General features: G+C 41.0%; 3 protein-coding genes and 1 pseudogene across 15 annotated transcripts; 1 reads left to right on the forward strand and 3 right to left on the reverse strand.

Annotated features, from left to right (window-relative positions):
* Positions 1-23,603: 23,603 nt before the first annotated feature.
* ZNF157 (zinc finger protein 157) lies at positions 23,604-85,557 on the forward strand. 3 transcript variants are annotated; one of them, XM_025468931.3, is made up of 5 exons: positions 23,604-24,145; positions 25,962-26,168; positions 72,290-72,416; positions 72,709-72,804; positions 73,810-85,557. In XM_025468931.3, exons 2-5 carry the CDS (start codon positions 26,097-26,099, stop codon positions 75,030-75,032), a joined length of 1,518 nt encoding a protein of 505 aa, XP_025324716.1. In that variant the 5' UTR covers positions 23,604-24,145; positions 25,962-26,096; the 3' UTR covers positions 75,033-85,557. The 3 variants fall into 3 exon arrangements, with proteins under 3 accessions (XP_025324716.1, XP_025324717.1, XP_025324718.1); XM_025468932.3 differs by lacking the exon at positions 25,962-26,168; XM_025468933.3 differs by lacking the exons at positions 23,604-24,145; positions 25,962-26,168 and having other exon boundaries at positions 72,288-72,416; positions 72,623-72,804.
* LOC112673186 (methylosome subunit pICln-like) lies at positions 31,956-33,531 on the reverse strand. Its single transcript, XM_035711762.2, is given in 3 exon segments — positions 31,956-33,198; positions 33,201-33,295; positions 33,386-33,531. Coding segments are annotated over 3 exon segments (705 nt in total). The 5' UTR covers positions 33,511-33,531; the 3' UTR covers positions 31,956-32,713.
* Positions 85,558-98,612: 13,055 nt separating the features above from the next.
* LOC112673259 (protein archease-like) lies at positions 98,613-103,450 on the reverse strand (annotated as a pseudogene).
* On the reverse strand, positions 98,613-143,663 carry ZNF41 (zinc finger protein 41). 11 transcript variants are annotated; one of them, XM_025468885.3, is made up of 6 exons: positions 143,573-143,663; positions 125,190-125,230; positions 123,033-123,372; positions 111,596-111,722; positions 111,017-111,112; positions 98,613-105,696 (listed from the first exon to the last, which is right to left on the reverse strand). In XM_025468885.3, the coding sequence occupies exons 3-6, from the start codon at positions 123,102-123,104 to the stop codon at positions 103,667-103,669; spliced, it is 2,325 nt and encodes a 774-aa protein (XP_025324670.1). In that variant the 5' UTR covers positions 123,105-123,372; positions 125,190-125,230; positions 143,573-143,663; the 3' UTR covers positions 98,613-103,666. The 11 variants fall into 11 exon arrangements, with proteins under 11 accessions (XP_025324670.1, XP_025324672.1, XP_025324669.1 ...); XM_025468887.3 differs by lacking the exon at positions 143,573-143,663 and adding an exon at positions 142,856-143,294; XM_025468884.3 differs by lacking the exon at positions 143,573-143,663 and adding an exon at positions 142,789-143,294.
* Between the last annotated feature and the right edge of the window lie 516 nt (positions 143,664-144,179).

Consider the following 144,179-nt stretch of genomic DNA (forward strand, 5'->3'; position numbering starts at 1 on the left):
AGCCCAACGTGGGATTCGATCCCGGGTCTCCAGGATCACCCCTGGGCCAAAGGCAGGCGCCAAACCGCTGCGCCACCCAGGGATCCCTTAAAATTTTGTTCTTCCAATCCATGAGCATGGAATGTCTTTCCATTTCTTTGTGCTGTCTTTAATTTCTTTCATCAATGTTTTATAGTTTTCAGAGTACAGATCTTTCACCTTTTTGGTTAAGTTTATTCCTAGGTATCTTATTCTTTTTGGTGCATTTGTAAATTGGAAATTTTTTCTTAATTTCTCTTTCTGCTGCTTCATTATTAGCGTATAGAAATGCAATGGACTTCTGTACCTTAATTTTGTATCCTGTGACATTACTGAATTCATTTATCAGTTCTAGTAGTCTTTTGATGGATTCTTTTGGGTTTTCTTTTTTTTTAAGATTTTTATTTATTTATTCATAGAGACACAGAGAGAGAGAGGCAGAGACACAGGCAGAGGAAGAAGCAGGCCCCATGCAGAGAGCCAGACGTGGGACTCGCTCCCGGGTCTCCAGGATCACGCCCTGGGTTGCAGGCGGCGCTAAACCGCTGGGCCACCGGGGCTGCCCTCTTTTGGGTTTTCTATGAAAGTTTTACTTCTTCCTTACAAATTTGGATGCCTTTTATTTCTTTCTTTTTTTTTTTTTTAAAGATCTTACTCATTTATTCATGAGACACACACAGAGAGAGAGAGAGATAGAGAGAGAGAGGCAGAGACACAGGCGGAGGGAGAAGCAGGCTCCATGCAGGGAGCCAGATGTGGAACTCGATCCCGGGTCTCCAGGATCATGCCCTGGACCAAAGGCAGGCGCCAAACTGTTGAGCCACCCGGGCTCCCCTCTTTTTCTTGTCTAATAGCTGTGACAAGGACTTCTAGTACTATGTTGAATAAAAGTGGTGAGAGTAGATATCCTTGTCTTGTTCCTGACCTTAAGGAGAAACCTCTTACTTTTTCCCCATTGAGCTTAATATTTGTTGTAGATTTTTTTCATATGTGGCCTTTATTATGTTGAGGCATATTCCTTCTAAACATACTTTACTGAGGGCTTTTATTTTTTTTAAGATTTTATTTACTTATTCATGAGAGACACAGAGAGAGGTAGATGGAGAAGCAGGCTCCCTGCAGGGAGCCTGATACAGCACTTGATCCTGGGACTGTAGGATCACGACCAGAGTCAAAGGCAGATACTCAACCCACTGAGCCACCCAGTTGTCCCTGTTGAGGGCTTTTATCATGAATGGATGTTGTAGTTTGTCAGGTACTTTTTCTGCGTCTATTGAAATGATAATGTGGGGCAGCCTGGGTGGCTCAGCTGTTTAGCACCGCCTTCAGCCCAGGACCTGATCCTGGGGCCCTGGAATCAAGTCCCACGTCAGGCTCCCTGCATGAAGCCTGCTTCTCCCTCTGCCTGTGTCTCTGCCTCTCTCTCTCTCTGTGTCTCTCATGAACAGATAAATAAAATCTTAAAAAAAAAAAAAGAAATGAAATGATATTGTGGTTTTTATTCTTTCTCTTATTGATGTGATGTATCACATTGATTGATTTGCAAATATTAAACTGTACTTGCATCCTGGGAATAAGTCCCATTTGATTGTGGTGAATCACTTTTTTTAAACGATATAGAATTTTCTTGAATATACCATAAGCGAGTGGCAGGCAGGAGAGTAAAGCAGGGACTGCCAGATAATAACTTTTAAAATTATATATATATATATATATATATATAAATTTTTATTTTATTTTCCTCCTTTATCGAATATTAGTTGACCATAAAGTTCAGGGTCCACTTCTGGGTTCTCTATTCTGTTCCATTGATCTATGTGTCTGTTTTTGTGCCAGTACCACACTGTCTTGATGACCACAGCTTTGTAGTACAACCTGAAATCTGGCATTGTGATGCCCCAGATATGGTTTGCTTTTTTAAAATTCCCCTGGCTATTCGGGGTCTTTTCTGATTCCACACAAATCTTTTTTTTTTTTTTTTTTTTGATTCCACACAAATCTTAAAATAATTTGTTCTAACTCTCTGAAGAAAGTCCATGGTATTTTGATAGGGATTGCATTAAACGTGTAAATTGCCCTGGGTAACATTGACATTTTCACAATATTAATTCTGCCAATCCATGAGCATGGAATATTTTTCTTTCCAGTTTTTGAATGGATGCTTGTATTGCAATGTATTTCCCCCTTAGGACTGCTTTTGCTGCATCCCAAAGATTTTGAACAGTTGTATATTCATTCTCATTAGTTTCCATGAATCTTTTTACTTCTTCCTTAATTTCCTGGTTGACCTTTTCATCTTTTAGCAGGATGGTCCTTAACCTCCACGTGTTTGAGGTCCTTCCAAACTTCTTGTTGTGATTTAGTTCTAATTTCAAGGCATTATGGTCTGAGAATATGCAGGGGACGATCCCAATCCTTTGGTATCGGTTCAGACCTGATTTGTGACCCAGTATGTGGTCTATTCCAGAGAAAGTTCCATGTGTACTTGAGAAGAATGTGTATTCAGTTGAGTTTGGATGTAAAGTTCTGTAGATATCTGTGAAATCCATCTGGTCCAGTGTATCATTTAAAGCTCTCGTTTCTTTGGAGATGTTGTGCTTAGAAGACCTATCAAAGGTAGAAAGAGCTAGATTGAAGTCACCAAGTGTATTATTATCTAAGTATTTCTTCACTTTGGTTATTAATTGGTTTAAATATTTGGCAGCTCCCACATTCGGGGCATATATATTGAGGATTGTTAAGTCCTCTTGTTGGATAGATCCTTTAAGTATGAGATAGTGTCCCTCTTCAGCTCTCACTACAGTCTTCTGGGTAAATTTTAGTTTATCTGATATAAGGATGGCTACCCCTGCTTTCTTTTGAGGACCATTTGAATGGTAAGTGGTTCTCCAACCTTTTATTTTCAGGTTGTAGGTGTCCTTCTGTCTAAAATGAGTCTCTTGTAGACAGCAAATAGATGGGTCGTGCTTTTTTATCCAGTCTGAAACCCTGCGCCTTTTGATGGGGTCATTAAGCCCGTTCACGTTCAGAGTTATTATTGACAGATATGAGTTTAGTGTCATCATGATATCTATTCAGTCCTTGTTTTTGTGGATTTTTCCACTGAACTTCTTCTTAAAGGGCAATTTTAAGAGTCCCCCTTAAAATTTCTTGCAGAGCTGGTTTGGAGGTCACATATTCTTTCAGTTCCTGCCGGTCTTGGAAGCTCTTTATCTCTCCTTCCATTTTGAATGAGAGCCTTGCTGGATAAAGTATTCTTGGTTGCATGTTCTTCTCATTTAGGACCCTGAATATATCTTGCCAGCCCTTTCTGGCCTGCCAGGTCTCTGTGGAGAGGTCTGCTGTTACCCTAATACTCCTCCCCATAAAAGTCAGGGATTTCTTGTCTCTTGCTGCTTTAAGGATCTTCTCTTTATCTTTGGAATTTGCAAGTTTCACTATTAAATGTCGAGGTGTTGAACAGTTTTTATTGATTTTAGGGGGGGATCTCTGTATTTCCTGGATCTGGATGCCTGTTTCCCTTCCCAGATTAGGAAAGTTTTCAGCTAGGATTTATTCAAATACATATTCTGGCCCTCTGTCCCTTTCGGCGCCCTCGGGAACCCCAATTAAACGTAGGTTTTTCTTTCTCAGGCTGTCATTTATTTCCCTTAATCTGTTCATGGTCTTTTAATTGTCTGTCTCTTTTTTTCCTCAGTTTCCCTCTTTGCCATCAACTTGTCTTCTATGTCACTCACTCGTTCTTCCACCTCGTTAACCCTCGTCATTAGGACTTCTAGTTTGGATTGCATCTCATTCAATTTATTTTTAATTTCTGCCTGATTGGATCTAAATTCTGCAGTCATGAAGTCTCTTGAGTCCTTTATGCTTTTTTCTAGAGCCACCGGTAGCTGTATAATTGTGCTTCTGAATTGGCTTTCTGACATTGAATTGTAATCCAGATTTTGTAACTCTGTGGGAGAGAGGACTGTTTCTGATTCTTTCTTTTGAGGTGAGGTTTTCCTTCTAGTCATTTTGCTCAGTGCAGAGTGGCCAAAAACAAGTTGTATTGGGAAAAGGAGAAAAAGAGAGAGAGAGAAGGAAAGAAAAGAGAAAAAGAAAAAAGGAAGAAAAAATGGAAAAAAGAGAAGAAAAAGAGAGAAAAAGAAAGAAAGGGGGAAAAGGGTGGGGGAAGCAATCAGAAATCAAAAAACAAACAAACAAACAAACACGGGGAAGTATCTTCTGATTCAGTATACTTTAAGTCCCCTGACTTCCCCTGGAACTTGTCCGTCTAGCTGGTCTTCTGGGGGAGGGGCCCGTTGTACTGATTTTCAGGTGTTAGCACTTGGGGGAGCTGCTCTGCCCCCTGCCTGGTGCAGGGCTCAGTGGGGGTTGCTTACCCCGTGAGGCCCCAGGAGGAACAGCCCCAGTGGCGGGGCCAGCTCTGGAGCCCTGGATTCAGCTCTGGCAGTAGGTCCGGAGCTCTCCGTCTGCAGGGCCTGGAGGCTCCGGGGCGGGGCCGCTGATCTGCTCAGCTCGGGGCAGGAGCGTCCTCGCTGTCCTGGGCCCTCCCGGCCTCTGCCTGTCCCGGGGGGAGGCCGGATCCTGGGCTGTGTCCCGGCGCCCAGTGCTCCGGGGCCTGCGCAGTTGGATTCATGCTCCCGTCCGCGCAGCCCCCTCCGCGGAGCTGCCGCCCGAGCCCCGCGGAGCTGCCGCCCGAGCCCTTCCGAGCTGCTCCCGCCCCGCAGCCCCCTCCGCGGAGCCCCCGCCCGAGCCCCTCCGAGCTGCTCCGGGTCCCGCCGTGCGCGCTGCAGCCCTTAGGGAGCTCGGCGCACTCTCCCGGGGCGCAGGTGTCTGTTAGTGTCCCAGGGAGCCCGAGGGCATCCTCGCCCTCCTGGGTCCTGCTCCAACTCCCTGCGGGCCTCTTTCCGCCCAGGAAGGTCGGTGCAGCTCCTGCGTCTCCAGGACGGGGCTCTCCTGTCCTGGGGACACTCGCCCCGGCCTCAGCCCGGCTCCTCGTGGGGCCCCTCTCCCTTGGAGGCCTTTTGTTTCTTTATTTCTTTTTCCCCGTCTTCCTACCTTGATAGAAGCACAAACTCTTCTCACTGTAGCATTCCAGCTGGTCTCTCTTTAAATCTCAGGCCGAATTCGTAGATTTTCAGGATGATTTGAGGGTTATCTAGGTAATTTGGTGGGGACAGGTGATTTGGGGACCCTACTCTTCAGCCATCCTGTCCCTCCTCCCTGAACTTTTCTTTAAATGTTTGGTAGAAGGGACGCCTGGGTGGCTCAGAGGTTGGGCATCTGCCTTTGGCTCAGGGCGTGATCCTGGAGTACCTGGATTGAGTCCCACATCCGGCTTCCTGCATGGAGCCTGCTTCTTTCCCTCTCCCTCTGCCTGTGTCTCTGCCTCTCTCTCTCTCTCTCTGTCTGTCATGAATAAACAAATAAAATATTAAGAAAAAAAAAGAACAAACATTTGTTCCTGGTTGGCTCAGTGGTTGAGCGTCTGACTTAAGCTCAGGGCGTGATCCCTGGGCCCTGGGATCAAGTCCTACATCAGGCTCCCTGTAGGGAGCCTGCTTCTCCCTTTGCCTATGTCTCTGCCTCTCTCTCTGTGTCTCTCATTAATAAATGAATAAAATCTTTAAAAAAATGTTTGGTAGAATTTGCCTGTGAGCTGTCCGGTCCTAAAGTTTTTCTTTGTTGGGAGCTTTTTTTTTTTTAAGTGTTTATTTATTTATTTGAGACAGCAGGAGCAAGGGGAGGGGCAACGGGGGAGGGAAAAACTGACTCCCCTCTGAGCAGGGAGCCTAATGCAGCGCTCAATCCCAGGACCCCAGGATCATGACCTGAGCCAAAGGCAGACATCAACCACTGAGCCACCCAGGCATCCCGGCATATAATTTTTTATAATATTCTTTTAAAATTGTATTTCTGTGGTATTTGTTGTTATTTCTCATTTCTCCTTTTTCATTTGTGATTTTGTGTATTTGTGTCTTTTAGTTTTGATGAGTCTGACTAGACTCAGACGTTTATCAATTTCTTGTTGATCTTTTCAAAGAACCAGCTCCTTTACTATGGATTAATTTCTTTATGTTTGTTTTTAACTATTTTATATATGTGGGTGCTCTCGTATTGGGTGTATAAATATTTACAATTGTCAAATCTTCTTTGATTTTCCCATTTATTATTTTATAGGGTACTTCTTTGTCTCTTGTTATGGTCTTTTTTTTTTTTTTTTTTTACATTCTTTCTCCTGATTCACTTTTATTTTTTATTTTTTAAAAAGGTGTTTTATTTATTTATTTATTTAAAGGTTTTATTTGTTTATTTGTGAGAGACACAGAGAAAGGCAGAGACATAGGCAGAGGGAGAAGCAGTCTCCCTGTGGTGAGCCTGATTTGGAACGAGGGCCTTGATCCCACAACCCTGGGATCATGACCTGAGCCAAAGGCAGATGCTCAACCACTGAGTCACCCAGGTGGAAGCTTGAGTTTATTTATTTTAGAGAGAGGGAGAGACTGAGTGCAGGAGCATAAGCAGAGGGAGGAACTGAAGGGGAGGGAGGGGAAAGAATCTTGAGCAGACTCTGCAGAGATCAGAGCATGGCAAGGGGCTTGCTCTCATGACCTTGAGATCATGACCTGAGCTGAAACTAGAGTTGGGTGCTTAACCAACTGAGTCACCCAGGTGCCTCTTAGTCTTTGTTTTAAAGTATATTTTGTCTGAAATAATTATTGCTACTCTGGCTTTCTTTTGACATCCATTTGCATGATATATGTTTCTCTGCCCTCTCACTTTCAATCTGCAAGTGTCTTCAGATCTAATATGAGTCTCTTGTAGGCAGCAGCTACATAGGTCTTTTTTTTTTTTTTTATCCATTCTGTTTATCCATTCTTTTTTTTTTTTTTTAAGTATATGCTCCATGCCCAGTGTGGGGCCTGATGCAGGGCAGGGCTTGAATTCAGGACCCTGAGATCAAAACCTGAACTGAGATCAAGAGTTGGGTGCTTAAATGACTGAGCCACCCACCTGCCCCAGAACCTTTGTCTTTTGATTGGAATGTTTAGTCTGTTTACACTCAAAGTAATTATTGATATGTGTTTATTATCATTTTGTTACTTGTTTCGTGGTTGTTTGTCTCTAGTGCTTGCTCTTTATTCTTTCCATATCTATTAGTGATTTTTGATTTGTGGTTACCATTAGGTGTGTATAGAACACTCTGCAGGGATCCGTGGGTGGCTCAGTGCTTTAGCACCTGCCTTTGGCCCAGGGCGTGATCCGGGGGTCCCGGGATCGAGTCCCACTTCAGGCTCCCTGCATGGAGCCTGCTTCTCTCTCTGCCTGTGTCTCTGTCTCTCTCTCATGAATAAATAAATAAGATCTTTTTAAAAAAAAAAAAAAAGAACACTCTGCATAGGGCTGCCCTGGTGGCTCAGTGATTTAGTGCTGCCTTCAGCCCAGGGTGTGATCCTGGAGACCCAGGATCGAGTTCCATGTCGGGCTCCTTGCATGGGGCCTGCTTCTCCCTCTGCCTCTCTCTCTGTGTGTCTCTCATGAGTAAATAAATAAAATCTTAAAAAAAAAAAAAAAAGTTCTTTACTAAAGAGCCCCTGAAGAGCTGCTCTGGCCTGGGAACCTCAGATATTCAGTGGTATCTACCTTCTCAGAGTAACAGCTGGAGTTATAAGCTTATAGTTAGGAACTTTTTCTTTTTATTATTATTATTTTTTTTTAAATTTTTATTTATTTATGATAGTCACAGAGAGATTGAGAGAGAGGCAGAGACACAGGCAGAGGGAGAAGCAGGCTCCATGCACCGGGAGCCCGACGTGGGATTCGATTCCGGGTCTCCGGGATCGCGCCCTGGGCCGAAGGCAGGCGCCAAACTGCTGCGCCACCCAGGGATCCCAACTTTTTCTCTTTTTAAGATTTTATTTAGGGGTATCCCAACTTTTTCTCTTTTTAAGATTTTATTTAGGGGTATCCCAACTTTTTCTCTTTTTAAGATTTTATTTAGGGGTATCCCAACTTTTTCTCTTTTTAAGATTTTATTTAGGGGTATCCCAACTTTTTCTCTTTTTAAGATTTTATTTAGGGGTATCCCAACTTTTTCTCTTTTTAAGATTTTATTTAGGGGTATCCCAACTTTTTCTCTTTTTAAGATTTTATTTAGGGGTATCCCAACTTTTTCTCTTTTTAAGATTTTATTTAGGGGTATCCCAACTTTTTCTCTTTTTAAGATTTTATTTAGGGGTATCCCTGGGTGGCGCAGCGGTTTGGCGCCTGCCTTCGGCCCAGGGCGCGATCCCGGAGACCCGGGATCGAATCCCACGTCGGGCTCCCGGTGCATGGAGCCTGCTTCTCCCTCTGCCTGTGTCTCTGCCTCTCTCTCAATCTCTCTGTGACTATCATAAATAAATAAAAATTAAAAAAAAAGATTTTATTTATTTGAGAGAGAGAGAAAGAGAGAGCATGCATGAACTTGAGCAGGGGGTGGGGAGGGGCAGAGGGAAAAGCAGGGTCCCCGCTGAGTAGGGAGCCAGCCATAGGGCTGGATCCCAGGGCCCGGGGATCATGACCTAAGCCCAAGGCAGCTGCTGAACCCCTTGAGCCACCCAGCTTCCCTGGGAACTTTCTTATAAAGTTGGTCTTATGTTGTTTTATGAAACAAGATTAGATTATTGAGCTTGTTCCGAATTTTGTCTTTGGATCACTTCTTTTTGGCTCAAATTTGTTCACTGGGTCTTTGTCTTTTTCGGCTGACTTTCTGGCATTATGATCACTTTATGTCTTTCAGTCACAGAGGTAGCTTCAATTAATAACGTCTAATAGCTAGGTATTAAGTGCCCTTCAAGTGGAAATGCTCTAGGTCAAGGTCCAAGTAGTAGTCACTGGGAGGTGTTCACAGGGTTTTGCCATAAGGCCCAATCTAAGCTCCATGTGGGCTATTGCATAATTTGTCCTTATCAGCATTTGTCGACTAAGAAAGAATTCACTGCAAATTTAAACAAACAGGCATTTATTTGGGCAATTAGAATTGCAATTCGGGATACACAGATTCAGATAGACACCTAAATCATGTTTGAAGGAACACAAAGAGAGGGTGGATTTTCAAAACAGCCTATAGTGTAGTTCTCTTTCAGGTCCTCCTTGCAAAAACAGGGATCTAAACTAGCTTAACTGGGATGGGTTGGCTTAATATGCAAAGGAAGGATTGAAACTTGTTAGATCACATTGGCTCCTTTCAAAGTGCAGTTGGGGATGATATGGGTGTATGTGGTGAGGAGCAGTTAAGTCCAGATGGAGGGCTTGCAGCTGGCTGGAAAGTTCAAAAAAAGTTCATTGTTTCTTCAATGGGTATGTGCGTAAATTCCTCCTCCTTGATGGCCTCCTGACCCTCTTTTTAAAAGTCTCTTATCTCTGCTTGCTTGATCCATTTTGAAATCTTTTACACGCTCTGGCTCCTGTTCTGCACTGCGGGCTTAGGCAATTTTACTGATTCCCATTTAGCATGTCCAATTAACATTGCTTTGAAGGGCAGATTTACATGCCTTCTGGGTTACGGTGTTGGGCAGGGGAAACATTCCCCAGTCAGATACAATGCCCATCCCGATAATACAATTAGATAAAAAAGATGCAACCGGGGTGCCTGGGTGGCTCTCGGTTGGTTAAGTGTCAGCCTTGGGCTCAGGTTATGGTCCCCTGGTCCTGAGATAGAGCCCAGCGCTGGGCTCCCGGCTTGGTGGGGAGTCCGCTTCTCCCTCTACTCTTGCCCACCTCCCTCCTCCCCCCTCTTTCTCAAATGAATAAATAAAATCTTTAAAAAAAAAAGATGCAACCACTTCACATAAAGCCTGTTCAGACATACCAATTCCCCTACAAACATTTTACCCTAATTTTATCAGCACTTATGTAGGGGTGGAAGAGTTTTCCCCTCTTCCCTTCTAGCTTCTTTGGCTGGTCTAATAATTACATTAATCAAGAACAATCAAGAGGAGAAAGACAAGTTTACTCACACACAGACCTCCGAGATACAAGGGAAAGACCCAGGAAAACTGAGTAACTCTCCCCAAAAGATCAAAGCTATCACCTTGCGTACCACGTTCAGCCAAAGACAAAAGAGCACACAAATCACAGTAAACCAGGGTAGGGTTCTTTTTTTTTTTTCAGGGTAGGGTTCTTATGCAGATTTAAGTCACTGTCTTCTCCACTGATCAGATTTTCTAGAAATTGAATCATCCCCTGCTTCCTGGTTATAGCAAGGAAGACACTTTTACAAATGGAGATTTCCCTTATACATGTAAATGTCTCTTAGCAAACGTAATTTCTGCTCACTTTTCAGAGCTTCACCTGTGTCTGCTGTTTCTTGAAAATAAGCAGTTTAAAATAATCCCCATGCCAAAGAAGCATGTTTTTGGGTGGCAAAGTGTGCTAGCCTTCACTTATATTTCTAACTGTAGCCTCCATGAAGACTTCAGGAACAGGTTTTCTTGTACTACATAGAGTTCCTGGGGCTTCTGTTTCAAAGAGTCCTGGAAACTTTTCCAATCCCCTAACCATTTTACCTACTCTGGTGTAAAAGGCCCTGAGGTCCTCAGAGAGGGACTCTGGCCCTTTGGTTGACTTTTTTTTTTTTTTTTTTTAAGACGTTATTTTTAAGTAATATATCCATGGGATTGCTGGTCAGGTTTCTCATAGTAATTTCTACCTTCTGACTTTTAATATTGCTTTAAACTGGGGTAAAATAAAGCAGAATTGTTTGGGGGCCTTTAATATTGGGGCATCTGCAGGGGGTGGGTCCTTTGGCAGTGCAGTATTAAAACCTTTGTTTTGGGACGCCCGGGTGGCTCAGCGGTGAAGCGTCTGCCTTCCGCCCAGGGCATGTGATCCTGGGGTCCCGGGATCGAGTCCCACATCGAGCTCCCTGCAGGGAGCCTGCTTCTCCCTCAGCCTGTGTCTCGGCCTCTCTGTGTCTCTCCTTAATAAATAAATAAAATCTTTAAAAAAATAAAACCTTTGTTTTAACTTCATCAATGTTTGATTCACCCCATTTCTTTTTTTTATTCACCCCATTTCTTAATAACCATCTAAAGATTTCCACCCTGCTAAAATGAGTCCTGTGCCTCTCCCCCGTCTCCTCTGTTTTGCTCGGAAATCATGCTTTATTCACCTTACTTCCAAACAACTGTTAAAAAAATTTCCACCTCGTCAGGAAACTTCCTGGGATTCTTCCCCTCTGAATCTCCCCCATTCACTTGTTAATTAACCTAACGTTCCATTAGCATCTGTAAGACCCAGGAGGGCAAGCTGAGATTGCAAATTCAATAAGGCTTCCGGGGCTGTTTTTCAGTTTTGCAACAATAAGTTTGTATGGTGTGCGGGTGAAAGTGGCCCCTTTAATCACAGCATTTCCCTTGACCTGGGTAGTGAGCTGTGAGTCCTGTAGCAATTCAAACAGGCTCTTCCACCCTGCAGCAGCAAAAACCACTGACACAGCTCCTGAGTAAATTATGCTCATAATCCATTTGGGTAAAGTCTTTTCAGGAAGCTGAAGACCCAGATCAAAATGAAAAAGCCCCTTCACACTATTGCCTCCCTCCTCCCCCAGTTTCAATGGTTTCCTGGCTTTGCCCTTCCCCCACCTTGATTTTTTTTTTTTCTACCTTGGGGGGCGGGTTTGAGGCCAGTGACTGAAGCTCAGCCTCTGCAATCTGAGCTTGGACTAGCATCAGTCTGACCCGGGCGTTGTTTTACTTTTTGTTTAGCTCTTACAGATTTACAATAAACCAAGGGATTGAGTATTTTCCCTTTTTCTTCTCTGCTTGCTCCTTAGTTTCTCATTATTTCCTTATGCATTCAGTGAACCAACTGCCCAGGAGTTGGATGCATTTCTAAATTTCATTGGTCATTTTTATCTTTAGCAACTGAGCACAGCGCAGCTGCTGCTCCAAACCTTAGGTGACCACATGGCCACCCAGGAATCAAACGTTCCTCATCCCCCGCCCTTTTATACTTCTCTTTCCAAACCTCTTGTTTCCCTGGGCCAGGGCCATTCTTAGTAAATCTCATGTATCCGACACCACTAGGTTGGGTTCCTGGACCCACTTACAATGCATGGGCACGTGTGAGTATGGGCGGGGGGTGGGGGGGAGCGGCATCTGACACTACACCAAGCAATTCTTTTATTTTTTATTTTTAATTTTTATTTATTTATGATAGAGAGAGAGAGAGAGGCAGAGACATAGGCAGAGGGAGAAGCAGAGGGAGAAGCAGGCTCCATGCACCGGGAGCCCGACGTGGGATTCGATCCCGGGTCTCCAGGATCCCGCCTTGGGCCAAAGGCAGGTGCCAAACCACTGCGCCACCCAGGGAATCCCTCTTTTCTTTTTTTTTAAAAAGATTTTATTTATTATTTATTTGTGTGTGAGAGAGAGAGACAGACAGCCAGACAGAGGGAGAAGTAGGCTCCACGCAGGGAGCCCGAATTGGGACTCGATTCCGGGGTCTCCAGGATCAGGCCCTGGGCTGAAGGCAGCACTAAACCGCAGAGCCACCCGGGCTGCCCCCTTTTCTTTCTTTCTTTTTTTTTTTTTTTTTTTTTTAAGATTTTATTTATTTATTCATGAGAGACACACAGAGAGAGGCAGAGACATAGGCAGAGGGAGAAGCAGGCTCCCTGCTGGGAGCCGGATGCGGGGACTTGATCCCTGCACCCTAGATGATGCCCTGAGCCTCAGGCAGACACTCAACCACGAAGCCATCCAGGTGCTCCAACACCAAGCAATTCTGATTCTACTTACCCAGAAGTAGCCCCGGATTCCACAGATTAAGAATTCAGTCCTACAAGACTTGCCCCCCCCACACACACACACATACACATATCAGATGGCAGTCACAAGCTCAGGTTACCTGGACTTCTGACCAACTGGCTATAAACCAGAGGTTCCCACCTCCTTAGGCTCTATTAATTTGCTAGAGCAGGTCATGTAACTCGGAGGAACAATTTACTTACTAGATCACTGGTGTTAAGAAGAAAACCACAGGCCGGACATTGTATCCTTAGAGTTAAGGACCCCAAGTCAGTAAACCAAGACGTAATACCTAACCTAACTGCAGTTTCAACCACCTAGTACTGTCACATTTAATCAGTCAACATTGGAATTTCCTGGTCAGTAATAGGAAATTTACTAATAGGACCCTTCTTTTCCCCTAAGGAGGGTGACCTTGCCTAAAAAACAGTGGATTTTGCTAATAATTTCCTTTTCCCCTACTCCCTCTCTAGCTTTAAAAACTTCTCCCTTTATGTAGCCCTTGGAGCTCCACCTCTACTTGCTAGTCAGGATGCTGCCCAACTCATGAATCATTTAATAAAAGCTAGTTAGGGGGATCCCTGGGTGGCTCAGTGGTTTAGCGCCTGCCTTTGGCCCAGGGCGCAATCCTGGAGTCCTGGGATCGAGTCCCTCGTGGGGCTCCCAGCATGGAGCCTGCTTCTCCCTCCTCCTGTGTCTCTGCTTCTCTCTCTCTAGGTCTATCATAAATAAATAAATCTTTAAAAAGAAAAAAAGCTAGTTAGATCTTTAAAATGTACTCGGTTGAAAGTTTTTTTGAACTTTTGTTATTTTTTTAAAAGATTTTATTATTTATTTATTTATGTATGTATTTATGTATGTATGTATGTATGTATGTATGTATGTATTTATTTATTTATTTATAGAGAATGAGCTGGGAGAGGGGCAGAGGATGAGGGAGAAGCAGGCTTCTCGCTGAGCAGAGAGCCCCACCTAGGGCTCAATCCCAGGCCCTGGGGATCATGACCTGAACCCAAGGTAATAGCTTCACCAACTAAGCTACCCAGGCACCCCTGAATTCTTGTTATTTAGCCTTGGTTTATTAAAGCCAGATGGAAGAGGTGTATAGGACAAGGAGCTTCCATGCCCTTTCCAGTGTACCATTCTCCCAGAATCTCCACATGTTCACCAACCTGGAAGCTTGTTATTTCCTCATCTTACCTGATCGATAGTTTCGCCAGATACAGAATTTGCAGGTGACAATTGTTTTGTCTCAGCACTTTGAAAAATGTTATGCCTCTTCCTTCTGGCCTCCAGATGAGAAATATGCTTTCATCTTAACTGAAAGTTTTTTTTCCATTAAAAAATTGGGATATAATTGACATATAACGTTGTGTAAGTTTAAGGTGTATAATGCATTGATTTGACACATTTGTTTATTTATTTATTAATTAAAGATTTATTTATTTATTTATTCATGATAGAGAGAGAGAGAGAGGCAGAGACACAGGCAGAGGGAGAAGCAGGCTCCATGCAGGGAGCCCGACGCGGGACACAATCCCCGGACTCCAGGATCGCGCCCTGGGCCAAAGGCAGGCGCCAAACCGCTGAGCCACCCAGGGATCCCCGATACATTTATTTATTGCATTATGGTTGCCACCATAGCATTAGTTAATACCTCAATCCTGTCACACAGTTACCATTTCTCTACCTGACCTGACCTAGCTAGCCTGACCCTGCTTAGCTTCCGAGATCAGACAAGATTGGGTGGCATTCAGGGTGGTATGGCTGTAGACCATTTCTCTTTTGTGGTGAGCACATTTAAGATCTATTCTCTTAGCAGTATTCAAGGATATTGATATGGAGAACAAACACAAAAGAAAAAAAATTACGTTTCCTTACAATTTGCAACCCACCGACAAGTCCTTGAGATGGGTAGAGCTACCTACCTCTAGGAACTCAACTGCCTCGATGTTAATAACTTTGCTAAGGACAAAAGGCAATCAATATTACCTTAAATTATCCCATCCTCCAGGATCCTGTAAGTCTCATTTAATATAAAAATTCCTTTGGGAAAAAAAATTCCTTTGGAAACTTCCTTTAGCTCTACCCACTAAGATATATCTTAGCAATCATCCTCCAAGCATTTGGCCCATTGATATACATCTCAAGGGTCTCATGACTCAGGTTTTACTAGATAGTAAATGACCTTTCCCAACAACAGCTAGCCCCCTCAAGGTCCTGGTAACTTTGCCTCCAAATTCCTTAGACTTATGGTTTCCTTAAACCCCTCCCAACTTCAAAGTATATAATCAGCTACTCCTCACAACCCCAGTGCAGCCCTTTCTGATCATGGGTCCTGTCCCCATGCTTTAATAAAATCACCTTTTTGCACTGAAGACATCTGAAGAATTCTTTCTTGACCATTTACTCCCTAACTCCCAAATTTTCACATCAGATATGGTATGGTACCATTCACTATATTCATCATGCTGTACATTACATCTCCAGAACTTATCTACTACTTGCAAGTTTGTACCCTTAAACAGCATCTCTCCAATTCCCTCATCCTGTATGCTGTCACTTAGATTGGTGTTTCCCTAGAGGTAATGCTTTGTTTCTCTCTGGTTGCTTTCAAAGGTATTTTCATTGTCTTCAGTTTTCAAAGGTTTATTTTTTTTTTAATTTTATTTATTTATGATAGTCACAGAGAGAGAGAGAGAGAGAGAGAGAGGCAGAGACACAGGCAGAGGGAGAAGCAGGCTCCATGCACTGGGAGCCTGACGTGGGATTCGATCCCGGGTCTCTGGGATCGCGCCCTGGGCCAAAGGCAGGCGCCAAACCGCTGCGCCACTCAGGGATCCCGCAAAGGTTTAATTATGACATATTTTGATGTGAATTTTGGGGGTTTTATCCTGTTGAGATTGCCTTGGCTTCTTGGATCTGTAGGTTTGTGTCTTTTGCCAGATTTCATTATTTATTCATTTCATGATTTATTTAAACACTCTTGGCCTCACTGTCTTTCTGTTACCCTTCTGGGATGTCTCTGATTTGAATGCTAGGTCTTTTGTTACTGTTTCATATTTTCAATCAGTTTTCTCTCTGTTCAGATTGGGTTAATTCTATTGTCCAGTTTTCAAATTTATTTATTTATTTATTTATTTATTTATTTATTTATTTATTTATTTATTTATAATTTACAAAAATATTGTATTTATTTATTTGAGAGAGAGAAAGAGCACGAACAGTGGGGAGAGGCAGAAGGAGAGGGAGAAGCCGGGCTCAATTCCTGGACCCCATGTGGGTCTCGATTTGGGGCTTAATTCCAGGACCCTGGAATCAAGACATGAGCTGAAGACAGATTAACTGACTGAGCCACTCAGATGCCCCCAGTTTTTAAATTTATTGATTGATTAAATTTATTGATTAAATTTACCGATTCTATCTTCTGTCATCTCCACTCTACTATTGAGCCTATGGGGAAAAAAAGACAACGGGCCCCAAATGAAGCCATTTGTGCTAAACTCACATCACCAATTTAGAGACTTAATACCTAACCTAATTGCAATTTCAGTCTCTCCCAGGAATGTAATATAATCCAGTCAGTCTGGAATTTCCTGGTCAGCACTAATGAGGTAATTAGCTATAGACCTCTGTGACCCCTCAAAGGAAGGTGACCTTGCTTGAAACAATTCACTCTGCTAGAAACTTCCTTGTCCTGCCTGCCTCCTTCTACCTATAAAAATCTTCTGTTTTGTACAGCTCCTTGGAGCACCTTTGTATTTGGTACATGGGATGCTTCTAGATTCGTTAATGATTAAATAAAGCCAATTAGAGCTTTAAATTTGCTCAGTTGAGGTTTTTTTTTTAAAGCCCAGTACAGTGAGATTTTTATTTCCTTTGTTGTGTTTTTCAATTTATAATTTTCATTGGGTTTTTAAAAAATGGCTTCTATTTCTTTGCTGAGATTTATCTTGTTTTTCATTTGTTCCATGAAAATTTGCAGAGTTTATGATTGCTGAATAATTTTCATGATGGCTGCTTTAAAGACCTTGTCAGATAATTTGAACATCTGAGTCATCTCTGCATTGGCATCACGTTTTCTTTTTCTTTTTTTTTAAAGATTTTATTTACTTAAAGATTTTATTTATTTATTCATGAGAGACACAGAAAGAGAGGCAGGGGCATAAGCAGAGGGAGAAGCAGGGTCCCTGTGAGGAGCCTGATGTAGGACTTGATCCCAGGAGCCCAGGATCATGATCTGAGCTAAAAGCAGATGCTCAAACACTGAACCACCCAGGTCCCCCTTTTAAGATTTTATTTATTTGTTTGATACAGAGAGAGAACAAGCAGGGGGAGTTGTAGGCAGAGGGAGAGAGAGAAGCAGACTCCCCAACGAGCAGGCAGCCTGATGTGGGACTCCATCTCAGGACCCTGGGATCATGACCTGAGCCAAAGACAGAAGCTAAACTGACTGAGCCACCCAGGTGCCCTGGCATCAGGTTTTCTTTTCTTATTCAAGTTGTGATTTTATTGGCTCTTCAAATGATGGATAATTTTCTTTTTTTTTTAAATATTTTATTTATTTTTTTAAAGGTTTTATTTATTTATTTATTTTATTATTTTTTTAAAATTTTTTTTTTTAATTTATTTATGATAGTCACAGAGAGAGAGAGAGAGAGGCAGAGACACTGGCAGAGGGAGAAGCAGGCTCCATGCACCGAGAGCCCGACGTGGGATTCGATCCCGGGTCTCCAGGATCGCGCCCTGGGCCAAAGGCAGGCGCCAAACCACTGCGCCACCCAGGGATCCCGATAATTTTCTATTGTATCCCAGGCATTTGTTTATGATGTTAGGAGACTGGGTCCTATTAAAATCTTTTATTTCAGTGGCCCGTTGCCTTGTTTAGGTATATTATGTAGTATTTTGGCCTAGTTTTTGTGCTGTAGTTCCAATGGAATTTTAATTTTCAGAAACTTTGTGGTGTTATTTTCATCTGCCTGCTCATTCTGGTGTCTCTGGGGCTCCCATTTGTCTCTGCTGGTTCTGACTGAAGGGGCAGAAGAAATTTCTACAAGCCAGACCTCTGGGTGTCCCTCAGTGGTAGAGGAATGTGATGGGCTCCCCTGACCAGTGCCTCATGGTTGCCCAGGGGTCTCTGTGCAGGGAATGGGAATCTTAGGCCTACAAGTTCAAAGTGGCATCCTGAGGCATAATGCTTGTGTGGCTGAGCCCCTTTTGCTGGTTCCACCTTACTATTCCAGGACCTCTGATCAGGTGAAAGGATTTCCAGGTCTGGCTGTCTGATTGAGTTCTTCCTGCTGATTTCACCCACTAGCCTTGTGCCTCCTGTTGGGAGAAGGGAATCTCAGGTCTTGGGGGCTTTCAAAGGAAAGGAAGTTTTCCAGGCTGGTCTCTTGCTGTGTCTACATTCCTCTTACAGCTTCCCCTGCCTGCTGCAGTGTGGTGGGGGAGGGCAGTGGAGAAAGACGGAACTTCTCATGGCCACTTATTGTAAGCAAACTCTCAGTCCATCACGTTGTGGTTCTTGGGTTTGCCTCATGTTGTCAGAGGGACTTTCTTTTGATCCAGGGGAGAAATGAACCCACTTAAGCTGCCTCATGTTGCTAGGTGGGGTGTCATGTTGCTAGGCAGGGCCTGAATTGCCTTCTGTTGGGTGGGGGGGGGGGCGGGGAATATAAGATGCCCTGCAGTTGTACTGTTCCTCTAGTCCAGGAATAGTCCTATCCTAAATGAATTCACCTTTTTTTTTTTTTAAAGATTTTATTTATTTATTCATGAGAGACACAGAGAGAGAGGCAGAGACACAGGCATAGGGAGAAGCAGGCTCCATGCAGGGAGCCCCATGTGGGACTTGATCCCGGGACTCCAGGATCATGCCCTGGGCCAAAGGCAGGCGCTCAACCGCTGAGCCACCCAGGGATCCCCGAATTCACCTTCTTTTTGCCACCCTTCCTAGTTTTCTGTTGATGCTTTCTTGTTTTATTTCTAGGGTGGATAGTTGTGCTTAGCAGGGAGAAACAGACCTATGCTACCTTGTCTATCTTGTGGAGACTGGAAACCTCTTTTTTAACCATCAACACCTCTCGGGGCTGGCCTCAAACCCAAGCTTCTGTTAATTCTTCCACCACCAGTGCTGCTTTGATCTATCCTTGAACGTGGGTTTCTGTCAACAACTCATCACCATTTCCCATCTTTTATAGATCTTCAACCCTGGCCTCTATGAACACTTTTACTATCCATGCCTACCTGGTCCACAACTCAAAACCATGCCTTTTAAACTCGACCACCATCAGTGGCATTTTGTCTAGAATCATGCCATTTGAAATAGGAGACACTAGCATAACATGTGATTATGCAGTACTTGAAATGAAGCTAGTGAGACAGAGAATCAAATTTTAAATTTTATTTCTTTTAATTAATGAAGCATTTAAAATAGATATTCAATTCAGCAAATGGAAAACTTTTCAAGTACGTTTGAACTAAAATGTGAAAATTTTTTTTAAAGATTTTATTTATTTATTCATGAGAGACACAGAGAGAGGCAGAGACACAGGCAGAGGGAGGAGCAGGCTCCATGCTGGAAGCCCTATGCAGGACTTGATCCTGGGACTCCAGGATAACGCCCTGGGCCAAAGGCAGGCGCTAAACTGCTAAACCACCCAGGGATCCCTAATCTGTGAATATTAATCTAGGTTTTCAAATTTAAATTTTATGAAATCTAAAGAAGGATCAAGTCTTTCTGGTGGAAATTCAGTATTCCAACAGACATGTTGTAAGTGTAAAATACACATCTGATTTTGTAGACTTATTTGCAATAACAAAAAACCCACCAAATAATCTCATTCATAATTTAAAGAATTGATGACAGGTCAAAATGATGTTTTGGATATGTAGTTTAAATAAAACACATTATTACGTTTCATTTGTTTCTTTTTCTTTTCAACAGGTCACCTGTCTGCAGCCCCTCATGCTAAGTTTCCTCCTTTTCTTCCCCTTGGGTTGGACACTGAGGCTGCCGTTTTGCATCAAAGTGATTTAGATTCTCCAGGCAACAGTGAGAGGCTTCATTCTTACTGATATGATTTGGAACGGCAAAGTTATTGCTGCATAGTAACAGGGATGTTCACATTTCATTGGCCAAGGAAACTAGAGTCTGCCTCGCAGCCCCTAAGACTATGCCCTGCCCCCTCCCTGCATTGGAGCATGGGGACTTTGCTGGTTTACAGACCTAGCAGCCAGAGCCAGATTCTTAACGCTCACCAACTCCCTTAAGTGCACCTTCAGTCTACAGTTTCTCAGGTGCCACTTTGGCTGCCTCATTTCCCATGGTCTTGGCGCTTGTGGCATAGTAACAGTTCACCAAGGGCTGAAGAGGCCAAAGTCCATCTTCTCCAGCAGTCATTGGCTATTTGTCTGGAGCTACTCAAGTTAGACCCTGCTTCTCCTTGGCACGTAGCAAAAGGGGCTTCGCCTTAGTAACAGGCTGCTGCTTCATCTCATTGGCCATCAGAGACTAGACCCCACCTCTCTTACACAGCCATTGGCCAGTTGTACCATCTATCTACAACCCACAGACTTGGTCTAGACAAGAGAGCTCAAATTGCCGGCTTCTGTTAACTCTTCCCCCACCACTTCTCATCCAGCTGGCCCTTGAACTTGGTCATTTGTTATCTAATCCACCATCAATAACTCTCTCGTCAAAATATAAAATCCAGGCTCCTTTTAACACTTCTACCACTTCTGGACCCGTTTCTAACTTTATAGAATATTGTTCTAGTCTCTGACTTTAGAGCTCAGATAACTCAGTGCTTTTCTGGCATGATTTAACATTCAGCCTACAATTAATCATTCCTCCATCAATGCCCCTTTGATCTGAAGCTTCAGTCCAGGTCTGTGAAAATTTTCACCATCAGTGCATAGTAGGACTGATCTCAAACATGACCTCTGTAAACCCTTCCAACATTAACGACCTTGATAAAGCCTACCTGATAAAGACCCCTGGGGTCACATACATAGTCTGACATTAATGGGCTTATTAACTTGCTGCAGCAATGGAGACCACACATCATAAGAACTGAGGAGAATCTCACCTAGGGTGGCCAACTTGTTCAAGTTTACTTGCGACTTTCCTGGTTTCAGCAATGATTGTCCCTTGTCTCAGTTAATCCTTCGGTCTTGGGCAAACAGGGACGGTCAATCACTTTAGTCTTTGCAAACAAAGGAGGAAATGAGATTACTATAGGGTTTTGGGGAAGAGTTGAGTTTAGTTAAAATTTTAAATGTAAAAAAATTTTTTAAATTGAAAGCAGAGTTTGGATTAGGCCAAAGCAAAGCAAGTTGGTATATAAGAGAGTCAATGTGTTTTTTTTAAAGATTTTATTTATTTATTCATAAGAGACACAGAAAGAGAGAAGCAGAGAACACAGGCAGAGGGAGAAGCAGGCTCCATGCAGCGAACCTGATGTGGGAATCTATCCTGGGATTCCGGGATCACGCCCTGAGCCAAAGGCAGATATCTGCTCAAGTGCTGAGCCACCCAGGCATCACAAGAGTCAAGTTAAGTCTGGACTGTGAAATGGATTCAGGGGCCTTTTTATTTAGAAACACTACAGTAGGGCAGCCTGGGTGGTTCAGAGGTTTAGTGTTGCCTTCAGCCCAGGGTATGATCCTGGAGACCCGGGATGGAGTTCCCGGTCAGGCTCCCTGAATGGAGCCTGAGTCTCCCTCTGCCTGTCTCTGCCTCTCTCTCTGTGTCCCTCATGAATAAATAAATAAAATCTTAAAAATAAATAAATAAAATTAAGAAAAAGAAACACTACAGTAAAAATAGATGTGACATGTTCACTTCAAATGCCCCTAATTGGAGCCTCTGAACCTGGGTTGGAAATTGAGGCTGCTCCTCTATGTCAAAGTGACTTGGATCCTCCAGGCAGAGTAGGATGTTTTATTCTTACTGGTATAATTTAAAATAGCAAAGTTTCTGATAGTCTTTGATTACAGAGAACAAGTTTTCTTGGCAGAGCTGGGACTAGGGCGAGGCACTCACCTCAAAGTGGAAAATTTAAGGGGGCACCAAAAAACCCCTCAGTAATCAAGATAAACAACATTTTAGTGCAGAGTTTTCAAAAGTCAGAATCAATACAAAAATCCACGATGAACAAAATACTAAAACTTAAAATGCCCATATTGTTACCTATTGTGGCACAACCAATTACTCTTAAAACACAGAAATTTAACAAACATTTATTATCTCACAATGTCCGTGGGTTTAAGAACTTGGGAGTGGCTTGGCTTAGAGATTCTGTCTCAGGGTCTCAACTGATGCTATCTTGAAATTGTAGCCTGGGGCTGTAGTCAGCTGAGGCTGGAGGTTGGCTCATTTAGATGGCTAGAGGCTAGAGGCCTAGATGGTCCTCACTGACTATGGGCAGGTGTGCTTGGCACTGGGGCCTCTCCAAAGGCTGCCTGCCTGGGTGTCATTATGACATAGCAGCTGGCTTCTCCCAGAGTGTGTGATATGAGGGATAGAAGGAGAGAGAGAGAACAAGATGGAAGCCTCAGTCTTTTATAATCTATTCTCTTAAGTGACAGACCATCACTTCTGCCTTTGAACTCTGGGCCTCAATTAACCATTCCATGTCTATACCTTAGGAAAACATGAACTTTTCAACATCATCAGTCTCCCTGGTTTGAGCTAAAAACATGTTTATGGTTTTGCCAGAAATTACCATCTTGTTTTACTGGCTCTAAGTCCCAGCTTGTGAGCAGTCTTCTACCATGAATGCACTTGTACCAGGATTTGAGATATTGCCCAGAAGTCACAACAAGAATGTTTTGGAAATTTCTGTAGAAGTGTGTGTGTTACAAAAATGTTCTCACGTTTGCTACTTTCTTCCACTCAATTCACAAATAGAGGGTTACACTCTAACTTTCCAGGTTGTTGGGCTGAGACCCAGAGAGAGGGTATGAATGTCCTTAGGGGACCCAGCAATCCATACCCAAGTTTAGCTAAGTTTAGCTAGGGCCTACCTGTTCTGTTTGAAATGCCTTCAGCAGGCAAAAGAGCCCTCTACCTCTTGTCAGAGAAGGCCTACTGAGGAGTATATGTAGGAGTAGGCTTTGAAGAATGTTTAGGAGTTCAGAGGTGAAGAATCCCCCCCGCTCCGTTTTTTAAAGATTTTATTTATCTATTCATGAGAGACACAGAGAGGGAGGCAGAGACATAGGCAGAGGGAGAAGCAGGCTCTCGCAGGGAGCCTAATGCGGGACTGGATCCCAGGACCCCAGGATCAGGCCCTGAGCCAAAGGCAGACGCTCAATCGCTGAGCCACCCGGGCGCCCGAAGAATTCTCCCTTTCTCCCAAGAGTACTAGTAGCTCCTAAATTCCCACGTAAGAGAGGTTAAGGGGCTGTAAACTGGTTGACAGGAGGAGTTAGGAGTGTGTCTCGGAGATGTGTTTTCAGAGAAAGTACATTTATGATGTTTTCTAAATATTTTTCTATTGATAATTTGCTTAAAAATATTAGTTGTCCATATCAATAGCTATTATTATTATTCCTAGCCATTATTATTTTAGTGGGGATAATGGAGGTAATGGAGATTGAGGGGGTTTCCATTACCCTCTAACCAACTGTCCAGCACATCAAAACAATGTGTCCCCATGACTCCTCCCCACTCTTCTCCAGCGGTACCTCCAGGAAGAGGGCTGAACCACAGCGACGCCTTCCCTCTCTTGCCCAGTGGTATCTGCCAGGAGGGGGACTGTACCATTCTAATTTCTCCTTTTCTTCGAGTGACATCTTCCCAGGGGAAACTAATCCTGACTCCCCCCTCCCACGCCGTGTGATATCTCCCTTAAAGATCAGGACACCTCTCCCCGAGCGTCGGCACCTCCGCTTTTTTAAACTTTGTACAGACCCAGAGAACCCAGTTCCAAAGACCAGCTCCTCCCGGAATGATTGCCCGCAGATTTCTACCCCGGAACTGCGCCCCCAGCCACCGCCTCCCATGGAACAGCCCACTGTACGGAATGGGCGCAAAGATGGCAGCCCCCACGGAGGAACGCCTCCGCACAGCCATGTTCCTTTCCCGACACCACCACTCATGGGCAAAGTCTCCGTAGATCCGTAAGCGCACGTCTCGGAGCGAGTAGACTGCAGCATCACAGCCCTTAGGATCCTGTGCGAGACCAGCACCCCAGAAGGGGCACTGTCGGGGTGGACAGGAAACGGAAGTGGCCCTCAGAGGACGTTTAAGTCTTGTTGGCGCGCGGCGCTAAAGCGAGTGCACGAGGTTTTATGGCGTGACAGTCATCAGTGATTTTGAGGTGATGGCTTTGTTGGCTTTGGGAATGATGAATTGTCAGTTCGTGAAGGTCCATTGGTGGGAAGTTAAAGACTCTGGTGAATGGGAATCTGTGCATGTCAGGGATGGGGCTTCTGGGGCAGTCAGGTTTCAGATTCCTCGCTGCGTCTTGTCAAGTCTTAATAGAGTGTGTGTTTAGATTTTCCTTATCAGTCTCCCCGGAGGTGTGCTGATCTTACTAGTCTTTCCAAAGAACCAACTTTTGGCCTTGTTGATCCTCTCTGATGTACCTTTGTTTTATTTTTTTTTATTATTTTTTTTGTACCTTTGTTTTATATTTCCTTAATTTCTGCTCTTTTCTGTACCATTTTAACTTTTTAAATAGGATGTTAATTCACTAATGTTCAGCCTTTCTTCTTTGTTATAAGCCATTTAGAACATGAATTTTTCTTTAAAGATCTCTTTAGCTGCATTCCACAACATTCTATATACACCATCTTATTATTGAGAGTTGTTTTTTTAATTTATTATTTTTTTAAAGATTTAATTTATTCATGACACACACACACACACACACACACAGGCAGAGGGAGAAGCAGGCTCCATGCAGGGAGCCCGACGTGGGACTCGATCCCGGGTCTCCAGGATCACACACCCTGGGCTGAAAGTGGCGCCAAACCGCTGAGCCACCAGGGCTACCCTAAATTTATTATTTACATTACTATAATGCTTTTGGGAGGGTTGACATTTTTATAACATCTTCTTATCCAAGGATATGGTATATTTGTGTGACTACTTTATATTTGTCAATTTTTTAATCATAGAAGTTCAACTCCTTCAATGTATTTTGCGTATTTCCTGCTGTTACTAATTGGTTCCCCTCCCCACCCCCCGCCGTTTTCATTTGACCATTGCTATTATAGAGGAAAAACTATATGCTCTTATAATTTTATGCAGTATCCAGCCCCTTATCAAATTGCTCTATGAATGCTAGTACTGTCTTTTTCTATGTATAAAATCATATCATTGGCAAAGAAAGCCACATTTCCATTTCCTTACAACATTCATTCTGATTGTTTCATCTTCCATAGTGTGAGCTAGAGCCAGCAAAACAATTTTGAGCTGTGTTAGACATCCCTATGTTGTTGATAATTTTAATGGCAGTAGCTTCATCATTGTATTTTTTAGCATCATAGTTCAGGGCTATGTTTAGTAAATGATTTTTGTGATATTTAAGTGATTTACATCTTCCCTAATTTTAGTTGGGAGTCTTATTGGTAATGTCTCCTGGATTGTGTCATATGCTTTTCTGGTGTAAGTTCATAGCAGCATGGCCATCCCCCATTTGTTGATTAATAAATAATATTATTGATGTTGAACCATCTTCTGGAAAGAAGAGGCTAAGAGCTTCCTGTAGAATTCAGGAGGGATTTTTCACCCTAAAATGGCAAGATAATTAAGGAGAGCAGAAAGAGATACCTTTCATTCAGATTGCCAGGTCTCCAGGTTTCTCCTGCCTCCACAGACACCCACCAAGTCCCCATGGACAAGCCCTCCCTCTGTCCACGGCTTAGGGCTTTAGCACCATTTGCTGCCCCATTTCTGCCCTTCCTGCAAACCCAGATCTACTTTGAACCTGGAATTGAGGAATAGGCTGGCTAGATAAGGTATGAAGCTCCCTGTGGAGCCACCCCAGTATAAAGGACTCTGAGATCATTAATTTGACTTCAAATATCATGATTGTTTCCATAATTCACCCTAACACTCAGAGTGGGGGTTGCTGAACTTTGTGGTGTAGATATGGAATGACACTGATGACATGGATACTGTCCTTTTAGGATTTCTTGGTGTCTCTGTGGAGCTGTTGAGCTTTCTCCTTACTGGAGGCTGCGGGATCTTCCATTCATTCTGATCGCAGCCCACATACAGACTCCCCTCCAGCTTTGGAAGGTGGTCTGAGACCCAGGGTGAACATGCCAGCTAATGGGAAATCACCCCAGAGGTTCCCTGCCTTGGTTCCAGGACAGTCTGGCAGATCATTTGAGGTAAGGAGGAGGAGCCTACTTTAAAATTTTTTTCTTTTGTTTTTTTTTTAAGATAAATTTAGTTTTGAGATAATTGTAGATACAAATGCAATGTACCATTTACTCAGTGTCCTCCAGTAGGAACGTCCTGCAAAACCTTGGTATAGTGTCACAGCCAGGATATTGACATAGGGAACATTTCCATCACTACAAGGATCCCTCATCTTGCCTTTTACTAGACACAACCACTTCTCTCCTCCCCCACTCTATCCTTAACCTGTAGCCATCATTAATCTGTGCTCTGATTCTATAGTCTTGTTACTTCAAGTAATGACATATAAATGGAATAATACGGTATATAATCTTTTCGGACTGGCTTTTTTTACTCAGCATGATTCTCTGGAGATTCGTGCAGATCGTTGTGTATATGGATAGCTTGTTCCTTTTTATTACCGAACAGTATTCCATGGCATAAATGTACCACAGTTTGCTTAACCAACCTCTAGTTGAAGGACCTATTGGTTGTTTCCAGTTTTTGACTATTATGAATAAAGGTGCTATGATTGGGGACGCTTGGATGACTCAGTTGGTTAAGCATCTGCCTTTGGCTCTGGGCAGGATCCCAGGGTCCTGGCATTGAGCTCTGCATTGGGCTCCTTGCTCAGCGAGGAGTCTGTTTCTCCCTCTCTCTCTGTCTGCCACTCCCCCTGCTTGTGCTCTCCCTCCCTCCCTCTTTGTCAAATAAATAAATTCTTTTTAAAAAAAGATGCTATGATTGTTTGTGTAAGGATTTTGTATGTGTTGAATGCAATTGCTGGATTGTATGCTAAGTGCATGTCAAACAATTAATTGACTTAATTTTTTTAGTAGAATTTTAGATTTACAAAATAATAGAGAAAATAGTACATATACTTCCATGTACCACTCTGTATTCCCCCAGTTTCCACATGATTAATCTCTTGCATTAGTTTAGTACATTTGTTATGATGAATGGATTCGGATACCCTATTATTAATTATAGTCTACGGTTTTGTAGTAAGGTTCATTCTTTGTGTTGCACATTCTGTAGGTTTTGATAGAAGCATAATGACACATATCCAACATTATAGTTTCAATACAGAACAGTTTGATCTGTGCTTCAGCTACTCATCTTTTCTCTCCTATGCTTGGACTTCTTCTGGCAACCACTGTTTTTTTTTTTTTTAATTGTCTCTATAGTTTTACCTCTTTTAAAATGTCATAGTTGTAATCATACAGTCTGTAGCCTTTTCAGATTAGCTTCTTTTGCTTAGCAATTTGCATTTTAACTTCCTCCATGTCTTTTCATGGCTTTATAGCTCATTTTTATCATTGAATAATAATTCTATTGTATGGATGTACCACAATTTGGTTATCCATTCATCTATTGAAGGACATTTATGTGTTCCTGGTTTTGGGCAATTACGAATAAAGCTGCTATAAACATTTGTATACAGGTTTTTGTGTGGACATAAGTTTTTTTTTAGGATTTTATTTATTTATTCATGAGAGACACACATAGAGAGGCAGAGACACAGGCAGAGGGAAGAGAAGGCAGGCTCTGCAGAAAGCCCAATGTGGGACTCGATCCCAGAACTCTGGGATCATGCCCTGAGCCAAAGGCAGACGCTCAACCACTGAGCCACCCAGGCGTCCCTGGACATAAGTTTTTATTTTTAATATATTTTTTTAGTTTATTTATTCATGAGAGGCAGAGAGAGGCAGAGACAGGGAAAAGCAGGCTTCTCACAGGGAGCCCGATGTGGGACTCGATCCCTGGACCCGAGATCATGCCCTGAGCCAAAGGCAGATATTCAACCACTGAGCCACCCAGGCATCCCTGGATGTAAGTTTTTAATTCACTTGGGTAAATAAGTAGGAGTGCAATTGTGGGTCATATGGTAAGATTGGCTTTATAAGAAACTGCCAAACTGTCTTCCAAAGTTCTTCACCATTTTGCATTCAAACCAGCAATGAATGAGAGCATTCCTGTTGCTCTACATCCTTGTCAGCATTTGATATTGTCGGATTTTTGGATTTTAACCATTCCAATAGGTGTGTAATGGTATCTCATTGTTTTAGTTTACAATTCCATAATGATGTTGAATCTAGTTGTATGTGCTCATTTGCCATCTGTATATCTTCTTTGGTCAAGTGTCTGTTCAGATCTTTTGTCCTTTTAAAAAAGATTTATGTATTTATTTGAGAGAGAGAGAACATGAGCAGGGGAGGGGCAAAGGGAGAGGGAGAGAGAATCTTAAGCAGGCTCCCTGTTGGGCATGGAACCCAACATAGGGCTCTATCTCACAACTCTGAGATCATGACCTAGGCTGAAATCAAGAGTTGGACACTTAACTGACTGAGCCACCCGGGTGCCCCCCTTTTTATCCATTTTTTTAAAAGATTTTATTTATTTATTCATGAGAGACAGAGAGAGAGGGGCAGAGACACAGGCAGAGGGAGAAGCAGGCTCCATGCAGGGAGCCCGACGTGGGACTCCATCCTGGGTCTCCAGGATCAGGCCCCGGGCTGAAGGCAGCGCTAAACTGCTGAGCCACCTGGGCTGCCCCTTTTTATCCATTTTTAAAAAATATTTTATTTATCTATTCATGAGAGACACACAGAGAGAGGCAGAGACATAGGCAGAGGGAGAAGCAGGCTTCCTGTGCGGAGCCCAATGTGGGACTCGATTCCAGGACTCTGGGATCTCGCCCTGAGCCAAAGGCAGACCCTCAACCACTGAGCCACCCAGGCGTCCCTCTTTTATCCATTTTTAAATTGGGTTGTTTATTTTGTTATTGTTGAGTTTTAAGAATTGTTTATATGTTTTATTTTTTTTTTTTGTTTATATGTTTTAAATACAAGTCCTTTATCAGATGTGTGTTCTGTAAATATTTTCTTTCATTCTGTGACTTGTCTATTTTCTTAATGGTGTCTTTCATAGAGCAGAATTTTAAAATTTTAATAAAGTCCCACTTGTCAGTTTTCCTTTCATGAATCGTAATTTTGGTGTTGTATTTTAAAACATTTTCAAACCCAAGTCACTTAGATTTTCTCTTATTATCTTGTAGAAGTTTTATAGTTCTACATTTTGCATATAGGTCTAAGATCCATTTAGAGTTAATTTTTGTGAAAGATAAAAGGACCGAGTCTAGTTTTTTTGTTTGCATATGGATGTCCAGTCGTTTCAGCACTATTTATTTTCTCCATTGAATTGCTTTTTCTCCTTTGTCCAAGATCAGTTGATTATATTTGTGTGGGTCTATTTCCTTTTTCTTTTTCTTTTTTCCTGTTTCTTTTTTTTTTATTTTTTAAAATTTTTTTTTTAAATTTATTTATTTATGATAGTCACAGAGAGAGAGAGAGGCAGAGACACAGGCAGAGGGAGAAGCAGGCTCCATGCACCGGGAGCCCGACGTGGGATTCGATCCCAGGTCTCCAGGATCGCGCCCTGGGCCAAAGGCAGGCGCCAAACCGCTGCGCCACCCAGGGATCCCTCCTGTTTCTTTTTAAATATTTTATTTATTTGAGAGAGAGAGAGTGTGCACAATTGTGCAAGCGATGCGGTGGGGGGGCAGTGTAGGGAGAGGGATAGCAGACTGATACTGAGCGTGGAGCCTGATGCAGACCTTGATCTGAAGACCTTGAGATCATGACCTGAGCTGAAACGAAGAGTCAGATGCTTAACCGACTGATCCACCTAGGCGCTCAGGTCTACTTTCTTTCTGTTTGTTCCACTGATAAAATTGTCTATTCTTTCTCCAATATGTTGTTCTTTTTTTTAAAAATTTTTTTTTTAAATTTATTTATGATAGTCACACAGAGAGAGAGAGAGAGGCAGAGACATAGGCAGAGGGAGAAGCAGGCTCCATGCACCGGGAGCCCAACATGGGATTCGATCCCAGGTCTCCAGGATCATGCCCAGGGCCAAAGGCAGGCGCTAAACCACTGCGCCACCCAGGGATCCCGTGTTGTTCTTTTTTAAAAAGATTTTATTTATTTATTCATGAGAGATATAGAGAAAGGCAGAGACATAGGCAGGGGAAGGAGAAGCAGGCTCCATGCAGGAGTCCGATTCAGGACTCAATCCCAGATCCCGGGATCACGTCCTGAGTTGAAGCTGACGCTCAACTGCAGGGCCACCCAGTCATCCCTACCATGCTCTTTTTAAATTGAGGTATTCTTGACTTCAACATTATATTAATTTCAGGTATACAACATAATCATTCGATATTTGTATGTATTGCAAAATGATCACCACAATAAGGCTAGTTAATATCCATCACCATATATAGTTATTAATTTTTTTCTTGTGGTGAGAGCTTTTAAGATTTAGTCTCATAGCAACTTTTAAATATGCAATACAGTTTAATTAACTATAGTTGCCATGCTGTACATTACATCCCCATGACGTAATTTATTTTAAGACTTTTTTTTTAAATTTTTTATTTATTTATGATAGTCACAGAGAGAGAAAGAGAGAGAGGCAGAGACATAGGCAGAGGGAGAAGCAGGCTCCATGCACCGGAGAAGCAGGCTCCATGCACCGGGAGCCCGATGTGGGATTCGATCCCGGGTCTCCAGGATCGCGCCCTGGGCCAAAGGCAGGCGCCAAACCGCTGCGCCACCCAGGGATCCCCGTAATTTATTTTATAATGAAGTTTGTACCTTTTGACTCCCTTCCCCCATTTTGCCCCATATCTGGCATCCACCAATCTGTTCTCTGTACTATGAACTTGTTTTTTGTTGTTTTGTTTTGTTTTTAGAACCCACATATAAGTGACCTCATACAGTGTTTGTCTTTCTTTCTTTTTTTGCATTTTAATATATTTTTAAATATTTTTTATTGGAGTTCAATTTGCCAATATATAGCATATCACCCAGTGCTCATCCCGTCAAGTGTCCCCCTCAGTGTCCATCACCCAGTCACCCCAAGCCCCCACCCATCTCCCCTTCCACCACCCCTTGTTCATTTCCCAGAGTTAGGTGTCTCTCATGTTCTGTCACCCTCACTGATCTTTCCCACTCATTTTCTATCCTTTCCCCTTTTTTCCCTTTCACTATTTTTTATATTTCCCTTATTTCACTTAGCAGAATGCCTTCAAGGTATATCCATATTCTTGCAGATAGCAAGATTTCCCTTTTCTTTTATGGCTGAATAATATTCTATTGTGTGTATATCGCATACACACCCCATATTTTCATTATCCATTCATCTGTTAATAGACACTTAGATCGCTTCCATATTTTGGCTATTGCAAATAATGTGGCAATTAACATGGGGGTGCATATATTTCTTTGTTACTGTTTTTTTTTTTTCTTTGTTACTGCTTTATTCCACTTTGAATAAATACTCAGAAGTGGCATTGCTGGATGATATGATAGTTCTAGATTTAATTTTTTTAGGAAACTTCATACTGTTTTCCACGGCAGCTGTACCAGTTTCTGTTCGACCAACAGTGCACAAGTGTTCCCTTTTCTTCACATCCTCACCAACACTTGTTATTTCTTGTCTTTTTGATACTAGCCATTCTAACAGGTGTGGGGTGATGTCTCACTCTGGTTTTATTTTGCATTTCTCCAATGATTAGATTAGTGATTTTTTTTTTTTCCAGTGGGCTCCATGCCCAGTGTGGGGCTTAAACTCAACCCTGAGATCGAGAATCACATGCTCTACAGACTAAGCCAGCCAGGTGCCCCTAAATTAGTGATGTTGGGATATTTTCTTTTTTCTTTTTTCTTTTTAATAGAAAACCTAGACTTATTTGTTAAACTATTACAAAGACAAAACAATTATCATTGAAGTACTGTGAGGACTTCGTCCCAATTTCATTTGTTATGGAAACTGACCTAAGAGGTTAGAAATTAAAGGCTATAACCTAAGAGGTTATAACAAAACAGACTGGTGAAACATGGTGAAAGAAGTAAAAGCTAATCAGAAGCATCCATATTAGTGGTATTTCATGTGGCTAGGATATTTCCCAAGAGGCTCTCTAAAGATGCCTAAATGAATTAACCTGGATCCCAAATTAGTAAAAAGACCTTAATCCCTGTGAAGAACAAGCAGTGGCCAGGATTTCTCTGAGATCTCTTTGTCTTTCTTTTTAAGGGGTAAGGGAATCCTTAGGCTCTAAAGGATATATCTTAGATTCAGCCTCCTTCCTTCCCATCCAGTCTACCTATGTCTTCAAGTACCTGCGCATTCTCACCACATAGGCCTGCCAGGTTACAGAAGATGCATATAGTGAAAGCAGGAACTATAGGCCTACTCAGAGGATACCTATACACAAAAGTTTTGGGTAGATGATAAACTACAAATACCCTCTTGGTTAAGTTAATTCACCTTTGTTAATAAAGGTCATAGTTTCTTCTGCTGGTGACAACTTTTTGTCTCAGTATATAGTCTGTCTCAAAAAAAGAACTGGTTCAGGTAAATTTTGGAGAAGGAAAAAGACTTTCATCAACACCCACTCCACAGTAGAAGAGGCACCAAGTTCTTTAGTTCTTTCCTAGTTATGAGCAGAATCCCACAGCAGCATAAATCATCTTCAGTGATCAACATCTGCATCCTCAAACTGTCCAGCAACTGTTGGTGTAGTGTCTACCTCCATCCCATCTTCATAATCTCTGATTGAATCTTCTGTCCGGACTCCAACCATGTTATATTGGCTGCTCACAGACTGAGAAAGCATTCCTTCTAATCTCTCCAAGGTGGCTTGGCCTTCTGCTGTTAAATGGGATAATCCTTCTTCATAGGTATAAAATGTAGGGATGTCCCCCTGCCCTTGTTCATGTGCTTCCACATCATATTCTTCTCCATCGTAATCATCTGAATCTTCATCCTCAGGATCAGGATGCAAAGCCTGGCATTCACACATTGCAGTGAACATTGCCTCCAATGCTGATTTATCACTAGGCACAAATCTAAATTCAGCAATAGGTTCAACATCATCATCACTGTCTTCTTCTTCAGCAACAGATTCTTTTGATTCTTCTCCAAATTTAGCATTCACCATAACATACAAATGCTCTGTGGATAGGCATTTAGGTCCCTGGACATCGCATGCAAGCTAATGGTGGGGTATTCCAGTGAGAATCCTAATCCAGAGCCATCTAACCAAGACAGGTGGATATCTTGCCAAGAGCAACACCTCCCACACCTTTTCACAGAAGAGACAGGCACATTGATGATTCTCACTCAGGGGCCGGAGACTCAAAACCTCTCCGCGATGTAGAGCGTGCCGGTGCCGAGGCCCTTGCCCTTCAGCACAGCCTCGGTCTTGGGCTGCTGCTGCCGAAGCCCCTCGGCCGAGCGGGGCAGCGGGAAACTTTTGAGGAAGCTCATTGCGGCAGGGAGCGCGGAGACATAGGCCAGGAGGGAGCTGCCGCACGGCGACTCCCGATGTTGGGATATTTTCATGTATTTGTTGGCCATCTGCATGTCTTCTTTGAAAGATCATTTATCTATTCATGAGAGACACAGAAAGAGAGAGGCAGAGACATAGGCAGAGGGAGAAGCAGGCTCCATGCAGGGAACCTGATGTGGGATTCAATCCCAGGACCCTGGGATCATGCCCTGAACCGAAGGCAGATGCACTCAACTGCTGAGCCACCCAGGCATCCCTCTGCCCGTTTTTATTTTTTTATTTTTTTATTTTTTTTATTTTTTTAAATTTTTATTTATTTATGATAGTCACACAGAGAGAGAGGATGGGGGAGAGAGAGAGAGAGAGAGAGAGAGAGGCAGAGACATAGGCAGAGGGAGAAGCAGGCTCCATGCACCGGGAGCCCGACGTGGGATTCGATCCCAGGTTTCCAGGATCGCGCCCTGGGCCAAAGGCAGGCGCTAAACCGCTGCGCCACCCAGGGATCCCCCTCTGCCCGTTTTTAAATAAGTATTTATTTATTTTTGCTATTGAATTGTATGGGTTCCTTATATATTTTGGATATTGCCCCTTATCAGATATATGATTTACAAATATATTCTACCCTTCAGTAGGTTGCCTTTTCATTTAGTTGGTAGTTTCCTTTGCTGTGCAGAAGCTTTTTAGTTGGATGTCGTCCCATTTGTTTGTCTGCTTCTGTTGCCTTTGCTTTTGGTATTAAATCCAAAAAAGCATCACCAAGACTGTCAGGGAGCTTACTGCCTATGTTTTCTTGGATTTTTTGGCTTAAGGTCTTAGGTTCAAGTCTTTAATCCATTCTGAGTTGATTTTTGTGTATGATATAAGCTAGTGGTCCCCAGTTTCATTTTTCTGCACTGGCTGTCTAATTTTTCCAATGCCATTTATTGAAGAGACTGTCCTTTCCTCATTGAAAGTTCTTGGGTCCTTTGTCATAAATTAATTGGCCATATATGCATGGGTTTATTTCTGAGTTCTCTGTTCTATTCTGTTAACTTATGTGTCTGTTTTTATGCCAATACCATATTGTTTTGATTACTATATAGCTTTTGTATGATAGTTTGAAATCAGCACAATGCCTCCAGTCCTGTCCTTTTTTTTTTTATGATTGCTAGCATGTTGTTATTGATTTATAAGTTTTCTACATGTTTTGTTAGATTTATACTTGAGTATTTCATATTTCTAAGTGATTTTAAATGATTTTATATTTTAAATTTTGAAGTCCACATTTTCATTGCAAACAAATACAGTGGGTTTTTGTATTGTATCCTGTTTCCTGTGACTTCATTGAATTCAATTATTAGCTCCAGGAGGTTTTTATTTTTATTTTATTTTATTATTATTATTTTTAAAGATTTATTTATTTATTTATTCATGAAAGGCACAGAGAGAGGCAGAGACACAGGCAGAGAGAAAAGCAGGCTCCCCACAAGGAGCCCGATGTGGGACTTGATCCCAGACTCCGGGATCATGCCCTGAGCTGAAGGCAGATAGATGCTCAACTGCCAAGCCACCCAGGCGTCCTGAGGTTTTTATGTTTTTAGAGATTTTTTGGTGATTTTTCTTCATAGGTAATCATTTCATTTATAAATAGGGGCTTTTTTCTTTTTTATTTTGTATACCTGTCATTTCCATTTCTTGCCTAATTTTACATTATTAGAACTTCTAGCACTATGTTGAATAAGAATTGTGAGAATGGATATTCTTTTTTTTTTTTAAGATTTTTTAAATTTATTCATGAGAGACACACATAGAGAGAGACAGAGACACAGGCAGAGGGAGAAGCAGGCTCCATGCAGGGAGCCTGATGTGGGACTCGATCCCGGGTCTCCAGGATCAGGCCCTGGGCTGAAGGTGGCGTTAAACCACTGAGCCACCCGGGATGCCCCTTGGATATTCTTGCCTGCTGTTAATATTGTCTTTCACCATTAAATATAATATGAGTTGTAGTTTTGGTTTAGATGCTCTTTATCAAGTTGAAGAAGTTCCTGTCTATTCCTGTTTCTGTTCATATTTTTGGCGGAAATGAGTGTTGAATTTTGTCAAAAATTTTTTTACATTGGTTATCATGTAATTTTTAAGATCCTGTTAATGTGAATTACATGGGTTTATTTTTCTTTTTTTATTCATTCATGAGAGACACACAGAGAGAGAGAGGCAGAGACACAGACAGAGGGAGAAGCAGGCTCCATGCAGGGAGCCCGACGTGGGACTCGATCCCAGGTCTCCAGGATCATACCCTGGGCAGAAGGCGGCGCTGAACTGTTGAGCCACCCGGGCTGCCCATGGATTGATTTTTTAAAAATATTTTATTTATTTATTCATGAGAGACACACAGAGAGAGGCAGAGACATAGGAAGAGGAAGGAGAAGCAGGCTCCATGCAGAGAGCCCTATGTGGGACTCGATCCCAGGACTCTGGGATCACGTCCTGAGCCAAAGGCAGATGCTCAACTGCTGAGCCACCCAGGCGTCCCTCACATGGATTGATTTTTGAATGTGGAACCTGCCTTGCATTCCTGGAGTAAACCCCAGTTGGTCATGGTGTATAATTCTTTTAATATATTGTTGAATTATATTTGCTAATATTTTATCAAGAATTTTTTCCTACATATTCATGAGTGATATTGGTGTGTAGTTTTCTTTTTTATATTGTATTTGTCTGATTTTGTAATCAGGGAATGTATTAGTTTCATGTGTTTTCTGCAACAAATCACCACAAACTTGGTGGCTTAGAATAACAGAAATTGATTCTCTCATAGTTCTTAAGGAGGCCTTAAGTCCAAAGTAAGTATCCTTGGGCCAAAATAAAGGTTTTGGCAGGGCTGTCTGTACTCCCTCCGGAGCCTTTAGGGGAGAATCTATTCCTTGCCTCTCTTCTAGCTTCTGGCTGGCTGCAGCTATTCCTTGGCTTCATCGTTTTATTCTTAATGGCCAGCATCTTCAAATCTCTTGACTCTGTCTTCACATCACTGCCTTCTGTGTCTGTGTGTGTCAAGTTCTTTTGCCTCTCTCTTATCGGGATACATGTGATTGCATTTAGGACCCACCTGGATAATTCAGGGTACTCATCTCAAGATCCTTAATCACATCTGCAAAGACTCTTTTGTTCTTGCCCTATAAAGGTGATATTCACAGGTTGCCAGGATTAGGATGTGAATATCTTTGTGTGTGGGGGGGTCCCTTTTTAGCCTGTCACAGGCAAATGCTAGCATCCTAGAATGAGTTTGGAAGAATCACTTCCTCTTCTTTTTCCTGTAAGAGGTGTTGTAATTGGTGTTAATTTTTTTAAAGATTTTATTTATTTATTCATGAGAGAGAGAGAGAGAGGCAGAGACATAGGCAGAGGGAGAAGCAGGCTCCATGCAGGGAGCCCGGGTCTCCAGGATCACAACCTGGGCCGAAGGCGGCGCTAAACCTGGGCCGCCAGTGTTAATTCTTTTTTTTTTTTTTTTTTAATTTTTATTTATTTATGATAGTCACACACAGAGAGAGAGAGAGAGGGGCAGAGACATAGGCCGAGGGAGAAGCAGGCTCCATGCACCGGGAGCCCGACATGGGATTCGATCCCGGGTCTCCAGGATCGTGCCCTGGGCCAAAGGCAGGCGCCAAACCGCTGCACCACCCAGGGATCCCCGCCAGTGTTAATTCTTTAAAAGAATTTGGTAAGGGACCCCTGAGTGGCTCAGCGATTGAGCATCTGCCTTCAGCTTCTGGCATGATCCTGGGGCCCCAGGATGGAGTGCCCATCAGGCTCCCTGCATGGAGCCTGCTTTTCTCTCTGCCTATGTCTCTGCCTCTCTCTCTGTCTCTCATGAATAAAACAGAATCTTTAAAAAAAAAAAATTTGGTAAAATTCTCCAGGAAAACCATCTAGGCCACAGATTCATTGATCGACTGATTTCTTTTTTGGTGAGTTTTAAATTATGGATTAAATTTCCTTAGTTGTTTTAGGGCTATTCAAATTATCCATTTCATATCAGTCAATTTGTGGTAGTTGGTTTTTTTTGTTGTTGTTGTTTTGTTTTTTTAAAGAATCAGTCCATTTCATCTAAATTATCAAATGTATATATGAAGAGTTGTTTATATTTGCTTCATCCTTTTGGTGTCTGCAGGGTCTTTAGTGATATCCTTTGTTTCATTCCTGATATTGGTAATTTGATTTTTCTCTTTTTTTCAGTCTTGCCAGAAGTTTCTCAATTTTATTGATCTTTTCAAAGAGCCACCTCTTTGTTTCATTGATTTTTATCTATTATTTTTCTGTTTTCAACTTTATTAATTTCTGCTCTTTTCTATTTCCTTCTGCTTGCTCTGGGTTTATTTTGGTCTTTTTAAAAAACTAAAATATAATTGTTATATAACATATAAGTTTGAGGTGTACACATATTGGTTTATTTTTATTTTTTTTAAAGATTTTATTTATTTATTCATGAGAGAGAGAGAGAGAGAGAGAGAGGCAGAGACACAAGCAGGCTCCATGCAGGGAGCCTTACACGGGACTCGATCCCGGGTCTCCTGGACTATGCCCTGGGCCGAAGGCAGACGCCCAACCGCTGAGCCATCCAGGGATCCCCTGAGGTATACACATACTGATTTGATGCATTTATATATTGCAATATGATTACTATTGTGTTTGCTAACATCTCTATCTCATTGCATAATTATCATTTCTTTTTTGTGGTGGGAACAATTTAGGTCTAGTTTCTTGACGATTTTGAAGTTTGGGGTGCCTGGGTGACTCAGTTGGTTAAGCATCTGCCTTTGGCTCAGGTCATGATCTCAGGGTACTGGGATGGAGCCCTGAGTTGGGCTCCCTGCTCAGCTGGGAGTCTGCTTCTCCCTCTCCTGCTCCCCCTCCCCCTACCTTGTACCCTCTCTTTCTCAAATAAATGAATAAATGAATAAATCTTTAAAAAACAACTTTGAGGGATGCCTGGGTGGCTCAGTGGTTGAACGTCTTCCTTGGGCTCAGGACGTGATCCCAGGGTCCTGGGATCGAGTCCCACATTGGGTTCCCTGCAAGGAGCCTGTTTCTCCCTCTGCCTGTGTCTCTGCCTTTTTCTCTCTCTCTGTGTCTCTCATGAATAAATAAATAAAATCTTAAGAAAAAGCAACTTTGAAGTTTATAATATTGTATTGTATCATCAACTTGCTGTGCGTTAGCTCTCTAGTACTTATTTATCTACTAGTTTCAAGTTTGTACCTTTAAACAACATATCCTTAATATGGTCTTTTTTCTTAGATTTTTGAGGTGCGACCTTAGACTTTTTGAGACTTTTCTCTTTTAAACGTACGCATTTAGTGCTATGTGCTTTTTTCTCAGCACTGCTTTAGATGTGTTCCATGAATTTTAAAGGTTGTATTTTCATTTTCATTCAGTTCATTGTAGTTTTTAAAATTTCCTTTGAGACTTCCTCTTCGAACCATAGATTATTAGAAATGTGTTATTTAGTTTCCAAGTGTTTGGAGATTCTCTTGTTCTCTGTCATTGATTTCTTTATTATTTTTTAAAGAAAGGAGCCTCACAGGGAGCCTGATGTAGGCCTTGATCCTGGACCCCAGGATCACACCCTGAGCCACCCAGGCATCTCTGCTTTCTTTTGATGAACATTTGCATGATATATCTTTTTCCATACTTTCACCTTCAGTGTGCCTATATTGCTATATTTGAAGTGACTTTCTTTTTAGATACCATACACTTGCATGATGTTTTTAATTTTTTCTTTTTATTTATTTTTAGTTTTTAAATATTTTATTTATTCATGAGAGACAGAGACAGAGAGAGAGAGAGAAAGAGAGAGGCAGAGACATAAGCAGAGGGAGAAGCCAGCTCCATGTAGGAAGCCCAATGTGGGACTCGATTCCAGGACTCCAGGATCATGCCCTGAGTCAAAGGCAGATGCTCAACCGCTGAGCCACTCAGGTGTCCCTACCCATAGTCTTATTTCCTGTATTCTTTCTTCCTTTGCGGTGTTTCAGGATTCCTTCTTTTGTCTTTACTTTTCTGTTTAGGGAACTTACTTTAGCCATTCTTTTAGGTAGGTCTGCTGGGGACAATTCTATTAGTTTTTTTTCATCTGAGAAGTCTTTATTTCTCCATTCTTTTTTTTTTTAAGATTTTATTTATTTATTTATGAGAGATATAGAGAAAGAGGCAGAGACAGGCAGAGGGAGAAGCAACAGGACTCAATCCCAGCACCCGGGGATTATAACCTGATCCAAAGACGGACACTGAACCAACCACTGAGCCACCCAGCTGCCCGTCTGCTTCATTTTTTTTTTTTTTAAGATTTTGTTTATTCATGAGAGACACAGAGAGAGTGGCAGAGACATAGCCAGAGGGAGAAGCAGGCTCCATGTAGGAAGCCCGATGTGGGATTCGATCCTGGGACTCCAGGACCATGCCCTAGGCTGAAGGCATGGCCACCCAGGTGTCCCTCCGTCCTTCATTCTTGAAGGGATATTTTCATGTTGACAGTTCTTTTCTTTCAGCTGAAAAATGTCCCACCTCCTATGGCCTCTATGGTTTCTGATGTGAAATCTTCTTCACTCAAATTGTTTCTGTAGGTAAAGTATCATTTCTCAATCATGGCGTTCCAAATACATATTTTTTTAATGATTTTATTTATTTATTTGAGAGCGAGAACACGAATGGGGGACAGGGAGAGGGAGAAGCAGGCTCCCTACTGAACAGGGAGCCTGACTGGGGCAGGAGTGGGAGGGCCTTGATCCCAGGACCCCAGGATCGTGACCTGAGCTGAAGATAGATACTTAATCGAATGAGCCACTCAGGTGCCCATATATATATTTTTTTTTAATCTTTAGTTTTCAAAAGTTTAACAATTCATCTTGGTGACGATTTCTTTGATTTTATCCTGTTTGGGGTTTTTTTCTGGTTCTTGAGTCTGTAAATTTATTTTAATTAATTTATTATTATTTTTTAAGATTTTATTTTTAAGTAATCTTTATACCTAATGTGGGGCTTGAACTCACAACCCCAAGATCAAGAGTCACATGCTCTTCTGATTGAGCCAGCCAGAGGCCCCTGTAAATTTATGTTTTGCCAAATTGGGACATTTATAGCCATTATTTCTTCATGTACTCCCCCCCCCCTTTTTTTCTAAACTTAAATTAAACTTAGTTAACAGATAGTGTATTATTAGGTTCAATGTAGCATTTAGTGATTAATCAGTTGTGTATAACAGCTGGTGCCCATTTCATCACATGCCCTTCTTGATGCCCATTGCCCAGTTACCCCATTTCCCCACCCACCTTCCCTCCAGTGACCCTCAATTTGTTCCCTGTGTTGAGTCTCTTGTGGTTTGCCTCTCTCTCTGTTTTTTTTTTAATTTTTTTAATTTTAGGTTTTATTTATTTATTCATGAGAGGCACAGAGAGAGAGAGAGGCAGAGACATAGGCAGAGGGAGAAGCAGACTCCCCTCAGGGAGCCTGATGTGGGACTCCATCCCTCAACTCCAGGCTCACATCCTGAGCTGAAAGCAGAGCTTAACTGCTGAGCCATCCAGGCGTCCCTCTCTGTTTTTATCTTATTTTTCCTTCCCTTCCCCTATGTTCATCTGTTTTGTTTCTTAAATTCTGCATATGAGTGAGATCATATGGTACTTGTCTTTCTCTGACTGACTGACTGTTTAGCATTATATAGTCTAGTTCCATCCACGTCATTGCAAATGGCAGGATTTCATTCTTTTTGATGGCTGAGTAATAGTCTGTAGTATATATACTACAGACTATTCTATATATATATATAAAATCCATTCATCTGTTGGTGGACATCTATGTTCTTTTCATAGTTTGGCTATTGTGGACGTTGTTGCTATAAACATTGGGGTGCAGTGCCCCTTGGAATCACTATTTTTGTATCCTTTGGATAAATAACTAGTAGTGTGGTTGCTAGGTCGTAGGATAGCTCTATTTTTATCTTTTTTGAGGAACCTCCATACCATTTTCCATAGTGACTGCACCAGTTTGCATTCTCACCAACAATGTAAGAGGGGTCCTCTTTCTCCACATCCTTGTCAACATCTGTTGTTTCCAGAATTGTTGTTAATTTAAGGCCTGTTCTCTTTCTCTTTTCCTTCCTGTTTTCTGATTACACGATTTGGTTCTTTTGTTATAGATCCTTAAGGCACTTTTTTTCTTATTCAGTTTTATCTGTGCTGTTCAGATTGGGTAATTTCTGTTCCCTCTGTTCAGTTTTTGAGGCCATCCAATGAGTTTTTTTATTTTAGTTATTGTATTTTTCAGGTCTAAAATTTCCATTTGGGTCTGCCTTATATCTTGTTTTTTTCCTGAGACAGGCTCATTGAAGCATTTTTATGATGGCTCATTGAAAGTCTTGGTTGGATAATTTTCTGTCATCTCAGTCTTTTTTTGTTTTTTAAAGATTTTGTTTATTTATTCATGAGAGACACAACACAGACAGAGGCAGAGACACAGGCAGAGGGAGAAGTAGGCTTCCTGTGGGGAACCTGATTTGGGACTCGATCCCAGGATTCTGGGATCACAACCTGAGCTGATGGGAGATGCTCAACCACTGAGCCACCTAGGTGCCCCTGTTATCTCAGTCTTGATACCAATTGATTTTTCTTCATTCAGTTTGAGGTTTTTCTGGTTTTTGGTGTGATTATCCATTGAAACCTAGACCTTTTTTATATTGTTATGAGAATCTTGTTCTTTTTTTAAAAAATATTTTATGTATTTATTCATGAGAGATACAGAGAGAGAGGCAGAGACGCAGGCAGAGGGAGAAGTAGGCTCCATGCAGGAAGCCCGATGTGGGACTCAATCCCGGGACTCCAGGATCACGCCCTGGGCCAAAGACAGTGCGAAACTGCTGAGCCACCCAGGGATCCCCTGAGAATCTTGTTCTTATTAAGTTTTCGTAGCTGGCTTCCTCTAACTTCAATACAGCTGGGGAAGAAAAAAGAAATCAAAATCTTAAAAAAGTAGTAGAGTTACTGGATCATATAGTATTTCTGTTTCAAAAATTTTTTTCTAAGTAGACTGCATTCTCCGTGTGGGGATTGAACTCATGACCCTGAGATCAAGAGTTGCATGCTGTACCAACTGAGCCTGCCAGGTGCCCCTCAGATTTTTTGAGGTGCCACCATAGTGTTTTCTGCGGTGGCTGTACCAATTTATGTTCCCACCAACAGTGTGTAAAGATTAACTGAGCTTTTCTCTAAGATCTGGAAGAAGACAAAGATGTCTAGATTGATCTCTGACATTTTGGGAAGACATAACAGAGTAAGAAGTGCAATCAGACACATGTATTACAATGCCTTCATAGGGAAATCAATACTTCCTCTATAGTAAAGATTTCATGATACTTGAGTGTCAAAAAATCTTTTGATCTTCATATGGATGATGGAAATAAGATCTTCAATTATAATCTATTTTTAATGATTTTATTTTTAAATTTTTAATTTTTTAAAAGATTTTATTTATTTGTTCATGAGAGACCCAGAAAGAGAGGCAGAGACCTAGGCAGAGGGAGAAGCAGGCTCCCTGTGAGGAGCCTGATGTGGGACTTGCTCCAAGGACCCCGGGATCACAACCTGAACCAATGATGATCACCGTTGAGCCACCCAGGTGCCTTTATAAAGATTTTATTTATTTATTCACAAGAGACAGAGAAGGAGGCAGAAGCAGGGAGAAGCAGGCTCCCAGCTCTGTGGGGCTCGATCCCAGGACCCTGAGATCATGACCTAAGCTGAAGGCAGATGCTTAATGGACTGAGACACGCCGACATCTCTCTTTAATTACAATCTTGTTATGAATGGTATCACAGCTTTTCTGTGGCTTTTTTATTTTTGAAAAGATTTTTCATTCAGTGTTTATAATTAAAAATGAGAAGATTTTCCTTGCAATTGTTGTGTAACAAAAGAAAGGCTAAAACAGATTATCATATGATTGGTTAATGAAAATGTATCTGACCCAGAGTCAAGTTATTCATTGATATACCAGTTACTTTGTGTGGGCTTAAGAGTTTTAGGGTAAAATATTTCTAAGCAAAACATACCATCTAAAAGCATAGTGATACTGGGTATATGATATACTACATAAGAAAGCCGTTGGAAGTTACTTGTGTCAGACCTTTAGACTCTTTAGGCTTCTGACAGTTGGTTACCATATGCAGGGACTTCATAGCCAGTTAGTTATTTATCTTTTGACTTTTTCAAGTTACTCCTACCCCAGGGAAATTTATAGATTATAGATATAGATTTTTTTAAAATTTTTATTTATGATAGTCACACACACACACACAGAGAGAGAGAGAGAGAGAGAGAGAGAGGCAGAGACATAGGCAGAGGGAGAAGCAGGCTCCATGCACCGGGAGCCCGATGTGGGATTTGATCCCGGGTCTCCAGGATCGCGCCCTGGGCCAAAGGCAGGCGCCAAACCGCTGCGCCACCCAGGGATCCCTACAGATACAGATTTTTAAAATTAAAACATAATTAACATACCACATTATATTAGTTTCAGGTGTACAACATTGATTCAGCAATTTAAAAAAAAATTTTTTTTATTGATTCATGAAAGACACACAGAGAGAGGCAGAGACATAGGCAGAGGGAGAAGCAGGCTCCCTATGGGGAGCCCAATGCTGGACTCAATCCCAGGACCACAGGATCACGACCTGAGCCAAACGCAGATAGATGCTCAGCCACTGAGCCACCTGGGAGCCCCCCAAAGCACTTATTTTAAATATATTCAAACAACAAAAGAAAATCATACTTTAACAAAGGTTTTATGACAATGTCTCAGCAAATAATAGAATCTCAATAATGAAAGCAGTGGGATAACATATTCAATATAATGAAAGAAAATAACAGTTAACCAGCAATCTAATATCCAGCAAAACTATTTTTCAGAACTGATTCAGCAATTTTATATATGACTCTGTTCACCACATAAGTGTAGTCACTACCTGTCTCTATATGTTATTACATTATTTTTAACTATATTCCCTATGCTGTTCTTTTTTTTTTTTAAAGATTTACTTAATTATTTTAGAGAGAGAGTGAGAGAGCATGCAAGCAGAGGGAGAAAGAATCTCAAGTAGACTCCTCATTGAGCGTGGAGCCCAATCTCACAAACCTGAGATCATGACCTGAACTGAAATCGAGAGTCGGACACTTAACCATCTGAGCCACCCAGGTGCCCCCTCTGTGCTGTACTTTTCATCTGTGTGACTTATTTATTTTATAATTGGAAGTTTCTGCCTCTTAATCCTCTTTATCTATTTTGCTTGTTCCCCCATCCACCTATACTCTGGCAACCATCAGTTTGTTCTCTGTATTTTGAGTCTGTTTTATTTTTTAGATTCCATGTATAAGTAAAATCATATGGTACTTGTACTTGTCTTTCTCTGCCTGACTTATTTCACTTAGCATAATACCTTCTAGGTCCATCTGTGTTTTCGCAGATGGCAAGATCTCATTCTATTTTTTTTTTTTAAGATTTTATTTATTCATGAGAGACACACAGAGAGAGGCAGAGAAACAGGGAGAAGGAGAAGCAGGTTCCCTGCAGAGAGCCAGATGTGAGACTCAATCCCAGGACCCCGGGATCACACCCTGAGCCAAAGGCAGATGCTCAACCACTGAGCCATCCAGGCATCCCTCATTGTTTTTTTACGGCTGAGCAATATTCCATTGTGTGTATGTATATATACATACCGTATTTTTTTTATCCATTCATCTGTGGATGGACACTTGGGTTGTTTCCATATCTTGGCTAGTGTAAATAATGCTGCAGTAAACATCTTTTCAAATTAGTGTTTTCATTTTCTTTGGGTAAATGCCACTAGTGGAGTTACTAGATCAAATGGTATTTCTATTTCTAATTTAAAAAATATATTTTATTTATTTATTTGTCAGAGACAGCATGCATGAGCCTGAGCAGGAGGAGGGGCAGACAGAGGGAGAGGGGAAGTTGAATTCTCAGGCAGGGAGCCCATTGTGTGGCTTGATCCCAGGATCTTGGGATCCTGACCTGAGCAGAAGGCAGACACTTAAATGATTGAGCCACCCAGGCACCTCTATTTCTAATTTTTTTAAAAAAGTATTTCCATACTGTTTTCCACAGTGGTTGCACAAACTTACATTCCTATTAAGGATCACTAGGATTTCTTTTTTTCCACATCTTTGCCAACACTTGTTTCTTTTCTTTCTTTTCTTTTCTTTTTTCTTTTCTTTTCTTTTCTTTTCTTTCCTTTCCTTTTCTTTTCTTTTCTTTTCTTTTCTTTTTTCTTTCTTTTCTTTCTTTCTTTCTTTTTTTTTTTAAGATTTTATTTATTCATGAGAGGCACAGAGAGAGAGAGAGGCAGAGAGACACAGGCAGAGGGAGAAGCAGGCTCCATGCAGGGAGCCTGATGTGGGACTCGATTCCAGGACCTGGGATCACGCTTTAAGCTGAAGGCAGATGCTCAACCGCTGAGCCACCCAGGCATCCCTGTTTCTTTTCTTTTTGATACTAGCCATTCTGACTGTGTGAGGTGTTATCTCATTGTGGTTTTGATTTATATTTCCCTGATGATGAGTGATTTTGAACATCTTTTTGTGTGTCTGTCGGCCATCCACCTGTCTTCTCTTGAAAAATGTCTTTTAAGTTCTCTGCCCATTTTTAATTAATTTTTTTTAATTTTTATTTATTTATGATAGTCACACAGAGAGAGAGAGAGAGAGAGAGAGAGAGGCGGAGACATAGGCAGAGGGAGAAGCAGGCTCCATGCACCAGGAGCCCGATATGGGATTCGATCCCGGGTCTCCAGGATCGCACCCTGGGCCAAAGGCAGGCGCTAAACCGCTGCGCCACCCAGGGATCCCTTAATTAATTTATTTTAAGAAATTTTATTTATTTATTCATGAGAGACACAGAGGCAGAGCCATAGGTAGAGGGAGAAACAGACTCCTTGCAGGGAGCCCGATGTAGGACTCCATCCCAGGACCCCGGGATCACTATCTAAGCCAAAGGCAGATCCTCAACCACTGAGCCACCCAGGTGCCCCTTTCTGCCCATTTTTTTTTAATGATTTTTTTAAAAATTTTTATTTATTTATGAGTCAGAGAGAGAGAGAGAGAGAGGCAGAGACATAGGCAGAGGGAGAAGCAGGCTCCATGCACCGGGAGCCTGACGTGGGATTCGATCCCGGGTCTCCAGGATCACGCCCTGGGCCAAAGGCAGGCGCTAAACACACCGCTGTGCCACCCAGGGATCCCTCTGCCCATTTTTTAATCAGTTTTTTTAGTGTTGTGTTGTATAAGTTCTTTTTTTTTTTTTTAATTATTTATTTATGATAGTCACAGAGAGAGAGAGAGGCAGAGACACAGGCAGAGGGAGAAGCAGGCTCCATGCACCGGGAGCCTGACATGGGATTCGATCCTGGGTCTCCAGGATCGCGCCCTGGGCCAAAGGCAGGCGCCAAACCGCTGCGCCACCCAGGGATCCCAAGTTCTTTGTGTATTTTGTATATTAACCCCTTATCAGATACATCATTTGCAGATATCTTCTCCCATTCAACAGGTTACCTGTTCATTTTGTTGATGGTTTTCTTTGCTGTGTGGAAGCTTTTTATTTTGATGTAGTCCCAATATTTTGTTTTCTTTCCCTTGCCTGAGGAGATATATCCATAAATATGTTGCTAAGGGTGATGTCCATGAAGTTATGTCCAACATAGTTGCCTATGTTGTATTTGAGGAGTTGTATTATTTTAGGTCTCACATTTCAGTCCTTAATCCATTTTATTTTTTTTGTATGGTGTAAAAAATGGTCCAGTTTCATTCTTTTGCATGTAGCTGTCCATTTTTCCCAACACTATTTGTTGTAAAGACTGTCTTTTTCCCATTGTATATTCTTCCTTCTTTGTTGAATATTAATTGACATGTATGTGTGGGTTTATTTTTGGACATTCTATCCTCTTCTATTGATCATGTGTTTTTACCCACACCCACTAAGGAGATTAAGGATACATTTCAAAATATAGATTCCTTGAAAAAGGAAAAGCAGTTCTACTTCCCCAGTAGAATTTTTTAAAGTTTTATTTAAATTCCAGTTAATTGGGCAGCCCCGATGGTGTAGCGGTTTAGCACCGCCTGCAGCCCGGGGTGTGATCCTGGAGACCTGGGATCGAGTCCTGTGTCGGGCTCCCTGCATGGAGCCTGCTTCTCCCTCTGCCTGTGTCTCTGCCTTTCTCTCTCTCTCTCTCTCTCTCTCTCTCCCTCTCTGAATAAATAAATAAATAAAATCTTAAAAAAAAGAAACTTAAAAAAATAATAGTGTTTTGTAATAGTATATTACAGTATAATACTAGTTTGGGGTGTACAATTTAGCAATTCAAGACTTACATATAATACCCAGTGCTCATCACAAGTGCACTTCATTAATTCTCCCAGTAGAATTTTAGTTGCATTAAATTATTTATTTATTTTTAAACAGATTTTATTTATTCATGAGAGACAGAGAGAGAGAGAAAGAAGCACAGACACAGGCAGAGAGAGAAGCAGGCTCCACACAGGGAGCTCGATGTGGGACTCGATCCTCGGTCTCCAGGATCACACCCTGGCTGAAGGCGGCGCTAAACCACTGAGCCACCCGGGCTGCCCTAGTTGCATTAAATTATAAATGAAACAATTATTAGTGTACATATTGTACTAATCTCATTACATCTGTTGAGTAGAATTTGAATTCCAAGTGTTTTCATCTTCACCATCATCTTGAGTCCTTAATCTATTACCTTTCCTTTTTTAAGTCTTTCCTGTGCTTTTCTGACACTCTGTTCTGGCTGTTTCTTTTCTTTCTTTTTTTTTTAAGATTTTATTTACTCATTCATGAGAGAGAGGCAGAGACAGGCAGAGGGAGAAGCAGGCTCCATGCAGGGAGCCTGATTTGGGACTCGATCTCAGGACTCCAGGATCACGCCCTGGGCTGAAGGCAGGCAAGCCGCTGAGCCACCCAGGCATCCCTGGCTGTTTTTTTTTTTTTTTTTTTTTTAGTTTTTTTTTAGTTTTTTTCGTGAGTTTCTGTATGATGCACAAATTGAGAGCTGTGATGGTGTTCTGATGATGTTGTCCGGTCTGTGCAGGTAATCAGTATCCAGTTGCTAATCGATATTCAGATGACAAGTCATGGATAAAATACTGTCCCCAACAGTGTACAAATGTCCCATTGGAAGAGTGAACCATAGATGTAGTTTGACTTTCTGCCTGTGCAGCAAACTGCGTGCTTTTTCCCTGATTAGAGTCCAGATGAAACTGATTTATAAAGGAAGAACCATCAGGAAGACAGAATTGAGTTATCACTATAGTATTTCTTTCTCTTGCATAATTCTTGAGCTTATAAGATTCTTCCTTGATCTTGTGCACCTATTGCAACACTTCTAGCCTCTGCAATGCCTGCAGTGGCTCCATTGGCTTCTAGCCTCTGCAATGCCTGCAGTGGCTCCTCTGCTTCTGGTCCCACTCTGATGCACCTGAGGCTCTCTGCCTTTTAAGTCATTCTTCCCTTTTTCTGGCACAGTGGCACACATTTACAGCTAGGTAGTTCCATCAGCTGGTTTTCTGCCTATAAAATTTTGGAAGGCTGGCAGCCTTGTCTCATTTTTTTTGATGTTTGCCAGTTTATTAAAGGATAGGATAAAGTAAGCAAACCAACAGCCAGATGAAGATATGCATAAAGCAAGGTATGGGGATAGGGTGCAAAGCTTCCATGCTCTCTAGGCACACCAGTCTCCCCACCTCCACATGTTCACCAACCTGGAAGCTTTCAGCATTTTCTCATTTTGTCCTGTATCTTTCTCTTTCGGTTCAAGCTGGCAGTGTTTCTATGCATATAATGTTCTCAAAAGCCTTGTGACTCTCTTATGTATGTCTGCATTAGACAAAAGGGACCCCAGTGATCTGTACTGGATAATCCCATCTCTGTTCCTAGATTTTTTTTTTTAAGATTTTTTTAAACATTTTTAAAAAATTTTTTATTTATTTATGATAGTCACAGAGAGAGAGAGAGAGAGAGAGGCAGAGACACAGGCAGAGGGAGAAGCAGGCTCCATGCACCGGGAGCCCGACGTGGGACTCGATCCTGGATCTCCAGGATCACGCCCTAGGCCAAAGGCAGGCGCCAAACTGCTGCGCCACCCAGGGATCCCTGTTCCTAGATTTTTAAAAAGATTTTATGCATTTGACAGAGAGAGAGAGAGAGCGCGTGCACACAAGCAGGGGGAGTGGCAGGGAGAGGAAGAAGCAGGCTCCCCATGGGGCAAGGAGCCTGATGTTCTGGACTTGATGGGATCATGATGGTGTTCTGGACTTGGATCATGACGTGAGCTAATATCAAGAGCTGGACGCTTAACCTAGTGAGCCACCCAGGCACCCTCTATTCCTGGATCTTGGTGAGATGGTTCAGTGGATCCATTAGCCATATACCTAATCTTTCCAGGAAAAGATTATCTAGCTACACCCTTGGCTTTCCGCAGAAAATTTCCACAGACAATTCATTTGTCTAACTTTAGCCTTCATTACAATATGGGTAGGTTGAGAATATACCAAATCATCGAGTGTCGTTTCTTTTCTTTTTTTTTTTTTTTTTTTGTTAAATAGTTCCTTACTCAATGTATTCCTTTTGTCCTACTTTTTTACTATAAGCAGCAAGATGAACCCAGGCTGCGCCTTCAATACTTTGCTTGAAAATCTCTCAGCTAAATATCCAAGTTCATTCCTTACAAGTTTTAGTTCCTACATAACTGTAGAACACAATTCTCCCAAGTTTTCTGCCATTATATAACAAGGATAGTTTTTCTTTCAGTTTCCAGTAACATGTTCCTCATTTTATCTGAAACCTCACCAGAAGCACCTTTAATGTTCATATGTTTGTTAGCATTCTGTTGGTGATATATGTATTCTTTAAAATGATAGAAACTGGAGTGCCTGGGTGGCTCAGTCAGTTAGATGTCTGCCTTCAGTTCATGTCATGATCTTAGGGTTCTAGGATCAAGGCCCACATCAGGCTCCCTGCTCAGCTGGGGGTCTGCTTCTTCTTTTCCCTCTGCCCCTCCCCCTGCTTGTGCTCTCATGCTCCCCCCCCATGAATAAATAAAATCCTAAAAAAATAAAATGATAGAAACTTATCCTACTGTCTTTTTCACTTCCTTCTGAACCCTCTCCAGCAGTGCCTTTAACGTCCATATTTCTTCCCAACAGTCTCTTCGGGGCAGTCTGGTTTTTTTCTGTCACTTGCTTGAAAATTCTTCTAGCTGCTACATAGTAGCCCAAGCCATAGCCACTTGCACGTTTTTAGGTATTTATTATAGCAGTACCTGACTTCCCAGTAAGAAAAATTTGTGTTACTTTCCTTGTTGTGCCATAACTAATGACCATAAACTTGGTGGCTTAAACAACAAAAGTTTTTTCTCTCACAGTCTGGAGGCCAGGAATCTGAAATCAAGGTGTTGGCAGAGCCATGCTCCCTCTGAAGGCTGTAAGGGAGAATCCATCCTTGCATCTTCCACCTTCTTATGGGTATACGTATTCCTTGGTTTGTGGCTGTATCACTGTAATCTCTGCTTTTATTACAAGACCCTCTCCTTTGTGTCTGCCTTCTCCTCTTCTGTGTCTTACAAGGATTAAGGGCCCAACTGGGTACTCTGTATCAGTCAGAGTTCTACCAGAGAAATAGAGCCAGTAGGGGATATACACGTGTAGTGCTTTAAGAGATTTATTGCAAGGAATTGGATTACATGATTGTGTGAGTTGGCAAGGCGAGTCCAAAATCCATAGGCAGGCCAGCAGGAAAGTGGTGGGAGCTGACATTGCCATCCACAGGTAGAATTTCATCCTGAGGGAAACTTCAGTTTTGTGGTTATCTTTTTAAAGATTTTATTTATTGGGATCCCTGGGTGGCGCAGCGGTTTGGCACCTGCCTTTGGCCCAGGGCGCGATCCTGGAGACCCGGGATCGAATCCCACGTTGGGCTCCCGGTGCATGGAGCCTGCTTCTCCCTCTGCCTATGTCTCTGCCTCTCTCTCTCTGTGTGTGTGACTATCATTAAAAAAAAAAAAGATTTTATTTATTTATTCATGAGAGACACACACACACAGAGGCAGAGAGAGAAGCAGTCTCCTGGCCGGGAGCCTGATGATGTGGGACTCGATCCTGGGACTCTAGGATCATGCCCTGGGCCAAACGTAGGCACTCAACCACTGAACCACCCAGGCATCCCTTCAGTTTTGCTCTTAAGGCCTTTCAACTGATTGTATAAAACTGGATCCAGATAATCAAGGATGATCTTTTCTACTAACGTTAGCTAATGGTACATGTTAAACACATCTACAGAAGAACTTCACAGCAACACCTAGATTAGTGTTTGATTGAGTAACTCAGGATGATAGCTGGCCCACTTGACACATAAAACTGACCCGTCACAGTCCACCCCTTGTCAACTTGGTGCCCACATGCATCATCCTGAACCATACTCAGTCCCCAAATAAAGACAACAAAGTCATCCTTCTGCCTAACATGATACAGCCATCTTGTGTATAACCGAAAACAGGCTAATTCTTTCCTCAGAAGAGGATGCAAAGTCATTGAGTGATGTTTACTCTTCTCTTTGATATACCATGCACTTACATAAGTGACGTAAAGCTAACCATTATTATTTTTTTTAAAGACTTATTTATTTTAGAGAGCATGAGCAGGAAGGACAGAGGAAGTGAGACTCTTAAACAGACAGTGCACTGAGTGTAGAGCCCTACATGGGGCTCAGTATCACGACCTGAGCCGAAATCAAAAGTCAGATGCTCAACTGACTGCATCACCCAGGTGCCCCAAAGCTAAGCCTTATTAATAGATTTTATGTTGGGTGATAGAGGATAAGAGAGGGCACAAAGCAAAAATAATTGTGTTATACACAATGTTTATAACAAAACAAGGAAGAAATACTAAAAGATTATAGCACTTATTTTTATAACTGGTCAGGTAGTCATAACTGGTATTTATAAGTAAATCCTACTACCCATTACATATTCCCTTTGCTCTCAGCAAGTACCTCGGTTGGTTCTTTATTTAGTGCAGTGACCCAAACTTTCATTCCTGCAGGGTCCAGCTATTAATAGTCTTGCCTGAATTGTGTTGTATAGTTTTCCATCGACTTTCATCACAGAACATGACACAGAGTATGCCTTAAGGGGCCTTTTTTTTTTTAAAGTAGGCCCCAAGCCCAGTGTGGAGCCCAACATAAGGCTTGAAATCACATCCCTGAGATCAAGACCTGAGCTGAGATCAAGAGTTCGGTGCTTAACTGACTGAGCCATCACCCAGGTGCCCAAGGGGTCTTCTGTATTTCAGGCATATAATTCCTTACCTCAGTTGTGTAGCAGTAGCCCAATTTTCTGCTGGGTGGCAATCTTAGGTTCCAGTGAAATGGAATCATTGTGTTTCCTGGTAGAAGCATTCATCCCTTTGGAAATAAGATTTCTATACTAGCAGAGCATAAGGTCATATGGATGAAAAGGGAAATTTTTGCTAGTTTTTCATTATGGGTAATAGTGGGTGGTGCCATTTTCCAATTCCACCCCTTGTGTTCTGGATCCTTGACTCCTGTCTATGGGAGAAACAGTACCATATATCAGATGCTGATTCAGAGGGTGTACAGCCTATTGGAGGACATTGCCTCAGCTTAGCAAGGTGTTACCACCTAGTTGGCACTGCAGCTGAGTCTTCTAAAGGCTATTCCACCATTCTGTCAAAGCCAGCTGCTTGGGGATGGTGGGAAACCTGGTAAGACAAGTGAATTCTATGAGCACAGACTCATTGCTGCACTTCATTTGTTGTGAAGTAAATTCCTTCATCATTAACAATGTGTTGAATACCGTCATAGTGGATAAGGCATCACATAAGTCTACAGATGGTAGTTTTGGCATGCTGTACAGGAAAGGCAAATCCATATCCAGAGTAACTGTCTATTCCAGTAACAAGAATGTGCTCCCCTTTCCATGATGGAAGTGGTCAGTGTAATCAACCTGCTACCAGGTAACTGGCTGATTACCCCAGAGAATGGTGCCATATCAGAGACTCAGTGTTGGTCTCTGCTGCTGGCACCTTGGGCACTCTGCTGTGGTTGTAGCCAAGTCAACCTTGGTGAGTGAAAGTCCATGTTGCTGGGTCTGTACATAACCTCCATCCCTGTCACCATGGTCATTTTGCTCATGAGCCTCCTGGCCTCCTGTCTTCATTAGTAAAATTGGAGACAGTTCTAAAATCATATCTAAGTGTGGATCATAATGGCCAAAGGCATCAAGAGAGCTACTGTTCCCTTTCGTGAAGATGGCACTGAAGGCAAATAAGGAAGCCCCTGTCCCTCCCAAAGCTGCAAGTTTGACCACTATGCCATCATCAGGTTCCCCCCTGACTACCGAGACAGCCATGAAGAAAATGAAGACAACATACTCGTAGTCATCGTGGATGTCAGGGCCAACAAGCACCAGATCACACGGGCTGTGAAGAAGCTCTAGGACATTGTTGTAACCAACATCAACATCTTGATCAGGCCCATTGGAGAGAAGTCATATGTTTGATTGGCTTCTGACTATGATGCTTTGGATGTTGCCAATAAAAATGGGATCATCTAAACTGAGTCCAGCTGGCTAAATCTAAATATAAGTTTTTTCACCATAAAAAAAAGAGCTCCTGCTTTTTGCAATTGAGACAGCTTACTTTTTTTCCAGGATCTTATTCGAATATGACCGTATTTGGGTAATTTTATAGATAGGAGTTAGTAATATCCACAGACATGGAACATGTGTCTTGCAAAATCCAAGTAACCTGATTAGGTGCTATGTTATTTTGCTTAATACCAGCGGTAGGCAACTATATATATATATATATTTTAATGTGTTCACTTATTTTAGTTACATTTACCATGTTATCACCATGGAATGTAAATTCAGGTTAGACAAGAGAATTTCACAAGTTGCAATACATATTCTGGAGTATACCAAAGTTTGTGTGTAATGTTTGACCAAACAAGCTTGCTCATAAGTCATTAATCACTTCCACTGTAGGTAATTTGTTAACATTTATGAGTCTTATAGGAGAAATAAACATACTTCATACGTTTAAAAATTGTTTTTCATTTACCTTTGCATTGGCACTTAAAAGATGTTTCTATTTCAAAAGGACATTTAAAAATTATTCTAATATAACAGCAGCATAAATATAATTCTGCAGTTGCAAAAGAGCTAAACTGGGATCCATAATTAACTTATTCTCATGTTTGCAACTATGATCCTTCTTTTTTTTTTTTAATTTTATTTATTTATTTATGATAGTCACAGAGAGAGAGAGAGAGGGGCAGAGACACAGGCAGAGGGAGAAACAGGCTCCATGCACCGGGAGCCCGACGTGGGATTCGATCCCGGGTCTCCAGGATCGCGCCCTGGGCCAAAGGCAGGCGCCAAACCGCTGCGCCACCCAGGGATCCTGTTGATCCTTCTTGAAATAAGCACTACTTCTAAGCAGCCATTTTATCAGCTTTTTAAGGTTTGGTTTAAACACACACATTTTCAATTATGGGGAGGCTTATAATGTTATATTAATGCATTGTTCTAAAAGGGATCGTCAATAGCTTACCAGCCCTAAAAACTGAAGTACTCAGTCCACAGAGCAGGCAGAAAAAAGTTAAATTAACTGCAATAAGTAGGATTCCTACATAACATGAAATGCATATGATATTCTGCAGCAACTGGAAATACATTAGGACTGGCATGTTGTCCTCTTTAAAACTAATTTCATCAGAAGAGTTTAAGAAGGTAACCATTTTGCCACTATCAAGTGCATTTATGTATTTATTTATTTTAAATATTTTATTTATTCATGAGAGACACAGAGGCAGAGAGAGAGGCAGAGGGAGAAGCAGGCTCCATGCAAGGAGCCCAATGTGGGACTCGATCTCAGGACTCTAGGATCACTCTCTGAGTTGAAGGCAGACGCTCAACCACTGAGCCACCCAGGCGTCCCTATGAAGTGCATTTAAAAGTAACTTTTTTTGGTACTAATGTGACTCCCCTGAATGACCTGGTTAGTGAACTAGTCACTAGTAATTTGGTCACCAGGGAGATCAAGCCTGCAAGAAAGGAAGTCAATATTCAAATCACCATGTTCTTGTCTGACCCACTCTAATGATTTATTTTCAACATGAACATATAACCTCAAAATGAGATGTCTAGCTAAAGCAACTACCACCAAGCATCTCTTCTTCTAAAGTTTAGGCTTTGCTCAGAATTCCTTATGCAGGATTAGCCCATACCAAGAGTCCTTGCTCCCACAGCAAAGCCTTTGGCTGCCAGGCACATGTGGATCAGGTGAACAGACAACCTTTTAGCATTTGCCTTGCTCTTCAATTTAAATAATACACACAAAATGCTGCAAAACCCGCCATTCCAATGGGAACACATGGTACCTCTCTACCTTTCTGGGTAAGTTTAGATCCCTGATCTTTATCGTAGGAAGAGAAACATCTGTGCTGGTTGACAAAGTGACTGCAGAATCCTCCTTTCAGGAAGGAATGTAAATTTCATCACAGATGCTTTATACAGGGCCTGAGGCCTGCTTATGTTCCAAGAATGACAGCCAGTTTCTGGCTCTCGCCCATGCTCACAGTCCAACAGTAGTTCATTTTTTGTTGCCTGTGGAATGTCATGAAGAGCTCCTGCCCTGGGGATTCTGATGAATTTCACCATTTGAGTGGGCCCTTGGATTTTCGCTGGATTTATCAACTCACCTCTGTCCCCGTGTGTCACTCACTGCCTGTAAGTCCTGGCTTGATTTTCAGTGTCTCTCGTATTATGATGTCATCAACGTAGTGTATTATTATCCTTGGGACCTGTATCAAATCCAAATCTCTTCTAACCAAGTTTTGACAGTTGGATTATGACATCTGGTGAATTCAGAGAACACTGGTAGTACTGTAAATGTAAATTAGGATCCTTCCCATATGAAAGCAGAGGGCTGCTTACTGTTTTCCTATCTCAATAGATGGAGGACAAAGCCTTTGCAAGATCAGTCACTGAGAACCAGTCTCCTTAGCTTTCTTTGTTTTTCCATTGTGGAAACCATATCAGGAACTACTAACGCTGTCAGGTGTTACTAATTTATTTAAGCCGTGACAGGGTGTTGTTGTCTGTGTCAACCACCTCTTTCACAGGGCACACAGGGCTATTCTAGGAGAATTTTTTGGACCAGTAATTCAGCCTCTAACATGCCACTAAAGTCGTCATCTCTTTTTGTCCACCACGTATTTTTTTTTAAGATTTTATTTATTTATTTGAGAGGGAGAGAAAGAGATAGTGAGAGAGCACGAGCAGGGAGGGGGAGAGTCTGGGGCAGAGGTAGAGGGAGAAGCAGATTCCCCGCTGAGCAGGGAGCCTGATGTAGGGCTCTATCCCGGGACCCCAGGGTGACCTGAACCAAAGGCAGATGTCTGACCGACTGAACCACCCAGGTGCCCCCTCACCACGTATTCTGTACTGCTTCAGAATAACAACTTGTATGGGTTTGGGCAATTCTAAAGATTCTCATTTATCATGTACAATTAATACTGCCCAAAGGGTGAACTTACATTCTTTTTGTTTTACCATACTAGACAGGAGAAATATTCCCTAGTCAGACATAATATCCACCTTAGGAATACATTTATTTAATTTTTAAAAGATTTTATTTACTTATTCATGATAAACAGAGAGGCAGAGACATAGGCAGAGGGAAAAGCAGGCTCCCCACGAGAAGCCTGAAGCGGGACTCAATCCTAGAACTGCAGGATCATGACCTGAGCTAAATAAAGGCAGATGCTCAACCACTGAGCCACCTAGGTGCCCCTAGGAATACATTTAGATGAAGGAGATGCATCTACATGTAAAGTCCATTCAGACATTCCTATTTTCATCCAAACTTCCACCTTAATTCCATCAACTGTTGTATCCCTCTATCCTTCTGATCTGACTATGGCCCCTGTTAGGACTTCGCCAGCAGATTTTGGAATTACAGTTTTGTGTAGTACCAATTAATAATGTGGGAAGATTGAGAGTTAGAAAAATAACCATTTTGAAACTATTAAAGTAATAATTGAGTCAAGCAAGAATCACTGATGGACGCCAAAGTTATTGGGTGAAAGTTGAATGAGGAACAAAATATTTACATTGTCTCAAGTTACATCCCCACAGATTAGTCATTGGTTACATAGGGACAATTGGTAACTTTATAATGGAGAAACCTGTTAGTTACCACCTTCACTAAATGACCAGAAATATAAAAATTTTAATTTGAACATTCCTCATAGTCTCACCTTCTGGAGATAATCAGTCTTAACAGTTGAGTAAGATCCTTCAGGAACTCTGAAGTTTTTTGGATATGACTAACCAGTTGTCCAGAGAGATTTGTTGAGAAGAGTATTCTTTCTTCCCTGAATATCCTTGACACCTTCGTCAGACATCAATTGACCATGTATATGTGGGTTTATTTCTAAACCTTACTTTGTCTTGTGTATATCTTTACAAAACTACCACACTGTCTTGAGAACGATAACTTTATAAGTCTTAAAATGAGGTAATATAAGCTCTTTAACATTTTTTTTAAGATTTTATTTATTCATGAGAGACACAGAGAGAGGCAGAGACATAAACAGAGGGAGAAGCAAGCTCCCTGCAGGGAGCCTGATGTGGGACTCAATCCCAGGACCCTGGGATCACGCCATGAGCCAAAGGCAGATGCTCAACCACTGAGCTGCCCAGGTGCCCCTTTTCTTCTTTTTCAAAATTGCTTTGGCTATCTAGGCTCTTTTTTTCCCGTTTTTTTTTTTTTTTTTTTTTTTAATATATGAATTTTATTTTTTTAAAAGATTTTATTTATTTACTTATTCCTGAGAGACACAGAGAGAGAGAGAGAGAGAGAGGCAGAGACACAGGCAGAGGGAGAAGCAGGCTTCATGCAGGGAGCCCGACCTGGGACTCAATCCCGGGACTCCGGGATCAGGCCCTGAGCTGAAGGCAGACGCTCAACTGCTGAGCCACCCAGGCATCCCTAATATATGAATTTTAGAATCAGCTTATTAACTTGTAACTCTTAAATTTCTTTACTGATTGTAATTTGTGTTTGTAATAAATATTTTAAGGAACGTACTGAGATTATCTTTTTTTGTGTTGTACTGTATGATCAGTTTTTGTGACTGCTGCATGTGTGCTCAAGAGAAACTATATTTTGTATGATCTGGGTATAGTGTTCAATATATATAGATCCAAAAGTTTCACCTTATTGATTATATTGCTTGGGTCTTTTGTATCTTCACTTATTTTTTTGTCTACTAAATCTGTCTCATTTTGTAAGTGGTATGTTGCAAGTCTCCCCTTAGGGAATGCTTGTTTTTTTTGCATTCCTAACATTTTTGGTTTATATAGGCTTTTGCTGTGTAAGTTTGTGCATAGGTATCTTCACATATTTTGTTGTTAAATCTTCATTTCTTAAAAAGATTTTATTTACTTATTCATGAGAGACACACACACACACAGAGGCAAAGACAGGCAGAGCAGGAAGCAGGCTCCCTGCATGGAGCCCAATGTGGAACTCAATCCCAGGACCCTGGGATCATGCCCTGAGCCAAAGGCAGATGCTCAATCACTGAGCTGCCCAGGCATCCCTAAATCTTCATTTTGGACAGGGCTTTTAACATTACAAAGTATTCTCCTTTGGCTCATATAACTGCTTTTGGAATGCTACTTTGACATCAGGATTCCAGTTCCTTCTTTTATATTGTTTTCATTTGGTAAATGTTTGTCCATCTCTTTAATTTTAGCCTGTTTGAATGACTGTGTTGTAAACATATCTCTTGTGCACAGCATTTCTGGGTTCTGCTTTATGAGGCAATGTGGAAACCTTTCTTGCTTAATAGGTGAGATAAGCCTATTTACACTTGTTTGTGTTACTGTTTGATGATATAAACAATTCAAATGTGTTTCATCTCAATTCTTTCATCTTCTGATGTAATTACTGGGCATATGTGTTATATTCACTGTATTTTGTTCTCTGTTGAGCGTTTCTTCTAATTTTTTTTTTTTGTAATTAGGAAGGTTGTATTTAAAAAAAAGGAAGGTTGTATTTTTATGTTGTTAATCTCCTTTGTGTTAATACTTTTTTTTCTTTTTAGAGAGAGAGTGGGACAGGGGAGGGGCTGGGGGAGAGAGAATTTTTTTTAAAGATTTTATTTATTTGTTTTAGAGAGCATAGAAGTGGGGAGAAGAGTGGAGGGGGGAGCAAGATGGAACGGGAAAGAATCTCAAGCAGACTCTGTGTGATGAGCATGAAGCCCAAGGCAGGGCTTGATCTCAAAACCCTGAGATCATTACCTAAGCTGAAACAAAGAGTCAGCCCTTTAACTGACTGAGCCACCCAGGTACCCCATAGGAGAAAAGGAATCTTCGGTAGGCTCCATACTCACATGGAGGCCATAATAGGCTGGATTTCATGGCTTTGAGACCATGACCTGAGCCAAAATCAAGAGCCAGAAGCTTAACTGACTGAACCACTCAAGCTTCCTTTGTGTTAATACTTCTTATAGTACCCTTAGTCAATCCTTCTATCCTTCTATTTACTTATTATTCACAAAATTTGTATATATATTCAAGGTATACAACATGATTTGATACACATATACGTATCGAAATGATTACTATAGTCAAGCTAATTAACATCTCCTCATATGGTTACCATTTTTTAAAACTTGTATTTAAGTAATCTCTACACCACATATGGGGCTTGATCATGAGATCAAGAGTCGCATACTCCTCCAAATGGGCCAGCCAGGCACCCCCAAAGTTACCATTTTGTGTGTGTGTGATGAGTACACCTATAATTTAGTTTTTTTAAACATATTTCCATTGTTCAATATAGTATTATTAAGTATAGATAGCCTTCATGCCTGTATATTAGATCTCTAGAATTTTTTTTTTTTTAAGATTTTAAGTATATCTCCATACCCATTGTGGGGCTTGAACTCACAACCTTGAGATCAAGAGTTTCATGCTTCACTGACTGAACCAGCCAGGTGCCCCATAGATCTCTAGACATTCATTCTACATAATTGACTTTGTATTCTTTGACCAACATCTCATTTCCCCCATAACTCTGGTAACATTCTACTCTGCTTCTATGAGTTTAACGTTTTTTAAAAAGCTTTCCCATATAAATGAGAACATACAATATCTGTCTTTCTCTGTCTGATTCATTTCACTTAGCATAATGTCCTTCAGTTTCATCCATGTTCTTCCAAATGGTTGAATTTGCTTCTTTCTCATGATTGAATAATACTCGGAAATATCCATCTTTATCCATTCATCCATCAGTGGGCACTTAGGTTGTTTTCCATATCTTAGTTATTCTGATTAATGCTGCAGTGAACATGGGAGTACAGATATATCTTTGGGATACTGATTTCATTTCCTTCAGATATATACCCAGAAGTGGGACTGCTGGATCATATAGTAGTTCTATTTTTAATTTTTAAAAAATACTTTATTAATTTATTTATTTATTCATTCATGAGAGACACAGAGAGAGAAAGAGAGGCACAGAGACACAGGCAGAGAGAGAAGCAGGCTCCATGCAGGGAGCATGATGTGGGACTTGATCCCGGGGCTCCAGGATCATGCCCTGGGCCAAAGGTGACGCTAAACCACTGAGCCACCTGGGCTGCGCTATTTTTATTTTTTTTAAAAAAATATTTTATTTATTTATTCATGAGAGACAAAGGCAGAGGGAAAATCAGGCTTCCTGGGGGGACCCCAATGTGGGACTTGATCCCAGGACCTGGGATCATGACCTGAGCCAAAGGCAGATGCTCAACTGCTGAGCCACCCAGATGTGCCTATTTTTAATTTTTTGAACAGCCTCCATACTGTTTTTCCATAATGGGTGTAGCAATTTACCTTTTTTAAAGATTATTTTTAAGTAATCTCTACATGGAATGTGGGGCTTGACCTTAGCAAATCCATCTAATTTGTCTCTCACCTTTCCCTTTATAGTAGTCCATGATCTTTTTTTTAAGATGTAAAATTTGTTCACTATTTTTTATTTTTATTTTTAAAATTTTTATTTATTTATTTATTTATTTATTTATTTATTTATTTATTTACATTTAAATTCAATTTGCCAACATATAGTAGAACACCCAGTGCTCATCCCATCAGGTGCCTTCCTCAGTGCCCATCACCCAGCTACCCCATTCCCCCACCTACCTCCCCTTCTGCAACCCTTCTTTTCTTTTTTTTATTTTTTAAAAATTTTTATTTATTTATGATAGTCACACACACACACACACACACAGAGAGGCAGAGACATAGACAGAGGGAGAAGCAGGCTCCATGCACCGGGAGCCCGACGTGGGATTTGATCCCGGGTCTCCAGGATTGCACCCTGGGCCAAAGGCAGGCGCCAAAGTGGTGCGCCACCCAGGGATCCCAACCCTTCTTTTCTTTCCCAGAATTAGAAGTCTCTCATGATTTGTCTCCCTCTCTAATTTTTCTCACTCAGTTCCCCTCATTTCCCTTATAATCCCTTTCACTATTTCTTATATTCCACATATGAGTGAAACCATATGATGATTGTTCTCCAATTGACTTACTTCACTCAGCATAATACCCTCTAGTTCCATCCATGTTGAAGCAAATGGTGGGTGTTTGTCTTTTCTGATAGCTGAATAATATTCAATTGTGTGTGTATATATATATATCAATCGCATCTTTATCCATTCATCTGTAAAAGGACATCGTGGCTCCTTCCACAGTTTGGCTATTGTGGACATTGCTGCTATGAACATTGGGGTGCAAGTGTCCTGGCATTTCACTACATCAGTATCCTTGGGGTAAATCCCCAGTAGTGCAATTGTTGGGTCGTAGGCTAGCTCTATTTTTAATTTCATGAGGAGCCTCCACACTGTTTTCCAGAGTGGCTGAACCAGTTTGCATTCCCACCAACAGTGCAAGAGGGTTCCCCTTTCTCCACATCCTCTCCAACATTTATTTCCTGTCTTGTTAATTTTCACCATTCTCATTGGTTTGAGGTGGTATCTCATTGTGTGTGTGTTTTTTTTTTACGATTTTATTTATTCATTCATAGACACACAGAGAGAGAGGCAGAGAAACAGGCAGAGGGAGAAGCAAGCTCCATGCAGGGAGCCTGATGTGGGACTCGATCCCGGGTCCCCAGGATCACACCCCAGGCTGCAGGCGGTGCCAAACCGCTGTGCCACCAGGGCTGCCCCTCATTGTGGTTTTGATTTGTATTTCCCTGATGGCAACTGGTGTGGAGCATTTTCTCATGTGCTTCTTGGCTACGTGTATTCTTTAGAGAAATGTCTGTTTATGTCTTCTGCCCATTTCATGACTGGATTGTTTGTTTCTTGCATGTTGAGTTTGAGAACTTCTTTATAGACCTTGGATACTAGCCCTTTATCTGATACTTGCAAATATCTTCTACCATTGTGTAGGTTGTCTTTTAGTTTTGTTGACTGTTTCTTTTGCTGTGCAGAAGCTTTTCATCTTGATTAAGTCCCAATAATTCATTTTTGCTTTTGTTTCCCTTGCCTTCCTAGATGTATCTTGCAAGAAGTTGCTGTGGCCAAGTTCTCCTCTAGGATTTTGATGGATTCTTGCCTCACATTTAAATCTTTCAGCCATTTTGAGTTTATCTTTGTGTATGGTGTAAGAGAATGGTCTAGTTTCATTCTTCTGTGCGTGGCTGTCCGATTTTCCCAGCACCATTTATTGAAGAGATTGTCCTTTTTTCAGTGGATATTCTTTCCTGCTTTGTCGAATATTAGTTGACCATAGAATTGAGGCCCATTTCTGGGTTCTCTATTCTGTTCCATTGATATATCTGTCTGTTTCTGTGCCAGTACCACACTTTCTTGCTGATCACGACTTTGTAATACAGCTTGAAATCAGGCATTGTGATGCCCCCAGCATTGGTTTTCTTTTTCACTCTTCCTCTGGCTATTTGGGGTCTTTTCTGATTCCACACAAATCTTAAGATGATTTGTTCCAACTCTCTGAAGAAAGTCCATGGTATTTTGATAGGGATTGAACTGAATGTGTAAATTGCCCTAGGGTAGCATAGACATTTTCACAATATTAATTCTTCCAACCCATGAGCATGGAATGTCTTTCCATCTCTTTGTCTTCCTCAGTTTCTTTCATAAGTGTTCTGTGGTTTTTAGGGTATAGATCCTTTCCCTCTTTGGTGAGATTTATTCCTAGGTATCTTATGCTTTTGGGTGCAATTGTAAATGGGATTGATTCCTTAATTTCTCTTTCTTCAGTCTCATTGTTAGTGTATAGAAATGCCACTGATTTCTGGGCATTGATTTTGTATCCTGCCAAACTGCCGAATTGCTGTATGAGTTCTAGCAATCTTGCAGTGGAGTCTTTTGGGTTTTCTATGTACAGTATCATGTCATCTACAAAGAGGGAGAGTTTGACTTCTTCTTTGCCAATTTGAATGCCTTTTATGTCTTTTTGTTGCCTGATTGCTGAGGCTAGGACTTCCAGTACTATGTTGAATAGCAGTGATGAGAGTGGAGATCCCTGTTGTGTTCCTGATTTTAGGGGAAAGGCTCTAAGTTTTTCCCCATTGAGAATGATAATCCCTGTGGGTTTTCCATAAATGGCTTTTATGGTATTGAGGAATGTTCCCTCTATCCCTACACATTGAAAAGTTTTCATTAGGAATGGATGCTGTATTTTGTCAAATGTTTTCTCTGCATCTATTGAGAGGATCATATGGTTCTTGTTTTTTCTCTTATTGACGTGATCTATCTCATTGATTGTTCTACGAATGTTGAACCACCCTTGTATCCTGGGGATAAATCCCACTTGGTCATGGTGAATAATCCTCTTAATGTATTGTTCCATCCTATTGGCTAGTATCTTGTTGAGAATTTTTGCATCCATGTTTATCAGGGATATTGGTCTATAATTCTCTTTTTTGGTGGGATCTTCGTCTGGTTTTGGAAGGAATGTAAGGCTGACCTCATAAAACGAGTTTGGAAGTATTCCATCCCTTTCTATCCTTTGGAACAGCTTTAGTAGAATAGGTATTATTTCTTCTTTAAACGTTTGATAGAATTCTCCTGGGAAGCCATCTGGCCCTGGACTTTTGTGTCTTGGGAGGTTTTTGATGACTACTGCTTCAATTTCCTCCCTGGTTATTGGCCTGTTCAGGTTTTCTAATTCTTCCTGTTCCAGTTTTGGTAATTTGTGGGTTTCTAGAAATACATCCATTTCTTCCAGATGGCCTAATTTGTTGGTATATAGCTGCTCCACATTTTTTTAAAATTTTTATTTATTTATGATAGTCACACACACACAGAGAGAGAGAGGCAGAGACACAGGCAGAGGGAGAAGCAGGCTCCATGCACCGGGAGCCCGACGTGGGATTCGATCCTGGGTCTCCAGGATTGCGCCCTAGGCCAAAGGCAGGCGCCAAACCGCTGCGCCACCCAGGGATCCCATGCTCCACATATTTTTAAAATCATTTGTATTTCCTTGGTATTGGTTTTGATCTCTCCTCTTTCGTTTATGATTTTATTAATTTGAGTCTTTATTCTTTATAATAAGACTGGCTAGGGGTTTATCTATCTTATTAATTCTTTCAAAGAACCAACTCCTGGTTTTGTTGATCTGTTCCACAGTTCTTCTGGTCTCTATTTCATTGAGTTCTGCTCGAATCTTTGTTATCTCTTTTCTTCTGCTTGGTGTAGGCTTTATTTGTGGTTGTTTCCCCAATTTCTTTAGGTGCGAGTTTAGCTTGTGTATTTGGGTTTTTTTCCAATTTTTTGAGGGATGCTTGTATTTGTGATATATTTCCCTCTTAGGACTGCTTTTGCTATGTCCCAAAGATTTTGAATGGTTGTTTTTTCATTTTCATTAGTTTCCATGAATCTTTTTAATTTTTCTCTAATTTCCTGGTTGACCCATTCATCATTTAGTAGGATTCTTTTTAACCTCCACGTGTTTGCATTTCTCCCAAATTTCTTCTTGTTTTTTTTTTTTTTTAATTTTTATTTATTTATGATAGTCACAGAGAGAGAGAGAGAGAGAGAGGCAGAGACACAGGCAGAGGGAGAAGCAGGCTCCATGCACTGGGAGCCCGATGTGGGATTCGATCCCGGATCTCCGGGATCACGCCCTGGGCCAAAGGCAGGCGCCAAACCGCTGCGCCACCCAGGGATCCCCCAAATTTCTTCTTGTGATTGAGTTCTAGTTTCAAAGCATTGTGGTCTGAAAATGTGCAGTGGAAAATCCCAATCTTTTGGTATTGGTTGTGACCCAGTATGTGGTCTATTCTGGAGAAAGTACCATGTGCACTTGAGAAGAATGTGTATTCTGTTGCAATAGGATGGAATGTTCTGTTTATATCTGGGAAATCTCTTTGGTCTAGTGCATCATTTAAGGCCCTTGTTTCTTTGGTGATGTTCTGCTTAGAAAATCTGTCATTTGCAGAAACTGCCATGTTGAAGTCTCCTACTATTAGTGTATTATTACCTAAACATGTCTATACTTTGGTTATTAATTGATTGATATGCTTGGTAGCTCCCATATTAGGGGCATAAATATTCATGATTGTTAGGTCCTCTTGTTGGATAGACCCTTTAATTATGACATAGTGTTCTGCATCTCTTATTAGAGTCTGGTATAAACTCTAATTTATCTGACATGAGGATTGCCATCCCAGCTTACTTTTGAGGACCATTTGAATGGTAAATGGTTCTCCACCCTTCATTTTCAGGCTGGAGGTGTCCTTAGTTCTAAAATGAGTCTGTTATAGACAGCATTTAGATGGGTCTTGCTTTTTTATCCTGTCTGATACCCTGAGTCTTTTGGTGGGATCATTTAGCCCATTCATGTTCAGAGTAACTATTGAACGATATGAGTTTAATGTCAGCATATTACCTATTCAGTCCCTGTTCTTGTGGCATATTTCTTTGGGCTTCCTCTTTCTTTTACAGGATCCCCCTTAATATTTCTTGCAGAGCTGGTTTGGTGGTCACATATTCTTTCAGTTTCTTTCTATCCTGGAAGCTCTTTATCTTTCCTTCTATTCTGAATGAGAGCCTCGCTGGATAAAGTATTCTTGGCTGCATGTTTTTCTCACTTAGTACCATGTATATATCCTGCCAGCCCTTTTTGGCTTGCCAGGTCTCTGTGGAGAGGTCTGTTGATAATCTGATATTTCTCCCCATATGAGTTAAGAATCTTTTTTTTTTAAATATTTTATTTATTTATTCATAGAGACAGAGAGAGAGAGGCAGAGACACAGGCAGAGGGAGAAGCAGGCATCATACAGAGAGAGAGCCTGATGTGGGACTCGATCCAGGGTCTCCAGGATCACGCCCTGGGCTGCAGGCGGCGCTAAACCGCTGCGCCACCGGGGCTGCCCGAGTTAAGAATCTTTTGTCTCGAGTTGCTTTAAGAACTTTATCTTTGAAATTTGCAAGTTTCATTCTTAAATGTCAAGATGTTGAACGGATTTTATTGTTTTTATGAGGAGGGGTCCTCTATCTCTTGGATCTCCTGTTTCCCTCCCCAGATTAGGGAAGTTCTCAGCTATGATTTGTTCAAATATACCTTGTGGTCCTCTCTCTCAGCCACTTCTGGAATTCCAGTTAGACATATATTCTTCCTTCTGTAGCTATCATTTATTTCCCTAAGCCTTTTCTCATTGGTTCTTAATTGTTTTTCTCTTTTTTCCTCAGCTTCCTTCCTTTCCATCAACTTGTCTTGTATGTCACTCACTCTCTCTTCCATCTCATTACCCTAAGAGTTAGAACATCCAGTTTCGATTGCATCTCGGTTAAAGTATTTTTAATTTCAGCCTGATTAGATCTCAATTCTGTAGTAACACAGTCTCTAGAGTCTTTATGCTTTTTTCCAGAGCCACCAGTAAGTTTATAATTTTGCTTCTGAGTTGGATTTCTGACATGGTATTTAAATCCGCGTTCAGTAATTCTGTGGCAGAACATATTGCTTCCGGTTCTTTCTTTTGTGATTTCTTTCTTCTAGTCATTTTGTCTAGTGCAGAGTTGCTATATGAGTGAGCTGAGTCAAAAATATCAACCATGACCTATGTAAAAATACACCCTAGACAATTCCAAAAAGGTCAGAGACCAGAAAATAAAAGAAAAAGAAGAGCAGAACAAAATAAAAGAAAAAGGCCACTAAAATGAAAAAGAGATTTTAAAACAAAATAGTAAAAATAAGAAACCAAAAACGAAGAAGAAGAAGGAGGAGGAGGAGGAGGAGGAGGAGTGGGTGATGGTGGTGAGGAAGTGGTGGTAGAGAGAGAATATCTCCCCGAGGGGACCTAGAGGGTGATCCTCTTGGTTCTGAGTGTATTTTGTTATGTATGTTGGAAGATGCTCAATTCCAAATTCATATAAACCAGTAAAACTTATATAAAGACCCAACATCGACTCCCCAAGCATAAACAATATAAAAGGGGGTCAGAATGGGAAGGAAGAGAGAATATAGTCTCACATAATGAACCAAAATGGTGTTCCACTTGGTTCCGGATGTATTTTGGTCTTTGTGTTAGGAAGTATTAACTTACACCATTGTGAAACAAAACAAAGTGGAAAAACAGCAAACCAAAAATCCCTATCTCATATATCTACCAAAATTAAATTGAGCATGTTGAAGGGAATCCAGAAATAAAAAATATATCCAGGACGTATAATTGTAGAAATATGAAATTCAAAAAGGAAGACGCTTAAAAACGAAGAGTTGATAAAATATTATAGTTAAGGTGGGAAAAGAGAAAAAATATTGGAAAATTTTAACCTGATATAAAAATGGGTTGTAATGAAAAAAAAAAAAAACCCTCTAGTTCTATATATTATTTTCCTTCAGTCCTAGATCTTTACAGTGCGGCTTGTTCAGTAAACTTGCTTTTCTGTTGTTCTTCCGGGAGTTCTTCTGGGGGAGGGGTCTGCTGTGCTGACTCCCAGGTGTCTGTGCCTGGGAAGAGATGCCCGGCCCCTTACCAGGTGCCAGACTCAGTATAAGCTGTTTATCCGGTGAGGCCTTTGTTCCTTAAAGGCCCCGCCTCTCCCAGTGAAAAAAAGTGGTGGCCAGATTTCCAGCTCCGGAGCCAAGGGCTCCCTGTCAGTACCTAACCGCAGCCTCCCCGTCCACACTGCCTAGATGCTCCTGGGGTCAGTCATGGATGCACTGATCTGCACAGCTTGCCAGGCACCCAGCGGCAGAGTTCTCGCTTTCCTGTGACCTCCCTGCTTCCGCCTGTCCCAGGGGGAACGGACGATGGCTTTGTCTGCTTCGGCGCCCTCTGATCGTGGACCCTGTGCCACGGGACCCGCACTCCCAGGGATCGCCTCTCCCAGAGAGAACTGAGGCCAGCCGCTTCTGTCCATTGCCGGGCTCTAGGGTAAAGGGGGCTCCAGAGCCACCCTGCATAACCCGCCAGCTTCTCCCAAACGCCCTGGAAGGTTGTGGACCATGGTTTGCGGTGAGCTTTCTCCTGGGCGCCCCTCCTCTTACAGTATCTCCTGGAATCCTGATGCTTCTCTGCCCCTCCTGCGTTTCTGCCCTATTTCCCTGCTGAGCACTTTTCAGTCAGGGAAAACTCAGGGGCGGATTTTTATAGTTCCCACTCGTCCAGGGCTGGGCTGCTGTGCCCTGGCGGCGTTTGTGGCTCTGCTTTTGTCCGGCTTGTCATGGCTTCTCTCCCCCACTTAATTTTTTCCACCTTCCTACCATGTCAGAAGTGAAAACTTTTCTCTCTGTAGCGTTCTACCTGTTCTGTCTTTACATCTCAGGTCAAATTCGTAGGTGTGCAGGATGTTTTGAAAGTTATCGAGGTTTGTTAGTGGGACCAGATGAGTTGAGGACTCGACTCTTCCGCCATCTTGCCTCCCTCCTCCTTAGCAGTCAATGATCATATTCATCTTTTCTCTTTCTCTTTCTATTCTCCTTCTATTTTTGGTTGTTTTTTTATTTTGTCAGAACAACTTAATGTTTATGCATTATCCTTCAACCCATGACCCCAGCCTTGTTTCAGCCTTAGCTTTACAGCTTTACAGCTTTAAGTATATGAAATGCTTGCTGTTTGGCTTTTTCCAGCATTTTCCCATTCATTGGTTTTGTTTGGATGAAACTCATTATTTGGTGTAATGTTGGTCAACAGAATTTCCTGCAGTGATGAGCATGTTCTGTATCTATGCTGTCTAGGATTGTAACCAGCTCTGTGTGGCTGTTGAACCCTGGAAATATGCCTGATGTGACTGAAAGACAGGATTTTCTGTGTTGTTCCATTTTAATTAATCAAAACTTAAAAATAAATAGCCACATGTGGCTAGTGGCTGCCAAATTAAATGGTGCACCTCTATTAAATTCCTTAGGAAGGTCACAAGCGCTTTGGCATACTCAGCTGTTCTTCTAATAGCCTTGGTACTTGAAGAGTATCTTGGCTGGATATAATTTCCTTCATTTGTACTCTTCCCCCTTAACTTTCTTGACAATACTGTATTACTATTACTTTGTTTTTGATAAATTAATGCCAGTTTAATTCTCTTGTCTTGGCATTATTTCATCTTTTTGGCTTTGAGACCCTGAGGAAAATTTTCTTTGTCTTTAAATTCTAATTGTCTGATTAAGATATAGCTCAGAGTGGGTTGTTCCAGATCAATGTTCCTTGGTACTCTGTAGGTCTTTGTGGTGAGGTTTGTTTTAGGATGCTGAGTATGTTCTAGCTTGAGGAGTATTCCATGTGTACTTGGAGAAACTTAATTTCTATATTTTTGAGAGGAACAGTGTGCACAGTCAATTGGTTGATGGGTGATGGTGTTTTTTTTTTTTTTTTAATCCCTATTGATTTTCTGTTTACTAGTTACCTTTAATACTAAGAAAAGTGTTGAAAGTCAGCAGCCCTCAGTGTGGATTTGCCCAATTCTTTCAGGTCTGTCATTTTTGCTTCATGTTATTCAGACCATTTTATTCGGACAGTCTTCCCCACAATCCTGCTCCCCCACGATTCCCTCCATGGTCTTTTGGCTGGACAGTTAGGGCTTTAGTCTCTCTGCTTTGGCACTCACTTTCTGTAACTAGGCTTGCCCTTGGGGCCAAGTGGTGAGCAGTTACAAAAAAGGCAATAGGATCCTTTCTACACTCTTCAGACCACTATTCTCCTTGCCAAGGAAAGTAATTTCTCTTCCTTACAGTATGAGGTTTCTTCTGCTAGAAGGTTGGAGCTTTGGGTCTGGGGAAGGACTGCATTAAAAAAACAACAGTTCTCTCATTTTCTCTGTCCCACAGGGACCCTCTTCCTTCAATTTTCATGTAACTTAGGTGTCCTTGCTGAATCAGTACTTGGTACTTCTCTCAAGCTCTTTCTTTTTTCTTTGCCATCCAGTTTATTCTTATTCTGGTGGCTTCGCCTCATACTGAAATGCTATTGCCTCCCCATCCTTGGCCTGTCCTAGCCTTTTCTTCTGAGCTTCAGAACCATATATCCACCTGCCAGCTGGATGTCCATCAGTATGTGTCATAAACACTCCAGCTGAGGTCCAAGATCTATTTTAATTTCCCTTCTGCCAACCCAGTATCTCTCTTGTTTTAATCTTGCTAGCCTCAACCCATCTGCTCATGCCATTATCCTGGGAGTAGTAGTCTGTGCCTCTCTTCCACTTGAAGGTACTTCTGTTTAGTTTATAGATACAAATATATTGTGGGAAGGTCAGAAAATATTCTGATGGTGTAAGGAGTCAAGAGTCCTAGAGACTGAGGATCTGTAGGAAAAAAGAGTTGAAAATCCTCCCACTCTCTGGCCCCTAAATGTCTTCTACAGCACTTTATTTCATCAGAGCCTGAAGTGCTGTTTTTCTGTCATGCTGCTCTATGTGTAGTTCTATAACTCACTCTGTGTATTTCATGTTTACCTGCCTTTTCTTATGCTATTGCCCCATATTTTTTAGGGAAATTATATTCTTTTTTTTATAAATATTTTATTTATCTATTCATAGACACACAGAGAGAGGCAGAGACACAGACAGGGGGAGAAGCAGGCTCCATGCAGGGAGCCCGATGTGGGACTCGATCCCGGGTCTCCAGGATCACACCCCAGGCTGCAAGCTGTGCCAAACCACTGCGCCACCAGGGCTGCCCGGGAAATTATATTCTTATTTAAGGATTCATAGCTCTGTCTCCTCAAATTAAGTGAAATCTGCTAACACCAAGTGGAATCCTATTCCTCCCTCATGAAAGCCCATTGCACCCTGTTACACATGTCTAGCACAGCTCCCATAATACCTCATTGCAAGAATGTTTTTATATACAAGTCTCTTTATTTTGGGGTATGAACTCTTTGACAACAGGCACTCCATCTTCTGTCTTTTCTTTTAACCAGCAACTGAGACAAGTCCGGGTACAAAGTGTTCGCTAAGTAGTTAGTAGTCTTTTCTTCATGGATTGGTAAATTAACATAATAGCATGGCTGTTCTGGAGTTTCCCCCCAACAATGTATATCAAGCAAGACAGAAAGTCAGATGTCCAGTGTAGCTTCTAGTTAACTCTTAATGGTGCTCTATGGTGAGAATTAGTTCCCATACATCTTTTGTGTGTCCCATTCTGATCATTGTAGATTGTTGTTACAGGTATCTGTGTCATTTGAGGACGTAGCTGTGGATTTTACCCGACAGGAATGGCACAGACTGGACCCTGCTCAGAGGACCATGCACAAGGATGTGATGTTGGAGAACTATAGCAACCTGGCATCTGTGGGTGAGGATTATTGTCCATGTAACTCCTAGTAGCATGTGTTTCCTTTCTTGGTTACTGTAATGTATGCAACTGTTGTAGACTTTAATGATACTCTAGTGCTAGATTCAAGGGTTACAGATGATTCATCAGTTTGGGGCATCAGGAAGAGTGTGTGTGTTGTCACTTCCCCCAATGAAAGGTTTAAATGGGCCCCCTTCCTTGTGCAGCTCATGAGGATGCACCTTCCTCCTTCATCAGAGGCCCTAAAGCTCAGACAGCTTGGCCCATGTCCTGTGCCATTTCCCATTAACAGGCCTCTGCGTGGCCAAACCAGAGATGATCTTCAAGTTGGAGCGAGGCGAGGAGCTGTGGATATTAGAGGAGGACTCCTCAGGCCATTGTTACCCAGGTGAGTGTACAATAATCAGACATATGGAAACAGGGGAAATAATAGCCCAGAAATTCAGGGCAAAACACTTTGGGCAGTGTTTTTCAGTAATCTCTTTTTAGAGGCCCTTGCTCTTTGAAAATGACTGGAAGGTCTACACACTTCAGATACCTAAATCACACATGCCATTATTATGCTCACACTTAAGTTTTCGGTCTTATTTTATTTTGATTTTTGTAGTTATCTACCACTCTTATCCATCCCTGCCTGCCTAATCTTAGACATTCTTAGCTAGACTGTCTCTCTTTAGTATTCTAAATTATCTTCCTTCCCTCCATTGTCTTGGATGGCTACTGTTGTCAGGCATTCACTCATACATTCATTTAGTGTTCAACCAAATCTTAAATGAGTATCAACTCTAATCTGGTCATGTTCTAGGTGTGGGGGTCCAGCAGTGAATAAGTTGATATCTCTGTTCTCTGGGAACTTGCAGTCTTATGAGGGAAAGAGACCAAAAACAAATGTTTGGTGGTGAAAAGAAAATCAGTTCAAGATAAAAAAGATAGACAATGATGGTTGTGTGCTTGTGGAGAATGTGCTCAGGGAAGACTTTTTGTGAGGTTGACATTAGCGTGCCAACATCGGTGATAGGAGACAGACAGAACCATGTAGATTTTCAAATTCTGGGTAGAGAGAACAGTATGTATCAGGCCTGGTCTGAGTGATATATCCTAAAAATAGCAAAGAGGCCAGGTATCCTTTTTTTTTTTTTTTTTTTTTTTTTTTGAGGCTGGGTATCCTGATGGTGGGTGGTGAGGGTGGTAAGAGGCAATATCAGAGAATTAGCTGGGGGCCAAATTATGTAGTTTTTTAGGATATGTTAAGCACTTTTTATAGGATATGCTTTATAGACTTTGTTAAGCACTTTAATTTGATGCCATTTTTGAGATTTAAGTGAAAGAATGATCTGATTTGTTTTTAGTTTTTATTTTATTTTATTTTATTTTTTCTGATTTGTTTTTAAAGGATCTCTCTCACTGCTGTGTGGCAACAGTTCTGTTGGGGGTAATGCCCTCAGGCATGATAATGACCTTCAGCATCAGAAAATTCAAACTTTGGATCAAACTGTTGAATATAACGAATATGGGAAAGTCTTCTACAAGAAAACAGGCTTTGTTGGACACAAAAGAACACACACAGGAGTAAAAAACTTTGGATGTCATGAATGTGGGAAAACTTACTGCAGGAAATCAAATCTTATTGAACATCTGAGAATACACACAGGGGAGAGACCCTATAAATGTGGTGAATGTGCAAAGACCTTTAGTGCAAGATCATACCTCATTGCTCACCAGAAAACTCACACAGGGGAGAAACCCTTTGAATGTAATGAATGTAGGAAGTCTTTTGGCAGGAAGTCACAACTCATTCTACATCAGAGAACGCACACGGGAGAGAGACCCTATGAATGTACTGAATGTGGAAAAACCTTTTCTGAGAAGGCAACCCTCATGATTCATCAGAGAACTCACACTGGGGAGAAGCCCTATGAATGTAGTGAATGTGGAAAAACATTTCGAGTTAAGATATCCCTTACGCAACACCAGAGAACTCACACCGGGGAGAAACCATATGAATGTAGTGACTGTGGGAAAAACTTCCGTGCAAAGAAATCCCTAAATCAACATCAAAGAATTCACACAGGTGAGAAACCATATAAATGTGGTGAATGTGGGAAATTCTTCAGAATGAAAATGACTCTCAATAATCATCAGAGAACTCACACAGGTGAAAAACCCTATCAATGTAATGAATGTGGGAAATCTTTTAGGGTGCACTCATCTCTTGGGATACATCAGCGAATTCACACAGGAGAGAAACCTTATGAATGTAATAAGTGTGGTAATGCCTTCTATGTGAAAGCACGCCTCATTGAACATCAGAGAATGCATTCAGGAGAGAAACCCTATGAATGTAGTGAATGTGGAAAAATCTTCAGTATGAAGAAATCCCTTTGTCAACACCAGAGAACTCACACAGGAGAGAAACCCTATGAATGTAGTGAATGCGGAAATGCCTTCTATGTGAAAGTACGCCTCATTGAACATCAGCGAATTCACACAGGAGAGAGACCCTTTGAATGTCAGGAATGTGGGAAAGCCTTCTGCCGGAAAGCACACCTCACAGAACATCAGAGAACTCACATAGGCCGGCCCTTGCCTTGTACTATGGAGAAAGCTTCTTTGTGAAAACTCCTATTACCATTTGATCAATCCCTTTGGGTCATCTAGTCACCACACACACAGAGTATACCTGTTATAATTGGCTCCTACACTGGTGTGAAAATACGTCCTGATTCTCTTTATGGGACAACTCATTGATTTCATTTCTTTTGGATTTCCCTAATTAATGATGAGGTGGAATATTTTCTTACCTGTTGATTGGCCATTAGGATTTTTCTTCTGTGCACTGACAGTTCTATATCCTTTGCTCATTGTTTATAATGGGCTGCTTATCTTATATTTGCTTCTTGGTTTAAATGTTGTTGTTTTTGTTTTTTAATATATGAGAATATAAAAATCTTTTTTTCCAGTCATATGTGTTGCAGATAATCTGCTCATGGACTGTGCCTGGTTACTTAATTTTGTTAACTCTTCTGCTGAGGCTTTATGTTTGAATATTACCAGTTTCAAGTTGATAATATTCTCCTGTCCTTTCCTCTGAGGTTAAGGTTTTCCTTTCAACATTTAGAATTTTTCATCTACCCTAAGAGTTTTTGTGTATGTGTATAGTGTGAATTGTACAATATATAATTCTCTATTGCTCTTAAAAACTTTACCTAAAGGATATCATACAGTGTTGAAACTCTGTAGCTTGCTTTTTTCATGAAATTTTACCTTTCCAAGGTCCATCTATGTTGATAAATCTAGGTCTGGTTCGTTCATTTCTCTCTTCATTCCCCTAGTGCAAGACATTTGTATTTTTCTATGTTTAGCATCTAAATCTAAAAGTGGAACTGATGGGTCATAGAGTTAGAGTATAGGGAGTGTTTAAGTGATTAAGCTCTTGTGCCCTCACTCTGACACTCCCCTTCAACACCGTTCTCTGTGATGCTGGGGCTATGACTCTACAAAACATATTTCTTTCTTGCTATCTGCTTCCTGTTGGGCCTTACCAGTAAGAGATACTAAATACACACTTTGAGTGTGAGGAAGGAAAAAGGGACCTGCTCCTCCCCCCCCCCTTCCTTTTAGCTCCCTGTTTATATGAATGTCAGCTCAGGATTGTGTCTTCCTTTGAGCAGCAGAAGTTCCTCACGACGGCAATAGTTTAATTCAGGTTGTAGATTACCAGCACTCACAGAACAGCCTACTCACCTCCTCAGAGACACTAGCAGCAACTGCTTGGTGCCATCTCCTTAGAGGTATGAGTCCCACCCACATGACACTACTCCTCCAACCTTTCAATGTTTATTAATTCCAGTTTCTTCCCTTGTTATCTTAGCTCAGCTGCTTTCTGCAATTGCTACCTCCATGAAAATTTTAACAGTCTCTTTCTGTCTTTTCAGTTACATGGTTAATAATTTGTGAGTAGTTAAACATTCTTTCTAAGACATTCTTTTCATTAAAATAGCTGGTATTGTTTCTGTCCCCTAGCTGGGTTCTTCTGATTGATACAAAAAGTTTTTCAACTTTATTAAATAATTGGATTTTTCCTTCCAGGTTGTACTAATTTATACTGTTATGAGCAGTTGAGATGAAGTTTATATTTTCCCACATATTCACCAGGACTTATTATCAGTCTTTCAAATTGCTACCAGTCTGAAAGGTGCAAAATGGCTTTAAGCCATTCTATCCATGAAAATGGTTTATCTTTTTATTTTTTAACTCACCTTTTTATTTTTTATTATTTTATTTTATTTATTTATTTTTTATTGGAGTTCAGTTTGCCAACATACAGCATATCACCCAGTGCTCATCCTGTCAAGTGTCCCCCTCAGTGCCCATGACCCAGTCACCCCAACCCCCTGCCCACCTCCCTTTCCACTACCCCTTGTTCGTTTCCCAGAGTTAGGTGTCTCTCATGTTCTGTCACCCTCTCTGATATTTCCCCACTCATTTTCTCTCCTTTCCTCTTTATTCCCTTTCACTACTTTTTATATTCCCCAAATGAATGAGACCATATAACGTTTGTCCTTCTCTGATTGATTTATTTCACTCAGCATAATACCCTCCAGTTCTATCCACGTCGAAGCAAATGGTGGATATTTGTCATTTCTAATGGCTGAGGAATATTCCATTGTATATATAGACCACAGCTTCTTTATCCATTCATCTTTCGATAGGCACCAAGGCTCCTTCCACAGTTTGGCTATTGTGGACATTGCTGCTAGAAACATTGGGGTGCAGATGTTCTGGCATTTCACTGCATCTGTATCTTTGGGGTAAATCCCCAGCAGTGCAATTCCTGGGTCATAGGGCAGTTCTGTTTTTAACTCTTTGAGGAACCTCCACACAGTTTTCCAGAGTGGCTGTACCAGTTCACATTCCCACCAACAGTGCAAGAGGGTTCCCTTTTCTCCGCATCCTCTCCAACATTTGTGGTTTCCCGTCTTGTTAATTTTCCCCATTCTCACTGGTGTGAGGTGGTATCTCATTGTGGTTTTGATTTGTATTTCCCTGATGGCCACTGATGTGGAGCATTTTCCCATGTGCTTGTTGGCCATGTCTATGTCTTCCTTGGTGAAATTTCTGTTCATGTCTTTTGCCCATTTCATGATTGGATTGTTTGTTTCTTGGGTGTTGAGTTTAATAAGTTCTTTATAGATTTTGAATACTAGCCCTTTATCTGATAGGTCACTTGCAAATATCTTCTCCCATTCTGTAGGTTGTCTTTTAGTTTTGTTGACTGTTTCTTTTGCTGTGCAGAAGCTTTTTATCTTGATGAAGTCCCAATAGTTCATTTTTGCTTTTGTTTCCCTTGATTCATAGATGTATCTTGCAAGAAGTTGGTGTGGCCAAGTTCAAAAAGGGTGTTGTCTGTGTTTTCCTCTAGGATTTTGATGGATTCTTGTCTCACATTTAGATCTTTCATCCATTTTGAGTTTATCTTTGTGTATGGTGCAAGAGAATGGTCTAGTTTCATTCTTCTTCATGTGGCTCTCCAATCTTCCCAGCACCATTTATTGAAGAGACTTTTTGCCAGTGGATAGTCTTTCCTGCTTTGTCGAGTATTAGTTGACCATAGAGTTGAGGGCTCATTTCTGGATTCTCTATTCTGTTCCATTGATCTCTGTGTCTGTTTTTGTGCCAGTACCACACTGTCTTGATGACCACAGCTTTGTAGTACAACCTGAAATCTGGCATTGTGATGCCCCCGGCTCTGGTTTTCTTTTTCAGTATTCCCCTGTCTATTCGGGGTCTTTTCTGATTCTACACAAATCTTAAAATAATTTGTTCTAACTCTCTGAAGAAAGTCCATGGTATTTTGATAGGGATTGCATTAAACGTGTAAATTGCCCTGGGTACTGTTGACATTTTCACAATATTAATTCTTCCAATCCATGAGCATGGAATATTTTTCCATCTCTTTGTGTCTTCCTCCATTTCTTTCAGAAGTGTTCTGTGGTTATTAGGGTATAGATCCTTTACCCCTTTGGTTAGGTTTATTCCTAGGTATCTTATGCTTTTGGGTGCAATTGTAAATGGGATTGACTCCTTAATTTTTCTTTCTTCAGTTTCATTGTTAGTGTATAGAAATGCCACTGATTTATGGGCATTGATTTTGTACCCTGCCACGCTGCCAAGTTGCTGTATGAGTTCTAGCAATCTTGGGGTGGAGTCTTTTGGTTAACTCACCTTTTTAACCTTTAATTGTATCTTATGGTTTTCTCCAAGAAATTGTCTTTTAAAGCTAATTTAAATTTTTTTTAAATTTAAATTCAATTAATTAACATATAGTATATTAGTTTCAGAGGTAGAGTTTAGTGATTAAAGCTAATTTTTAACAGAAACTTTGCTCATATAGATGTATGTACATATATATTTTCAAATATAATGATGTATTATGGGGTTTATATAAATAATTATATGTAATATATGTGTGTATATACATATACACACACATACGCACACAGGCAAATACACACTCATAAATCCCTTGAAAACATTTTTGTTTTATATGTTCATTTCATTTTACCCACATGTTTACCACCCTGGTTGCTCTTCATTCCTTTCTGTATTCCATCCAGGATCAATTTCTTCTTTGCCTGAAAAATATTGTTTAGTGGAGATCTATTAGTGACAACCCACTGAACTTTGAGAATGTTTTTTTTTTTTTGAAGCATATCTTATATAAAAATTTTTTTTAAGTAAGCTCTAGTTCGACATGGGGCTCGAACTCATAACCCAAAGGTAAGAGTCACATGCTCTACCGACTGAGCCAGCCAGGCCCCCCCAAGAATGTTTCTAATGCACCATTTCTGATCAGCAGAAGTCAATCCTTTACCATTAGTATTTGGTAGCACTCTGCTATAGTAAATTGATGCTAAATTAAATACTTGTTTTTTGTTTAGTTTCCTGTATATTCTGTAATAAATATGAAGACCCAGGACATTTGAATTAATCATCAGATGCTCCCAAATATAGCATACACTTGAATGTATATATTACACTTTCTGCATTTTGTAAACAGTGTGTCCTCGCCCTCATTTATTATTAATTACATTTATCAAGATGTTTTCTCATTGATTCTTTTAATCTTCAGCTCATCCATTTTAAACATTTCAATTTTAGGGGTGGCTCAGTTGGTTAAGTGTCTGTTTTGGCTCAGGTCATGATCTTGGGCTCCTGGGATCCAGCTACACATTGGGTTCCTTGTTCAGTGGGGAGCCTGCTTCTCCCTCTCCCTCTGCCTGCCACTCCTCCTGCTTGTGCTCTCTTTGTCAAATAAAATCTTTTAAAAAATACAGAATTTCGGGATCCCTGGGTGGTGCAGCGGTTTGGCGCCTGCCTTTGGCCCAGGGCGCGATCCTGGAGACCCGGGATCGAGTCCCACATCGGGCTCCCGGTGCATGGAGCCTGCTTCTCCCTCTGCCTGTGTCTCTGCCTCTCTCTCTCTCTGTAACTATCATAAATAAATGAAAAAATAAAAAAAAAAACAGAATTTCAACTTTCTGTTTTAAAATTATTATTATTGTTATTATTATGGAAAGTGTCAACCATAAATAAAGTAACCTGTAGTGACAGAAAGCAGATCAGTGGTTGCCCCTGGGATGGGGATTAATTCCTAAGGGATTGGATGGAACTTCCTCGAGTGATAGAACTATTCTGTATCTTGATTGGAATGTGTACTAATAGTTATGAAATGAGTAAATTTAGGATTTGTGCACTTTATTGTTGTAAATTATATCTCAACTAAAATTTAAAAACAATAAAAAAGTTAACTGTTCCTGTACCAGGAGCCAGATGTGGGCTGCCAGGGAGAAAACCAGGAATCTTGACTGCTAGATCAGATAAAAGACACTAGCAATGGGACACTTAGTCCTCCCAAGGCTTTAGAAATGGCCTTGCTCCATGAAAATGACCTTCACTGAGGCCCCATGATGGATGGTAGTCGCCCTCCACCAGCAGCTATCACCTACGTGGTGATCCCTCAGTGCCAACCCTCCTATGTGTATTTGACTCTTTTTTTTTTTTTAAAGATTGTATTTATTCATGAGAGACAGAGAGAGAGAGACAGAGAGGGAGAGAGAGAAAGAGAGGCAGAGACACAGGCAGAGGGAGAAGCGGGCTTCCCTCAAGGAGCCCCATATGGGACTCAATCCCAGATCCCAGGATCATGCCCTGAGCCTAAGGCAGACACGCAACTGCTGAGCCACCCAGGCGTCCCAACTCCTGTGTAAGCACAATCCCTCTTGATCCTCCATTAGCCACCACCACAGTAGTTTACCCCCAGGATATGTCAGCATGGTGTCTACTAATACACCATTAACTTGCAGCTCTTCTTTTTACTTCTGTTAGCCTGGAGCACAGTGTCTGTACAATGACCTACCAGCAGGTCACCATATCTTGTCTTTTTTTAAAATCTTTTTTTCTTTTTTAAGATTTTATTTATTCATGCGAGACAAAGAGATTGAGGCAGAGACATAGGCAGAGGGAGAAACAGACTCCCTGTGGGGAGCCCAATGCAGGATTCGATCCCAGGACCCTGAGATCACGACCTGAGCCAAAGGCAGATGCTCAACCACTGAGCCACCCAGGTGCCCACAATATCTTGTCTTATCACAATTTTCTGCTGACTCCCTATTAGCTCGTAGCATCATTTCTCACCACCCCTTTTAGCTGCCATTACAATTTTTGCTGACCCATTTGCTCACCAGAGTGTCTTTTCACCCCTTTAGCCTCCAGGTTTGTGACTGATGATCCTCTATTAACTCAGTATCATGGAATTTTTTTGCCTTCCTTTAGATTCACCATGGTGACTGCTGCCCATTAACTCAAAGTAGTGTGTCTTGTCACCTTCCTTTAGACCTAATGTAGTGTCTGTTGCTCCCTCATTTGGCTACCATTACAATATATTCAATCCAATGTGTTCTAATTACGGTGTCTGCTCATCCTATGTTGGATGGTATCGTTATGGTGATGTTTATTATCCACCAGTAGTCACTGTCTGGCCACCTCCCCACCATGAACAAACAGCATAGCACAGTTGCACCAGTATCTATCTGCTGTTCCCCAATTATCCACCAGTGTGGAGAGTTTGATCCTTCTGAGCCCCAATGCAATATCTGCAGAACTCAGATGACCTTGTCACTCTGTCTTCTGATCCCGTTTACCAAGGTTCAAGTTTTTTAATGTTGAAACTGAGTGGTGTCCACTGAAAATAGCCCCCATCACTGTGTCTTCTGACCCTACACTACAGCCTGTCAGTGTATCTGCTGACCATACACTAGTGTCTTTTGACTGATTGATTTTTAAAGATTTATTTATTAGAGAGGGAGAGTACATGAGCACAGTGTGGAGGGGAAGAGGGAGAGGGAGAGAGAATCTTATGCAGGTTCTGTGTTGAGTGTGGAGCCTGACATGGGACTCAATCTCATGACCTGAACCAAAGCCAAGTTGGAAGCTTAACCTACTATGCTGCCCATGCTCCCGAAAGTGTCTTTTGATTTATTAGGCACAAGCAGAATATGAATTCCTTGAGGATGCATCACTATGTTTTTTGCCTTTACAGTAGTCAAATCATTGTGTCTGCTAAATCTCTTCCTTAACCACTAATATTGTGTCTGACCAGTTGAAGCCACAGTAGTCTGCTGACTCTACATTAGCCCCTGTTATGGTGTCTTTTGATCCTCCATTAACCAATACTAGTTTCTTTGACGCCCATGAGACACCAGCAGTGTATTTGCAGATCCTTCTTAGCTACCATCCCTCTGTCTGTTGATCCCCAATTAGCCAGAAGAGCTGAGACTAACTTCCATGAGCTTCCAGTACAGTATCTGTTGATTCCACATTAGCCCTACGTTGCTGATCACCCTTTAGCTATAAGTACAGTGTCTTTGACCTTCCCAAGTTCCAATCATGGTGTTTGTGACTGCATTAACCCTCATCACTGTGTCAGCTGATCCCTCATTAGCCAGTAATATAGTGTCAGAATGCATTGATGGGCCAGCAAAGTGCATGCTGACCATACATTAGCGTTTATCACTGTGTATGCTAACACCATATTAGCTTCAACACTGTGATTGCTCACTAGTTTAATCGTTGCCTCATGCTTGTCAGTCCTGGCACTGCCGCTCACCCTGTATTAGTGTTATCACTATAACTACTAATATTGGTCACAAATGCAGTGGTTTTCATCCTAAAAAATCAACCCTTAGCCCTTGGTCACTCTACTGATTAGCCATTAGCCACCACTAAAGTGATTTTGTCTCTATCTCAGCATCAACTCATTTACTACCCCCATCTTTGTGAATGCTGGTCCCTCATTATTCCCTAGTATGGTGTATTGGCCTCATGAACCTCATCCTAATGCCCAGGACTCATTAGAACCTACCCCACATTAGAGCCCTTCATGGTTCAGATGATCCTTTATTAGCCATCAGTACAGTGTCCTTGACTCCCAGTAGTCCCCCCTATGTGCCTGCTGGCACTATATTAGCTCCCATGACTATCTATTGAATTCCCACTAGTCATAAGTATAGTGTCTTTGATCTCTGTGATTACTCCCCACAGTTTCTGGTGACCCTATGTTAGGACCAGCCATTTTCCCCTGATCTTTGTATGCTGATTTGTTGGCTATTGTTTCAATCCTTGCAGTTGTTCCTTGGACTCTGGTGGTTCCCCAGTCCCTCCGACTATTTTATTTTTCTGTTCCTTGCACTTGAGAGCCCACTTCTTGGTGTTTTTTGTTTGCTTGTTTGTTTGTTTGTGTTTGTTTTTGTTTTTGTTTTTATGGCCATGGGCTTATCCTTAGGGTCTATCCCCTGTTGCTTTGGCTGTTTTGCAGTCCCTCTGATTATCTTCTAAATACAAGGACTATTTTGTGATCTCTCCAGATGCTAAATGATCTTGCTATTCCTCAGGTCCAGACACTGTCCCCTTGTCCCTCCAGCTGTTTCCTTGTTTCTCAGCCTGAGATTCTTCCCTTATCTCTTTGGCTGTCTCCTTGGTATTTCTGGCTGTTGCATGACGTTTAGGTATGACTTCCTCTTCCATTTGGCTAGAGTCTCTATGGCTGTCCTCTAACTATAAGGACTGTTCTCTGTCCCTCTGGCTGTTTGGTAGCCTGTTTGACTGTTTCACATCGCTGCAGTGACTGTTACCTGTCCCTATAGCTGTTTTCTAGTGTCTTGGAATATTTCTTCCACCCTAGCTTATTGTCTGGAACCACAAACTGTTCTTGCTGCTTCTGGTTATTCCCCAATGCCTGGAATAATTGACCTTACTCTCCCAGTTGTTATCTCAATCCTAGGTATGTTCACACCTGCTTATTTTCTGGTTTATCCAACTGTTTCTCAACACTAAGTTACTCTTATATAATACACTGGATGTAGCTGGGGGTATTAAACAGCAAGGAGTTTCAGGGTGCTGATGGGAGCACCTTCCTTCCAGGTAGTTCCCTTTAGTTGTGGCTGCCATGGAGAAGCATACTTTACAGAGAGGCTTCCTACTTCAGGGTCTTTGTATGGCTCTTGGCAGGCTATGTGTAGTCCTGGGGTTGCTGCATTTCCTCCCATTACCCTTCTAGAAAATCCACTAAAGTGAGTAAAGTGAATTATTCCCACCTGGGATTGAGCCCTGTGTTGGGCTTCCTGCTCGGTGGGGAATCTCTCTCTCTCTCTCTCTCTGTCTCTGTCTCTCTCTTTCATGCTCTTGCTCTTGCTCACTCTCTCAAATAAATAAATAATCTTTAAAAAAATAAAACAGACAAATTGGATTTCATCAAAATTAACAACTTTTGTTCTGCAAACAATACTGTCAAGAAAGTAAGAAGTTAACCCACAGAATGGGAGAAAGTATTTACAAATCACATATCTGATAATAGATTTCTATCTAGAATTTATGTAGAACTCTTATGACTCAATAATAAAAACATAAATAACCCAACTTAAAAATGGGCAAAGGATCTGAACAGACATTTCTCTAAATGAGATATACGAATGGCCTTAACACATGAAAAACTTAACACATTTATCTCTCTAAATGAGATATACGAATGGCCTCAACATCATTAAGCATTAGGAAAATAAGAATCAAAACCACAATGAAAAAAAAAACACAATGAGAAAACACTTCACACCTACTAGTATGGCTAGAAAAGAAAGTATAGACAACAACAATTGTTGGCAAGGATTTGGAAAAATTGAACCCATCTTACACTGCTGGTGAAACAAAGTGGTACAGCCATTTTGGAAAACAGTTTGAAAGTTTCTCAAAATGTTAAGCAGAGTTATCATATGATTCAGGAATATCTTTTTTTTTAAAAAAAGATTTTATTTATTTATTTGTGAGACACACACAGAGAGAGAGAGAGAGAGAGAGAGAGAGACATAGGCAGAGGTAGAAGCAGGCTCCTTGTGGGGAATCTGATGTGGGACTCAATTTCAGGTCCCCAGGAACATGACCTGAGCCAAAGGCAGATGCTCAACTACTGAGCCACCCAGGTGCCCCTGATTCAGGAATTTTAATCCTGGGTATTCACCTACGAGAAATGAAAACATGTCTGTATAAGCACTTATATACAAATGTTCTCAGCAACATTATTCATAATAGCCCCAAAGTGGAAACAACACAAATGTCCATTGACTGATGAATAAATAATCAAAATATGGTATATCCATACAATGAAACAGTCTTCAGTAATCAAAAGGAACGATGTCCTGATATTGTTACATCATGGACAAAATTTGAAAATATTTGAAAGAAGCCAGTCACAAAAGACCATGTAGTTGTATGACTCCATTTATAAGAAATGTTCAGAACAGGCAAAACAATGGAGGCAGAAAGTAGATTAGTGGTTGTCTATGGCTGGAGTGGGAGGAGGTGGGAGCAATGGAGAGTAGACTGCTAATGGGTACAGGGTCTTTTTTTGGGATGATGAAAATATTCTAAAATTCTATTGTGATGGTTGTGCAACTTTGTGAATATACAAGATTTAATTGTCATGTTAAATGGGTAAATTTTATTGTATGTGAATTACACCTCAATAATGTTTTAAAAAGAAAAATATTATAAAAATAAAAAAGATTTTAACTAGGTCAGTATTTTAAAATTTGAGTCCTTGTAATTTTTTTAAAGGAAAAAAATTTAATTAGTGTCTGCTTATAATTTTGACTAAGAAAATCTTATCTTTTCCTTGTTCTAGCTGTGTGTCCCTAGGGAAATTATATTATCTCTCTATGCCTCAATTTTTACATCTGTAAAATGGGGATTAAATATGCCTAATTCATAGGAACAGTATGAATATTAAATGAAGTCATATATATAAAGTGCTTAAAACCATGCCAGGCACCTAGTCAGCTCTCTGTAAGTATTAGTTATTATGAGTAGTAACAGTAAATATAATTTATAATTTAGTAGTGATAAGACCTAGTAAATTATTTATAATATATAATATTGCAAATGCTTTATTAAGAATAACTTATAAAACAGAATGATAATTTATATTAGAGATAATGTGTAATGCTAGGAGTAATAATTTCATGCATGCTGGCACCTTTTTTTTTTAAAGATTTTATTTATTCATGAGAGACACAGAGAGAGAGGCAGAGACTTGGCAGAGGGAGAAGCAGGCTCCCTTGGGGGAACCCGATGTAGGACTCCATCCAGGACCCCAGAATAATGCCCTGAGCCAAAGGCAGATGCTCAACCACTGGGCCACCCAGGTGTCCCCTGGCACCTTTAATTTTGATGGTCTTTCCTCAAAACATTACAAATATTAAGATGCTCATTTGTAATGGTTTTTTTTCTGATGGTGATGCTCATACACTAATTTCTAGTGTGTAAATATCTGCACTGACAAATACCAACGTTTTCAAAGACTTCTTTTTTTTTTCAAAGACTTCTGAAGACAACCATCCCCCCATTGATAATGTTCTGTTACTATTTCCAAGTAAGGTCACATTCTAAGGTACTGGGATTAGGGCTTCAATGTACCTTTTTGGAGGACACAATTCAACCCATAAAATTAGTTCCCCTTTATGCAGTCCCCATTATAGACAAATCCCAGTGTTTATAAATCTCAACTATTGCCAAGATTGCAGATGACAAATCCCCAAGCTGTTGGTAAATAGTTGCCTTGAAACGTCCTCTCTTTATGGCATATCCCCTCTTTCATAAATACCCAACTGGAAAATAGTTTATCAGTTTCCTATTGCTGTGTAAGAAATTACCACAGACTTAGAAGCAAAGCAACATTCATCTATTATCTCACATTTCTGTAGGTCCAAAGTCCAAGTGAGTTTGGCTGAATTCACTCCTTAATGGTCTCACCAAATGAAAGTTGACCACAGTGAACTCATCTGAAGCTCGCAGGAAGAATGAGTCCATTTCCAATCTTGTTCAGTTTATTTGCAGAATTCAGTTTCTTGCAGTTGTAGTAAAAGGTTCCCAATTCTTTACTCAGCCAGGGCTTGTTCCTTGCATTTAGAAGCCAATCTCATGCCTCACCACATGGGCCTCTTTGTCTTCGAAGCCAAGAAGGATGTGCCAAATGCTTCTCATGCTTTCAGTTTCTCTGATGTCCTTTTATGCCACCAAAAGGAGAAAATAGCATTTTTGAAGGGCTCCTGCGCTTAATTAGATTAGGCTCACTTGGATAATCTCTCTATTTTATGGTCAACCGATTAACCTTAATTTCATTTGCAAGATCCCTTTTGCTTGTTAATGTAATACAGTCATGGAGTTATATGTCATCATATTCACAGGTTCCACTTACATTCAAGGGAGGAGCTTATGTAAGGGTGATAGAGATATTAGGTTTCATTCTCAGAATTCTGCCTACCATAGCCACTTTTGTGCTACCTACTTATTAATGAATATTCTACTGGCATATCTCTATTTATGATTCCCATTGGTAAATCTCTCCTTTCATAAATACCTACCCATCAGCAAATCTTTCATCCATTAACCTCTTGGGAAAAAAAAATCACTCCATTCAAAAATACCCATTAAAACATATCTATTCATGACCCCTCTTGACAAATCTCCCCACTGAGAAATAAAAACCATTGACATATCACCCATAGATGTCTGTCATTGAGAAATCTTATTCATAAACACCTGTTGGCATATTTCTTTTTTAGGAGGGAGAAAGAGAGGAGGGGAGGGGCAGAAGGAGAGGGAGAAGGAGCAAGAGAATCTTAAGCAGGCTCCACGTCCAGCATGGAGCCCAGCAAGGGGGGTCAATCTCTCAACTCTAAGATCATGAACTGAGCTGAAATCAAGTCAGATGCTTAACCAATTGAGCCATCCAGGTACCCCTTCTTTTTTTTAAGTTTTATTTTTATTTGGGTAATCTCTACACCCTACATGGAACTCAAACTTATGACCCTAAGATCAAGAGTCCCATACTCTTCCCACTGAGCCAGCCCACCACCTCCATTGGCATATTTCTTTTTTCTTATTTTTTTAAGATTTATTTATTTATTTATTTATTCATGAGAAACACACACACACACAGAGACAGAGACACAGGCAGAGGGAGAAGCATGCTCCATGCAAGGAGCCTGATGTGGGACCGGATCCCTGGTCTCCAAGATTACACCCTGGGCTGCAGGCAGTGCTAAACCGCTGCACCACCAGGGCTGCCCCATTGGCATATTTCTTAATTTATAACTGCTGTTTAAAAATCTCTCTTTATTGGGGTACCTGGGTGGCTCAGTTGGTTAAGTATCTGACTCTTGACTTCAGTTCAGGTCATGATCTCATGGTCATGAAATTGAGTTCCAATTTGAGCTCCTTGCTGGGCATAGAGCCTGCTTAAGATTCTCCCTCTCCCTCTCCCACTGCCCCTCCCCTCCCCTTGCATGCACATGTGCATGAGCACTTTCTCTCTCTCAAAAATCTCTTTATTGATAACCTATATAATACATACTCCATTGTTGCTTGCCTTTGAAAAAAAAAACCTATATTCTTAAATATCCACCTGATTGTATAACTTGTTATCTTTAATGACAAGTTGCCTTATTTTATAAACACTTGCCTACTGACATATGCTCTATTGCTCAGCTTATTTTACATAGATACCCATCATAATACCCCTATTGACGTATACTACATTGGTCTATACAATACCTATTGTATATCTCACCATTCATGTACACCTATCAATGTATCCCTGATTGGTTGCTTCACATTTATCAGGATCTATATTCCTAAATACTGCCCCCTCCACTTGTATAACTCCATTGATGATCACTGGTGAAAAATCTCTTTTTTCTTAAATACTCACCAAGCATATCATTGACAACACAATTTACAGATCTGATTTGTAAATGCCTGCCCATTGGAATTTTTTTTACTTGAAAATCTGTTGAACATACTCATAGATTTTCACCTATTGGAGAATATTTTTCTTTCTTTTTTTAAGATTTTATATTTATTTGAGAGAGAGAACACAAGCAGGGAGAGTGGCAGGCAGTGGAAGAGGGAGAGCAGGCTCCCCACTGAGCGGGAAGTCCCAAGAGGGCTTGATCTCAGGACTCTGGGATCATGACCTAAGCCTAAGGCTCCACTGACTGAGCCACTCAGGCTCCCCTCTTTTGTTTTCAAGATTTTATTTATTTATCTGAGAGAGAAAGACCACAGGCAGTGGGGAGAGGGAGAATCAGGGTCCCTGCTCAGCTACCTTCTGCTGAGCAGGGAGCCTGATGTGGGGCTCGATCCCAGTACTCCGGGATCATGACCTGAGTCAATGGCAGACATTTAACTGACTGAGCCATCCAGGCACCCTGAAAATATATTTTTAAAAAAGATTTTATTTATTTATTCATGAGAGACACAGGCAGAGACACAGGCAGATGGAGAAGCAGGCTCCATGCAGGGAGCCTGATGTGGGACTCGATCCAGGACACCGGGATCACACCCTGAGCCAAAGGCAGACTCTCAACCACTGAGCCACCCTTGAGAATATTTCTTATTGACAGCCTACATTCACATATCTCCCCTTTCTTTAATACTTCTCAATATATCCCACAGCAATGAGCACTCAATCGCTATAAGTTCCCCATTCATTGATACAGGTTCGTTGACACACTTGTCTCAAACTCAGGGTGCAATGTTACCTATTCATAAAAAATCACACTAACTCAAATATATCTCATATTGGTGACCTCCACTGACGAATCTCCCCATTTATAAATTCCCTTCTGTGACTTATTCCAGCCAAGATGGAGTCACAGGGACTGGATTTCCCTCAGGCCTGGAATAAACAAAGAAAAGAAACAAACAAACAAACAAAACCAGAGAAAATACATTAAGCCCCCCCCTCCCCCCAGTTTTCATGGTGCTGGATATCAGGCAATGAACAATGGTGATCCATGAGGAAAGGGAAACAGGAAATGAGCCCTATGATTGGTCTGGCTTACCTCACTGAGAGACTACCCAGGGCACTGCACAGAGTAGGGGAACTCAGGAAAAGGCTGATAAATTCCCTGACTTGAGAAGGAATGGAGAGTCTAAGGAGAAGAAGGCAGCTAGAATTCATAGGACACACTACCAGAATGGAGAAAACTGCACAGAGAAAAGATCCAAGTGATCTCTCTAGGGTCCTTCTTGAGTATTCAATAGAGTACCACTCAGGCACACATGTGTGAGGAAACTGAGGCCAGTGAGAGAAGCATCTGAAAGAATAAGAGGAAATGGTGTCTGATGCTCACACATCACTGGGAATAGTGTCTGTGATCACCAACCAGGCTGGAAAAATAGGTATCACATAAAAAATCCCAGAAGCTATTGCCCCAATAGTGGAGAATAGTTAGCCCTAGGTTGAGCACTCCTCCAGATACACCTAAAAATTATATAAGGAAGACCTGACCTGTGAGGGTAAAACTATTTCCAAGGAACAAACTCATGTCCCAGAACAAAACTGAAAATAATTCATAAAAATGCATATATACCCAGTATCCAACAAAGTAAAATCCACAATGTCATTAAATCAAATATTAACAGGCATGCAAAGAGGTGAGAGAACAGCACATATAATGAGAATAATCAAGCAATCAACTAACCCAGAACTGACACACGTTAGAATGAGCAAATAAGGGTATTTAAAAAGTTACTATCAATTTCTTGCACAGTGGCTTCTCTTCCCACCTCTTTGGTCTTGGCCACCTAAATGAGATGATGATGGGGAAGTCTCCATCGTTTGGAAAGCGTTCCAATAAGATGCACACATTGTGGCTCTAACATCTACCACCTTCAGAAGTTGACCTGTGGCAAATGTGGCTATAGTGCCAAGCAGAAGAGAACGTACAACTGGTGCTCCAAGGTTGAAGGATGAAATACCACTGGGACCAGTCAGTCGAATGAGGCACCTAAAAATTGTATGCCACAGATTCAGGCATGGATTCCATGAAGGAACAACAAACACTGAAATCCAAGAGGGCAGCTGTAGAGCATCCAGTTTACCTTAAGGATTTCAAAGATTAGTCACACAGTAAATGTTCTGGTTTAATTAATAAATGAATGAATGAATGAATGAGTGAATGAATGAACAAATGCATTGCATATCCTCAGAAAGTTAGTAGAGACTTGGAAGAAATATATATAAAGACCCGATATAGGATTTCCACTTCTGAAAAAATGGAATAGATGCCCTTTTCCCTATCTTTCCCACAGAGTACATAAAAACCCCCTGGAAATGATGTCTAGAAAATCAAATGTAAGATGACTCTGAAAGGTGGAATAAAAAATGCAGACTGGCTAGGGATCTCAGAACCCAAAAAAGAGCACACTGGTGAGTTCCATGGATTTTTTTTTTTTATTCATGTATTTGAGACTGTGCTGGGGAACCTGGCAACGTGGGAATGCCAGTGGTCCCAAACAAGAAAAATGACCTTACCAAAGCTTGCTTTATCTTGTCAAAGAACCAGGAAATGGGTAGTCTAATGAGATAGTAAACTTTTAGAAAATAGTTACTTTACTGAATCAAAACAGTGTAGAAAAAAATGTGGCCTGATTTCCATCCACACCAACAGATGCCAAGTAAAGAGCTTATATTTTCATCCTCTACAGGCTGTAAAATTCATGCCCAACCCCTGCCAAGGTGGTCTCAGGAAAGACTGATTATAGAGCTAGGACTTTTGTCTTGACCAGGTTGTAACAAGCCTTCCCCTGTGTGGTGTCAGTGGAGACCATGTGGGGAGCCTTGACTTGCTCTCTCACTTGGCAGTATCAAGAAACCCCTCCCTTTCCCCCGAGGGTGGTATCATTGGAGGGCATGTAGAGAGCAGAAAGGAGGCACTGCTACCTCTTCCATTGAGAGAAATACAACTGGAGCCCTACTTGTGAGTGGAATTCCAAGCCCTACCCAATAGTAACAATGAGCCCCCCCTCTCTGTTATCAACAGAGGCCAAGTGGGGAAACTAGACTTCTCCCCCTGCCTGGCATTAGCAAACTGGTACCCTCCACTCATTTTCCTTGCTGGGATGGTATCAGAAAAAGCCAGTTTAAAAAGAAGGCTTAAATAAGAACCAGAGTTTCATAACATACCTAAAATGTTCAGCTTTAGATTGGAAATCACTTGTCATACCAAGAACCAGGAAGATATCAAACTGAATGAAAAAAAGACAATCCATGTGTGTGAACACCAAGATGACAAATTATCTGACATTATCTGACAATGATTTTTTAAAAGATTTTATTTATTTATTCATGAGAAACACAAAGAGAGAGGCAGAGACACAGGCAGAGGGAGAAGCAGGCTCCCCATGGGAAACCCAATGGAGGACATCCTGAGCTGAAGGCAGACACTCAACCACTGAGCCATCCAGGCATCCCTGACAATACTTTTAAAGCAGCCATAACGGGATCCCTGGGTTGCTCAGCGGTTTGGCACCTGCCTTCGGCCCAGGGCATGATCCTGGAATCCCGGGATTGAGTCCCACGTCAGGCTCCCTGCATGGAATCTGCTTCTCCCTCTGCCTGTGTCTCTGCCTCTCTCTTTCTGTGTCTCCCATGAATAAATAAATAAAATCTTTAAAAAAAAGCAGCCGTAATACAAATGCTTCCTCTTCCTCGGCGCTGCCTGTGGAGGTGGCAGCCATCTCCTACTTGGTATCATGGCTGCCCTCAGACCTCTGGGGAAGTCCAAGATCATTAAAAAGAGGACCAAGAAGTCCATCAGGAACCAGTTAGACTGATATGTCAAAATTAAGCACAACTGGCAGAAACCCATAGGCATTGACAATAGGGTGCCCAGAAGAAGCAATAGAGTCAGATCTCGGTGCCCAACATTGGTTATGGGAGTAACAAGAAAACAAAGCACATGCTGCCTAGTGGCTTCTGGGAGTTCCTAGTCTATGTCAAGTGTTGCTGATGTGCAACAAATCTTACTATGCAGAGATTGAATGCTCATAAAGATCTCCTCCAAGAACTGCAAAGCTTTTTCTTGTGGAAAGAGCAGCCCAGCTGGCCATCAGTGTCAACAAACCCAATCAATGCCAGGCTGCACAGTGAAGAAAATGAGCAGACAGCATATGTGCATATTGTATTTGTGTTAATGAAACCATTAAAAAACGCTTCAATGAGCAGTTAAGAACACTTGAAACAAATGACAAAATAGACTCAGCAAAAAAAAAAAAAAAGAAAGTCTCATCAAAGATATAGAAGTATATATAAAAACCACATGGGAATTTAGAACTGAAAAATACGATAACCAAAATAAAAACCTCAAAAGAGCTCAGTGGAGGAACAAATGAAGGAATTGGTGAGTTGGAAGTAAGGATGGAAATTATCCCATCTGAACAAGAGAGAGGAAATATAATTTAAAAAATGAACAGATCTTCAGGGACTAATGAGACTATAACATAGTATTTATTTATTTATTTACTTCATTCATTTTTAAAAGATTTTATTTATTTGTTCATGAGAGACACACACACAGAGAGAGAGAGAGGCAGAGACACAGGCAGAGGGAGAAGCAGGCTCCCCACAGGGAGCCTGATGTGGGACTCAATCCCTGGACCTGGGATCATGCTGAGTCTAAGGCAGATGCTCAACCACTGAGCCACCCAGGCACCCCTTTAACACAGTATTTCATGTCATCAGAGTCCTGGAGGAAAGGAGAACTAGGACATGACTAAAGAATTCAAAAATTACCAAAAAATTCCTAAATTTGGTAAATAGTGGATTTACAGATTCAAGCATCTGGGTGTTAATCTGGGAATACATTTATTCTTCCTTCATTTAAAAAATTATTTATGTTTTTTAAAGATTATTTTTACTTTTGGGGGCTCTTGGGTGACCTGGGGACCTGGGGACCTGGGATTGGGGTCCTGTGTCAGGTTCCCTGCTCAGTGGGGAGCCTGCTTCTCCCTTTCCTTCTGCCTCTCCCACACTGCTCATGCTCTCTCTCTAATAAATAAATAAAATCTTTTTAAAAAGATTTTTTTAGTTTTAAATAATCTCTACACCCAACAAGGGGCTCAAACTTACAACCCCAAGACCAAGAGTTGCATGTTTTACTGACTAAGCCAGCTAGGCACCCTTCTTCCTTCATTTTTTAAAATTTTATTTTTATGTTTTATTATTTTATTTAGAGAGGGGGAGAGTTACAGTGGGGGGAGGTGCAGAGGGAACGGGAGAGAGAGAATCTTAAGCAGGCTCCATGCCCAGCGTGGAGCCCAACATGGGGCTGGATCTCACAACCCTGAGGTCATGGCCTAAGCCAAAATCAAGAGTTAACTGACTGAACCACTCAGGTGCCCCCCTCTTCCTTCATCTTTTTTCCTTCCTTCATTTTTATTTTTTATTTTTTTATTTTTTTATTTTTTAAAAGATTTATTTATTTATTTATTTATTTATTTATTTATTTATTTATGATAGACATAGAGAGAGAGAGAGAGAGGCAGAGAGAGGCAGAGACACAGGAGGAGTGAGAAGCAGGCTCCATGCAGGGAGCTCGACATGGGACTTGATCCCAGGACTCCAGGATCATGCCCTGGGCCAAAGGCAGGCGCCAAACTGCTGAGCCACCCAGGGATCCCCCCTTCCTTCATTTTTAAAAGATAGTTTTGCTGGATATAAAATTCTTTTTTGACGTTTTTTTTCTTTCAGTACTTCGGATGTCATTCCATTGCCTTCTGGCCTCTATTGTTTCTGTAGAGATTCAGTTGTGAAGGTTATTGGGGTTTTCTTCTATATGCCCAACCATTTTCCCCTTGCTTCAAGATTCTGATTTTGTATTTGCCCTTTAGCATTTTGCTTGGATGTGTCTGGGTGTGGGTCTCTTTGAATTCATCCTACTTTAAGTTTGTTGTGCTTCTTGGATGTGTAACATCTTTCAGCAAATTTGGAGAGGCTACAAATGGGTCCTGACAGGCAGAGACACTCTGAACTAAGTCATACATACCTGATGGTAGATGCAAATGTTCAGAGTACTATAAAAGGACCAGAATGGAAGAGATTGTACCAATTTGGGCCATCAATTTACATTTCTTCAGACCTTGGAATAAACTTTACAACTGTATTAGTTTACTTGGACTACCATAATCAAATACCACAGATTGGGTGACTTAAATAACAGAAAATTATTTTCTCACAGTTCTGAAGGCTGGAAGTTCAAGATCAAGCTGACAGCAGGGTTGGTTTCTGGTAAGACCTCTCTTTCCAGCTTATTGGTGACCATCTTCTCATTGTGTCCTCACATGGCATTTTGTCTATGTACACACAGCACTGGAGTATCTTCCTCTTTTTTTTTTTTAACATTTCCTTTTCATTAAAAAAAACTATTTTTAAGTAGATTCCAGGGATCCCTGGGTGGCGCAGCGGTTTGGCGCCTGCCTTTGGCCCAGGGCGCGATCCTGGAGACCCGGGATCGAATCCCACGTCAGGCTCCCGGTGCATGGAGCCTGCTTCTCCCTCTGCCTGTGTCTCTGCCTCTCTCTCTCTCACTGTGTGCCTATCATAAATAAATAAAAAATTAAAAAAAAATTTAAAAAAAAAAAAAAAAAAAAAAAAAAAGTAGATTCCATGCCCAATGTGGAGCTTGAACTCATGATCCTGACATTAAGAGTCCCATGCTCTACTGACTGAGTCAGCCAGATGTCCCTCTCTTATTCTTTCCATAGGGACACTAGTCCTATTGGATTAGGGCTCTACCTTTTTTTTTTAAGTTTTTATTTATTCATGAGAGACACACACAGAGAGGCAGATACATAGGCAGAGGGAGAAACAGGCCCCCTATAGGGAGCCTGATGCAGGACTTGATCCCAGGACCCCAGGATCACACCCTAGGTTGAAGGCAGATGCTCAACCGCTGAGGCACCTGGGTGTCCTGGTTATGTGAGAATTCTTAAGGGCCTAATGTGATAGATTCTGCCTTCACCCCATCTGGAAAAATTGGGGTTCACAATGAATGCAGCTGATTTACTTAGTGGTTGAAATACCCTGCTAGTTCTGAACCTGTGTAATGATTCCCTATATGAATGGGAGTAGACTGAAGGGCAAGCATTTGCTAGACTGGCATTGCTGTTGGCAATCTGGAATAGGACAGTGGCCAAACCTATTATCTCTCCTAAGGGTGAAAAATTTTGATCAAATTCAATGATAAACGGAGAGGAGGAATGGTAGCTAAGAGTAAAAGAATGAATGGAGGGAAACCTGGGTGGCTCAGTGGTTGAACACCTGCCTTTGGCTCAGGTCATGATCCTGGGGTCCTGGGATTGAGTCCTGCATTGGACTCCTCGCAGAGAGCCTGCTTCTCCCTCTGCCTATGTCTCTGCCTCTCTCTGTGTGTCTCATGAATAAATAAAATCTTTTTTAAAAAAGATACTAATATTTCAGAAAAAAACGAATGGATAGGTATGCAACAAGGAAAATCCATTAAATTGGTACATGAAAGGCTCAGAGAAAGAGATAATATTGTCTCTTAACTCAATTATATCAGATGCCTGAAAGAATGAAGCCATATGTTACCAAGACTGGCACTACCTTTGGAACCTGACAAGGTGGAAGGGAGCCTACAAACTCTGGCATTCCTTTGGGAGATGAGCTGGACCAATTGTTGATGACTGAATAAGACTCTAGTAATGTGCCAGTACCTTTTAGGCATTTTATTTTGGAAAGAACACTTAACAGGAGATACACAAAATTCTAAATGTGCAGTACCTTATTGTTGACTCTAGGTATAGTTTTGTATCAAGTTATATTTACTACCATACTGAGATATGGTGTAACACTGGCATTGTTGCTAAGATTATATTTATATTGATGATCAAATATATTGATTAAGTGAGCTAAAGACTTTTCAGGATATAATTCTGATGGGAAATGGCTTGAAGAACTGGATTTGTTTTTTTAAGATTTTATTTATTCATGAGAGACACAGAGAACAGAGAGGCAGAGACATAGGCAGAGGGAGAAGCAGGCTCCTCACAGGGGGGCCCGATGTGGGACTCGATCCCAGGACCCCCAGACCGCAACCTGAGCTGAAGGCAGACACTCAATCACCGAGCCACCCAGGTGCCCCTAAGAACTGGATTTAATTAACCATAAGCTAATTTCCATCCTAAAGAGTTCATCACAAGTACATAATAAGGTATAGATACAGGGAGATCAAAGGGGAAGTGTAATCAGATAAACATAAAAACATGAAAATGTATACAATGGCCTTAGAGGATGGATTTGCTTTTTACTCTTGCTGACATTATATAAATGTTATACTAAAGGTAGTGCCTAGGCAAATATATTTTGCTGTGAAAGAGCCTTTGCCAAATTTCAGGGGTTGGCTTATATTTTAAATAACTTAACCTTACTCTGGGAGGCCTGAGTGGTTCAGCGATTGAGCATCTGCCTTTGACTCAGGTCATGATCCTGGGACTCCGGGATGGAGTCCCACATCAGACTTCCCGCATAGAGCCTGCTTCTCCCTTTGCCTATGTCTCTGCCTCTCTCTCTCTCTCTCTCTCTGTGTCTCTTATGAATAAATAAAACTTTTAAAACTTAACCTTACTCAAAGAGAAGTCTGGTCTTTGCCCTCAGATTTCTAGGCCCTTGGAATGTCATACCTGATAGGAATGTCTTTATTTATCTGGGGGCCTTATGCCTTCCAGGTAGTAACTATGTGATTTAGGGTGAGGGCTCAGAGCCATATGAACAACATAATGAAGTGTGGGGTCTTTGGTTCATGAAGCTTGGCTTCTTGGGGGTTGGAAACTGAAATCAGCCATGTGAACAGTCAACCATGCCTATATGATGGAACCCCTTGAAGACTCTGGACACCAAGGCTTGAGTGGGTTTCCCTTGTTGGCAATATTCCATGCCATTGTCACATAGCAATGCGATGAGAGTAATATCTTGATTCTGTGGGGAGAGGACAACTGGAATCTCTTCCTTCCAACTGGAAGCTTACCTTCTAGGACTCTGTTATATTCACTTCTTCCCTTGACTGATTTTAATTTCTATCCTCTAGCTGTAATAAAATGTAACCATGAGTATTAACAGCATTCAGTGAGTTCTGAGAGTCTAACCAGCGAATTATTAAAACTGAGGGTGGTCTTGGTGACCCTTGAACTTGCTATTGCTGTCCTAAGTGAGGACAGTCTTGTGTGAGGGCTGTTTCCACGAACTTCTGCACAAGATAAACATATAAACATCAACTGACTTTCCATATACTAGTAATTAACAATAAGAAGTTTAAATCAAAGGGGCACCTGGCCGGCTCAGTCTGTGGAGCATGTGACTCTTGATCTCAGGGATGTGGGTTCAAGTCCTACATTGGGTGTAGAGATTACTTAAAAAAAAGAAATTAAAAAGAAAAACCAATATTACACAATAAAGTGTAAACAAGACAACAACAAGTTAAAAAAGCATCAAAAATATGAAAGACTTAGGGAATCATTTGTCAGATGTGAAAGACCTGTATATTGAAAACTACAAATGTAATAAAATGTAACAATATTAAAGAATACTTAGAGAAATGGAGAGATATATCTTATTTATGAGTCAGAAAACAATATTGTTAAGATTTCAGTTATCCTCACATTGATCTATAGATTCAAACTAATCCCAATAAAAACCATGGCATTTTTGTTGTTGTTGAAATGGACAAACTTATTCTACAATTCATATAGAAATGTAAAGGACCTAGAATAGGCAAAACAAACTCTGAAAAAGAAACAGCTTTATTGAGGTATAATTTACATTCTATATTTAAATTTTACAGTTCAATGACTTTTTTTAAACAAAAAAGTTTATTCTTAAATGTACAACAGTTCATTCTAGCTATAAGTGGCAATAGATGTTATGGCAGGGAATCCAGATGTTTAAAAAGGAATGGAATTAAGGATCACCTCAATGACCTTTATTAAATTTACCTAGTTGTGAAACCATCACCACAATCAAGTTCTAGAACATTTATATCACCCCAATAAGATTTCTGTACTAATTTACAGTAATGATCATTCCTATTTTCAGCCCCCAGTTAACCAATAATCTACAGATCTTTATAGATTTTTCTGGAAATTCCATATAAATACAATATACGAATATAATACTTGATCTCTTTTGTCTTGCTTCTTTCACTTAGCACATTTTTGAGGTTCATCAATGTTGTATTATTTATTAGTATTTACTACTTTTTATTGCTGAGTGCACTACATTTTGTGTATCCATTTGCTAGTTAATGGACATTTGGATTGTCTCTACTTTTTGCCTTGTGTAAATAATGCTGTTACAAATAAGTGCAAGTGTTTGTGTGAACACATGTTACATATCTTTTGGGTAGATAGTAGGGGTGACATCTCTGGGTCTTATGGTAAATTTATGATCAACTTTTAAGGAAACTGCCACTTTGGAAAAGTGGCTATACCACTTTGAAGCATTTACACCAGAAATGTATGCAAGTTCCTAATTTCCATATCTTTGCCAACATTTGTTGTGGTTGTCTTTTTTATTATAGCCATTTTACTGCATGTAAAGTGGTATTTCATTGTGGTTTTCATTAGAATTTCCCTAATGACCAATGATGTTGGGCATCTCTTTATTTGCTTACTTGCACTATGTCTTTGGTGAAATGTCTCTTCAAGTCTTTTGCCCATTTTTATTTAATTTTAATTTTTTTTAAAGTCAATCTTTTTTTTAAAGATTTTATTTATTTATTCATGAGAGACGCAGAGAGATAGAGAGAGAGAGAGAAGCACAGACACAGGCAGAGGGAGAAGCAGGCTCCATGCAGGGAGCCTGACATGGGACTCGATCCTAGATCTCCAGTATCACACCCTGGGCTGAAAGCAGCGCTAAACCACTGAGCCACCTGGGTTGCCCTTTTGCCCATTTTTAAAATGAGTTGTCTCTTTTTATTGAGTTGTAAGAGTTCTTTATGTATACCATATACAAGTCCTTTATCAGACATAGGATTTACAAATGTTTTCTCCTAGTCTGTGTTTTGTCTTTTAATTTTCTTACTGGTGTCTTTTGAAGCACAAGTCTTTTTGAGTTTTGGTTTAAGTTGTTTATTATTTTTTCTCCTAATGGATCATGCTCTTGGTGTCCTAAGAATTTCTTGCCTAAAACAAGGTCACAGAGTTTCTTGTGTTTTCTGCTAAAATTTTTATAGTTTTAGCTTTTACATTTATGTCTATGATCCATTTTGAGTTGTTAGAATGGTGTGAAGATTTAAATTTATCTTTTTTTGCATGTGAATATCCAATTATCCCTGCACCAAATGTTGAAGGGCTTTTCTTTCCTCATTGAATTGCCTTCACACTTTTGTGAAAAAAAATGTTTACCATAAGTATGAGGGTTTATTACTGGACTCTATTCTATTCTGTTGATCTATGTATCAATCCCCATGCCAGTAGCATACTGTCGCAATTACTGTAGTTTTGTAATAATTTTGAAATTGGTAGGTAAATGTCCTTCTACTTTGGCAAATTCCTTTTTGCTATTCTTGATCCTTTCTACCTCTCTCTATATTTTGAGGATTAGTTGATCAGTTTTGGGGGAAGGAAGACTGCTGAATGTTTGATAAAATTGTATTGAATCTGTAGGGCATGTGATTTTTCTTCTTCAGTTTGTTAATATGATTACATTGACTGATTTTTTAAAAAGATTTTATTTATTTATTCATGAGAGACACAGAGAGAGAGAGGCAGAGACACTGGCAGAGGGAGAAGCAGGCTCCATGCAGGGAGCCCGACATGGGACTTGATTCCGGGTCTCCGGAATCACGCCCTGGGCTGAAGGTGGCGCTAAACCGCTGAGCCACTCAGGCTGCCCACATTGACTGATTTTTGAATGTTGAAGCAGCCTTGCATCACGGAATAAACCTCCCTTGGTCATGATGTAGAATTCTTTTATATGTTGCTAGATTCAATTTGCTAATATTTTGTTGAAGGTTTTTTCACATCTTAAATTCATGAAGAATATTGGTCTGTAGTTTTTTGGTTGTTGTTATGTATTAGTATGGCTTAAGTATCAGGGTAATACTGGCCTCACAGACTTGGGAGTGTGCTCCTTCTTCCTCTATTTTTTGAAAGATTTTATTGAATTTTGATATTATTTCTCCTATAAATGTTTAATGCAATTAACCAGTTAAGCCACCTGGCTTTAGTCTTTTTTGTATGGGAAGATTTAAATTTACTAATTGCTTACTACTGTAATATAAATGGTGCAGGCATGTGAGGACCATGCCTGGGTGTCAGATCTCAGATATCAGTTAACTGTCTTGGGGAGCTACTATGGTGGGATTGGAAGATAAGAAATAATAACTAAAATCACACTGCAATCACTATATAGTAACCATAACAGATATATATATATATATATATATAGATATATACACACACACACACATACATACATATACACACATACATACATAGATATACATTCATATACATATATATGCAAGATTTAAATGTATCTTTTCGTGTGTGTATATATACATGCACATACACACACACACACACACATATATATATATACACACACACACAAATATATATATGGGCTAAAGTAAAAAAGATGGAAAATACCAAGTGTTGGCAAGAATGTGGAGCAACCAGAACTCATATACTATGCTGCTGGGAGTGTATATTGGTATAGACACTTTGGAAAACTAGTTTTATAAACTGAAGCTGAGCATATCGATACTGTATGACTTGGCAAATCAAATCCTAGATATATGCCAAACAGAAATTCATAAGTATATTCATTAATATATAGGTACTAAAATATTTATAGCACCACTATTCCTAATAGCCAGAAGCTGCAGACAACCCAAATGTCCATCAACAGTGGAATAAACATATTGTAGCATATTCGCACAATGGAACATAACATGACAATAAGAATGAATTGTCTACAACTGCATTCAATAAAATGGATGAACCTCACATTTACAATGTGAATGAAAGAACTAAAGATTATATTACTAAAATATGAAATATAATTGTTTGACTTAATTTATTTAAATTACCAAACAGACAAAACTAATCTATGCTGTTAGAAGTCAGGATAGTGTTTATCTTGGAGGTTGAGGGGCAAGGCCTGGAAGGGAGCACAGGGAATGCTTCTGGAGTGTTGGGTGTTTTGTTTCTTGATCTGAGTATGTTCAATTTGTGAGAGTTCATTGAGCTGTTTGCTTATATCTGCATTTTTTTGTATGCAGTATATGTTAATAAAAAGGTTTAAAAATAAAACTGTATGCTAGAAAACCCCTTTTCTTATGAGTATCATGAAAAACATTTAAGGGAAAATGAGAAAGTATCTATATATCAGTGCTTTAAAATAAAGCAGTGCTCTTTCTAGAGAAGTCTTCCAGTTATTCAACTATAATCATATCTTAAACTAACCAAATACAGTGCAACATGATTTTATCCCATAGCAATCTACACAATACTACTCTAATGTGCATGTAGAAAATGAACGTATTTCACCAAATTGAAAGAAAACCAAAATCAAAATGTTATGTATTGAAATCCAATTTATCAACCACTCCTTTTCAAAAAGGAATCCCAAGGAAAGCAGAAGCTTCAGTGGATGAGACCAGAAGTCCAGTGTGTTGTGGCTCAGTTCCATTGTTTTAGGGTTAGTTACAAAGGGGATAATAAGTCTATGGTGTTCAGCTTACATAAATAATAGCTTTGGGGTACAGGTTAGAAGGTATGCAAACCTTTTTTTAAATTTTTATTTATTTATGATAGTCACACACACACACACAGAGAGGCAGAGACATAGGCAGAGGGAGAAGCAGGCTCCATGCACTGGGAGCCCGACGTGGGATTCAATCCCGGGTCTCCAGGATCGTGCCCTGGGCCAAAGGCAGGCGCCAAACCGCTGCGCCACCCAGGGATCCCTGCAAACCTTTTTTGAATGTGAATCACCTGCTGCCACAGCTTGTAATTAATGAGGGAACAACTGCCACCCTTAGATGTCTGTAAGGTTTAATAACTGTATTATTCCTGTAACATCGGCTATGGCTATCAGTTATGTCTGATTTGCCAATGCATAAAGTCATTTTAAACTTAAAGTGATACTTCAAGTTTAAAAATTCAATTTCATTTTTTAAAAATATATTGTGGTGAAGGGAAAAGAAAGAATAGTTCCTCATGGCAATCTTTTCTGTATCTTAAATGTCAATGATCACAAAAACTTCTGGCTTCTACTCACAGATCTGCATTCCTGAATAGGTTTTTGCCTTGACTTTGTTGCTCTGCAGGTGTTTGGACAATGAAAACTCTTCTCCCCACCCTAGAAATTTGAAGGAAAAAAAAGGTGGCCAAAATATTGAGGACTTTGACATCCCAGGGTATGAAGAACAAATCAGTGCTGAATTTATAGAGTCCTTTATCTAAAAAGTGAAACAGAGATTACAAGTCATCCTCTGGGGTCTCTATCTCTACCATTTGTAAGAGCTTGAGGGTCTCTGTGTGAATCATGCAACCAAACAGGACTATTGCTCAAATGCCTTATCAGTGTCTCCCTATGCATATAATTGCATGTCAACTGTGGTGATGCAGGTACTTTTTTTTCCAATTGACTGAAGGATGCTACTTGGCTTTGTTTGCCTTCTGTTCACTTAAGCTGTAGTTTGCCATAACATACCTATTTCCCCCTGCACAGTGATTGCAGCATCCGGCACCCCCTTCCCCACTACGAGACATCTGATGCATACCCAGTTGTGAGTTCCAGCTGAAGGCTTTTTCAGCTAATGGCTTTATAATTTTTCTCCACTATGAGTTTTCTGGTGTTTAATGAGATTTGATCTGTCAGTGAAGGCCTTCTGACATTCTGTACAAGCATAGGGTTTCTTTCCTGTATGAATAATCTGATGCATACTTAATGTTGCTTTCTGGATGAAGGCTTTTCCACATTTATTGCATTCATAGTGTCTTTCTCCAGTATGAGATTTCTGATGGATGGTGAGGCGGGACTTCCAGGTAAAGGTTTTTCCACAGTCACTGCATTTATAGGGTTTCTCTCTAGTATGGATTTTCTGGTGTGTTATAAGATTTGACCTGTCAGTGAAGGCCTTTCCACATTCAGCACATATATTGGGTTTCTCTCCTGTGTGAATCTTCTGATGTACACGGAGTTGTGACTTCTTAGTAAAACATTTCCCACAGTCACTGCATTCATAAGGCTTCTCTCCAGTATGAATTCTATGATGTGCAATGAAGTGTGATTTCTGGATGAAGGCCTTCCCACATTCAGGACAAACGTAGGGTTTCTCTCCTGTATGGATTCTCTGATGTACACTTAGTGTTGATTTTTGGATAAAGGCTTTCCCACATTCATTGCATTCATAGTGTCTCTCTCCAATATGAGATTTCTGATGTATTTTGAGGCGTGACTTCCATATGAAGGCTTTTCCACAGCCATTGCATTTATAGGGTTTCTCTCCAGTATGAGTTTTCTGGTGTTTAATGAGATTTGACTGGTCACTGAAAGCCTTTCCACATTCAGCACACATATAGGGTTTCTCTCCAGTATGAGTTTTCTGATGTGTAGTGAGGTTTGTCCTATGAGTAAAGACCTTTCCGCATTCTGTACATATATAGGGTTTTTCTCCTGTGTGAATTCTTTGATGCACATGGAGTTGTGACTTCTTAGTGAACGATTTTCCACACTCACTGCATTCATAAGGTTTTTCACCGGTATGGATTCTCTGATGTGTATTGAAATGTGATTTCTGGATGAAGGCCTTCCCACATTCGGTACATACATAGGGTTTCTCTCCTGTGTGAATTCTCTGATGCATTCTAAGTGCTGATTTTCTTGTGAACGCTTTCCCACATTCACTGCATGCATAGTGTTTCTCTCCGGTATGAGTTTTCTGATGTATATTAAGGTCTGAATTCTGGGAGAAGCCTCTTCCACATTCACTGCATTCATACGGTTTTTCTCCTGTATGAATTCTCATATGTCTAAAGAGATATGATCTGTGGAAAAAGGCTTTTCCACATTCACTGCATTTATAGGGTTTCTGCCCTGTATGAATTTTCTGATGTGTAATGAGGTTTGACTTGAGAGTAAAGGCCTTCCCACACTGAGTACATATATAGGGTTTATCTCCTGTATAAACACTTTGAGGTACATTAATCTGTGGCTTTTGAATGAGGACTTTGTCACTTTTATGGCAATCATGGGATTTTTCCTCAGCATGAATTCTCTGATGCTCAAAGAGATGTGACTTCTGGGGGAAGCTTTTTACACACTCAGTACATACATACAGTTGCTCCCCAGTCTGAATTTTCTGATGGTGGATGAGAACTTGTTTGTTGCCAAGATGTTTTTCACATTGATTAATTTCACAGGAATTTGCTCCTATATTAGCATTCTCAGTAGAGGAAGAGCTATGGGCAAGATTATCATTTCCAAAAATCTTATCAAGCTTCTTTGTTACACTGCTTTTATTGTGATTATGTAAGTTTAAAGTATGCTTCAGACTCTTTCCAAATGTGTCATAGTTATGGAGTCTTTTAATTGAAGGAACAACCTTGGTACTCACATGAATTATTTTTTCAATATTTTTATATTCATAGCCCCTCTCCTTAATCAGTACTCTCACATGACTTAAAGGGTTGTTTTGGCTTTCTTGAGATCTCTCTAGCTGGTTATTATTTTGCCACAATTCTTCTAAAATGGAACATAATGGATTTTTTCCTATGGATTGACCAAATTTCTCACAGTGGAACAAAACTTTTCCAGGAATTCTCTGTTGTTGCATTTCCCCAACATCCTCATCTACAAAGAAAAAGAACTAAGTGAAAATGATGCAAAGGACAATTAGCAGAGGGTAGGGGGTACATGTAGTTCAGATAAGAACATAGAAGTGGAAGAGTTCATATGACAATAATGAAAATAGTAATAATGTAGTAATACAAAATTCATCTAAAGCACTTACTATATACAAAATAATTACATACCATTTATGATGCACCAGGTACCATTCCAAGTGCTTTACAGCTCATTTAATCCCCACTGAACCCTAAGAGGTAGCCATCATTACCAATCACATTTCACAGATGAGAAAATGGAAGCACAGAGGTTATGTAACTTGCTGAAGATCAAATTGCTAAATAAGGGCAGCCCGGGTGGCTCAGCAGTTTAGCGCCACCTTCGGCCCAGGGTGTGATCCTGGAGACCCGGGATCGAGTCCATTGTCGGGCTCCCTGCATGGAGCCTGCTTCTCCCTCTGCCTGTGTACTTTGCCTCTCTCTCTCCCTGTGTGTTTCTCATGAATAAATAAATAAAATCTTAAAAAAAAACCCAAATTGCTAAATAAGTGAGGGAGACAGAATTTGAATCCTGGGGACTCATATCCACTATGTAGGAGGTCTGGAGAGTGAGTCTAACCAGAAGGAGAAACTGAAGTCTGTTAAAGGGAATCCTAGCATGGAAGAAATATTTCAGGTTATATGTCTTTGTCACTTATCAGCTCTAAACCTTTCTAATCTCTTTGCTTTCTCTTGCTTTTCCATCTGAACCATATGAGCACCAACATTAAATTTATGTGGCCCAAAGACCCATTCCTCTATAGCTATGGGAAGCACCGTGGCAACATTAGCCATCCAAATAGTAAATAGGTATCTGTGCTCCAACTCTATAGCCAGCTGCAAGTTTTCCCTGGTCCCAGGGATATATGTTTTCAACAAGTGTCAAATAGGAGAGGGAAAGCCATCTATGCAGAAACTGCAAGCCATCCACTGAAAACTATTTGCATTTGCCTCTTCTTTTATACTACTAGAATGTAGCTGGGCTTACATTTACCAGCCTCACTTTGTTTTCGCCAGTGAACTATGAGTAGAAGTGATATGTGCAGCTGCCAGGTTGGCCCTTAAGACAGTGGGCAAAATTCTTCCCCTCTCTCTTTCCCACTGGACTCAACAATGACCCAACATTAACCATGCAGCTAAGAGCAATGCCCTAGGAGATGGCAAAACAATGACTTGGAACATGGTCCCTGAATGACCCATCGTGATCAGAGTTGACTTGTTGAATGAATCCATTTACCTCAGAATTCTGATATAAGAGAGAATATACATTTATACTAGGCCTGTTATTTTGATCCTCTGCATATTTGGAATGTATTATCCTTGATATTAGCTCTAACTTCAGTATACTTCTAGGGAGGTTATACCTGCTATGAATTTATAAAGCAGAGATGGTACTACTCATATCGATACTTAATTTGGCACAGTTTTCTTTTGTAACACAAAGGCTGAAATTGTTAACGTTTCATGCAGCTGTCTTCCCTTTCCAAATATAATCTATGGTCCTTTGAATTCCCCTGAGCAGACATTTGAAAAATACTTCTGAAAGAGAGCAAAATATCCTCTCTGCCTAACTCCTCAAATTCAAGAAATTTAAGTCTACCAAATATTTTCCATGCTTTGCTTCAGAAAACTGAAGAATAAATGTGCCAGGTATCAACATATTGCCTCTCAACTCTAAATTCACTCCTCTTTGTCTGCTCTACAAAAATGGATCTGAGTCTCTTTAAATATGTTTTTTTTCCCTTTGCCATCTGTCATGATGTTGAGGCTTTTCAGCACAGGTGATGGAGAAACTGCAGGAGGACGGGGTTTTGCTTCTTGGTTCTGGTGGACTCACTTAGCAGGTTCCTCCAGCAAGGGCAGCTTGTCTGGTACCAGGCTCCTGCAGTGCAGGTGGCTTCGCCAACACTGGGCTTCTGATGTACACGCAGCTTCCCAGGCACCCAGGTCTTGCAGTGTGGATGGCTTCTCTAGACCTCAGCTCCTACAGTGTGGATGACTTTTCTAGCACCCAACTCCTGCAGCTCATACAGCTTTCCAAGCACCCAGCTCCTACAGTCCTAGTAGCTTCTCCAGCTCCAGGCTTCTGCACTGTATTGCAGCCAGCAGCACTCAGCAGCTTACCCTGGCACCCCTCTCAGATGATGTGTAGACTACCTCTAGTGAGAAGCTTCACCATGATCAGCTTTCTCTGGAACCCCAGAGGGCAGATTTCCAGCAGGTTCTGCCAGCAGAGGACCACAGTAACTCTTCTTCCATGCTCTGAGCTGTGGCTGGGTCCTTCAATAAGATCTGGATTCATCCCTGGGAACAGGGGAGGCTTTTCCTTGGGTGCTCCATCAAAGTCCTAGAGGTACTGACTATTTCTTTTATCCGCTATTCCTTTATTCTTTAGATTTCTCTTTATTTTTACTAGCTAATCTCTTGTCACTTCAATCTCATCATAGCTAATAATGTTTTATGTTATGCTTTCCCTGTTCAAATTTGTATGTAGTTTCTCTCTCTTGATCAGCCCCTGATTTCTTTTTTTTTAAATTTTTATTTATTTATGATAGAGACAGACAGAGAGAGAGAGAGAGAGAGAGAGAGGCAGAGACATAGGCAGAGGGAGAAGCAAGCTCCATGCACCGGGAGCCCGACGTGGGATTCAATCCCGGGTCTCCAGGATCGCGCCCTGGGTCAAAGGCAGGCGCCAAACCGCTGCGCCACCCAGGGATCCCTCAGTCCCTGATTTCTATAACAAGAAATGGGCTCTGAATTCTGGGAACCTTCTAAAGAGAATGAGGTAAAAGCCTCAGTTACCACATAGTCTAAAATCTGTGTTTTTTTTTTTCTGAGTTCCTGTGGAAAGAAAGGCAAGAAAAAGGAAAGAACCACATATGCTGGAGTAACTGAGCCATTTCATGGAACACCAAAATCTGATTACCAGGTGAAAATGTATCATCTGAATAGACAGAGCACAGAATATTAAAGAGTCAGATTCATGGTGAACACTACTAAATGTGGTAGACATCAAGAAAATGTTAAAAATGCACAGCCAAAGCAACAATCAACAAAATGAAAAAGCAATCTACGTAAGGGGAGAAGATATTTGCACATCATGTATCTGATAAGGAGTTAAAATCCAAATTATCTAAAGAACCCATACAACTCAATAGCACAAAATAAGCAAACCAATTAAAAAGTGGGTAGAGGAATTGGATAAATAGTTTTCCAAAGAATACATGCAAATGGTTACTGAAAGTGAACTAATAAAAAGAATGAAAAAAAAATGGAATCAGCAAGTTCAATCAGGAATAAAATCATCATAGTCCAGGCATAAGAAAATATGGAGCTGGTTTTAGGTGATATTACTGGGAACTAAGAAGATGAACTGAGAACTGAAAATGATATTTACAAAAATGGAAAAGCACTAGGAACTAGAGGGTGACTAATTTTAAAAAAAGGCTGAAAGATTTAAGAAGCACTGACAGATTGTGACAGAATTTGGAAGGTGGGAAGGCTAAGTGTGAGATGATGATTCCAATTTCCAACGTACTGAGGGTCAAGAGAAACATCTCATGGGAACTTTCTGGGTAGTTAAATCTAGCACTAAAGTGAAAACCAGACTGGAGATGTCAACAGCAGAGTCATCAGAATTCAGTATGGATGGGGCAGCTGGGTGGCTCAGCGGTTTAGCGACACCTTTGGTCCAGGGCCTGATCCTGGAGACCTAGGATGGAGTCCCACATCGGGCTCCCTGCATGAAGCCTGCTTCTCCCTCTGCCTGTGTCTCTGCCTCTCTTTCTCTCTCTCTCTCTCTCTCTGTGTCTCTCATGAATGAATAAATAAAATCTTAAAAAAAAAGAATTCAGTATGGATGAATCTTTGCATGTATACAAAGAAAAGATTGGTGAACAGTAGACAGGGTCCCTAGGGCAGACTCATTGTAGGGGGCAAGGAGGAGGAGAAGGCTGGAAAGAAGGACAAGTAATAAATTGTATACAAAGCAGTATGAAACAGACAGGAAACTCAAGTGAAACAAGGGGAACACGAACAAGGTCACTCATAGAAGAAAACTCAAAGAGACCACAACAGGTCCGTAATGAAAGGCTGAAACTAGGTATAGGAGAAATGCAAAAAAGAAGAAAAAATATCATACCACTTCATACTGATTATTGGCTAAAAAATGAGAAACTTTGGTTCTATTAATTGTTGGCAGAAACTCTAGGAAAGCAAGAACCTTTGTGCATTATGGTTAGTATAGATTCATGCAAATCTGAGAATAATATGGTGGTGCTCAAATTCAGGATAAAAATATGCAATGGTTAGGCAAATCCCCTCTTCTATAAACATTCCTAAGAAATTCTCACCCTCCCAAATGTCCCCAAAGGGAACATTTCTGTAGAAATCTATCATAGAATTGTTCATATTAGCTGGGATTTTGTATTAGCAACAACCTTAGGTTCCACCCCTGGGTGAATGGTTAAGTAAGATGTGGTGCTGACACACTGTGGAATAGTATGCAGCAATTTGAAGGAATGAAGCCAGATGTACACGCTGTAATTCAGACAGACCTTACGAATGAGGGAAAAAAGGAATAGAATTAGACATGTGGCACCGTATAACTTATATATAATAAAGATACCTACTCATAAACCAATACTTCAGGCTTTAAAGGAATACTACACAAATTCACAGATCAAACACAGTAGCTCAGCTGCCCCTGGGAGGAGGTATAAGGAATGAAAGGGAAGAAATTTTAAAATAACTGAATGTACAAGGAAAGAATCTAAGATAAAGGGGGTGAGAGTGGAGTAGGAAGAATAAAAAGGTCTTAGATAAGATAGGGTGGTATATATGTGATCCAGAGTACAGAGACTAGAGGCAGCTCTTCTGTCAAAAAGCCAAACAATGAAGACAATTGCAAAAGTCATACTCGGGGGCAGCCTGGGTGGCTCAGCGGTTTAGTGCCAGCCTTCAGCCCAGGGCCTGATCCTAGAGACCCAGGATCGAGTCCCATATCAGGCTCCCTGCATGGAGCCTGCTTCTCCCTCTGCCTGTGTCTCTGCCTCTCTCTCTCTCTGTGTCTCTCATGAATAAATAAATAAAATCTTTAAAAAAAAGTCATACTCAGAGAGATCATTTAGGTATCAAAGGAGCTTCTGTCAACTATCTCCAATAAACTACAGAAGTTTAGAACTTTCAAGGGCAGGTTATCTTCATAGCCTTTCAAAGGTATCAGCCTCTTCTAGAAAAAGTGAGATTTACTTCCATGTCCCCCATCTGCCTGAGTCACACTCACTCACCCAAACAGCTCTGATGTGGGGTTTTTGTCTCCAAAATCCATGGCTCCTCTCCTTGTTCCAACTTGAAGATGACCTCTGGTTTGGGAACCTGGTACCCTGTTAACAGGAGATGACACAGGATTGGGTTGAGCTACTTGGATTTCAGGGGACTTTCTTTTCTTTTTCTTTTTTTTTTTTTTTAAAGATTTTATTCATTTATTCATGAGAGACACAGAGAGAGAGAGGCAGACACAGACAGAGGGAGAAGCAGGCTCCATGCAGGGAGCCCGATGCGGAACTCGATCCCCAGTCTCCAGTCTCCAGGATCACGCCCTGGGCCGAAGGTGGCGCTAAACCACTGAGCCACCCGGGCTGCCCTTCAGGGGACTTTCAATGGCATTTCCATTTGCTCTTCAGAAAAGTAATCACATTTCACTGGGAACAGAGTAATAATAATTGTGCTGAAAAGGGACTGAAGAATCTTGGACAAATAAAGGATGACACCATCACACACTTAAGATGTTCCAGGACACCCAGCAGCTGAGAATGGAAATAGCCACACTGAGGCCTCTGGCAGACACACAGGGCAGCTGTGCTTACCCACTGAGCACAAATGGCTGTAATTCTCCAGTGTCACATCCCGGTACAGTCGTCTCTGAGCAGAGTCCAGGTGCTGCCACTCCTCTCTGCTGAAGTCCACGGTCACATCCTCGAATGACATGGAGATCTGTAACAACACAATCCTGTTCAAGGTGACATGGTCAGCACTGGGGGGTTGGAAGAAAGATAAATAGGAAGCTGTTTTTGACGTTTGCCATAATGTAGTACATAGGGTTTTCACTCAGTACCTGGTTTTGTATTTCATCTTGTGAGAGAAAAAAACTTATTGAAGTATCTTGACATTCATTGTGTTTGTAATACATTCAATCACTTATTTGTTCAATCATTCTTTTGCAAAAATGAGGATTAAAATAGTCTCTCTTTAAGTTCTCTAGTTAATGTAGGAACTACATATATTAACTGGTTGATTATGTGCCAGGCTATGGCAATATAGTATTGAATAAAATAGAATTGAATAAAAAGAAACATATAGGGAAATGGCAAAACAATAGAGCCTTTAAAAACAATACAGAAAATTCGTTCCTGGGTTTTGGCACCCCCAAAAAACACAGACCAAAGATAATATAGACAAACACCTTCATGATCTCAGATTAGGAAAATAATTCTCAAACAAGATGCAAAAAACATTAACCATAAAGAAAAAGATTGATGTCTGGCTACAGTAAATTTTAAAAATTCTATTTATTTAAAAGACAGCATTATATGGGCAGCCCAGGTGGCCCAGAGGTTTAGCGCCGCCTTCAGCCCAGGGCGTGATCCTGGAGACCCAGGATCGAGTACCACGTCAGGCTCCCTGCATAGAGCCTGCTTCTCTCTCTCTCTCTCTCTCTCTCTCTAATAAATAAATACAACCTTAAAAAAGACAGCATTATAAGAGAAGAAAATGAAAGCCACAGGATAGAAGACATTTGTAACAGATATTACTGTTGAAGGGTTCATATCTAGAGGTTGTAAAGAACTCTTACAAATCAATGAGAAGAAAGGAGACCAAGTAGAAAAGACATGATTCTCTCTATTTCTGCTGCTACGTACAGCTAAAACCCCTGCACATTATATATGAAACAAAGCTAAGAACATTCTGTCAGCTGGAGAGAGGGAGGTAAACCCATGATCCTCAGAACCTGAGGAATGACACAGTGGTGATTTCCCGGAGTTTCTTTTTTCTTTTTTTTAAATTGTATTTATTTATTTGAGAGGAAGAGAGAGAAAGAGAAAGAACACAAGAGCAGGGGAGGGAGAAGTAGACTCCCCATGAGCAGAGACCTGAATGCAGGGCTCAATTCCAGGACCCTGGGATCATGACCTGAGCTGAAGGCAGATGCTTAACTGACTGAGCCACCCAGGCACCTCAGCTGGTAATTTTTTTAAGATTTTATTTATTTATTCATGACACACACACACACACACACACACACACACACAAAGAGAAAGAGAGAGAGAGAGAGAGAGAGAGAGAGAGAGAGAGGCAGAGACACAGGCAGAGGGAGAAGCAGGCTCCATGCAGGGAGCCCGACGTGGGACTTGATCCCAGGTCTCCAGGATCAAGCCCTGGGCTGAAGGCGGCGCTAAACCGCTGAGCCACCCGGACTGCCCTTCCCGGAGTTTTCTTTTTTGCCACACATATCTTGAACTAGGTGCTCAAGAAATTGGCAACCTAAAATGCCAACTGGCACAGACAGAAACAGCCCCAGAAAGCCCACTTTCATTAGTTTAAGTACCAGGAAGAAGGCAACATAGCAAGAGAGAAAAACTTAGATGATACTGCCCTGTTCCAGCCAAGCATCATAGAAAAAAACTGTGCTCTTACTCCCATTCCCATCAGCAATGGCTGAATGGGGAGCCTAGATTTTCATACCAGTCTGGGAGTAATGAGACCTCTCTCCCACAGTGTCAGTTTAGCCTGTGTGGGGATTCTCCATTTCTAGCAGAACAGTGTCAGAGGAGGCCTGTTAAACACAAGATTGAAACAATATTCAGAGTCTTAGAGTTCCCAAAATATCCAGGACATAACTGAGAATCAGGCATCATGTGAAGAAGCAGAAAAATCTCAACTGGAATGAGAAAAGACAATCAAGAGACACCAACATTGAGATAACACAGATGTTAGAGTTATCTGACAAGAATTTTAAAGAATTTTAAAGCAACTATCATAAAAATATTTCAATCTACTCAAATGTTTTAAATATTTTATTTATTTATACATTAGAGACACACCGAGAGAGGCAGAGACATAGGCGGAGGGAGAAGCAGGCTCCCTGTGGGGATTCTGATGCAGAATTCTATCCTAGGACCCTGGGATCATGACCTGAGCCAAAGGCAGACACTCAACCACTGACCCATCCAGGTGCCCCATACTCCAAAGAAATTTGAAAGTAGAAAGTTTTAGCAAAGAGAGAAAAGATATGAAGGTGAATTGAATGGAAACTTTAGAACTGAAGAATACAATGACTGAACATTTAAAAGTCCACTGTGGGCTCAAGAGCAGAATAGAGAGAACAGAGGAAAGAATCCGAGAACTTGACAATGGAACAATGGAAATGATCCAATATGAACAGAAAGAAAACTGGCTGGGGAAAAAAAAGAGCCAAGCCTCAGGGACCTATGAGACTATAACAGAAGATCTGGCATTTGTGTCATCAGAGTCCCAGAAGGAGAGGAGAAAGAGTATGGGCTGAAAAAGTATTTGGAGACACTGACTGAAATTTTCTCGAATTTGGCAAAAATATCAACATAGAGTTTTAAGAAGCTGAGCAAACCCCAAAAGGATAAATCAAAGAAATCTACACCAAGACATGTTATAATCAAACTTAAGAAAACAAAAGACAAAAAAAAAATATATATATATATATATATCTCCTCAAGAGAAATGGAAACATATGGCTATGTAAAAACATGTACACATATGTTGACAGCAGCATTACTCATAATAGCTAAAAGGTAGAAACCACCCCAGTGTACATCAGCTGACAAATGGGTAAATAAAATGTGACACATCTATACAATGGAATATTACTGAGCCATAAAAAGTAATGAAGTAGGGATGCCTGTGTGGCTCATCCCCGTGTTACACATGGTATAACATGTATACATACAACATGATACACCTCTTCCCTGTCTGTATCTACATACAAATATACCCAGGCATATGGACTGGCAACTCCATACTTATTCATCAGGTTATAATCTATTACTATCATTATTTATTTTGCTACTCAGATTGTCCCAGATTTGGCCAGAGGGAGCTCCTTGAAACATGATGCTGAGTGAAAGAAGCCAGACACAAAGATCACAGGTTATATGATTCCATCCAGAATAGTGAAATCTATAGAGACAGAAAGTATATTAGTGGTTGCTTAGGGTTAGGAGGAGGCAGGGAACAGGCGGAGGGTGGGGAGGAGTGATGGCTAAAGGAAATGGGGCTTCTTTTTGAGGTGATGAAAATGTTGTCAGATTGATTGTGGTGGTGGTTGCTCATATCCATAAATATAAAAAACACTGAACTGTACACTTTAAATGGGTAAATTGTATGATATGTAAATTATATCTCAGTAAAGCTGTTATTAAGAAAGGAGAAATGCAAAGGAAATCAAGCTATCCTCAGATAAAGGAAAACTAAAAAAATATGTTGCTAGCAGACCTACCCTAAGTGAATGGCTAATGGAAGTTCTATAAACAGAATGGAGATAGGGAAGCCTGGGTGGCTCAGCAGTTGAGCGTCTGCCTTCAGCCCAGGGCATGATCCTGGAGACCCGGGATCGAGTCCCACATCGGGCTCCCTGCATGGAGCCTGCTTCTCCCTCTGCCTGTGTTTCTACCTCTCTGTGTGTCTCTCATGAATAAATAAATAAAATCTTAAAAAACAACAAAAAAACCCAGAATGGAGACAATAAGAGAAGGAATCTTGGAACATCAGGAAAGAAGAAAATGGAAAAAACAAAAATATGAGTAAACACAATAGACATGCCTTCTCCTCTCTTTCTCCTCTAAACTATGTTTGAAGGTTGAAGCAAAAAAGTCTAACATTGTCTGTTGTGGATTTCCATGTATGTAGGGGAAATATTTAAGACAATAGTATTATAATATAAACTGGTGAGGGTAAAGGGATTTAAAGGTAGCAAAGTTTTCTATACTTCACTCTAACTGGTAAAATGTCAACACCAGTAGGCTTATTTGGTGATGGAATTGTTCTGTATCTATATTATTACCCAGGAATCGATACATGAATGGCAGAGAAGTACACACACACTGTAGCAATGTCAGTTTCCTGTTTGTGATAATGTACTCTAGCCATGCAGTATGTAACCACTGGCAGAAACTGGGTAAAGGGTTAACATGAGACCTCTCTATACCATCTTTGCAACTCCCAGTAAATCTAAAATTCCAGAACCCCGGGATCACGACCCCAGCTGAAGGCAGATGCTTAACCACCCAGGCGCCCCCCAAAATAAAAAGTTTTAGCAAGCTACCAGTTTTATCCTCAGAAGGACTGGAGTAATGGGCACACCAGAAATGATCAGAGTGGTATCAAAAAGAGGCATTCATTTCTTCCCTATCAGCCTGCCTACCTACAAACCTATCAACCTATCACATGTACTGGGGACTCACTGCTTTATTCAATGGGTTATCCTCTATGGCTATCATTATTTATTTTCCCAAATTGTCCCAAATTTGGCCAGAGAGAGTTCCTTCAAGGTGGCTCCTGTGTTCTTTCCTCATGCCCCCATCTTTTGAGCACTTTTTTACTTTCCAGCACAATGAATTCTTCCAGGATCATTTTGTACTCTCTGCTCTACCCCTGGAGTTGGTCATTTCCCCAAGAAGCTCTAGTTCCTATTAGTGACTACTGACAAATCAAGGTGCACTCATTGTGCCTGGCATGTAATTGTACTTTCAGCAGTCAGAGCGAGGGATGTTTTTCCTTACCATAGAATGCCCAGCTAATCAATGTGGAAGAAATGATGGGATTAGAAAAATGTCATTAGGGAGACAGTGCTGTAATTAATTGTTACAGGCAAGAATCATCACTGGATGCTAAAAGCAGTGAACAAAAGCATGAGAAATAGGATATTTACATAGCCTCAAAGTATCTCCCCACAAAATAGTTATTAATTACATAGGGAAAGACAGTCATGTTGCAGTAGTTGACAGATGCCATCTTAGTCATGGTGATCAAAGTTAATATCAATAAAGGATAAATTGATACTGAGTGACTACTGACATGAAGCAGTGAGAACAACACAGCATTGTTTCTGTGATATTCCTGAGAAAAAAAGGAATAACCTAAGTTGAATTATGAGGAAGCAAGAGACAAATCCAAGTTGAGGGACATTCTTCCAAAGGGTCCATGTAATGAAAGTCAAGAGAAGGCTGAGGCACTGTTCCAGATTAAAGACTAAAGGGAAATGATAAGTAAATGCAATACATGAACCTGGATTGCATCCTGGATCAGGGGAAAATGCTATAAATGACCTTCTTGTGACAATTAGGGAAACTGTATATTACACATTGTATATTAGATAATTACACAACACGTGGTATGTTAGTATTATAACAATGTGAAGTTTCTGGATTCTGAAAACTGTACTGTGGTAACAGAAGAGCATGTCCTCGTTCTTAAGAGAGACACATTGAAGTATTTAGGAGTAAACGGGAACAGTGTCTGCAAATTGCTCTCAAATGGTTCAGAAAATAGTTTTAAATGTAGCTGTGTTTATACACATATACACATACAAACACATGCATAAATCAAGAACAGAATGAAAGCAAATGTGGCAAAATGTTAACAGGTGATTTTTTTTAAAAAAGATTTTATTTATCCATTCATGAAAGACAGAGAGAGAGAGAGAGAGAGAGAGAGAGAGAGAGAGGCAGAGACACTGACACTGGCAGAGAGAGAAGCAGGCTCCATGCAGGAACCCGATGTGGGACCCGATTCCGGGTCTCTAGGATCACGCCCTGGGCCGAAGGCGGTGCTAAACTGCTGAGCCACCGGGGCTGCTCAACAGGTGATTTTTGGATGAAGGGCATACATAGTTCTTTGTGATGTTTTTGTAACTTCTCTCTAATTTTAAAATTATTTCAAAACAATCAAAAGTAAAAAAAAAAAAGCGTTGGAATTCTTGGTAGAACATTTAGGTGAATATTTGTTTATTAGGCCTTGGGGTGGGTGAGGATTTCCTAAACAAGTGGGAAAACGAGTGGGAAAAGGTACTGAGTATCAAAGAAAAGATCTAATGATTTGACTTCGAGGAAATGAGGCCTCCTTCCCCTTGTTAGTGAATGTTCAGGGGCACCAAGCATGAAGGGAACTCATAGTACCTTCTCCACCACCAGCAACTCCTGGAGGCAGCTCCACAAGCACTGGCCCATGCCCAGCACATCTCCAACCACCAGCTCTCCTGAGCATAGCCCTGAGGGCTGCTGAGAGGAGCACCTCCACTTGAGCCCCTAGCAACACACCTGACCTATGCCCCCTTCATCACCCAGTCAACCAGGAGGTCAGGCTTGAGGGAAGCTCTCATTCTGACTGTCTGTCCTCCTGACCAGCTTGCCAGTTACCCCAGGATAGACCAGCAGGTGTGTGGGTCACCCAGTGGGGACGAACCACAGGGGGGTGGGGGGCAGGACCGGAGTGGCTATTTACCATCCAGGATGAAAGAATGAAAATATTCCATCATTTGACATCATTAAACATTTTATCACCTCCAGTGGCCCAAGCTGGTGGACAAAAGACCATTCTCATCTGTCTCTCTCTCCCTAGGAGTCACTAAAGCCATGTTCTCAGGGAAAGTACACAAAGACCGTGACAGGCATTATCAGCATTAACAGATACAAGATGAATATATACAAGGTTACTGCCCACAGATGCCCCTCTTTGATCCCTTTTCCCACAAAAAAAAAAAAAAATAGAAGCTTTGGGAGGGGGATTTTGGCACTAGAAATCTGGGTAGAAAGTTGCTAATACACACTCACCCAGATTCCAGCCTCACCTGCCACATATGAGAAGGTTGGATTTTCTGGCCCATTTCTACCATTGGAAGATGGCATGTGTGCCTACCACCACCAGGATCCTTACAAGGACTGCCTCATTCTAGGTGAGGATCCCCATTCTAGCTCCTCATGGCTCTCCAGTGACTCACACAGCACTGTCTCCCTTCAGGGTCATCTGAGCCAGCACACTATGTGCTTTTGTCCCCGAGGTGTGCTGGGATACTAGGATTGACCACACACTATCCATTGTGTCCCTGGCCATCTGCTCTGTCCCATCCTGCAGTCGGCTTAGGGCTCAGTATTCCCACTTCTGGGCTGCCCTTACTCCTGCCCAGGAACACTTCTACATCACCCCCTGTGATATGATCCTGCCCTTTTACACCCTGTCCTAGCCTTGAAGGGCTTCCATGGTGCTTACTAGGATGGCTGAAAGTGTGCAATGAGTTCTTGGCTCACTGTGCCCTCCCAACCCCCCGCCAGAGGTCAGATACCCAGCTTCTTTGTATGTTTGCCCTTGGCTGGTTGCCCTGATCTTTCCTGCTCCCTCTGACTGTTCTCCGTACCCCTATGCTCCTCCTTCTTGCTTTCCTGTTTACCCAGGCCACTCCTGTCCCTTACTTCTCCTTGTTGCTCCCTCTGCTGGTCCTTATTTCTTGTGTATAGTCCCCATAGTACTCTTCCTTGGTCTGTTTACTGTTCCATCTAAATGTTGCTTGCTCCTTCTGAGTGCCCCCTGGTCTCTTTCCTGAGTGTCCCTGGGTTCCTCTAACTGTTCCACACCTATTTCTCCTTCCCTTTGACTGCTCTCTGGTGTCTCTGAGTGTCCTGTGTTTCCTTTGACAGTTTTCCCTCTAGCTGATCCTTAATCTGTGGCACCGTTCTGATTGTGCTCTAGTCCATCTGGCTGTTCCCTGGTCCTGACAAGCTTTCCTTATTCCTTCCAGTTGACACAGACTGACTGTCCTTTGAGTCCCCTGACTGCTGTCCCATCCCAATTCTTCCCTGTGCATTTCTAAGACACCCTCACTTAATACTCCTGCATTTGGTTTCAGGGAAATCCATGCTTTGCAGAGAGCTGGTCAACCCGGCCGACCTGGCTCCTAGCCTACGCTCTTGACCACCAGTCTGCTAGTTCTGTACACTCCACTGTGCTTGATTATGCACTCTCACCTTCTCCATCACTTACATCATGTCTATTTGCTGGATCCTCTGGTTGTTTCCTGGGTAGGGTGACCAATTATCTCGTTTGCCCAGGACATTTCCTATTTTTGCACTGAAGTCCCACATCCCAAGAAACCCCTGTCACCCCAGTCCAGGGCACTCCAGTTGTTCCTCAACCTCTCCTCAGCTTCTGCAACTTACCCCCAGTGCCTGTTACATGGGGCCTCTGGCTGCTAACTAGCTTCAGGAATGGATATTATGCCTTCCAGCTGTTCTCTGGTCCCTCTAGCTGTTCTCTGGTCAGTCAGGCTGCTCTCCAACACCAGAAAAACTTTTAATGCTCTTTTTATTTTCCCCTAGCCCTTTGGTTAGCTCCTGGGATGTCTAGTAGACGCTCAGTGCCAAGTACAACTTTGCAGTTCCCTCTGGCTGTTCTCTGACCTCAGAGACTATTCCTTGTTCCATATGGCTCCTGATGTCCTCAGCTACTCCTCAACCTGAGAGGCCTTTCTCTGTCTTTCCAACTGTCCCATGGGTCTGTCTCCTCCTCACCCCTCCACCTGTTCTACAGCCTCAGCAGCTGGTCCTTGCTTCCTCTGGCTGCTATCCATCCCCTTCCCATTCGTTCCTATTTTTTGGTCCCCCATTACCTCTACCTTTCCCTATCCCCTCAGATTCTTCCCTAAATCCTGGTGCCTTGTGAAGTTGCTTGTCCCAAGGCTCCTGCCCAGAACACCAAACCTATCTGCTGTTCCCATTTTAGCCAAATCTTCTGTTTTCTCATCTCTCTGGATATTACCTGGTCCCTCTGCCTTCTGGTCCCTCCTATTTTGAGATCCCTCTGTTGTTCTTGGATCTGCTGGCTTTTCCCTATTTTCCACTTCCCCAGCCCCTGATGACTATTTCCTGGTCTCTCTGATGCCCTTGGCTTCTGGGCTTCTGTCTCCCGTTACATCAGTTCCATTGCACTCTCATCTGTCCCCTGGGCCCCTTGGCTATCCTCCATCTCCAGTAAGTGCACCATGGTCCCTTCAGCTGTTCCTCAGCCCTCTTTCTCTTACTGACCCTTCTGCCTATTTTCCAGCTTCAGCTACTATTTCCTGGTCCTGCTGGCTATTCCCTACCCCTCGGGACATTTTTATTTGTTCCTTGGTATCTCTGTCCATTCCTTGCTCCCTGACATCTAATGAAAAAACCAAAAACCTAACAAACAAATAAGCGAATAAATAACATTCAACAGGACCATTTCCATTTCTTCTTGCAAAGGTGTAGAGGTCTGTGGCTGGGAAGGAAAAGATGAATGGAGAAATATGCCTTGTAGAGGCCAGAATCTAGAATTTCCCACACACTGGCTGGGCAGGAGGCCACCTGCAGAAAGAATGGGGAGAACCACGTTGTTGTGGCCCCAAACTGTGGGTCTGTGATTGATATGATGCAGCAGAGCCTCAACACTTCCATAGGTGGAAGTGCACTATGGAAGTGGCTAGGCAGCCATTCGTTTACCATTCAATCCCCTTATACCTTTGACACAAATATAATCTCAGTGACTTAGGCAAAAAGATTTCAGCGCAGGAATTTTACCAAAGCAGTGTTAATCACAACAGAAACACCCTAAATGCACATACAGTGGATTGGTTAAATTAATTAAAGTTTATCCAAAGGATGTAATGGTGTGTGCTATGTGTATATGAAGAAAAAAATATTTAATGCCTAGAAAATCATTATAAACTGTCAAATTAAAAAGGAGGCAACCAAATACTGTGAATTCCATTTTTAAGCTTGACTTATAGGGCAGCCCGGGTGGCTCAGCGGTTTAGCACTGCCTTCAGCCTAGGGTGTGATCCTGGAGACCCGGGATCGAGTCCCATGCCGGGCTCCCTGCATGGAGCCTGTTCTCCCTCTGCCCATGTTTCTGCCTCTCTCTCTCTCTCTCATGAATAAATAAATTCAAAAAATCTTTAAAAAAAGATTAAAAAAATAAACTTGACCTATAGAATGTATATGTATATGGTACGTATGCACACCCACAGCCCCACACTTATGCCCACATACGTGCACGCATGCACATACAAAGGAAAAATCAACTGAAAGGAAAAAATAACTAAATTAACAATGGTTAATTTGGGGTAATGCTGGTATTACAAATAATGTTTTATTCTCTTCTACTTGTTTACCTGCATTTTCTAACTTTTTAATGAAAGGATGAAATAAGAAAAATCAAAATAATTTTTAAAGTTTAATATTATCCTAACGACCACATGACCCTGAGTCCCTGTGACAAGGAGCCCATCCCAGAGGTGACAGTATCCATAGGAAGGTCTGAAGAAGGGAGCTGTCAGGCAAGATCTGGCTCTCTCATTGTCTTCCCTTGTTTACAGATTCTCAGGGGGAACTTTTACTTATTTTTATATTTTAAAACATTTTATTTATTTATTTGAGAGAGAGGGAGAAAGCACAAGTGGGGCAGGAAGGGACAGAGGAAGAAGGATAAGCAGAGGGAGGAGGAGACTCCCTGTTGAAAAGGGAGCCAGACATGGGGGGGGGGGCGCCTCAATTCTAGGACTTGATCCCAGGATCATGACTTGAGCCGAAGGCAGACACCCAACAGACTGAACCATCCAGGCGCCCCACTTGAGAGGAACTTTTGGTGGGCAACTTGGTCTTGGCAGTGGTATGGTAAGGATGGAATACATATTCAGGAGGCCTGGTTCCAGTCCAATGCTGTTATTCACAATCCAAGAGGCCTGGGCAAGTCATGCCCCTTCTCAGGCCATTTTATCACCTTTGAAAGGAGGAGGAAGAACTAGAAGGACCTTGAGACTATTGTCCTATTATCCTGCCATTCTCTCAGTTCCAGAGGAAAGGGATTTTTCTGCCCTAGATCAGGATAGAGGAGAAATCAGCAAATCCCCAGAGAGAAGGGGGAAAGGAGGCTGGAGTGGGGGATGGGATCAGCTGAGCATCTGCAAAGAGCCAATGGAAAGTGCAGGGCCTGTGCTGGGGGTCAGGGGTAGCATCTCCTTGGGTACGACTCCAGATGTGGGGTGACACTCCCATCCCACATGTCCTCCATCAGCCACATCACATGTCCATTGAAACACACAGGGCTCTGGATGTGGTACTCACACAGCAGAAAGATGGTGACCTGGTAGCCTGGAATCTGCCACTTCTGTGACCCATCTTCCCCTTCCCTGAGGCCCTGGTGACAGGTCAGGGTTGTCTCCTCAGAATGAATTCCTGTCCCTGGAGTCCTCTCCCTCCTCACCTCACACGAGCTGCCATGTCCCTCTGCAGCCAGGACCGAGGACCACTGGGGAGCACTCCGGTTAGCTGACATGTTCCTGCTGGGCCTCAACTCCCAGGCTCTCTTGATGATGACTCTGCTCTCTCTGGGAGCCTGAAGTCAAGGGTGCACCTGTGGACTCAAATCAGCTGCTGGGGCTGCAAGGTAGGTCCTATAGCCTCTACTATGGGGTCTGGCCCAGGCACTCCGCAGAGACTCCAAGAAACCCTGGAAAGCCAGTGTCCATGTGGTCAGTCATTCAGCACTCACCCCCACAAATCCTTCCTGGGGGCATCAAGGGGGCAGCTCTCTGTGCTGGATACTGTGAAAGAGAGAAGTTCGGTAAAACCAACACCAAGTATTAGTGTATAATATTAAACAGATACTCATAAGGCTTGGTAGAAAATGAATGAGGGTTTGAATTCCAGATCTACTACGTTCTAGCTAGCATCTGGGGAAGTCACTTTAGTCTGAGTTTCTTCATCTTAAAACTGAGGATGAAAACACCTGTCTCATAGGGTTGTTAAAATTAAATGATACGATGCCTCTTAAAGTACTCACTCCTACTTGGTACCTGGAACATACTCCATTGATATTAAATGCTGTTATTATTACAAGGTGCAAGGCAGGTACCTCATTTAACTTTCAAACTCATCCTGTGAACTAGATATTCTATTATTATTATTTCCATTTACTATCAGTAGAGATGTTCAGACATATTAAGAAATTTTCCCCAAGATCACTCAGATTAGGGGAAAAGACAGGGACTCCAATGCAGGAATGCCTGGTTCCAAGCTACATTTTCTTAACTACTATGCCATATGGTACTCTGTGCATGGCAGAGTCACAGAAAACATGATTTCTATTTCCTGCTGCCCTTAAAGTGCTCTAGCTAGGAGTGATCATGTCATATGTGCATAAACTGAACTTTCGTATAATTCAGTGTATGTTCTGGGCAATTTAGAGAGCCCACCCTCTTCTGCCATAGACGAAAACATAAACTAAATGCCTCCCTTGCTCAACTCCCATCTGGGCCCTGAAAACCAGCATGTCTGTATGGGCTCCTAAATCAGTAACCCACACTGCTTGACAAAACTGTGTCCCAGATGGTACCAGCAACTGGTTTCCATAGGCTCCTCAAATAATCACCAACACAGGCAATACACCCTCAATAGAAAACCAACCAATGATCTATTCAGTGCCCTTTGGGGATCCCATAACTCACAGCCTATATATAGAATTAGTGACTCCCGTAAAACCTCCCATAGTAGTCTGTCACATACTAACTCACATAGTCCTGCATTTACCGATATTCACAGGTCCCAGTCAATGATTTGGATAGGGCCACCAAAATTGACTCCCCAAAACTTGTAATCCCAGGCTTGCAAGCAATCATTCGCTACCTCAGTGTTCCAATCAATAACTCTCATAGGCTAATCAATGACTTCAATGCTAATACTTGCATCTCCAACTCTCAGAAAGCCTCAAGAATTTCCCAAGACTGTCACTCACTGCCCCAGTATGAATCACATCAATAGGCTTTAGATTATCTAATCCTATTGGACCCTACCTCATTGATCCTTCCCTACAGAAATCCCCCAATCCTTGACTCCAGAGGAACCAAATCAACCCCAAATCTGATTTAGCACTGACTTTAAAGAATAAAGGAAAACCTGAAACACTTCCAGGAAAACAACATGGAAAGGGCTCACAATGGCACTGGACTTTTTGTTTGCAGTGATAGGAATCATATTAGAAGAAAATACCTACAAATTACTGAGAGAAAGGGGCTTAGGGCTGAGAATTTTAAACTCATCCTAGCTAAATACTAATCTTCTGTCAGAGTAAAAGACAACTTTAGACATTATATTAAGTCTAAACATTAAGTGCCACAATTCCTATCTCAAAAGAATACTCAAGAGACTAGTATAAGCAATTATAAATTGAATAGTTACAGAAACCTCAAAATCAGAGGATAGCAGTCTTGAGAAATGATTCTTGTAATATATAGTTACATATGAAAACAGAAAAATAATGTATTTGGGCATATGGAATAAATAAAATTATTACTAAGTGGAAATTTTAAAACACCCTGGAAAAATCTACTGAGTGATAGAGTAGTGAAGGCAAATCACCTACCTCTATTACTAGATCCAAAGACTATTACAACATTATTGGACCTAAGAATAGAGAAATATAGATAATTATATTTGTAAGGAAGGTGAAGGCAACCACTAGCAGAAATTGATAAAAATAATCAAAATTCCAAACTATCAGAATTCCAAGATAATGAGAACCTAGAGGGGAATTAAAAGAAATGTGACCACACCAGCAAAAATAGGAAAAGGAAAGAGTGGAAATATAAATCAAGTAAAATAAATAGTAAACATAAAATAATAGAAGGCACAAAATTTACTATGCTACAATTCAACTAAATTGAATGAGCTGAATCCTGCCATAAAAGATAACGGCTTTGGGATTGGTTAACAACAACAAAAAAATACAGGTGCCACACATTTAAAACACAAAGACAAAGATGTGAAATGAAGCACTGGAAAGAAACATGCCATGCCATTTACCATTCTTTGTGTTATGGCTGGCACTCATTATGTCTTAGTTATGAAAACCTTGCCTACCTCAGGGTCATAAAGATGTTTAATGTTTTCTTCCAAATTTGTATTGTTCTATCTTTCACATTTATTTATAGCCTTCTTGGGAAGGATTTTGGTATATGTATGTGTTACGGTCAAGATTCATTTCTTCCATATGTATATCAAGGTGATCTAGCATAGCTTATTGAAAAGAGTATCTTTTCTCCACTGCTCTGCAGTGTTGGTTTGTGATTATGTGGAGGTTCATTCCTGGACTCTGTTTCCATTGGTCTGTTTGTCTATTCTTGGACCAATACTACAGTGTCTTAATTAATGTGCTTCATATCAAGGTTTGATATCTTGAGCCTGACTGGCTCAGTAGTTGATTGTCTGCCTTCAGCTCAGGTTGTGATCCTGGGGTCCTGGGATCGAGTCCCACATTGGTCTCCTTGCAGGGAGACTGCTTCCCCCCCTGCCTATGTCTCTGTCTCTCTCTCTGTGTTTCTTATGAATAAATAAATAAAATCTTAAAGTTTTGATATCTGGTAGAATAAAAGGTTATTAAATTAGACTACACTAAAATTAAAGACTTTGGTTCACCAGAAGACAAAATTAAGAGTGAAAAGGCAAATCCCACAGTGGGAGATGACTGTAATACTAGTATCTGACAAACAATTCATATCTCAAATACATCAAGAATTCCTAGAAATCAATAGAAACAATAAGAAGAGTAAACTTCTTATTAGGAAAGAGACATTTCCCAAAGATATGCAAGCAGCAAATAAGCATAGGAAAAGATGCTCAACTTCATTAGTTAGCAAGGAAGTATAAACTACAATCAGATCATCCTTCTTATCTACCAGAAATGGTTCAAATGAAAATGATGGAAAATAACCAAGAGAGCTAGTGAGGATATGAGCAATAGAAACTCAATATATTGTTTTTGAGGAGCATCAAACAGTACAAAACTTTATAAAACTGTTTGATGTTATCCACAAAAGCTGAACACATGCAATAGCCTGTGAGCTAGCCCTTCCACTCCTAAGAATATACTCAGGAGAAATACGAACATATACTGACTGAAAGACAAGTATGATGATGTTGAGAGTGGCTTTATTCAAAACTGAAAATTATGCAAATGATCATCAACATCAGAATGGATAAACAAGTTGTCCTATATTCATACAAGGAAGTACCATACAGTAACAAGAATGAGCAAATTGCCACACACGACAGGCATGAATTTCATCTCATGAATATTATGTTGCCCAAAGAAGCCAGACCCAAAGAGCAATGAATCAATACAATATGATTATGTTTATATAAACTTATTTTTATATAATTTATATGATTTAAAAATTTTTTTTTTATTTATGATAGTCAGAGAGAGAGAGAGAGAGAGAGGCAGAGACATAGGCAGAGGGAGAAGCAGGCTCCATGCACCGGGAGCCCGATGTGGGATTCGATCCTGGGTCTCCAGGATCGCGCCCTAGGCCAAAGGCAGGCGCCAAACCGCTGCGCCACCCAGGGATCCCTAATTTATATGATTTTATATAATTTATATTATAATTTTTATATGATTAAAAATATAATTTATATTAAAACTATATAAAATTATGTAAAAATTAAAAAATATAAAAGACATGTAAAACTAATCTACGCTGTTAGAAGTCAGACTGTTGGTACCCCTTGGGAGGAAGTTAGTGATTGGAAAGGAACACAAGGGGGTGTTTCTTGGGTGCTAGTGATGTCCTATTTCTAAATCTAGGTGGTGGTTATGCATGTTCGCTCAGTCAGTTAAAAAAAGACATCAAGCTAAATGCATAATCTGTGCAGTTTTCTGTATTATGTCATAATTAAATAAAGACTTTATACAATACACTGGACAAATGTAAGAAAATGACAGCACATCTAGAAATATAATTATTGAGGTGGAAATTAAGTCCAAAGCACTCAATAGATTATCAAAGGGATCCTTTTTATTTTATTTTTTATTTATTTTTATTTTTTAAAGATTTTGTTTATTTATTCATGAGAGACACAGAGAGAAAGAGAGGCAGAGACACAGGCAGAGGAAGAAGCAGGCTCCATGCAGGGAGCCTGACGTGGGATTTGATCCCGGGTCTCCGGGATCAGGCCCTGGGCTGAAGGCGGTGGTAAACCGCTGAGCCACCCGGGCTGCCCCAAGGGGTCCTTTTTTAATAATAAAATATATAACAAAGAATTACAGAAGCCTCTGCATAAATCCATAGGGCCATTCAATATATACAAATAAAACCAGCACAAATGTACAAAACCGCATAAGGTCTTAAAAATCAGGGATGCCTGGGTGGTTCAGTGGTGTGATCCCGGGGTCCTGGGATCAAGTTCTGCATCAGTTTCCCCACAGGGAGCCTGCTTCTCCCTCTGCCTGTGTCTCTGCCTCTCTCTCTCTCTGTGTCTCTTATAAATAAATAAGATCTTTTTAAAAATCATAATTATAGGGACTCCCTCTTCTGGAGATGGGAGTAGGTATTAGTTAACCTATTCTTTCTGCTAAATACAACTAAAAATGTAGACATTATATATAAAACATAGGAAGATTCTGAAAGGTGGAGTGAAGAGGACAGATTGGCTGGTGATCCTGAGACCTCCAAAATGATGTGGCAGTGAGTTCTCTGGGTTTTCTTTTAGCCTCATATATCCTAGACTTGGTGCCGGAGAAGCCAGCAACCTAGAAAGGCCAAAGGGTACAGACAAAAACTGCCCCAAGAAAAGCCTGCTCTCTCTAGTCAAAGGACCAGGAAAGAGGCAGCCTACCAAGACAGAAAACTTTTAGACAATGATGGCTCTACTCAGGCCAAATACCACAAAAACCACTGGAGGCCCACCACCATTACTAATAGCAAAGGCCAAGTGGAGAGCTTAGACTTCCACCCTTGACAAACTATAAGAAGGTATCCCCAGCCCCTCTACCCCCTGCCCAGGTGGTATCGGAGAAAGCCCATTAGGGTGCTGGAGCTTTCTTCCTTGCTGCCTCCTTCCCCTCACCCTTTGGGGACAGTGGAGATGATGTGGGGAGTGTGGGCTTCCACCCTCACCCAGAAATGACAGTGTCTTTCCTCCTCCCCACTGACTGATGTCAGGGGAGGCCTATGGGAGCATTCACCAGGGCACAGCAGTAACAAGGGCACTTCTGCCAATAGTGTCAATGGACATCAAATGGGAAGCAGTGACAAGGTACCCCTCTCCCTCCCAGTCAGGGTGATATCAATAGAGGCTTAGTGGGAAGCATGAACTCCTACTCCCACTAGGCAATAAAAAGGAGCCCATCCTGGGGCACCTGGGTAGCTCAGTTGGTTAAGCGTCTGACTCTTGATTTCGGCTCAAGTCATGATCTCAGGATTGTGAGATCAAGCCCCGTGACAGGTTCCAAGATGGGTTTGGCGCTTGCTTAAGATTCCCTCTCCTTCTCCCTCAGCTCCTCCCCTCACCATTAAAAAAAAAGACACCCCCCCAAACAGAAGAACTTGGACTTCCATCTCCACCTAGCAGTAATGAATGAGGTGACATCTCCCTTTACCAAATGGAGCTCTGTCAAGGGAGGCCTATTAAAACACAAGAGTTAAATAAATTACAGAGCCTCTTAATGTAATACTCAAATGTCCTGAACATAATGAAAAATTAGATGCCATACCAAGAACCAGGAAAATCTCAACTTGAACGGGAAAAGACACGAAGGAGATCCCAACACTGAAATAACACAGATGTTGGAATTATCTGACAAGGATTTTAGCTTTTTAAATATAATTTTATTACTTTTTAAAAGATTTATTTATTTGAGGGGGGAGGGGTAGAGGGAGAGGGAAAGGCAATCCCAAGCAGACTCCCCATCAAGCGAAGAGCCTGATGCAGCACTCAGTCACATGACCCTGAGATCATGATCCCAGCCAAAATCAAGAGTCTGACACCCAACTGACTGAGTCACTCAGGCACCCCATCTGACAAGGATTTTAAAGCAGCCATCATAAACATGCTTCATTGGCCAATTATGAAAAATTTTTAACACAAATGAGACAATAGAAAATCTCAGCAAAGAAATACAGGCATACCTAATTTTATTGTGCTTGCCAGATATTGAAGTTCTTACAAATTGAAGGTTTATGGCAACTGTCAAGTAAGTCTACCAGCACCATTTTTCCAATAACATCTGCTCACTTCATGTCTCTGTGCCACAATTTGGTAATTCTTGTAATATTCCAAACCTTTTCATTATTATTATACTTATTATGGTGACCTGTGGTCAGCGATCTTTGATGTTACTATTATAATTGTTTTGGCACCATAAACCATATCTATATAACCAGACACAACATTCCCTTAAGCCAAAGCCTAATCCAGATCAAGGCCCTAATTCTCTTCAGTCCTCTGAAGGCTGAGAGAGGTGAGGAAGTTGCAAAAGAAAAGTTTGAAGCTAGCGGAGGTTGGTTCATGAATTTTAAGGAAAGAAGCTGTTTCCATAACATAAGGTGAAATCGCAAATGCTGGTATGGAAGCTGCAGTAAATTATCTAGAAGATCTAGTTAAGATAATTAATGAATGTGGCTACACTAAACCACAGATTTTCAACATAAATGAAACAGCCTTCTATTAGGAGAAGATGCCATCTAGGACCAGAAGGAAATGGCACATTTTTCAAGTGCAGAAAGAAAAGAATTGTTAGGGGGAGTTGGGGGGTGGGTGGCGAGAAGAAAACTGTTAGCCTAGAATCCTATACCCATAGAAAATATCCTTTAGGAAGGATAGAGCTGTCAAGATATTTTCAGATGAAAGAAAACTAAGAATTTGTTACCAGCAGACGTACCATAAAAGAATGGCTATAGGAAGTTCTCTAACCAGAAAGGAAATGATAAAAGAAGAAATCTTAAAATATCAGTAAGGAAGGAAGAACATGGAAAGAGGGAAAATATAGGTAAATATAATATGCTCTCCTTCTCCTAAGTTTTCTAAATTATGTTTGACCATTGAAGTGAAAATTATAACACCACCTAATGTGGTGCTCAGTGTATGTAAAGGAAGTATTTAAGACAATTATTTATAAATAGGGGAGGATAAAGGGACATGAGGTAAGGTTTCCACACTTCCTTGGAAGTGGTAAAATGATACCAGTGAACTCTGATAAGTTGTGTATATATTACATGATACACAGAATATCCAAAAAAAAGCTATATAAAGTAAGATTCCCCTGAAAACACTAGATAATCAAAATGGAATTCTTTAAAATGTCCAAATACCCCAAAGAAGGGCAAAAAAAGAGAGAGAAACAAAAACAGAGAGAACAAATAGAAAACACAAAATATGACAGATCTAGATATTAACATACAAATAATTACATAAAGTATAAATGGTATAAATGTACCACTTGTAGACAGAAATTAGCAGATTTGATCTCAAAAATCATGACCCAATTATACACTGTCTGCAGGAAACATGCTTCAAATATAATGATATATGCAGGTCAAAAGTAAAAGGATGAAAAAAATATATCATGCAAATGTTGATTAAAAGGAAGCAGGAGTGGATTTATTAATATTGGATAGAGTAGACTTCAGAGTAAAGAAAATTACTCTGGTACTGACAGGGACATAACATAATGATAAAAGGGTCAGTCCACCAAAAAGACATAGCAATCTTAAATGTGTATGCATCATGCAATAGAATTGCAAAATATATGAAGAAAATTTTGATAAAACTGAAAGGAGAAATAGGCAAAATCACAATTACAGTTGGAGACTTCAATACCCTTCCTTCAACAACTGATAAAACAACTAGACAGAAAATCAGCAAAGTTGTAAAAGAATTCATGAACACCTTCCACCAATAGGATCTAAGTGACATTTACAGAACATTCCACCCAACAGTAGTAGAATACACATTCTTTTAAAGTGCCCACAGGAAAAAAAATAAAGTGCCCACAGAAAATACATCATTTGGCCATATCCTAGACCATATAACAAACCTCAACAAATGTAAAAGAATTGAAATCAGACACAGTATGTTCTCTGACCACAATGGATGAAACTAGTAATCAAAATAAAAAGGTAACAGGAAAATCCCCAAACACTTAGAAACTAAACAATATACTTCTAAAAAACTCATGGGTCAAAGAAGTCTCAAGGGAAATTTAAAAAATACACTAAACTGAATAAGGGGTATATATACCCTCACCCCTTGACCATATAAGAATGGTCTTTGGGCCTGGAACACTTACTTACCAAGAGACCAAGAACCCACACAGCCTATGTTGGGCTATTGCCTTGTGTGGGAATATTTTTTCCTTACTGCAGACTCAATGTGTGCCATTTTTTTTTCTGCCAAAGTTTGTACATCAATGGCCCTTAGGCATGCCCCTAGCTTTCAGTATTTCAGTCTCCATAGTGGGGGGTGGGGGAGTCCTTCCACTGCAATGAGAGGGTTGTGATTAGTATCTTAGTTCAGTTTAATTTATATTTCCTTGCTAACTAATGGAGTGAAGGATCTTTTCCTATGCTTACTTGCCATTTGGCTAGCTATAAGGAAAGGATGCACTATGGATGCTGATCTTGCTCTGTCTCTTCTCTATTCAAGTAAAGCATTGTTCCATTCAGTGTTTCACTGTGTTGTGTTTTCCTTGGTGACTTTGATACCAAGATGCAGTGGGCAGAAGTGTTTGGAGTCCTCCCCTGGAATTTGATAACCAGTGCACAATACTCTGCTCCATAAACTAAAGCAGTCCTATAAGGAAAATTTATGGCACTAAATGTTTACATGTGAAAAGAGAAAAAGCCTTAAGTCAATAATCTAAACTCTCAAGAAATTAGAAAAGAAGGTGGGGGGGTCTGGCTGGCTCAATTGATGGAGCATGCAATTCTTGATCTTGGGGTTTTAAGTTTGAGCCCCATGTTGGGTGTAGAGATTACTTAAAAATAAAATTTTGGGCAGCCCGGGTGCTCAGTGGTTTAGCGCTGCCTTCAGTCCAAGGCCTGATCCTGGAGACCCGGGATCAAGTCCCATGTTGGGCTCCCTGTGTGGAGCTTGCTTCTCCCTCTCTCTCTCTCTCTCTCTCTCTCTCATAAATAAATAAAATCTTAAAAAAAATAAAATAAAATCTTAAAAAAAAGAAATTAGAAGAATATAATAAACCCAAAACCTGTGGAAAAAAGGACATAAGAAGAGTAGGAGCAAAAATCAATGGAATTGAAAACAACAGAAAAATACAATAAACCAAAGGGCTGGTTTTCCAAAAAAATAAATAAATAAATAAATAAACAAGCCTCTAGTAATATTGACAAAGAAAAAAATTAGAGATACAAATGATTAATATTGGGAATGAAACAGGGGCTATCACTACAGACTCTGCAGATATCAAAAGAATAATAATGGAATACAATAATAAATTTGACAACTTTGATGAAATGGACCAATTCCTCAAAAAGTACAAACTATCACAACTCTTCTAATATCAAATAGTTCATCTGAATGGCCTCACAACTATTATGGAAATCAAATTTGCAATTTGAAAAATAACTCTTTTTTTAAAAAAAGATTTTATTTATTTGAGAGAGAGAGCCAGAGAGAGCACGAGCAGAGGGGGAGGGCAGAGGGAGATGGAGAAGCAGACTCCTTGTTGAGCAGGGAACTCAATGTGGGGCTCGATCCCCGGACCCCAAGATCATGACCCAACCCAAAGGCAGATGCTTAACCACCTGAGCCACCCAGGTGCCCCTAAAGAACAACTCTTGAAATATAAATCTCTAAGCCAAATGGTTTCACTGGAGACTTCCACCAAATTTTCAAGAAGAATTAACACCAATCCCGCACTATCTCTTCCAGAAAATAGAAGAGGGAATTCGTGCTAACTCATTTCCTAAAGCCTGATACCAAAAGTAGAGTACAAAAGTCACATTCTTGATGTGCTAATGTTTTCCCACTGAATTATACATGGTTTGCATAGTAAATTTTGCACATTTTGTCATCACCTGCATTTGAAAATAGGGTGTTTCTTGTTGGGGATGCCTAAGTGGCTCAGTTGGTTGTCTGCCTTTGGCTCAGATCATGATGCCAAGGGTCCTGTGAGTCCTGCATCAGGCTCCCTGCAGAGCAAGGAGCCTGCTTCTCCCTGGGAGCCTGCTTCTCCCTCTGCCTCCCTCTCTCTGTCTCTCAGAATAAATAAAATATTTTTAAAAAGGATGTTTCTTGATGAACTATTCCATTTCTTAACCAAAAAAGTATAAAAAACCCTACAGACCAATATTCTTCATGAGCATAGATGCAAAAATTCTTAACAAATTATTACAAATATAATTTAGCAATATACAAAGGAAATTTTTTAAAAAGGTTTTATTTATTTATTCATGACAGACACAGAGAGAGAGGCAGAGACATAGGCAGGGGGAGAAGCAGGCTCCCCGCAGGGAGCCCAATGCGACACTTGATCCCAGGACCCCAGGATCACCACCTGAGCCAAAGGCAGACACTCAACCACTGAGCCACCCAGGTGGTCCACAAAGGGAATTATATACCATAACCAAGTGGGGCTTATTCCAGGAATGCAAGACTAGTTCAATATTTGAAAATCAGTCAATGCAATCTACCATATTAACAAGCCACAGAAGAAAAAAAAAAATCACATGATCATATTAATTGAGGCAGAAACATGTTTTCACAAAATCCAACAGCCATTCATGATTTAAAAAAAAACTCTTAGAAAACCTGAAATAAAGGTTAAATTTGTCAACTTGATAAAAATAAGATCTACAAAAAAAAAAAAAACCTATAACTAGCATTGGGGTGCCTGGGTGGCTAAGTAGGTCAAGGTCCCAGGGTCCTGGAATTGAGCCCCATGTCGGCTCCCTGCTCAGTGGGGAGCCTGCTTTTCCTTCTTCCCCCTGCTTGTGCTCTCCCTCGCTATCTCTTTCTCTCTTTCTCTCAAATAAATAAATAAATAAAATCTAAAAAACCTACAAAACTATAACTAACATCATACTTAATAATGAGAGACTGAATGTTTGCCTCTTAATATCAGGAACTATACAAGAATGTCAACTACCACTACTCTTATTCAATATAGTAATGAAAATTTTAGCCAGTGCAATAAGGCAAGAAAAAAGAACAAAAGGCATAGAGATTGATTGAAAAGGAAGAAATAAAAACGGATCCTATTTGCAGATAACATGATGGCCCAGATAGAAAATCCCTAGGACCCTACACAAAAACCTCTAGAAGTAATAAGTGACTTCAGCAAGGTTATGGGACACAAGAACAACATGTAAAAATCAGTATTTTTATTTACTACAAATGAACATGATGAAACAAATGCACAATACTTTACATCACTCAGAAAGTAAAATATTTAGGTGTAAATGTAACAGAACATGTATAGGGGTTACATGTGGAAAACTAGAGAATGTTGATAAAAGAAGTAAAAAACATCTAAATATCTAAATAAATGGAAATACTGTATTTATGGTTGGGTAGCCTCACTGCAGTAAAAATATCAATTCTTCACAAGTCAATATATAGGCTTAATAAATTCCTATTAAAATCTCAGTGAGAATTTTTTTGTAAATATAGGCAAAATTAAATTTATATGGAAGGACAAAGGATCTACAATAGCTAAAACAATTCTGACAAAGAATAAAGTGGGAGAAATCAATTTACCTGACTTCAAGGCTTTTTATTTAATTACAGGAATCAAGACAATGTGGTACCAATGAAAGGACAGAAACATAGATCAATGAAACAGAAGAGAGGGCCGAGAAATAGCCCCACACAAATACAGCCAACTAATTTTTTTACAAAGGTGCAAAAACAATTCAATGGATGAAGGAGTCTTTTCAACAAATGGTGCTAGAGTAATTGGATCATTCATAAGGAAAAAAACAAAATAAATTTCAATCTAAATGTCACACTTCACAAAAAATTAACCGGAGGGGCGCCTGGGTGGCTCAGTCAGTTAAGGGTCTGCCTTCAGCTCAGGTCATGATCCCAGGGTCCTGGGATCGAGCCCCACATTGGGCTCCCCACTCAACAGGAAGCCTGCTTCTCCCTCTCCCTCTGCTGCTCCCTCTGCTTGTGCTTTCTCTAATAAATAAATAAAATCTTTAAAAAATTAACCAAAATGGATCACAGATTCAAATGTAAAACTATAAAACTGTTAGAAGACTACAACAGGAGAAAATCATCAGGACCTAGGGCTTAGTAAAAGTTCTGAGATAGGACACCAAAAACATGAGCAATAAAGGAAAAATATACAGATATTTGACTTCAACAGAGTAAAAACTGTAGCTCTGCAAAAGATGCTGTTAGGAGAATGAAATGAAAAGCTACAGGCTGTGAGAAAGTATCTGACAAAGGCTCATAATGATAACATATAAAGAACTCTCAAAAATCAACATCCAAGAAACAAACAATCCAATTAGAAAATGGGCAAAGGACATGAAGAGACATTTCATCAAAGAGGATATACAGAGGGCAAAAAAGTACATAAGAATATGTTCAACACCCACAGACAAGCATATTTTAGAATTTACATGGAAATGCACAGCCCGTAGAATAACTAAAGCAGTCTTAACAAAGAAGAGTAAAGTGGGAGTAAACAAAATAATTTAACTAAGCATTACATGCAGAATATAAAATCCCCAGAAAACATAAACCAAAATTAATCTCCCAAAGTAGATATCTGTTAAGACCAGTAATCAAAGAAAGTAATTACAATTTACCATTTTAAAGATTTTATTTATTTATTTATTTATTTATTTGAGAGAGAGAGTGAGAGAGTAAGCACATAAGTGGGTGGGGGGTAGAGGGGTAGAGAGAAGCAGACTCCCTGCTGAGCAGGAAGCCCAATGTGGGGCTTGATCCCAGGACCCTGAGATCATGACCTGAAAACTGAAGTCAGATGCTCATCCCACTGAGCCACTCAGGCACCCCTGCAATTTACTATTTTAAAAGACCAGTTCTGAATGTAAATTGGTATAGCCACTGTGGAAACAGTATGGATATTACTCCAAAAATGAAAAAATAGAAATACCATATGATCTGGTAATTCCATTACTAGTTGTTGACCCAGATAAAATGAAAACACTAATTAGAAAAGATATATGCACCCCTATGTTTACTACAGCATTATTTATACTAGCCAAGAGATGGAAGCAACCCAAGTGTTCACACATGCATGAATGGACAAATAAAATGGCTGAACTTTAAAGAAAATAATCTCCATGCCATTTTAACATATAAAAAGATAGAAATCGCCTGAATTCCTGTTAAAAACTGGCATAGTTTTAATAGCAACATGTTAAATATAGTATAAAAACAAGAAAACTACAAGTACTTTTTAAAAAAGATTTTATTTATTTATTTGAGAGAGAGCATGAGCAGGGAGGGGAGGGGCAGAGGGAGAAGTAGACTCCCCACCAAGTGGGGAACCCAATGTGGGGCTCGATTCCAGGACCCCAAGATCATATCCTGAGCCGAAGACTGATGCTTAACTGACTGAGCCACCCAAGCGCCCCTAAACAGTTTTCTTATAATGGTAAAACTTCTAATTTTTTTAAGTAGGCTCCACACCCAGCATGGAGCTCAATGTGGGGCTTGAACTCACAACCCTGAGATCAAGACATGAGCTGAGATCATGAGTCAGACACTTAATCAACTGAGACACACAGATGCCCCCTGGCAAAACTTTTAAATAAAATATTACTAACTCAAATTGAACCATGTCTCATAAGAAAAATTCCCCTTGACCAAACTAAATTATCCAAGGAAAGCAAAGTTGGGGCCACATTATATATAATTCATTACAGCAACCAATTAAAGAGTACAACACCATAAGACCATTAATATCAAAAAGCATCTGACACAATTCAGGAGCCATTCCTAATAAAAACACAAATTAAAAGAGCAATATAAAAATATTACAATGACTACCAAAAAACCTACCAGAGAACATTATGCTAAAAACATGTCCAGATCAGAAAACTTAATACCATTAGGGTAGTAATAATCCCCAAAATGATGTTCAGACACAACACAACCCCTATCAAAATCTAAGCTGGCATTTTTACAGAGGGTAACAAGCTGATCTTAAAAATATATGGAAATGCAAAGGACCCTGAATTTCCAAAACATTGAGTAAGAACATGTTGGAGGACACATTTCCCTATTTCAAAACTTACTACAAAGCTACACAAATCAATACAGTGTGGTACTGGCAGAAGGGTACACATACAGATGAATAAAATAGAATTGAGAGTTCAGAAATAAACTTGTACATTTACAGTAAATTTATTTTATTTTATTATTTTTTAAAGATTTATTTTATATATATGAAAGAGAGCACAAGCAGGGGAGGGGCCAAGGGAGAGGGAAAGAAGCAGACTCCCAGCTGAGTGCTGAGATGAAGAGTCTGATGCTTAACTGACTGAGCCACCCAGGCAGCCCTACAGTCAATTGGTTTTAGATAAGCATTCCAATATAATTCCTTGGGGGGAAAAAAGTCAATGATATCAAAAGCACAAGCAAAAAAGAAAAAAATGGATAAATTCAACCTCATCAAAATTAAAAACTTTTGTGCCACAAAGTCAACCACCAAGAAAGTGAAAAGATAACCACAAAATGGGAGAAAATAAATGCAAATCACATATCTGAAAAGGGACTTGTATCCAGAACATATAAAGAGCACTTACAACTCAATAATAAAAAAATCAAATCACTCAATGAACAATAAGCAAAGGATTTGAATTGATATTCCTCCAAAGAAGATACACAAATGGCTAATAAGGACATTGTCAGTGACCTCAGGCTGCTATAACAACAAACAACCACGTACTGGGTGGCTTAAATAACAAACATTTTTTTTCTCACAGTGCTTGAGGCTGGGAAGTCCAAGATCAAAGCACCAGCAGATTTGGTGTCTGGTGACAACCTTCTTCTTGTTTCATAGACAGCCATCTTCTTACTGTGTTCTCACATGGCGTAAAGGGGAAGGGGGCTCTCTAAGGTCTCTTTTCTAAGGGTACTAACCCCCTGCATGAGACCTCCACCCTTGTGACCTAATCATCTCCCAAAGACCTCACCCCTAATACCATCACATTGGGAGTTATGTAAACATATGAATTTGGAAAAGACTACATTCAGTCCATTGCACACATTAAAAGATATTCAATATCAGTAATCATTAGAGAAACAGAAATCAAAACTACAATGAGATACCACTTCATACCCATGACTAGAATAAAAAAAAAAGACAACAAGTGTTGGTGGGGATGTGACTAATTGGAACATTCATACATTCCTGGTGGGATATAAAATGGCACAGCCATTTCGAAAAACAGTGTGGCAGTTCTTCAAAGTGTTAAACATAGGGGTACCATATGATCTAGCAATTCCACTCCCAAGAGAAATGAAAATTTATGTCCACACAAAAATGTGGACACAAATGTTCATAGCATTATTCATAGTATTTAAAAGTGGAAACAATCCGAATGTCCATCAACTGATGAATGGGAAAACAAAATGTGGTATATCCTTACAAAGGAATATTATTCAGTAATAAAAAAGGAAGGAAGTACTGATACATGCCATAGCATGGATGAATCTCGAAAAAATTATGGTAAGTGAGAGAAGAGAGTTACAAAAGACCACATATAGTATGATTCCATTTATCTGAAAAGCTCAGAATAGTTAAATCTACAGAGACACAAAGTGGTTGCCTGCAGCAGCAGGATACAGAATGGGAATGAAGAATGAGTACCATATTTCTTTCTGAATGTTCTAAAATTAGACTGTGGTGGTAACTGCACAACTCTATGAATATACTAAAAACCATTGAATTGCAAGCTTTAAATGTGTAGTTTGGGGATACCTGAGGGTGGCTCAGGGGTTTAGTGCCTGCCTTCAGCCCAGGGTGTGGTCCTGGAGTCCCAGGATCGAGTCCTGCATCAGGCTCCCTGCATGGAGCCTGCTTCACCCTCTGCCTGTGTCTCTGCCTCTCTCTCTCTCTCTCTCTCTCTCTCTGTGTGTGTGTGTTTGCCTCTCATGAATGAATAAATAAAATCTTTTTAAAAAATGTGTAGTTTATGGTAGATGAATTATATCAATAAATCTATTTTTTTAAAAAAAAGATCATGTAGCTAGTAAGTGGCCATGCAGCATTTCAAACCCAGTATCTTGGCAAGAGGAAGGTATTCAGTAGATGTTTGTTGAATGAATGAATGAATGAATGAATGAATGAATATCTTTCACTTTCAAATTAGCAACAAAATAGGGATACCCTGTATCAAGTATCATTCAACATTGTTCCAAAAGTGCTAGTTAATGCAAGAGGAGATGAGGTAATCAGAATAAATATTTGGAAGGAAGAGAGAGTATCATTGTTAATTGGCTGCAATATGATATTCTATCTAGGAAAACGAAGAGACCATAAAAAGCAACTAGAACTCACATGAGAATCTAATCATTGCATTGGATAAGAAATAAAATACAAAAATTGACAGATTTTTTTTTCCTTTGAAAATAGAAAAAATATGCTTTTCACCATGGTGACAAAAACAAATGTAAAATATTGAAGTATGCATTTTTTTTTAAAAAAAGAAGGTGCTGGGGATCCCTGGGTGGCACGGTGGTTTGGCGCCTGCCTTTGGCCCAGGGCGTGATTCTGGAGACCCGGGATCGAATCCCACATCAGGCTCCCAGTGCATGGAGCCTGCTTCTCCCTCTGCCTATGTCTCTGCCTCTCTCTCTCTCTCTTTCTCTCTCTCTCTCTATCATAAATAAATAAAAATTAAAAAAAATTTATAAAAAGAAGGTGCTGGGTCTATAAAAAGAAAACTATAGGGGCACCTGGGTGGCTCAGTCCATTAAGCCTCTGACTCTTGGTTTCAGCTCAAGTCATGATCCCATGAGTCGTGAGATGGAGCCCTGTGTCAGGCTCCATGTTCAATAGGGGGGAATCTGCTTGACATTCTCTCCCTCTGCTCCACCCCCGACTTGCACACACACACACTCTCTCTCAAATAAATAAATCTTTTTAAAAAGGAGAAAACTATAAAATATATTATTTTAATGGTTGTTTTGAAACAAGATGGTTTTAACATTCATATGAAATAATTAATGCTAAAGAATACTAAAGAAAACAACCAAAAAAGAAAGATAGAAAAAGAACAGTGAAGGGGCTAGCACTATTTGATATTAAAAGTATTTCTAAAAGTCAATACACTTTTTTGAAACGCAATATATACATATATTAGAAGGAAAAATAGAGCTCAGAAATAGAGCAACTTACATTTGGAAATCTATATGATAAAAGTGGCATTAGGTTGAGTTAGAAAAGTGGGTTCATTTAATGATTGATGCTTGCAAATTTTCTATTCAAATGGAAAATACACACTTCAGTCTCATCTCACACCACACACCAGAGTAAATTCCAGGTGGACTGAAATTTAATCTTAAAAATTAAAACATTAAAAATGTTAAATTTAAGGTATATATTGCTTTAAGCACTAAGTGGGGAGAACTCACTAGGCAAGATAAGATACTCAGAACCTTAAAAGGAAAAAGACAGATATCTCTAATCAGATGATTATTTTCTCTAATTATATGTGAAGACATCTTTCAAAACTTAAGTTATAAAGAGAGATAAAGGGAAAAAATCACAATAAATGACAGAAGGTTAATATTCACAAATTAGAAACACAAACCACCTAAAGGAAAAAAAGAGCAAAGGATATGAAAAATTTTTAAAACATATGAGAAGATATTCAACCACTAGTTGCCAGGAAAATGCACATCAAAGTAAAACAAGATACTATATACCAAAGTAAAAACAGATATCATTCTGTTTGTCCCTCAGAATGGCGAAAATTTAAAAAGCAGCAATATTCAGTGTGGGAGGGGATATTAAAGTCTTTTATTTTTTTCTATTCTTTAAAGATTGTATTTATTTGTTTGAGATAGAGTGAGAGCACAAGCGGGGGAGAGGAGCAGAGGGAGAAAGCGGGAGAAGCAGATTCCCCCACCAGTGTGGAGCCCAAGTGGGGGATTTGACCCCAGGACCCGGAGATCACCACCCCAGCCCAAGTCAAATGCTGAACCCACTGAGCCACCCAGGCACCCCAGAGTGAGCCCCTTTATATGGTGCTGGTGGGGAATACCAATTTCACAAAAGTTTTGGAAAATAATTTAAAGTTCAAATACATACCATCCACTTCAAGGAACATCCATTTCTGCACCTAATAATCACTCAGATGACAGTCTCTGAGTGTAGTTTAGCAATCAGTAATAAAAATGTCAACTTTTTGGGAAATCAGAATCTCATATCTAAACAACTATGGAGTCAGAGAGAAAGCCACAGCAGAAATTAGAAAACATGTTACACATCAAAATTTGTTACATGGAGCTAAAGTGTTCTCAGAGAAACATTCAGAAACTTAATGCTTATAAAAGAAAAATGATTGAATATTAATGAGAAAAGTATTCAACTTAGCAATTTTAAAATAAGAATAACCCAAAGAAGAGAAATAATGAAATCAAGGGGAGAAATGAATGACGCAGAAAACAAAGATACGGGAAGCCCAACAAAGTCAAAGTAGGGTTTTGAAACAATCCCATCTCAGTTTAAGACCACCCATCACTGACTCTGTGAGGCCGCCTGTCTGATTCCACTGGCCCCTCCATCGCTACTCTCCAATAAATGCAAAACTGACACCACAGAAATCTTGACTATCCACTCAATAAACCCCATGACACGCGTCATAGACCGTGCAATACTCACCCCACGGTTCGTTCATTGATTCTTCAATACTCACCCCACAAACTCTCCACCATTCACTCCACAGCCCACCCATTACTCCCTAAACACCCTCACCAGTTCACTCGCTGAACTCCAATCATTTATCTTGCAGGCCCCCTATCACTTACCCCACTAACCCTCTATGATTCAGCTCACAGACCGTCATCATTTATCCCACAGGTCCAATCACTTACCGCGCAGACCCCATCAACGACCTCTGAGAATCCTCACCGCTCTCCCCATAGACTCTTCATTGCTCACCCTAGAGAACCCCTAGAACCTCACTCATCGCACAGACTACCCATTTTATTCCCCCCCCCCCCGCCCCATCACTCACCCCACAACTCTGCCACTCACTGCACGCTCCTCCTACTTGGGGATCTCTGAGAAGCCTCATCACTCACCCTACAAGGTACCATCATTGAGTGCGAAATCCATGTCATCACACCCCTAGAATCATATCAGTGCTTTACTGGCCCAACTATGCCGCCTGTTAAACTCAGTCCAGGAACCCTAAGTGTTGAAACTACGTGGGAGGGACTCTTCCGTGTCTGGACCTCACCGCGCACATGCTCAGTGTCTGCCGGCCGCCCGCAGTCCCACAGGGTGCATTCGCGCGGGGTTGGCGCGTGTGCGTGGCGGAGGAGAGGCGGGCTTTCAAATGTTCTTTGGTGACTTTGTCAGGCAACTAACATGGCTGTCCCCTCGGGAGTGTCTCTACGGGAGCCGCCATCTTGGAAGGGTGGGCATTTCGGCCGGGACCCGCGCACGCTGCCCCTGCGGCATTTCCCGGGAGCCGAGCCGGCAGGAGCGCGGGCTGTGCCGCCGGCACTTCTCCCGCGCGGGGCTCATTCTCCGCGGCGCCCGCCCTTCCCGGCGCTCAGGGGCCCCGCCCTCGGGCCGCATCCCCAGGGGGCCGCGGCTTTCTCGCGCGCCGCTAGGCTCCCCCTCCGAGTCCCGCCGCTCCGGTCCCCGCTGGGAAGCCTCCTGCAAGCGGCGGGCCCGGAGACTGGCCCGCCCCGCTCCCTCCCCGGCCTCCTTCTAGGGGAAAGGGAACGGCTTCTGACAGGCGCGGGTGGCTCGCGGCGGCGGCGGGGCTCGGGGCGCCGCGACGTGCCCACCTGCCGGCGCCTCTGTCCCCGTGTCTGCCGAGGGCATCGCCGGGCTCCTCGACTGTCACTGGCCCTGGGTGGTTGCCGCGGGGCGGGGGGGGGGCGGGGGGGGGGGGAAATAGTACGTGTCAGATTTAGGCCAGGAAGCGGAAGTCGCCCGCAGCGAGAGTTTAACCACTCGGGGCGCGGGGCGCTGAGGTGATTTAGCGCCAGGGACCAAGTATCTGTGGAGCGACTCGTTGGGGGGCCTGTGATGTCAGTGGAGGGGCACTTCACCCAATTTTTAAAAAATCCAGTAGTCCGCCTTCCTGGTTTCCTTCTAAAAGCATTAAGGCTAAAGTTCCAGAGATCCAGGTTTTGATTGATTTCCATTAGTGTTTGGTTTCAAGTGCTAATTTGTCACTTTTTCCCCTTTTGCCCCATGAATGTTTTAGAAGTCCGTTGTCCAACTTGGCAAAACTTCTCCGAGACTCACTGGACAAAGGAATGGGTACTTTATTCAGGCTGCTGCGACAGGGAGAAAGGCCCAGCCCAGAGTTTTCTGGAGCACGAAGTGCTCTATAAGGGAGAGGGGTTTTATATATATATATTGGAGTTCAATTTGCCAACGTATAGC

The sequence above is a fragment of the Canis lupus genome, chromosome X, assembly GCF_003254725.2.
Source record: "Canis lupus dingo isolate Sandy chromosome X, ASM325472v2, whole genome shotgun sequence".
NCBI lineage: Eukaryota > Metazoa > Chordata > Mammalia > Carnivora > Canidae > Canis > Canis lupus.

What these genes read in the sequence shown, in the direction of transcription:
- ZNF157 (XM_025468931.3), top strand. Translation starts at nt 26,097, where the DNA reads ATGCCAGCTAATGGGAAATCACCCCAGAGGTTCCCTGCCTTGGTTCCA. An exon ending in TAGCAACCTGGCATCTGTGG is followed by an intron (nt 72,417 to 72,708) that starts GTGAGGATTATT and finishes TCCCATTAACAG; the next exon opens with GCCTCTGCGTGGCCAAACCA. An exon ending in CTCAGGCCATTGTTACCCAG is followed by an intron (nt 72,805 to 73,809) that starts GTGAGTGTACAA and finishes TTGTTTTTAAAG; the next exon opens with GATCTCTCTCACTGCTGTGT.
- ZNF41 (XM_025468885.3), bottom strand. Translation starts at nt 123,104, where the DNA reads ATGTCAGCTAACCGGAGTGCTCCCCAGTGGTCCTCGGTCCTGGCTGCA. An exon ending in GACATGGCAGCTCGTGTGAG is followed by an intron (nt 111,723 to 123,032) that starts GTGAGGAGGGAG and finishes GTGTTGTTACAG; the next exon opens with ATCTCCATGTCATTCGAGGA. An exon ending in CAGCCATTTGTGCTCAGTGG is followed by an intron (nt 111,113 to 111,595) that starts GTAAGCACAGCT and finishes TCCTGTTAACAG; the next exon opens with GGTACCAGGTTCCCAAACCA.